We start from the raw sequence: 143,607 nt of genomic DNA, 5'->3' as shown, positions 1-143,607 counted from the left end.
TTTCAGATTCAGCAGGAAAAAGAAATGGAATGATGGAGTGATAGGAAACATAGACTCAACTATTGCCATGCTTCATCTATATACAACAGCAAGTTTGTGTGTATGTATGTTTACCAATCCTTGAACACTGAAGTAACTGTGAATACTCTCAAATCATCTTGATACTGAGCATTATATCTAGAATGAATAAATAATGTCTAACACATATATGTGCAATGACTTTTCAAATATAAGTAGATGTAGTGATAAAATGCAAGCTCATTTCAAAGAACTATTAAATTTAGAGTGGATTTATTTCATTAGATATTTTCTGTCTACACATAAGGAAAATCCAACCACTACTAGTTGAGGGTCAGCAGCAGCCTTTTGATATGTAAAGTTGTCCTCATCCTGAGAAATGTGGGAAGCCCTCTTTTATAGCCTTTCCATAAACAAAGACTGAAGGAAAAACACAGGCATCAGACATAATTGTGTCTTGAAGATTTGATATGAGTCACACATGTTGAATGAGTCGCTTATCTATCCTGATATCAACAATGTTTTTTAACCAACAGCCAGGTAAGCCTACTGTCCTGGGAAGAAAGGTCACGATGAGTAAATTCATTCCTTCCCATGTTAATGGGTCCCTAGGAGTGAAGGATTGACCCCACTCTAATCTTTTCCCAGTTTTGATCTCATAGACTATCAGACTATCAGAACAAGGGGCCATTCTAAATATCTACTTCTGTGGTTCTCAGTGCTATTAGTAGCAGATTTCTTCCATCATAAGATTTTACCCAGAACTAGAAAATACAAAACATAAAAAGGTACCCATTACAGTTGAGGGGAGGATAAGATATCCAGAATCCTCCCTATTGGGCATCACCAGGGCTCACTGTGACTCTGCTTACAGACTCTTGGGGTTGGGTACCAAGAGCATCAAGCCCCTGACTTCCCTGGCTGCCTTTACCACATTGGGTCAGGAAATGGAGACCCACACCCTCAGCACCACCCCCACCCCCAAGCCAGATCCTATCCACTTGCCTTGACAAAACCCAGGCAAGCCAGAGATGGTGTCTCCTTTCCAAACTGACCAGCTAAAAACAGCCCCTGCATGGTGTACTGACATTAAAATCCTCATGACACTAAAGGGGTGACCAGCCAAACCTTGAAGGCTCAAGGCTCTCCTGATCACAGATCCTTCCAGGCCTTAGATTTGTCTACATCTTTCAAAAATAAATAAATAAATGAATAAATAAATAAGATGCCAAGATGCAGGCATCTGGTGTCTCATTTGTGCTGTGTACCTGTATAGTAAAAACTGCCCAGGGTGTCCACCCCCACCCCCTTCCCCCCTTCCTCTTCCCAGCTCCTCTCTCTTCCCACTGCTTCCCCCACCCCACTGTGAGCAAGGCTGAGTCCCCCCTGGCCTGGGTCCCGCCCCATGGTCTCCTGCCCCAGCAGCCTGCAGAGCCGAGAGGGCCCCGACTCCGTTCCACGCCACCCCCTGGGCAGTTACTTGGCAGAGATTTGAAACGTTTCTATTTAAATGACATTTGAACAAACGCAGAGGGGTTCAGTTGTACTTCAATCAAATTCCGTCGGATCCAGTTGGGAGCCGGGTCCCTGTGGACAGTGCGCACGGAGTTCCCTCTGTTTTCTGATTTGAATTGCTTTGTTCTCTTTCCAAGAAGGGGGAAGGGGGGGGATGCATTTGGCCTAAAATGAAACATTTCCCTTTTAAGTCAAAAACTTGAACATGGCTTGAAGGAGCAAGTTTAAGCTCCATAATCCCTGGTCCAGAGCAAAGCAGGAACAAGTCCGCAATTTCCGTTGTGGAGGAGAGAAGTCGGGGGGCAGAGCAGCCCGGCACCCTCTGTGAGCCCGCCCGGGGCAGGCCCTTCCCATGGTCCTGGGGCCAACGTGTAGAAATCCCATCCTGCAGGGCAGTCTACGCAGACACGCTTAATCTGTGGGGGGAAAACCACAGGGGCAGCTTTTCTGTGGCTCCTAGCTCTTTTCCCACTCTCCTTGCCCGTGTGGGTCCCATCCACTGTGCCCATCACACCAGCTGCCTCTGATTCTCTGCTGGCCCTAGGGCCCCAGAACTGTGTGGTCAGTCCCCTCCTGACCCTCCAGCCACCGTGGAGTGATGGCGTCACCGGCCTGGAGTAGATGTCAAGTCTTGGCATAAATCCCTCTCACTCCCCAAGTTGGGTTTTCCCATCCCAGGCGTGAGAATTGGACCAGATCACATTCTGAGTTATCCATTTGAAAGTTGTTTGAATCATCAAGTAGGAGCACTAAAGGGAAATGAGCAAGTACCTAACTTAGATTTTCTGATTTTGATCTGATGAAAAAAGAGGGCATCTGGCTGAGCTCCAGCCACCAGGCACAGAAAGTCTTGCTAATTTGACCTTGATGGAGCACTTCAAGTCCTCCCTCTCTGAAAGCCTTGTGCCAATTACTTAAACTCAATCAATATGTATTTAATTAAAGGGCAAATGTAGAGAGGGATGGATGAATAGATGAATGGATGGATGGGAACTCTATTAGATTAATGAATATATACTATCCTGCCCAGAGTCCCATATCACACTAACAGCGACCAGAAGCAGGTGTCAGACACACAGCAGAACCAACCCAGCATGTCTGATATTTCCTTAGCCATGCAAGCCTTACCTAGCCATAAGACCGTTTCTTTGAGGTCAGCCTCACCTCTAATCTGTCCATTCTGGAGGAGCGTATATTTTACATGGTGACTTTATGTCCTTGGGACTCTGAATCATTTTTCCAAGGAGAATATTGCAAACTTCTAACTCAATTTCTCTGTGTTAATATTTATGTAGGAAGCTCACTACATTAATTAGAACACTTTTGGCTGCATGTGCCAGAAACTCAATTCAACCTGGCTTATGCCCCAAAGAAAATTGATTGGTGTACACAGTGATCCTTCAACAACGTGGGAGTTAGGGGTTCCCAATCCCTTGAACTGTCAAAAAATCTGAGTATGAACTTTGACTCCCCAAAAACTTAATTATTAATAACCTACTATTGGCAGGAACAAAGTAAACAGTCAGTTAGTATATATTTCATCTGTTGTATTATATACTATATTCTTACAATATAGTAAGTTAGAAAAAGAAAATGTTAAGAAAATCATAAAGGGGCACCTGGGTGGCTCACTGGCTGAGTGTCTGCCTTTGGCTCAGGGCCTGATCCTGGGGTCCTGGGATCAAGTCCCACATCAGGCTCCAGGCAGGGAACCTGTTTCTCCCTCTGTCTATGCCTCTGCTTCTCTCTGTGGTCTCTCGGGAATAAATAAACAATCTTAAAAAAAAAAGAAAGAAAGAAAGAAAATCATAAGGAAGAGAAAATACATTTACTGTGAAAAAAAAATCCACATACAAGTGGACTCGCACAATTCAAATCTGTGTTGTTCAAGGGTCAACTGTATAAACAAAAACTCCAGAGGCAGATGCGCCATTGCAAATAGTCAAAACCAAGTCTGCAAACAATGTGATCAGAAATCCTTCTCACTCTTCACCTCTCAGCTTTGCCTTCCGGATTTTGGTTTCATTCCTCGACAGTCTCTTACACGTGGAACCTTAGAAAAGATGCAGCCCAGGAAGGAGCTCTAAGCTTACCCGTACTTAGAGCCAATGACTTCTCAGTAGCTTTGGCTGAGGTTCCATGGCTCACTCCCATTGGCCTGGCTTGGGTCAGATAACTACCCCAGAACCAATAATTATGGCTAGAAAAATGGGGTAAATATTCTGATTGGCCAGGCCAGGATTATGATAGTTTGCAAAAGGACAGGGAGGGTTCTACGTCCAGAGGGAAGGAGGGATACAAAGAACACAGAAATGGCATCTGGCCCCTGGGCTGAGTTACCTGTTGTGCCCCAGGCTACAGCTATGTTTTTCTCCGCTTTTCCCTAGGACATCTTTATCCTTATGAAAGATAAAGTTTATGAACTTGTGGAGTAATTCTGGAGCCTCTGGTAAAGGATCATGGCAGATTGCACTTTGTAAAAATGGCTGCAATAATATCTTCTTTCCTATAAGCTCTTTTAGGACCGTGGTGCTTCCCCTCCTCCCTGAGCCTGGGTGGGTTTGATGGCTGCCTGTCCAATAGAGTACATCAGAAGTGACGCTATGTGACATCCAAGGTTAAGTCCTAAAAAAATGTCATGCATTCCTGCCTTTCTCTTTTGGGATGCTCTGTCTTCGAACATGACCACCATACTATGAGGAAGCCCAAGCAGCCTGTGGAGAGGCCCCTATGGACAGCACTGAGGCCCAGAGAGATGGCTGAGGCTCAGTATCCAAACAATAGCCAGCACCAACTTGCCATCCCTATGGGTGAGCCATTTCTAAAGGGCACCCTTCAGCCACCATCCCCATTGCATTACTCCAGCTGAGGCTGCATGCAGCAACAATGAGCTATTCCTTCCAAGTCCTGTCCAAATTGCACATTTACAGGCAAAATAGATGATTCTGGTGTTTTAAGACACTAAGTTGTGCCATACTTTGTTCCAAAGCAATAGATAACCAGTAGAAGGGGTGGAGGCTGGAAGCCTTGAGTCAATGATGTATCCACCACTCCTGGAGCCTCTTCCACCTGCTCGGGATGGTGATAAATTAGATGGCACTTGGTGCAGAGGAACCAGAAGATGTGGAAGTCGTCTGGTCTGTCCTCCTTCTCCTCCTCCTCCTCCTCTTCCTTCTTTTAAAGATTCTCTTTGTTTATTTGAGAGACAGAGAGAGAGCACAAACAAGGAGAGAGGGGCAGAGGGAGAAGGAGAAGCAGACACTCCTTCTCCCTGAGCAGGGAGCCTGACGTGGGGCTCGATCCCAGGACCGCAGGATCATGACCTGAGCCGGAGGCAGATGCTTAACCAACTGAGTCACCCAGGCACCCCTTGTCTGTTCTTCTAATTAGCTGTGTGACTCCTCAAAAGGTATTTCATATTGCTAGACTTCCCGTGTACCTCCAAATATGCAAATGTGTGTCCCAGATCATGCCATATTGCAAACATAAGTCACACAAGGCATTTGGAGCTTTCTGTAGAGAAGATTCTCTACGAGCAGGGCATGGATTCTGACTCAGGCACTACCCAAGTAGTTAAACTTTCAGTACCTGTAACCTGCCTTTCTAGAGGCACGTTAACTCAGGACAAGACCTTGCCATTAATAATAAGCATCCTGTTTGAAGATTCTTAATCAATCTTAACTAGTGAATATTAAAATCAGAGCTTGAAGAAACCCAGAACTTCTGCCAAAATGAAAGTAGGCTTAGGCAATGAGTTCACCTCAAGGTGAAATTGCACAGAAGACCCTTACACAGCCTCACCTCACCCTGAATTTCTAGGCTCCCACCTGTCTTTGGTGCATCCTGGGATTGAGTTTTGCCAGATTTCTAACCTGTCCCTCAAAGGCTTTTATGATCCTGCTCAGACCCTTTCCTCTAAGTGGGATTGTTTCTCTCCCATCCCCCTTCCTTCTCTAACATGCCTGTTTATCCTCCATGACTCATCTGGGGAGAAATTTGCTCTCCCCAGACCTTCCATGGTGCTTTCCATGTCAACACCCACGTCTCTCCCCCACACTCCTGCAGCAATCTACACACATGTATCCCCTGGGAAAAGCCTGCTCCCAGCTACAGAGTCCTGACAGAGGCTGAAGGGATCTGATTATCTCCCCTAACAGGAAGTCTGGGGCAAGGACTGTTCTGGGGTTGGCACAGCAGTTCAACAAGAATCTCTGGGAATCTGGCACTTTTCTCTTTTCATATTGCAGAACTCAGCATTTGGGTTTTCATCCTTGGTGTTGTCCCAGTATAACTGCCTCCTTTCCAAATGCCATGTCTATGCACAACTATTCTCAAGTCAGGAGGGAGGAGTCCAGATCTCATTGGCCAGATCTAGTCACATGCCGACCCCTAAACAGTCCCTAGAAGTGGGGATTACACTTGGCTTGGTCCAGTCATGGTTTATCCCTTGGGACTGGAAGGGACATACCTATCTCCAGAACGTGGTGACATGAAAAAAAAAAAAAAAAAGACTCATGGCTCTATGAACAAAGGAGTAATGGAAAATAGTTGTTGTGTAGGCAAACAACAGGGGTGTTTGTCTGTTATCACGCACTGTCACCGCTAGTTATATACACAACTATCTTCCAGCTAGACTGAGTTTTTCAAAGAAAAGAATGATATTTATTTATCCCTGTGTTCACAGCACCACATCCAGAGCCTGACACTTTGAAGGAACTCAGTAATTACTGCCTGAATGAAGACCAAATTCTCTTTGGAGTCCCCATGTGCTCCTCCTTCCCCACAAACCCTTTATACCTCCCTTATGAGTAACTTCTTAATTATTCCTGGCTACTCAGGGGGGCTCCTCAGAAGCACCTGCCATCAGCAGAAGAATGGGTGAATTCAACTGGATCTATTTGCATACATTAAATATAGTCACTCAAAATTAATATGGACTGTGAAATGCTATATGTCAATAACATGCACAAATTTTACATAAACACTATGGATAAATCTCACAAATATACTGTACAATCCACTTATATAATGTTCAGAAAATTCAATCTACATAAAGTTCAAAAACAGGCAACACTAATCTAAAATGTTAGAAGTCAGGGTGGTTGTTCATGGGGGGGAGAGGTAGCTGGCAGAGGGCATGAAGGGGATCTTCTGGGGTTCTCAAAATGCTTGTTTCTTGATCTGGGAGCTGGCCACATGGGCATGCTCACTTTGAGAAAATTCATCAAGCTGTATACCGGGTCTCTGTGTGAGCTTCTCTATTTATGTCAAACTTCAATGAGAACGTATCTTAAAAAAAATACTGCCTAGTTCAGAAATTACACTGAGCAGATCAATGTTGATGCGATTCATGTGCCTTTGTGTTTTAATAACAGTTCATTTCTTTCAAAAACGATTCTTTCATTGTTACATCAATATAATTCATCATGGCAAGTTTTCCTTTCACACTGTACAGACAGCTGTGTCCTCGGGCCCCATGCTGGTCAGCCCTTTGTATGGACTCTTCTGTTTATTGGCAAGGCCAGCTCTGCTCAGCACCTGTGCTCACTTGGAATCCCTAAACCCATCCCAGATGCTTTGGCTAATTTCGTGTTTAGCAGAAAAAGTTCCCCTGATAGACAATGGGGCATGATGGAAAGAGCACAAGACTTGGAAGCCAGATAGACCTGCACTGTTAACACATTTCTGTCATTTGAAGTCAGTTGCTTGACTTCTCAGAGCCTCAAATTTCTTATCTGTAAAATGTGATCACCATAGTACCTACCCCGTAGGGCAGTCGCAAGAAATGAACGGAATAAATGAACGGAATAACATAAAGTGGCCAGCCACTTGGTGGTCGGACCATTTCTTTCCATATAAGGATGTCGAATCGTTGTGTTGTACATCTGAAACTCATTGGAAGGTTGTATGTCAATTATACCTCAATAAAAAATAAAATACTAATGACTTCCTGAAAAAAAGAAAAGTGGCCAGCCCAATGCCCAGCATATTGAGCTTCCTTCCTTAGTAGAGGTGAGCTATTGTGGTTGTCGTGGAAGGATCTGAAATCCCTTTTTGTCACCTAATTTCAAAATTAATGAATGTTCTATGGAAAAAAAAAAAAAAACCCACGCAGAGGAAAGCGCCAAAAAGAAAGCAGAAATCACTCAACAATAATCACTGAATCATAATTTTGCAATGTGCTCTTCGACTCCTTTCCTGTGTGTCAGTGAGCATAAATCCCAGCCCACAGCTTCAGGTGGGCAAGAAATAAATCTTTATTTCCTCTAGCTCAACTTAATTTCTGTTAGGAGCCTGAGCTGCACTGCAGGCAGGAGCTCAGTCTTGCTAGTTGAACCTGTCTCCTTTCCCTGGAGTTTTCTCCAAATTCCCATGGTGGCTGAAGAAGGCGAGGAGGATCCAGAGCAGAGAGAGTCAGGGGTAAGGGGATCCGGTCCATGGATCCAGGCGTCCATCCAGACCATTCTCAGCCTACAGCCCCTCACTCCCTTCTCCAAGCCCCGCAGGTCAAGTGCCTCTGCCTCATGGGTCCCCTGCAGCGCAGGGACGAGCCCCGGTGTGTCACAGAAACTGCCTGGAGTCTCATCACAGGACCCTCTCCCCACAATACTCCCTCTCAGGGGTCAAAGGCCTCTCAGGAATTGGCCTCAGATCTCTTGGTTCTCAGAGCCTTTGAAGCATCCTCCACCTCCTTGCAGCCTCCGGCATCCCAGCCAAGTGATAGACAGGGCTCCCAACATTTTCTCAGGAATCCTTTAGCATCTAAGCTCTCAGCAACTCTTGCCATCCTTCTCCCCCTCACCTCTACTCCCCACCCCTCTCAAACCCAGGGGATCTCTTTCTGGGGTGAGGCCAGGGGAAAGTTTATCCACCCTGCCTCTGTTGCCAAAGCCCCTTGATGACTTTCCTCTTCTACTGCTTTCTATTCACATCCCTTCCCTGAGGCAATAAGCACCAAAGGGCTGAACTTTAATGCCAAGGATAGTGGGTAGGGAGGAGGTTCAGCAAAGGGTAAAAGGAAATGCAAATACAAAAGTATCCCTTAATGTTTTAAAAATACTGTATACACACACACATATCAGTAAGATGCTGCGTTGTGGCCTAGCTTTTCCACTTAATAACGCATTAGGGGGATGCCTGGGGGGCTCAGTGGTTGAGCGTCTGCCTTCGGCGCAGGTCGTGATCCTGCGGTCCTGGGATCGAGTCCCATAGCAGGTTCACTGCATGGAGCCTGTTTCTCCCTCTGCCTGTGTCTCTGCCTCTTTCTCTCTCTGAGTCTCTCATGAATGAATAAATAAATAATATTTAAAAAAACAAAACAAAACAATGCATTAGGGACCCATCCCTGTGTCATTATGGCATTTTGATTGCGTACTATGCCACGGTAAGGAGGCATAGTTATTCACCTCCCTTGCTGCCAGTGTTGGAGAAATACGTTATTTCCAAATTCTTATTACTGTAAGTAACATCAAAGTGAACATCCCAGGGGCACACCCCCTTCTCCAGGCGAGAGTAAAAACCTCTCCAAGCCACCGTGTCCCGATGTGAAATCATTGGCAGTACCTCATGGAAGCACTGAAAGAAGTGAATGAGATAACATGTAAGGCGCCCAGCAAAGTCATGTTCAAGGAAGGATAATGAAGGTGGTGGTGGTGACAACAGCACAGCTTCTTACAAATCCATATTTTCCTCGGGATTAAAACCAAGACATAAACTGCCAGATTATATGAGATGTACATTTTCTAAAGTCTTCTGAACATTAATCCGAATTACCTTCCCTACACGCTGCCCAGGATTCCTTTGCCAAGCCACGCACCTGCCTCCAGCTGCTGTCCATCTTGACTGCAAAGGGCTCACAGCTGCACCGGGATCTGAGGACTTGCCCTTGGCCTATGGGAGCTCCATCCCTGGAAAGTACCTAGAATGTTAACCTGCCCCCACCCCCACCCCGGGGCAGCCTGCAGCCAACGAGCTGATTGATCTAGGATACAAAGGCCAGCCCCTCACCTCAAGGAGGGACAACCTGTGGTGTTATTCAAGCCATGTAGTACCCTGTGGGACAAGCTAAGACCACACTTCAGCTGAGCTATATCTTCCTCTATCCTGCCTCCATCACTTCCTCAAAGGTACTTCTCCTAAGAACCTCTTCAATAAATAAATCACCTCCACAAGTACCCCTTCTTTCAAATCCATCCTAAGGCACTCTTCCAGTAGTGGGCGTGAAGGAGGTCAAGTGGAAGGTCTTAGGTGCCAACAGAACCAGGTAGGGTGTGTGTGTGTGCACTGGTGGAATGGCATTCTCAGTCCCAGAAAACCCCTACTCCAAATGGTTGCATCTCCTCAAATACATGTGCACAAGGATGCCCTCCTCCAGCAAGTCAGTGGAGTCTTGGAGGTAGAGTAGAGGCCGGCAAGCCATTCAGTGACCAATAAACCAGCAAGAGAGGGAGACAGGACTTTCCTGCCCTTCACAAAGATGAAGCACAAAAGCTGGAAAGCAGAACTGGGGGGACCAGGAAGTGGCGAGAGGGATAGGCAGGCTGAAGGTGGACACAAAGGTAGCTGAGACGAGGTTCAGAATGGGGCCAAGGTAAGAAAATGAACAGTCTGCTGGTTCACGTACATCCATTTAACAAGGACGCTCATCAATAAGCAAACCACCTGATGCTCACATACTAAAAAAATATAATAATAAAACACCTGGTACTGCCTTTGGATTGATAAGCCAGTATCTTTCATCTTTCTCTCTCTCTCTCTCTCTCTCTTCTCTCTCTCTCTCTTTCTCTTGATGACTGAAGTACCCACTCTGTGCGGCCTTCTGCTCAATCCACACTGGTAATAGTGACAAGACTTTGATGTTCTCCTCATTCAACAGAATGTTGTTTAGTTCAAAGTGAAGAACAGAGGCAATTCTTTGCTTTTAAATTATTAGCTCCCTAAGTCTTCTGTAATGATATAGTTTGACTGAAGTGCGCAGTTTATTAACTACATAAAGACGACATTATCAGAGCGGAGAAAGGCCGCTGTGAGTTTTGCCTTTCAGCCTAGCAGCGGGGGTTCTAGATACTTTGATCTCAATCAATGCTAAATGTCTTTGTGAGATAGAGAGAGGGCTGAAATTATCTTTGGCATGGCGGCTGCATCAATTATTCAAGCGCTTTTCCTTATGAATTAAAGTGTTCTTCAACTCCTACCCCACTTGTGGGCTTGGGTTTTTTTTTTTTTTTTTCCTTTTATTGTTGTTTTTCCAGTCAGGAAAGGCACTTGGAATAAATCTCCAAGCGTTCACTAACCATACTCAAGCTGACCTTTGAAAATCTACATCCACCCCTCCTCTTCCTTCTCTTTCTCCTCCTCCTCCTTCCTGATTGCTCTCCCCACCCTCACTCCCAGCTCTGGTCTTCTCTGAGGTGACCCGAAGGACAATTCAGAGAAAAGGGGGACATTGTTTCGATTTGGATGTGTGCCAGGATGGTCAGCAGAGGCCAATGAAGTAGCCCCTTGACAGAAGCACTGGTTTGAAATGTAATGAAAAGGAGACGTCCACAGGCTGTGAGAGGCCCCCAAAGCTGACGTCAGCTGCTCCCTGTGCACCCCCCAAGGAAGGGTTAGACTATTAAATTGCCTTTATGACCAAGACCCAGTTCTCTTTCATATGTCCACCCTCTGGGATGGTGGTTTTCAAACTGCAGACTGAGACCCATGAGTGAGTCATCAAGTCACTTTAGTGGATCATGTCTAGCACAATAGAGGGGAAAAGAAAATATCACAGTCATTCGATGTATTGGGGTAAGCATTGTTTCTGGAAACTTTTGTTTCAGATATGAGTGTACCAGATCACAGTGTATCATTACCACCTTCTTGCCTCCAAAGAGAGCCTGAGACAAGGATTTGGGGCAAGTAGTTTACTTGGGGAAGAGGGTATGATTCCAGAAAGTACTGTGAGGTGATGGAGTAAATGAGATAGGAAAGAAGAAGCCAGTGAAGCACACCATTAATGACTGAGCTACCACTATGAGCCACTGGAACTCAATCTTCTGGGGAATGTTTAAGAGACCCTGTGGAAATGCCTCAGAGTCATCCCCCTGAGATATGGATGCTGAAGCATTGGTCCACAAACATCCATCCTCCATCAGTTAGGGTTTCGCCTGGGCATTAGCTCCGTAGCGCTTTCAGGATGCCCCACACATAGACCATGTATGACCTTATGGTCAGAGGACACCTTCTGTCAAAGAGATAGAACAGCTGTCAGAATGCAGAGGAACTGCCTGTGATGACCTTGGAATAGACCAAAGAAATCTATACAGAGCACCAACAGTGTCTGCTGTGTCATGTAAAATGTATTTCTTATCATGGACGGCAGTCACTGTGCTTGGTGCTGTGGGGAATCAAGCCCTTACAGTGCTTGTGATCTGATTGGAAGACAAACACAAGCAAAAAGTGCCAGCTAGAAAAGAGTATGCAATCGGCCAACCACCAAGTCAGAAACGAGAACTTGTCCTCGTGTGGTGGTTAGTTTTATGTGTCAACTCAGCTGGGCCATGGTGCCTAAATATTTGGTCAGTTATTCTCCATGTTTCTGTGAAGATGTTTTTTGAATGAAATTAATATTTAAATTGGTGGACTTTGACAAATTTACAGAGAGGTAGAAGTGCCCGGGAAAACCATATAGAAAGAAGCATGAAATCCTGTGAGGCATGGCTTACGTTTCAGAATTCCCCCACAAGAAGATACTGAGGTTACTCTCCATTGTTCTATAACCCATCCTTACTTGACTTCTTCCCCTTCCCTGTCCTGCTTTCCCCACTGGCTGACTGGTTTCTCCTAGAAGCACTTCCATAATAAATCATTTGCATTTGAATCCTCATCTCAGGGTCTGCTTTTAGGAAACCCACCTACAACATTGCTCTTGATGCTTTAATGCATCTCCTTCCATTCTTTTTCTATACATGCAGTGTGTATCATATGGCTCTGATACACTGTACTTTATGAAGGATTTGGCTCTAATCTTCCCAGAAGCCAGCACTGAGAGAGCCATGATTGATCATATGACTCAGGGCATCTATGAGATTAAAAAAAAAGAAATCATGACCAGGGAGAAGAAGTATTTTCTGGCATTAAGTGCAGACAAGATTTTTTCCTATGGATTGTAGAGAACCACATCCTCAATGGCTTCCTGTGAAGATGATAGTAACGAATTCCATAAGCTGATGGCAAGAAGCCCAAGTGGTGTGGTTGAGGGAAATAGCTTTTGATGCTCTGACAAAACCCAAGGATTAAATTCAGTGTGTAATGAGCGATTGCACAAGCAAACGCCTACAGGGGCAAAGCGGGTAATGTAAACGAGGTACCATGTAAGAAAAAAATCATGGGAGAGCACGTTTCCTATCTGGGGAGCAGCTACTCAGCTCACATTGGAAGTGACCATGGGAAAATATTGCTTCCAGATCCTCAAGAGGACACGTTATTTTCCAGGGGACATGGAAATTGGAATTTATATGTAAAATAGCTCAATTTTAAAATATTGAAGATGAATTTTTATTTTTAAAACACTGTGCCAGATATGACTGTGAACCAAAATCAACCCATGACTGACAATTGGCAACCACTGTTCTAAGTGGGAAAAATAATGCATGCTTTTCAGATAAGCCTCAAAAAAACTTCCTCACACAATTTAGCTTTTTTTTTTTAATTTGTTTTTTTTATTTATGATAGTCACACAGAGAGAGAGAGAGAGAGAGAGAGAGAGAGGGGGGCAGAGGGAGAAGCAGGCTACATGCACCAGGAGCCTGACGTGGGATTCGATCCTGGGTCTCCAGGATTGCGCCCTGGGCCAAAGGCAGACGCTAAACCGCTGCGCCACCCAGGGATCCCCACAATTTAGCTTTTAATTGCATTTTTCTATTGCTAAAAGCTTATCGTATAGTCAATTTTATATTCTGCTATTTTCCTTATCATAGTATAAGCATTTTCTTACATCACTAAATGCCATTCATAAAAATAATTTTAATGGCTGCATCGTTGAAGTACCATGATTCACTTAACCATTCCCCATGTGTGATAACTCAGAGTGCTTGGGGTGTTTTAGTACATATTGTGTTTCAGATGCTTGCTCCTGCAAACATGTATTTCATACTCTGTAGGTGCAGTTTATCTGATCTCTTCCAGAATTAGGTGAGCTAGACTGGGCTCTAGGCTTTGTCTGAGTTCTGGTCTTAATTTCTGGACATGATCCGAAAAAGCCTGGGTCACCTGGGACATGCTCTTCTCAGACTAGAGAGCAGAAGATCTCAGAGAGCGTGTTGGAAACTTGCTGCACTCCTTAGGACCTCAGCTAGGAGTTGGCACGTTGTCACTTTCTCCCACATTCCTATAGGTCAAAGCAAATCACATGGTTCACAGGGTAGGAAGTATATACTGACTCTGGGGAGGTCATTGCAAGAAGAGGGAAGGAAAGAAAAATTTTACACAAATAATAAACCTGCCTCACCAGTAAACCAGAAAGTCACTGAATTTTGAATTAGTGTCTTTTATCTAATCCTCTTACTAAATTCTTCATTGATTTAATTAATTTTAGGTGATTCTTTTGAGTTTTCTGTATTTACAATTGTATTTCCTACAAGCAATACTTTTCCCTCCTCCTTTTCCAATTCCAGTCTCAACTCTTATTGCATTATTAGCAAAGAGAACAGAGATACCAAATAGGCTCAGTTGGTTAAGTAGCCGACTCTTGATTTCGGTTCAGGTCATGATCTCAGGGTTGTAAGATAGAGCCCCACATGGGCTCCGTGCTCAGCAGGAAGTCTGTTTGAGATTCTCCTTTTGCTCTCTTTCTAAAATAAATAAATCAATCATTAAAAAAAAAAGAAATTAAGAGAATAAGGGGCACCTGGGTAACTCAGTTGGTTAAGGATCCAACTCTTGATTTTGGCTCAGGTCATAATCTTAGGGTCCTGAGTTTGAGCCCCGAGTTGAACTCTGCACTTAGCAGGGAGTCTGTGGGAAATTCTCTCTCTCCCTCTGCCCCTCTCCCAGCTTGTACAGACTCTCTCCCTTTCTAAAATAAATAAATAAATCTTTTTAAAATTTTTATTTATTTATTCATAAGAGATACAGAGAGAGAGGCAGAGACATAGAAGAGGGAGAAGCAGGCTCCCTGTGGGGAGCCCAACGTGGGACTCGATCTCTGGACCAGGGATCACACCCTGAGCCCAAGGGAGATGCTCAACCACTGAACCACCCAACCATCCCTAAATAAATCTTTTTTTTTTTAAGAAAGAGAATGATTAAGATGATATAAAATTACCGTAATTAGTAAAATATCATGATACTGGCATAGAGACAGCTGAAATATTTAGTAAAGTTTTTGAGAAAGTGTCATATATGCAACAAATATAACTTAAGAGAAATCTACCAAGATGAACTTTGTAGATCTTGTTACTACAGTAGGTAGTAATGACATTTGTTTATTGATATGTCTGTCTGCCCAAGGAGACATTCAATTTCTCAAGGGAAGGGATGGTTTCCTATATATCCAATGTTCAATCAATGTTTATGGCATTGATACTTGAATAAGTGAATTTATACCCTGGCTAATAAATGTCCCTGAAGACATATATTCCTTCCATCATATAGTGCTCTGCCTCTGTGTAGACAGCTTCTTTGGAAAGCCATGTGACCTTACTTTGTCACATTTCTGACCCGAATCCAGTTCCACCAGACACTGTTTTCTTATCCTTACCCTGGTATCCCAGTGATCCCCCAAGTCCTGTTGATTCTACCGCCTACACATCTCTCAAATCTTTCGGTTTTTCTTCGTCCTCGTTGCCACTTCCTTAGTTCAGTTCGGTTCATTTTCCTTCCACATTGCTGCTAGAGAGAAATTTCAAACATGAAAATTGTACCCTATCCTTCCTGATTTGATGGCTTTCCACTGTATTCACAGAAAAATCTCATATTTAGAATGGTACTCACGATCTGGGTTACCCTCTAGTTTTATCCCCGGTCCTTCCATCTCTCACACCAATTTCCAGCAGTGTGAGAATTCTTGCAGCAACCTGAAAATATCAGAAGAGCTAAGGATCAGAAAGGTTGATTGGGAACTATGTAATTTTTAATCAATAAAATGGAAAAATGCTAAAGCATCACCCTTTCTTAATTCCCTTCAAACCTGAAAAATGTGCGTGGATTGGAATATAAACAAAAAGCCATTAATGGTGCAAAGTTTAGGAATCACTGAGCTATATAGATGGAACATAAATGATCATAAATATGTACAAGGGATGGAAAACTAATATTATTCCTTGTATGCCCCTCATCACATGGGATGGGTGGAGGAGGTAGGGAGAAATGTGCAAGAAAAAGTTTTTCAAGGATAAAGCATGTTTTCCTCCACACTACAGAGGAGTGCTATTACCAGGGAATTTCAACTATGTCTTGGAAAAAAAGGAGAAAGGGTTGAAAGTCACCAAAAATGTGACTTACAAGGTCAAATATGTACAGTCAGCCTACAGGGAGAAGAAACTGAAGGACACATAAGTTAGTAGTGGGGCTGAACCATCTGCCTATGGAAACTCTGTGACGTGGAACAGTCACAAACCATCCCAACTGTCCTGGGCACCCTTGGGGGACACTCAGGTTCTGCAGCCTCCAGTGGGTCCTCACAGCCGCTGGGCAACCCTACCCATGCCTCTTGCCATCCTCACCCCCACTCCTCCAGGTTCTCCTTTTATGTTTTTGTTCTTCTCTCTCTCTACCCTGCTCATCAATATCCCCTCCCCTTACTCCCAGGCCTTCTGTATTTTCATTATGTCTTATAAGGGAGGTCACACAAGCGACCTCTCCCTCCCTATCTCCTCTCCCAGGAATCCATTCGGCATCTTCAAATGTCATGAGTCTATTCTCCCACCTGGTTTTCTGGTCCCTTCCCATGGCAGCTCCACTGTCTCATGCCCTGGGTTCCACATCTCAGCCATCTCTGACTTCGCCCTGTCCTTTCCCCCATGTCACGCTCCAGGTCTGCTCAGCATCTTGGACTGTTCTTTCCAACCTCATTGCTGTCACCCAAGCGCAGTCCCCTTCCTAAACTCACCTATGAAAACCCCATCTATCTATCTATTCCTCAGCTCTGCTATGAAAAACACAAGCAAATCATTCACTTTTGTGCTTTCCTCTCAAGTCAAGCAAGGCATGTGCATCCCCTCAGTCCAGACCTGCCCAGCTGCTCTCTCTTCAGAACAGAGATCTCTTGCCCTGAGGGTTTCGGGCTAACTCCCCCAGACCAGAATCTCAGTCTCAGAGCTTAGCTGACTTCTGAGAGCCTCATGCTCTGTCTTCCTGTCCCCAGCTTTCTGCTTCTGGGACAATCCCCAGGCCCAGGAGCAAAGCCAAAGCTTGACCCCAAGGCAATGTCCCCTCGGAACCAGCTTAAGAGCAAAAAAGAAACTCTGCTTTCCCTGAGATCAAAGCTCTGTGCAGCAGGATCACCCGTGGCCTAATGCCACGCTGCTATGGCAACGTGAATTTTAAGCAGTCATCGGCAGAACCTGCTCTTCTAGTTCAACAAGCCTAGAGCCAGCCTCTCCAGGATGGGACTCCCAACAATGAGGGTCCAGGGTGCGCCTGAGAGACCTGAGTCATTTGGGGGCAAGGGGGCTGATGGCGTGGACAGCCTACCTGGTAGCTGACATCCTGAGACCTGATAAGGGGAGGGCAGGGGCTGGTCATGTTTATGTCTCCAGACATAAACCTTACTGGGGAAGACATGGGGGCACTGGTAGCCTCAAGGACACAGCCTTAACTAGGATGCTGAAGACACCTGCTCGCTTCTCTCCCCTCCAGGACCCCAGGCTCCTCTCTGTCTTTCGCATCCACACAAAGATGACTGAAGTGGAACCCTGAAGATGTCACCATCCCTTAGGGAGATAAGTCACATATTGAAACAACACAAAGGGGGCACCTGGGTGGCTCAGTCTGTCAAGTGTCTGCCTTTGGCGCAGGTCATGATCTCAAGGGTCCTAGGATGGAGCCCCACATCAGGCTCCCTGCTCCTCCCTCTGCCTCTACATTTCCCCCTGCCTGTGCTCTCTCTCTTATAAATAAATTAAAAATCAAAAACAGAAAGAAAGAAAGAAAGAAAGAAAGAAAGAAAGAAAGAAAGAAAGAAAGAAAGAAAGAAAGAAAGAAAGAAAGAAAGAAAGAAAGAAAGAAAGAAAGAACACAAGAACACAAAGGTCCCATTAACCTGCATACCAGGCACTGATGATCAAACAAACACCAAGGCCCCAGCAAGGCTGGGATGTCCCCAAGGACAGGCAGGGAGGCACACATCCCAGGTCTCTGTGGTCATCCCCACTGTCCCATCCTCTCAGGGTTAAGGGGGTGCAGGGACCTGGTGTTCTCAGGCTCTAGCTGAGAAGAATGTGCTCGCCTCCCCATTCCCTCAAGGCCAAGCAAACACCAGCACGGACAGGATCACAGGGTCAATATCAGCTCTGTCAGGAGATGATTGCCCATGTACATTCGTGTCGGTAGAAATCTGAATCAGTATAGACTTCTAAAAAGGCAAGGTGAGGGGATCCCTGGGTGGCGCAGCGGTTTGGCGCCTGCCTTTGGCCCAGGGCACGATCCTGGAGACCCGGGATCGAATCCCACATCAGGCTCCCGGTGCATGGAGCCTGCTTCTCCCTCTGCCTGTGTCTCTGCCTCTCTCTCTCTCTCTCTGTGACTATCATAAATAAATTAAAAAAAATTTAAAAAAATAAAAAATAAAAAAAATAAAAAGGCAAGGTGATGTGGTGGGTTGGTCTGTAACACAGAACTTGAACTTCCAGTCAAGCGATTTCCTCTTTTCCATTTCTGTTCTGGGGAGGTACTTGGTTGGAGATACACACAGACAGGAATGCACCCGGTATTCGTGACAACATTGTCGTTGTGAAAAATTGGAAACAACTTCGTATTCGTGTATAGAATCATCTAGCCATGTTACAAGCATAATGTGTTCGTTTCCTAGAGCTCCTGTAACAAAGTGCCATAAACTGGGTGGCTTAAAGAATTTATTCTCTCCCGGTTCTGGAGGCCAGAATCCAAGGTGTTGGCAGGGCCCAGCCCCCTCTGGAGGATGTAAGGGAGCCTCCTTCCTTGCTCCTCCCAGCCTCTGGTGGCCCCAGCAACTCTCAGCAATCCTAGGCTTAGAGCCACATCAGCCCCATCTGTGCCTGACTTCACATGGCGGCCTGTGTCCCCACGAGTCATCTTCTCTTATTAGAAGGATTCCAGTCATTGGCTTCAGGGCCCACCCTAATCCAGTATGACTAATATTTCAGTAAAGTTACCAGTAGGGATTTTTTTGGGGAGGGGAAAAAGACACTAAAAATCTCAGGCCAGTAACTCCTATGAGGTCATTGACTTTTCATCCTGTTTCAACAAAAATACTAGAGATGTAAAAAAAAGTAGTAAAAAGGCCATCAATTCACAATATGAGCCTTAATTTACAGAGTGATATATGTGGGCATTTGCTGAATAATCAGGAGAATTTTATCTTCATAGATGATCCAACATCTTCAATACCCCACGCCCCAAACTGAGTGTGGTGCTGCCTTGAGCTCTGGACAAAGATGAGGCTGTGGTCATGACTCTTGCCTTTTAGAGTTCCCATTGTTGACATTTATTGGGATGAGAGTAATGAGCCGTACAAATAAAACTCAATGACAACCATGACATAGTGACAGAGGCATGCCCTCCAGTAGTTCAGAGGCTCAGCCAAAAATCCCAGGAGTCCCATGTTACTACAACGCTTCAAACTCTCCTTCCCTTGAAGCCAAAGGAGAATGAGAGAACATTGAGGATTAGCAGAGGGAAGGACCAGAGCTGGAGTTCTACAGGAAAGCAGAGAACTCAGCAATCTAGGTTGTTCTAATGTCTAATTAACACACACACTAGAAGTTACTGATGTGGGTCCGGTGCTTGGGCCCTACTGGGTACAAAGCTTGTTGTCCTCTTGGGGTGTGGAGGCGTGTTCTCCTGCTGGCTGAAATATGTTCTGCTCTTTCCTTGCTCCTTGGATCTCCAGGAACTGGATCCCAGGAGATATTTTATGTCAGCCTCTTACTGAGGGGGATGTCTCCTTCATTCTGTGCCTTCTTGTTTCATATGGATAACGTCCCACCATGTTCTGTTGCATTTTATTGGAGGTGAGCGTTCTGAGATTATTTTTGTACGTTCCTGGCCTCTCCTACTACATGCTCCTCGCGGGAACTAAAACTTTCCACAAGCTAGCCCAACACATACACAGAGCCACATTCTGGGGCCAATAAGACTTTCTAGAGGTTCTTTTTTGCTTCAGTACCACCTCGTATATAAAAATAGCAAATATTCATCAAGCACTGATCTGAGCTTTTTACACAAATTAGCTCATAATCTTCGCACCCTTGTACAAGGCAGGTATTACCCTGATTTTAATTTTATGGTTGAGAGGACTGAGGTTTGGAGGGCTTTAATAAGATGCTTATGATCACTCGGCTAGGAGAGAGTAGAACCCGTATCTGACCTGAGGCAGATGAGAGCAGTGTACACCAGGCAGTGTGATCCTAGCTCCCATGCTCTGCACCCCCTGCCAATTCAGTGTACTCTAATTCTTAGTTTAAAAGTATGCTTCCCAATCTGACTATGAATCCTTGAGAGCAGGACCTAGATTTAGTCATGACAATGTACCAAGTGTCTAGTAGACACTTGAAACTTGGATGGATGGATGGATGGATGGATGGATGGATGGATGGATGGGTGGATGGATATAAGAATGGATGGATGGAAATGTTAGGAGAAAAAAAGCTTTTCCCCCTTTTCCCCCAACTTATATTCATCACTTTCCCATCTACCATCTCAGGACAAAGATGTCCTTCTCAGGGTGGTAAAATCGAGCCCCACATCAGGCTCCATGCTCAGTTGGGAGTCTGCCTCTCTCCTTCTCCCTCTCTTTCTCTCTGTCCCTCCCCCAACACTGGCTCACATGTGTGTGCACTCTCTGTCTCTCTCTAAAATAAATAAATAAATATTTTTAAAAAATATTCTGTTCTCCTTGAACAGCTAGAGTTGAGGGTTTATATATCATCCTCATAGTAAGAGGGGTTAGGATTTCAAGGAAAAGCAAATGGTGGGAAGTAATGAGACAAGTAGGGAAAACCAGCAAAAAGAATGAAAGGAATAGAAAGTTTTGATGAGGTTTTGTTTAACGTGATTTCTCATCCATGTGCAAGAGGTCCATCTCTCCTCTAACTGTAAACATCCCAGAGAGAGGATTTTTGGAGGGTATGTTTTTGAGAGTCATCGTTTAAGTCAGGGAAAAAAAAAAGTTTAGGTATGTTTTTTTCTTCTGTGTCTGCTATTTGTTTAGATGTTTTCACTTTTTTTAAAGATTTTATTTATTTATTCATGACAGACACACAGAGAGAGAAAGGCAGAGACACAGGCAGAGGGAGAAGCAGGCTCCATGCAGGGAGCCTGACATGGGACTCCATCCCGGGTGCCCAGGATCACACCCTAGGCGGAAAGTGGCACTAAACCTCTGAGCCACCGGGGCTGCCCTGTTTAGATGTTTTCAACTTAAGTTAAGCTTCATACCACATCAACAGGTCCAAGTGGATCCCATCAGATGCATGGATGGATGGATGGATGGATGGATGGATGGATGGATGGAATATTGACTCATTTGTGTGTTTACGATGGAGAGTGAAGAAACAGGTCATGGCAGGGCCACAGCCAGAGTCAGCCTCATCAGCATTCTCTGAGTGTAAATCTCCCGGCCCCCAAATTATATCCACAGCTTATTTTGGTGCCTATAACTCTAGGTTTGGAGATCCATTTCCTTGAACCAGAGGTCCCTATTAAAATGGAGATACAGTGAAGAGGGAAATACTATAATTGGACAACTGGAATAGTATATATATGAAATATATGTGTATAATAATAGGAGGAAAAGAGAGACAGATGGCTGTGTGGCTGTGTTGTGGCAAAAAGAAGGCACTGGATGGACTTCCAGTTCCAGCAACAGGACAACTGAGCTAACACGGACTCCCTTCCATTACAAAATGTGGAAATCATACCAAATGAAGATAGCAATTATAAAAAAAAAAAACTCTGAGAGAGAGCAGCAGGGATCTGCTGGGGGCCCAGAGACTTGGAGGACCCAACCTAAGACCCCTCCATCAAGCTGGGATCCCAGAAGGTCTGCACAGCAGAGGAAAAGGAGACTCAGAAAAAAGGAGAGACTTCTGTTCAACATATAACAAAGAGTAGGAGCTGCCAAAAGAGAGACTGAGAGAATGGGGAGGAGGGAGAAACATTCAAACAGACAATGGGTGAGAATTTTGAGACTGAAAGCCAGAGCTGAGTCCTCAGACTGAGGAAGCACCACCAGAGCAGGATACCCAAGAGCACGTCCATACTAGAGGCACTACAGGAAATCTGCAGAATGCCCAAGACAAAGACCCATTGCTTGGAAGCAAAGTAGAAAAGAAAATCTATTAAATGGCAGCAATTGGATGTTTCAGCAGCAGCAAGACAGGGCAGCAGATGATGACATAAATATCTGAAATGCAGAGGGGAAATTACTCTTAACTTGTCATTCTGTTAATTTTTTTAAAGCAAGCTCTTTGCCCAGTGTGGGGCTCAACTCATGAGACCAAGAACCACATGATCCACTAACTGAGTCAGCCAGGCGCCCCCTCAACCTATCCTTCTTTATTGGGGCAAACAATCATTTAATGGTAATGAGGAGAAAAATAATAGGGCATATTTTCAAGCAGAAAACTCCATGTGTTTCTCCAAGCTGTCAATGAGAGAATCACTAAAGATGCCCTTCAGTACAAAGAAAACTGGACCTGGGAAGGAAGAAGTAGGGTACTAGGGGCAGAGGTGACCACAGAGCTGGGTAAACGTGGAGCCGAAGATAAGTAAGCATTGACTATAATACACAATACTAACAATCACAATGACTCATTTTCCAAAAAAACCATAATGAAACTCATAACATAGAACAAAGGTTGGCAAGCTTTGACCCTTGAGCTAAATCCAGTCAGCAGCCTGTTTTTATATGGCCCTCGTGGTAGGAACACTGTTTATATTTTTTTATTGTGGTACAATACACATGACATAAACCTTACCACTGTAACCATTCTTAAATGTACGGGTTAGTGGCCGGAAGTACATTCACATTGTTATGCACCTGTTACCACCATCCGTCTCTACAACTTTCTCAGCTTCCAAACCAAAGCTCTGCTAAACCATGATTGTTGAGTAATGGGACATTATTTATTATACAATAGCTTCCCATCCCCTCTTCCTCCAGCCCCTGGAAACCACCATTCTGCTTTCTGGTTTTTTTTTTTTTTACTTTGGCTACTCTAGCTAGGGACCTCATATAAGTGGAATCATACAATCTGGCTTATTTCACTTAGCACAATGTTTTCAAGGTCGATTCATGTTGTAGCAGGCGTCAGAATGTCCTTCTTTGATACAGATGAACAATATTTCATTGTGTAGATATAATACATTTTGTTCATCCATTCGTCTATTGATGGGCACTTGCATTGCTCCCGTCTTTTGGCTACTGTGACTAACACTGCTATGAACGTGAGTGTGCAAATATATGTTGGAGTCGCTGCTTTCAGTTCTTTGGGGTATATACCCAGAAGTGGGGATGCTGGATCATATGGTGATTCTGGTTTTAACTTTTTGAGGACCATCATACTGTTTTCCATAGTGGCTGCACCATTGTATGTTCCCACCAGCAGTGCACAAGGGCTCCAGTTGCTCCATACCTTGCAACATTTGTTGTTTCGGGAGTTATTTAACAGTAGCCATCCTAACTGATGTGAAGTGGTAACTCAATGTGGCCTTAATTTCATTTACCTACATATTTGTGATATTGAAGCATCTTTTCATATCTGTATCTACAAATCTTCTTTGGAGAAATGTCTATTCAAATCCTTTGCTCATATTTTAATCAATTTGTAACTATTTTTGTTGTTGAGCTGTAGGAGTTCTTTATACATTCTGGATATTAACCCTTTGTCAGGTATAGGAAGAGTTTTATTTTTTTTTAAAGATTTTATTTATTTATTCATGATAGAGAGAGAGAGAGAGAGGCAGAGACATAGGCAGAGGGAGAAGCAGGCTCCATGCAGGGAGCCCGACGTGGGACTCGATCCAGGGGCTCCAGGATCACACCCTGGGCCAAAGGCAGGCGCCAAACCGCTGAGCGACCCAGGGATCCCCGGTTGTTGTTTTTTTTTTTTTTTTTAATTTTTTTAAGTAGGCTCCACATCCAGTATGGAGCGCAACACACAGGGCCTGAACTCATGACACTGAGATCAAGACCCTGAAATGAGATCAAAAGTCAGACACTCAACCAACTGAGTCATCCAGGTGCCCCAGATTTTACTTTTTTTATGTTTTTTTTTTTTTTTAAAGAAGAATATGTGACAGAAACCAAAGGTAACCTGCAAGGTCTAAAATATTTAATAACTGAAATACTGAAAATATTTGCTGACTGATGCCTTGATTTTTTTAAAGCATCAATAGTAATTAGGGAACAATGTAAACAGGAGTTCATTCTAGACATATTTTTAATTCCAAAATGTAAATATAATACACAGACTCACACACAGAGAAAATCAAGTTCCCTAGACAGCAATAGAAGTGTTCCTACCAGTTGTTAGTGGGAGATCACATCTCCAAATAAGGGCAGTGGGGCTGTCCCCCAACAGCGCTGTAGTGAGGATTAAATTCAAGCAGGAACTCACAGGGTGAGTCTTTAAATGTCAGCCTGTGAGCTGGGGCTCACAGATCCTTGACTCCCTTAGATGGAAAGCTTCAGGACAGGACAGCTTGGTGGCTTCTGGGACCAGCTGGGAGATGGACAATGAAGAAGGATTTCTTTTGAAGGTCCCCAGAAGAGACCCACTGTCAATGTGCTGGGACCACATTGACATGGATGACCACATCATCCAGAGTATGACTTCTGTCCTGTCAGGCTGAACCTCACTGCACCCCAGCCCCCTCGTCTAACACACTGTGCCCCCATCTCCCTGTATGTTTGTATCAGGGAGACAGAGGCGTCCTTCATGAACACCCAGCTCTCGAGGACATTCCTGTGGTGCTTTCCACGTGTACCATGGTCTCCAAGTTCACCGCCAAGCGACCTCTGTGCTGGGGTGAGTGTAGTGTGAGTGTGTAGTGTAGCCTCTGCAGCCCCACATCCACAGCATCCCATGCATGCACCACACAGATGCTCCCTGCACCCACAGCCCAGGGGGGTACACACGTGGTCCCACACAGGTGAGCACACACACCTCTCTGCACGCGGCAGGATTCCTCCCCTCCTTGGACACGATGACGCTGACCGACCAGCACCTGCACCTGAGCCCGGCTATCCCTACTCTACCCCTCCTACTCACAAGCACCTTTGAATACCTTTGTTCTACTGTTTGAGAAGCAGATGAACCCCTGCTCGAGATGACTCGATGAAGCACATGAACCCCTGCTCAAGATGACTCAATCCCCTGTCATAAGGCCACACGCAGGCCCCTCTCATCAGCAGAGAAGTTAAAAAGCTTGTTTTCTGATACCATGTATTTGCCCTAAATATCACTGAGCTCTGGCCCCTCTGACTCCTCAGGCCTCCAGCCACACCTGCTAAACAGAGGGGTTTAGCACCAGGATACGGACCCTGAATGAGGCCCTGTCAGCTCCTGGTCCTGGGGGCCAGAGCTTTGCACACAGAAGGACCTCAAAAAGGGGAATTTTGGAGATGCCTGGGTGGCTCAGTGGTTCAGCGCCTGCCTTTGGCCGAGGGTGTGGTCCTGGAGTCCCGGGATCGAGTCCCACTTCGGGCTCCCTACATGGAGCCTGCTTCTCCCTCTGCCTGTGTCTCTGCCTCTGTGTGTGTGTGTGTGTGTGTGTGTGTCTCATGAATAAATAAAACTAAAAAAAAAGTGGAATTTTTATCAGAGGTCTGAGGGCAAGAGAGGGAGTCTCTTTCTGTAGGAGTTTTTCTGCAGAGTCTCAGCCCTCACCCTAAGCCAGTAGCAACAGCCCCTGTCCCCACCAGAGCACAGCAGCCAGGAGAACCCCGCTGGGGCCCCACGGCCAAGAGCAGTGAGAGGCTTCTCTCGCCAGGTCCCCACCTCCACTAGCTCTAGGGGCTCTGGGGCTGGGGACAAGAGGACAAAGCTGAGAGGGGAGGTCCAGACCCCACCCTTGCCAACCCCAGCCGCACCCCGCATCTGTACCTGTCTCTGAGGCCCCTCTCACTTTTCCAATGCTGGGCTCTGGATTCTTGAGGGGAAATCCCAGCCACCTCTCTTTGGGGATCTGTGAGCCGTGGACTCCCTCTTCTGGTGAAGTGTGAGGAGATGGTGCTCAGAGCAGAGGGCCGGGCGTCTGAGGCAGAAGTGAGTGGAGATCCCGTGTCCTCTCACCCGCCCCGCTCACCTTCTCTGCGCCCAGGTATAGGCTCCTTAAAGATGCTTCTTCTTTTCCTCCCTAGCAAAGAAGCAAGGGGCAGGACTATCTCCTCTCAGCTTCAAAGAATTCACAGCCTCAAATAGGCCACCAAGGGTCCCTCTCCTGAAGGCAAAAGGACAACTGCCTTGGGACTCCCAAAGACACACCCGTGGATTTTTAAGACAAAGAAAATGAGCACACTCGTGAAAATGTGACAACTGTAATGGAAAATTAAAATAGGATTCTTTCTGTCTCCCTTTCTGCCATGGCCCCAAAGGCCAAGAAGAAAACAATAGGTGCCAACCACTGGCCAACCAGGTCCGAATGAAGGGCCAGACAGGTGGGCAGGAGCAGCACAGGTGGTGATCCGAAAGTCATTCTTGCAAACCCACTCACCGGGGCAGAGGGTGCTTTGCTCTCTCTTAAGCTAAGAAAGGAGGTTTACAAGTCACTCGGCTGGGGGGGGGGGGGGCTTGATTTGTGCAGCTAGAGTAAGAGGGAAAGAACCAGAAGAAAGCTGAGATCAGGAAATGCCACGCAACAAAAAGGAGAGAAAAAGAGCAGGGCTGCCCGGCCGGGGCAAGGGTGCCCGGTCTGAAGGGAGCTGGTGCGTGGTCATCTGAACCTTGCCCCAGCAACTGGGGATGTGACCACAGCTGAGATGTGGACCATGGGATGAATTCCTCATGCAACTGTCTGGAGGAGCCCCATGGTCCCCCTCAGACTGAGGAGGCTGAGGCCAAAAGACCCCAAGAATCCAGGAGGACCCCAGCTAGGGAAGAGCCCGCAGGGGAATCCCAGCAAGCACCGTGACTGATGCTTTTGGTCCATCAGTTGAGAACGTCATGGCTCTCCAGCCCTCCCCCTCCAGGAGCCACAGGTCACATGATGAGTGGGGGGGGGGGAAGCAGAGGTAGGTAGGAAAGAGAGAAGCTGACACCCTTCCCCAGCCTGCCTCAGTCCAAGCCGGAGGAGGGAAGGAGCTTTAGCTTTGGATGAAGTTCTGAGCTCATTACACTAACATCTGAACTGCGGGGGGACAGAGCTACTGAGATGGGGCTTATCACCGATAGTGCTTGGAGGATTTATTATCCGAAAGCGACCAGAAAAGTTATGGGACTCACCAGAGCTTTCATTCAGGGTTGGAAAATCAAAATAACTCACGGTGTATGTTTACAGGGAGACGTGGGTGCGGAGGGGTGGTGCATAAAGCTGGTTCCTTCTTGCACCCTATAAAGTTCTGGACGGGCAAAACGTTTTCCACGAATCATTTCATTTTATGTATCTTCAGATAACCTTGTGAAGGTCCAGTTATCAGCTCCCAGCTCGCAGATGAAGGAATCAAGGAGCTGCCCCACACTGGTCAGGGGTATTGCAGGACCCACGTAGCCCATGGTCCTGTGTCTACTGGTGACCCACAGATCTGACTTCCCCAGCTTGCCTCTGAGCAAGGGCAGAGATCCATGAGGGCATCGGCCGCACGCCTAGCGCCTCTCCCGGTGTTCGGCACCCAGCACGTATTCATTCTGAATGACGGCAAGGCCGCCCGGCCACGGAAATGCACAGAGCAGCATTTTATACATATTGACCAAATACTTGGCCAAACGCAAACGAATCAGCCACTCCCAGCTTCTCTTGCCCCACCTTCCCCATTCTCTTCTTCTCCACCATTCTTTCCCCCACCGAGATTGTGTCATAGTTACAGTGTGGAAAAGACCAACATCCGTCATCTCCATCTTCCTTCCTACTATTGGAACTTCCAGAAGGTTAACTGCACACAAGCTGGCCTAACCGGAGGCTGCACCTTCCAGCATCCTTCCGGCTAGGTGTGGCCATGTGAACAAGTACCGACCAATGGGATGTGAGTGGAAATGGCACCTACTACTTCTAGGTTGTGAACTAAAGGCCCCACCGCTTTTTCCTTTCCTGTTGTCTCTCTGAGTGTGAACATGGATGGACTTGAGGACGGGGAGGCAGCTTCAATCACTCCCCCAGTCCAGTGGTTCTCAACCTTGTCTGGACATCGGAGTCATCTGGGAAAGTCTCTTTAAAAATCTTGATGTGGGGCACCTGGGTGGCTCAGTGGTTGAGTGTCTGCCTTTGGCTCAGGTTGTAATCCTGGGTCCTGGGATCGAGTCCCACATTGGGCTCCCTACAGGGAGCCTCCTTCTCCCTCTGCCTATGTCTCTGCCTCTCTCTGTGTGTCTCTCATGAATAAATAAATAAATAAAATCTTTAAAAACTAGAAAATAAAAATCTTGATGCCAGGGTTTCACCTCCAAGCACTCTGACTTGATTGAACTGGGTATGGCCTGGGCATCACGATCTTTCAAGGTCCTGGCAGATGTCCACACAAGGTGGGGAGAGTAATCATGACAGTGACTAGGGGATGAGTGGAGAAACAAGATTTAAAAAAAAAAAAAATGGCCCTTAGATCACCTCTCTTCCCTGGAATCCACTCACCATAGACTGCCTCCTGCCTTTGGGCAATTATGTGACCAAGTCAGAAACTCCTTCATGTCTGAACCACATCCTTCCTTCTGGGATCTCTTCTGGGGTTACTGCTCCATAGGCTGGACCTCACCGAACCCAATCAGTGAATCCTGCAGCCTGCAGTAGTTGGTGCTGAAGATCCATGTGGGCTTGGTTTCTCTTTAGGGCCCTGGGGGCTTAAGAGTGGAACCCCATAGCCGTAGGGTACAAGTCTGGGCTCACTGGCTACTGGTAGACTAAGGTATGGATTGTTTTGCCTGTAATCTAATTTTAGACCAGCTTGGTAAATAAAGAAATCAAATGAATTGACCTACCAAGAATGATCCAGAAAGATCACCTTCCAAGAAAGATCCAGCCCATTCTGTGCGCTCTCCAGAAGTTTCCTTACCCCTAAATGAGTGACTCTGTGAGCCCAAAGGAGTGGATTCTGTGGGATGTAAAATGAGATGCTCTTTCAGTATTAAGTCATCTGTGCTTCCCTGCATGGTCAGCAAGCCCAGGTTTTGGCCATTCACCTGGCCACCATTCATCTCTAGAAGAATCAGGATGGATGACTCAGTAGCTGCAGTATTTATGGGCTAAATAAGGTAAATTGTTCAACGTTAAGAGCAAGATAAGAGGGATTCTTACCTATTAAACGAAATCTGATGAAGCTGAGGATTAAGGGGAGGAGCATAATAAGTGGTCAGGAGACCCACCTGAATCTTTCTTTTCCTATGAGAACTTTCCATGCAATTTTTAAAAAATGTTTTTTACCACGTGGCCCTTAATCTCAACACATTGTTCCATCCAGTTATAACCCCAGCAGGACCTCTGCAGGTAGCAATCACTCCAGGGCTTTGGGCAGAAACCAACGACAAGGGGCACATGCTCAGCAGCATGGGCAGAACCTGTAACTTCTCAACAGTGGCACTTGATATTTTGAACGAGATCATTTCATTGTGGCGGGGTAGGGGACTATCCTGTGCTTTGTAGAATTTTAGCAGCATCCCTGGTGTTTACCCCCTGGATGTCAGGAGCATTCCCCGCATCAGTCCTGACACCCAAAAACATGTCAAAGTTGCCCCTCCTTGAGAAGCACCACTCTAGACGAATTCCAAGAGGCAAGGAGTCTGATCCACGGCTACATCCCCAGGGCCTAGCACAGTGCCTGGCACGTATTAGGGCCCAATAAATACTCGCTCGGTGAAGTATGGGAGAGGAGGCGGGGATGTACCAAGGCCCATCTGGGGATGCATCCAGAGGTACCTACCAGACTGCATGCAGCGGCCATGAACATGCGTGCTCAGATCTCCTGCTTCGGGGAGCATATGGACTGATGGCCACCAGTGTGTCCATGCGGTGGCCAGGCTTCCCCCCGGGTCCCAACCAGTGACCTTGCATGGTGGAGGTGCTAAGGGAGAACCATTCTTGCCAGACATAGGAACTCCTCCTATGGTGACTTTGCCTCAGGGACACCCTAGTGGCTTGGTCAAAACTTTCCTGGAACTGTGCTGCCATCTGAGACTCTCCCTTGCCCGCTGCCCCTTCCCCGGAGGCCAGCCTGGCACAGGGTCTGACAGCCCTCACCCCCTCCAGCTCCAGCTCCCACTCTTTATCCTTCCCCCCAAATATCCCTTGCCCATCTAATCCCATCTTGTTTCTACTTCTTGGTGGATCTGAACACACCCGGCATTCTAGAAAGACGCCTTTCCCCATAACCCCCTTCCTGAATGATGCCACACTCTGGGGTGCTCTGTTGATAAAAGTAACATGCACAAACCAATTTAGACAGGAAGGGAGTTCTTGAAAGTGACTTAGTGTGCCTTTGTCCCTAGAACCAAACAAGAAATGAGTTTAATTCGTAAATAATAGCTCATAACTAACTAATAAAACCAGACACACACTAACATTCCAATCCAAAAGACTCTTACAAGTTAACCTTTTTTTTTTTTTTTAATCGGTTTTAAGGCAGCAAGTAGAGTCCTCTGGTCCGCATGCCTTTCTTCTGCCCAAGGGAGGGAAGGTGAGGAGGAAGGGTAAGAATTGGCCATTGGGACCCCAGTCAGCACACACTTCCCCATAATCCATCCCATCTTGTCTCTCTGGCCCCCAAAGGTGATCGTAATGCACTTTGGTTCCAGAACAAGCATGCCCATGGCCCCATCTGGCGGGGTCTGCTGGAAGCGTCTTCTTGGTCCACGGCCCCTGGCTCAGCTAGCTTTCCCCTCTGCCAGGCTCTCCCAGGGGCAGATGACCTCCTTTTCTATGCCCTGGTCACCCGATTCTCCTGTCCCGGTGTCCTCTGAGTCCATCAGACAGGTCCCACTCTGCGTAGGCACATCCATTTTGATCTGAAAAAAGCTTCAGGCACAAAAGGAAAGCAAGTGCTCAAAAGGAAAGCAAATCCTCAACATACCCTGACATCCTTGGAGAAGAGTGGCATGCAGGTGTAGTTGCCAAAAAAACTCTGTGTGCAGCAAATGGCTCGGTGGATTTCTTTTATTGGTGGTAGAAAGGGACTCACATTTTTCTGCTGAATTGAGGCTGATTTGAAAGATGTTTTATTTTCATTTTTGAGGGGCTTGAATTTTTTATGGTTTTAATGAGTTCGGGATGTCCCATTAGGACATGCCTGCAGTTTAATCCTCAATCTAGTTAGACTGCCTTCTGATGAAGTGGTACCCCTGAGCAAAGAACCTGTTAAAAGCCCCAAGCCCATGTGTGTGTGTGTGTGTGTGTGTGTGTGTGTGTGTGTGGCATGGCAGCGGCTGCAAAGCTAGAACATTCCCTGAGTAAGGTTAGTTGGGAAGAATCGATAGACATGCTCACCCTCAATCCTTGGCCGCCTTCCTGCCCCCCCTCCTCCTCCTGACAACGTGGGCAACAGAGAACTAATAACCTCTGCCTCCTGCTGTCTCCCAAGCACACTGGCCAGGCAGAGGAGGCCAGGGATGCTCCGGTATCCATGGCAACCTGAGACCTCTGCGTGGAGCTTTCTTTCTCCAACACCAGCCAAGGCCAAACACAGGCGCATGTTGATTGGTGCCGGGATACCCCCAACTGTCTTCCCCAAACCATCATAGGTGGGGCCTAATTCACAGTTTTGCCTTGTCCACAACTTTCCTTTCTGTCACTGGTCCAGGAGCTATGGAGTACCCCTGGGAGTTTTCTGCATCCGGTAAGCTGCCTCAGGGCACTTGGGGTTCTCAGAAATCAGGCTTGCAACGCCACCCACAATGGAGCAGAGAGGGGCCACCTCTCAGAAGAGACGCACTGTGGTTTTCACAGGAGTGACTGTAGAACCAGGGATCCCAGCAAGCCCCTCTGGGAGTCCGCAGGTACATGCAGGAGGAGGGTGGGTGAGGCGAGGGCACCTCAGACAGGGGAGGGGACTGGAGCCCCCACACCTGTGGTTCCCAGGGCTGCCACTGGCCTTTCTTGCCCTTTAGAAGTGCGGTGGATTCATTAGAGTAACGTTTGGGGGATGGGGCAGGGTGTGTGCTGAACAGAAGGGGGAACAGGATGAAAAAGAGAGACACCTGTTCCTCTTCTTTCTCAGGAAGCAGGGGAGGGCAATGCTGAGTTCCTAGAAACTATCTTACAGCTTGTTTTAGTGTCTACTAGGCTAGAATCCCTGTTACCCAACCCACCAGCCCCCAGTTCCAGACCATGTTCAAGCCACACAGCCCTGGTCCCCGCCACAAACATACATGCATACACATGCACACTCACATGCCCACAGACATATGTGCACTTCACTGTGCACGTTCACACACAGTGAAGTGTGCAAACATATACACAAATACCCAGGCATATGTACATGCATGCATGCTCACACACAGGCAAATGTGCAAACACACCGCCCCACAGACATGTGCACACATGTGCACACACAGGCGTATGCACACATATGCGTGCTCACGCAGGCAAGTGTGCATAGACCTCCAGGCACATGTGCACACTGCACAGGTATGTGCACCATGCACGGAGATACACGTGCACACACCCACACACGCGCACACAGCACAGTCCCTTCTGGTTCTTACTTCGCTACTCTCCTGGCTTTCTGTCGTGGCAGCTGCTGGCCCACATCCCCCAGGGGCTGCACCTTCCCGTGGGACACCGGGGGGCACTTGGGCGAGAGCCTGGCAAAGACGGGGGAAGCTAAGCAGCCCCGTCTCAGCAGCCTGCCGAAGGTCAGGGCCGCGCGGGCCTTGGCCGGGGCCTTGGGCTGGGGCCGGGGCCAGGGGCGCTCGGCCGAGGCCCCCCGGGAGTCAGCGTCGGCTGGCCCCGCGCAGGCCCCCGGCCCGCTGGCCTCCCCCTTGGGCTCCGAGCTCTCCAGGGCCACCCGGATGGGCGAGGGGCAGATGGCGCTGCTGGGCCTGCGGATGAAGCGGCCGGGTGAGGGGAAGGGCCTGCGCGGGGAGCGGCAGGACGGGGAGAAGGGGCTGGAAGGAGAGGGGGGCACGCAGGTCCCGGTGTACACGGCCAGGTGAGGGCTGGGCGCGGTGTGCTGGCCCGGCTGCAGGGAGGAAAGAGAGCCAGAGTGAGTGGCGTGGGCCCGGGGGCCCTGCTCCCTCAGCTCCTCCCCGTGCCCGGAGCGGGGGGCCGGGGAGGGCGCCCAGAGCCACCCGCCGCGGTGGCACAGCCGCACGAGGCCTCCTGCCCAGGGGCTGCCCGTCCCTGACCCCCGCCACGGTGCCCGGAGTCGGGCGGCCGCATCGCAGACTGTCTTCGGGGCCTGGGGCACCAGGTGTGGCCAGGCTGGCCTCCAGTTCCCCTCAACTCCTGCCCCAGTGAACTGTGCTCAGCACCCGCCACCCCCCACGCCATCCCTTCCCTATCCTGGGCTCCCAGCCTGGGGACTGGAGGCATCTAAACCCTGTGACGGAGCAGTGGAGGTGGTACGAGGAGCCCCGGCTGGGGCCCCGCTGGCTTGAGACCGCCCACCTTGTCCTGGGCCCCGACCCCTGTCAACCTGGCCACACTTGGGGTGGCCACGCTCTGGCACTTTCCACGCCTCCCACAGCAAAGCAGGGGGGCCAGAAAGACTGAGTGTGGAACCAGGACACGTCGGTGGAGTGGGGGGGATCTCAGCCTCCCCGGCTCCCGAGGCCCCAGAGTCAAGGAGCAGAGGGGCCGGAGTGCCAGACCAGGCAGGTGTTCAGCGAGGAAGCCCGAGAGAGCTTTGTCTGAGCCGACAAAGTTAAAATTGGAATTTGCAGGGAGGCTCTCTGCTGCCACCTCTCTACCCTCCACAGACGGGCCTCTAAGGGCCCATCGGCCCAGTTTGTTGTGCCCACACCAAAGTCTAGCCAGGATGTGCTGGTCCTGGTGGGGAAGGGGACCCTCTGGGACAGTTAGGCCAACGCTGTCTCTGAGAGAGAACCAGAAAGGACTTCAGGGAACAACAAACCCTCTCCGGAACTGGCACAGCCCCACAGATGCCCCGCTTAGGGAAGCCTGCCTGCCCCTGGGGCCTGGGCATCGTCCTGGGGCCAAAGGAGGGCAGCTCAGGGCACTGAGCTGGAGGCAGCTGGTTTCCTTGGGGTGTGGCCTGATTTCCAGGTCACCCCGAGTGTGCCAGGCACATCCAAAGACAGCTTTTGGAGGAAAAGAAAGGCCAGGAGGCCACTGAAGGCTTTGCCACGGGGCACCGGGGGTGGTCTCCATTCTCCCCCACCAGCTCCCCGAAGTTCAAGCTCAATCCCATCCTGAAACAGCAGCTGGGAGCCGCTAATTCTGTTCCTCTGCTCTGGCAGCCACAGGCCAACAAACCAGAGCCAAGGCCCAGACCTGGGGCCCCAGGGTTGACAGACTCATCGTTGTTAATATGTAGTGAGAATCAGCAAATAAGAGGCTCTGGGCTGAGCACTTTTCTTGGATCACTGCATTTACTTCCCAGAGCCACTTGGTAAGGTGACCAACTCTCATTATCCCCATTTTATAGATGAGGAAACTAATGCTTCAAAAAGTGAGCCCCAAGGACAGGCCACTGGGGACGGCGAGGCAGGCTTTGAAGCCGGGCTCTCGGGCTGCATGTCCCAAGGCGGCCTGCACCTCAGCCCACCTCACAATCACCCCGGGTGTCTGCTGCAGGTGCAGATCCCAGCCCCAGTCAGACCCACCCATGGGGACTCAGGGACTGCAACTGAGGGACGGCATCTTCTAACAGACACCCAAGGTCACGGTTTTGTTATCTGCCCAATGAGTTTGAGGAGCCCCACAGTATGCCTCTAACACTGTCCTTCTATGGAGATGAGGGTCTTCACCTTGGACACAGTCTGCATAACACAGACAAGCATGACCATAAAGGGGAAGGACGCAGTCGGTGGTGCAGTCGGTGGAGCATCCAACTCCCGGTTTCAGCTCAGGTCATGATCTCAGGGTCCTAGGATCGAGCCCCATGTTGGACTCCACGCTCAGTGGGGAGTCTGCTTCTCCCTCTCCCTCTGCCCTTCCCCTGCTCACTCTCTCATCTCTGCCTAAAATAAATAACATCTTAAAAAAGAGAGAGAGAGAATAATGATAAAAGCTTGCTCTAATTAAGGGGTCAGGAGACGATGGTTTGGTGAAAAGAGTCCGGCCCTATAACACAGGAAGCATCTACGATGTGCTAGTAGATGTATGTGTCTGTAATGCCCTCATTTTAGAGAACAGAAAATTGAGGTCCAGAGGGGTTCATCACCCTCCCGAGGCTCTCACAACCAACAGGGACTGTGCTATGTAGGATGCTAAGGTGGTCCCTACATTCCCGTCCCTGTCTTCCAGTGTGGGTGCAGACCATAAACGTCACATGACAGTCACTCCAAAGTCAGGCTACGTGATATGGCATAGGTGACATTAACAAAGGATTATCTGAGTGAGCCTGACCTCATCACACGAACCCTTCAGATCTGAGTCTAGAGGCCAGAGACAGACGTCAGAGAGGTCTGAGGCATGACAGGAATTCAACGAAGGAGAAATTCTCTGTTACTGGCTTTGAAAGTGGAAGGGGGACACATGAGAGGGACTAGGGCGGCTTCTAGGGGCTGAGTACAGCCGTCAGCTAAAAGCCAGCAAAAAAACACTGGGGCCTTCAGCCTTACAATGAGACACTGAACCTCACCATCAACCTCAATGAGCTTGGAACAGACCCTTCCCAAGAGCCCCCCAATAGGAACACAGCAGCCTGGCATGACCTTGAGTGTGAGACCATGAGCAGAGGACCCAGCCCAGCCTCCTCTGGCCAACTGTGAGCTAACAAGCATCTGTGTCCGGGCTACTTTGTTACACAGCAATAGACAGCTAACACAGCAACTAGATGAGAATTCAATCCCAGGAGTGGGTAACCCCACAGCCCCTGCTTCGTCAACTGATCCTGATGGCCATCCCATTGCCTGCGGGGCTCAGATAGGACCTGGGGTCCTGCACAGTAGACTGAAACAACAAAACTAGGAAATAGGCTTTGTTAAGAGAGATGGAGTGGCATCAAGGCTCTCCTCCCTCAATAAATTGACTGAGGACACCCAACCATGAATCCTACTTTCTCAGAACCTGTAATAAACTCGTGATCACTCCCACTTTACGGATAAGAAAACTGAGGTTCGTGGAGATGACAACTTGACCAAGATGGTAGAGTTTATGACAGGACGGGCCTCTCCATTACCGCCCCCCGCACCCACCCAATTCTGTGTCCTCTGCTCACCCCTCACCTCCTCCAGCACCTTCTTTTCCAGGATGAATGACAAGACAGGTAAGGAAGTAGCGACTGTCCTGCTTGACTTACCTGGTCCGGGAAGGTCCCTTCTGGGCAAATAGCCATTAGCGCCATTGGCCCTGGATACCTGTAGCAGGACACCTTTTACCCCATCCCTCCGTGACTCTGGCCCCTCCCAAAGAGACCTAGTCCCTCCAGCACATGCCATGCCCACCATTGGTGTGAGGCAGCGAAGCAGTGGCATGCAAGGCACATGGCAAAGAAATGTGACACGCAGAGACACGGTGAAGCTCTGAGAGCTTGGTTCGTTTGGTCTTGTGCTGCTGTTTTATTATGCAAGGAGCGAACAGAACGGGGAGAGGAGCATGAAATGCAGTGGGTACACAGTGACATGAAAACACAATCACAGGCCTTTCAATGGAGTGCAAAGCAGGTGGTGCAAAGAGATGCGATTCACTTTGTCTAGAAACTGGCTGAGAATTTGAAGGAGACCTTGTGGCCTCCTGGACTCCCCCATCCTGTGAGCCACGTTCAGGTTCATCATGCAGAGTACACAGCGGTCCCTATGGTCCCTCCTTCCTTTCCCTTTCCCCATTGCCTCGAAAAGCCCATAAGCAAACTGGCTCCATGGAGAACAATCTACAAGGGTGAACCCATCATTCCTCCTACCTACTATCTGGTTTGGCACAGCCTCACACAAGACCTTCCCCTTACTGTAGCCATGAAGCTGGAACCAGAGGATGGACCAGTCACTGTACGGTTGCTGGTCAGCCCTCTCATAGACAGCAGATATGACACCAATGCCCCACTCTCCTCCCTTCAAATATATCCTGGTCTCTGGAGAGTGCGGAGGGCCACACTGCAAGACTCTGAGAGAGCAGAGAAGTAAGATGGTTTAGGGAAACAAAGTTGTAAACACACTTCAGGAAATGCCCTAAATAATAAAGAATAACAAAGAATAATGAATCACTGTATGGGACGATGTTGACAGATGCAGAAAGCCCAAGCTTACTCTGAGACCATATGCTGCTAGGGATGGTGGTGATGATGGTGATGATGGTGATGATGATTATGGTGGTAATGGTGGTGATGGTGATGGTGGTGATGGTGTAATGGTGGTGGTGATGATGGTTATGGTGATGATGATGACAATGGTGATGATGGTTATGGTAGTGATGGTGGCAGTGATGATGATGATGAAGGTGGTGATGATGGTGGTAGTGGTGGTGATAGCGATGGTTATGGTGGTGGTGGTGGTGGTGGTGGTGGTGGTGATGATGGTGATGGTGGTGGTGATGATGATGTTGATAGTGATGGTGATGACAGTGATATGAGGAAGAGGATGGTGATGATGATGAGGACGGTGACAGTGATAATGGTTATGACACTGATAATAGTAGCTAGCATTTATTGAACCATTATATGCCAGACATTATCCAATGTACTCTACCTATTGTCCCTAGCCTTTATACTATCACAATCCTCACAAGAACAGTCCTTTCTCAGGACGCCTGGGTGGCTCAGCAGTTGAGCATGTGCCTTCGCCCGGGGCATGATCCTGGAGTCCCAGGATCGAGTCCCACATCGGGCTCCCTGCGTGGAGCCTGCTTCTCCCTCTGCCTATGTCTCTCTCTCTCTCTCTCTGTGTCTCTCATGAATAAATAAATAAAATCTTAAAAAAAAAAAAAACAAAACAGTCCTCTCTCTAAAAGTCAAGCTTGAAAAAGAAATTCTACAGAGTAAATCCTGGTACTTTACCACATAGTTTATATTCTAGCATAATCTATACCCCACCACAAACAGAGAAACTCAAGCAGTTTAAAACCTGGCATTAAGGAATTACGATGGTGTCTAAGGACACAGACAGCAGAGAACACCATAATCATTAAATAGAGCAATAATGCTGTCCCAACAAACACTATTTTCAAAATACTGTTTGATTCTCAAAGATTCCAAGATACTGTTTGAATCTTTGAGAGTCAAACAGACCTTGTGGGGCTCCTGTTACGTGTGCCACACAGAGCAAGCTAGCAGGAGCAGCCTCCACCTACTGGAGCCCAGCAGCGGACACTTAGGAAACTTCAAAGCTGGGTAGGGACCTGTGGCTCCTTTGCTGCCAAACATGAGAGATTCTGGAGGATTCGTCCTCCGTCCTCCAGGCCTCACGATCCTGTCCCGTCTCTGTGCTCTTCTGATGTGCTGTACACCACCCCAGCCTCCATCCCATTCTGTCTCACCTTGCATCTTTGCACCCACGCACCCTTGTCAGCCCCTTGAGGGTGAAGAACCTCTCGTCCATTTTTGTATCGGCCATGGCACCCTTCACTGGGTGTTTAGGGAACACTCAGAGGACATAAATGTCACTCTCCGGGACTAAAGCCATTCATCTCCCACCTTCCTTCAGAGGGGTAGTGTCACAATACTTATTGACACTTATTTATCCCATCAAGCACGACAGCCAACTTTACACGCTTGTGCCTCTCATTAGAGTGTGGGATCCTTGTGTATCTGACATTGGGAATGTTTCCATTGATATGTGTGGTGTCCCTATGTGCCCCTGGTCATCTGCTGGAAGGTGAGAGACCTGTCAAGCAGACACATCTCACACATGAGGAGGCCGATGGCAGATGGTTGAGTCAAAGATGAACTTGATGCAGTCTGTAACTTGAAGAATTCACGATGCATTTGATACCCCGCCATCCTCACCACTATTGCACCGGGCATGTGCTCTCCACTCCTATGAGGTAACTAGAAAGGGTAGTGAATATGCACTTCTGATTTCATGCTTCTCTAGCTTCCCCAGTAAAGTAGGACAAACAGCAGGAGAGCCTGGTAAACATACTCTCCCAGGAGTCTGAGGGCAAAGCCTAAACCTGCCACAGCCAAGCACGAAATGTCTTTGATGTCTCAATTTTTAGCTTAAAAAATTCATGTACATTTTGCATTCTAATTCATAATACATTCATGATTATTTTAATGCAAGAAAATTTAAAATCACCTAAGTTTCATCTCATTTTAAATCTTCAAGTAAAATGGAAGCCCCAGGCTCGGTACCCTCCTGGAATTCACAAAGTCTGTTTCAAGAAGTATGGATCCGGTCTCAACCCCTCACTTCATGAATCAGGAAGCAGAGACAGTAAGTGACTTGGTGAAGACCACAGGCCACCTACCACTAGCCTTCTCCAAATCCAGGGCTCTTTCCTTTCCTTTCCCTCCCTCCCTCCCTCCCTCCCTCCCTCCCTCCCTCCCTCCCTCCCTTCCTTCCTTCCTTCCTTCCTTCACGTGATATACGCTTCTGCAGAACTCACTACCTCAGGTGTTAGGCTCCAAGCGATGAGACATGGCCCTGCCTCACGTCACTCAGTACACAATGGCCATTACCAGAAACTTCTGCTTGGGGTGCCCTCCCTGAGTTGAAAGACTCCAACATTCTTCAAAAGAGAGATGACCAAAGCATACCTCTGATTGCTCTTCCAGAGTGTAAACTAGTCTACGACTGGGGAAAATGGAGAGAATAATGGGATCATTTTGCTAACATAAAACCAAGAGCCACAAACTCCTTGTGATGACCTAAAAAGTCCCCAATGACCTGGTCTTGCCCACCTCTCTAAGCTCACGCTGTGCCATGCCTCCTTTGCCCATGAGGCTCCCTTTGCCTAGCTTTTCATTCACTCCAAGCTGCTTCCCCACAATGGGCCTTTACACATGCAGACAGTCCCCTCTGCCTGGAAAGTTCTCCCTGCCTGCCCACATGCTTCCTATGGCCCATTTTTTTCTCACCCTCTTATATGTTACCACCTTGGAGAGGCCATCTTAGTGTACACAACCCTCCTTTTTCCTATCACAGCATCGTATCCATTTCCTTTATAACACCTTGTACAGGTTTGACCACATAAGTGTGTTGTTGTTGATTGCAATGATGGCTTCAATTCTTCATCCTTCCTGTCTTCACGTCTTTTGCAACAAGACTTTACAATTTATCTCCCTAAAGACTCTCCCTAGAGTCTACTTCCTCACCCCTTGGTTCTAGGCTGGCTTTGTAACTTGATTTGGCCAAGAACATGAGGTGGAAGACTGTGCACCAATTCTAAGCCTACACCTCAAGACTCTATGCATTTCCACTCACTCCCTTGCAATTCCACCATCAGCATCGATCATGCCAGATCATGTTGAGGCCAGGCTGTCAGAGGACAAGAGACATGAGAAGTAGAGAAGAATCATTCCACTCATCCCAGCTTAGGCTACCACAGACCATTCCTCCAGGGATGGGAATGAGCTCCAAGATCAACAGAGCCACACAGATGACTCTAAACCTATGAGCAACAGACCCTGACTACTGGATGCCGCTCTAGTTTTGTGGTTGTCAGCAAAGGTAGTGATACAGTCGGCTTCATTATTTTTTGTCAGTCCTAGACTATAAGCTCTATGAGATGGAGACCATGCCCACTGTAGTCACCAATGCCTGGCACATAATAGATACTCAGTAAAATGTGTCATATGAGTCTTTTTGCTGTGCTATGTCGGTTCCTGGCTCACTGACTTACTCTATCTCCTTTATGTTCTTACACAGGTGTATGAGGTGAGGCTAACTAACTTCAAGAATTACCTTGTATTCCTCCTGAGGTCAGAGTTTGATCTGTTCTCCCCTTCCACCCTGACCAAGGACTGACCTAGTCTAGAGCTACACAGGACGGAAGCACCAGCATCTAGAAAATATCCAAAAGAAGGACACCTCGGTGGCTCAGTGGTTGAGCATCTGCCTTTGGCTCAGGGCATGATCCCGGGGTCTTGGGATCGAGTCCCACATTGGGCTCCCTGTGGGGAGCCTGCTTCTCCCTCTGACTGTGTCTCTGCCTCTCTCTCTGTGTCTCTCATGAACAAATGAATAAAATCTTTAATGAAAAATAAAAGAAAGAAAGAAAATATCCCAAGGAGTATTATCTTTGACCCTAATTCATCTTGAAAACATCCAGGTATTTACCATCTCTCTTCCCACGAATGAAGATACTAGCACCTTTCCTTTACCCACAATGAAGCTCCTCAGAAAGCTGTTTCCCCTTGACTGTTCTGGAGGCTTCTAGCCTGAGTCCTTCATCCCTACCAGCTACATATTCCCCTGGTAGGTATCAGGGGACGGGTAGAAAAAAAGGAAGGAGAGAGCTCACCAACCCTCCCTAACTGTGACCAAGAGCAAGCTCACCAGGGATGTCTTAGCAGGGCCTTTCCAGGAAGGTATAGGAGGGGAGTCCTGGGGACCCTGCAGCTAGTCCCTGGGAGGGATCTCAGACTCCTTTAGAAGCAGAGTCTAAATTGGGGAAATGGGGTGAGGAGGTTCATTAAGCTATCTGAAATGATGTACCTGAAAAAACACTATGCCTTGTGGGAGTAGAGGGGCCTCCTCCTTCATTTTCCAAAGCAAATGGTGGCTCATGAAGCAGCCTGTTTTCTCTATGCTCCCGCTGCAAGAACCCCCTCAGCAAGTGAGACAGGTGACCTCACCCCACCGCTGGCAATCCTGGCCCTTGGTGAACTGGAGCTGGGGGGTTGGGGGGCCTAGCTCTAGTTGCCCTGGCATTAGGAAGTCCACCATGAAGGAGGTCGGGGGAGTATGGGATGAACCTGGCTGCCCCACTACCTCACTAATGGGGAACAGCATTCTCTAGGCTCTGATCCTGCCTTTCTTTGCTCACACCATCCCCCACCCCACCCCCCACAAGATCACAGATCTATTTAGGAGGTAGCTCTCTTTTGAGTTGGCTCCTACGGTCCAGCTTGCTCATGACCTGGGTGATATCCACTGTGTTGGCTGCTTCTCGAGCCTTGGCTTCTTCTTCCAGCTGCCTTAGGATGACGGGGCTCGGGCTGGAACGCAGGTGGCGCCGCATAAATGGGAGGCCGGAGCTAGAAGGAAGGACAGGGTGGCGGTTGGTGGAAAGGCAAGTGGCCCACCCAGCAGGGCCTCTGTACCACCTGATGGGAGACGGAGCTGCAGGACCAGAATCTGGGCTTTTTCCTCATTTTCCTGGTGAGCCCCAAGGGGGGCCCTCAGAGTCATGTTCCACCTTAGCTCTTTCTCCCCCATTGTTGGACGGACCAGATGAGTACCGGCTGCCCTTGGATTTTACACTAGGCACAAGGAGGGCTGCTGTGGCGGTGATAACCTGCCTTCTACAAGGGTTAGAAATCAATGTGTCAGCTGAACTTCCCAGTGGGCTCTTCCTGAAAGAAGGGGGCTCCAAGGGTTCTGGCCTCAGGGAGCAGTTGGAGCATTTGTTTTCAAAAGCCAGGGATCTGGGAAGGAGGAAAAGAGCTGGGCTCCCAAGAGGGAGAGGCTGGGCCAGCAAAGCAAGGGGGAAGAGGCCTGGAGAGGGTTGGTGGGCTGGTGGTACTGTGCGTGCGCTGGATGAGTCAAGACCTCAAAAGAAGTCAAGCATGGGTTCCGGGGACCCAACTCTGTCTACCATTGTCTTGGGGACCAGGTGAAAGTTCTGGGTGTCTGAGTGATGCAGGTAATGGGGAGCTGCAATGCCTGGAAAACAAGCATTTCAGCAGCAAGGGCGGACTTAAAACCCAAGACCTCCCCAAATCTCTGGACTACAAAGGCCCAGAGGATTCTTGTATCTGCCCTAGGGAAGAAGATGAGGGCTCTCCTACCAGTAAGTCAGGCCTGAACTTGGGTCTCCCACCAGCCCTGCCAAGGGGAAGCATGGAGCTCGATTTAACTGGTTCCAGAGAAATTAAGTTTCATACGTCGTCTGACGCTCAAGAGCCATGGGACAAACTCACACCCACCGCAACCCCCACATATGTACAGGCTGAGCTTCCCTCGGTACAGGAGCCTTCACACAGGTATTCTCACTCACAGGGACACCACCACACCCACAAGTCCCCACTCCCAAGCCAGTGGTGCACCGGGGCCCTCATGCCACCCCAGCACCCAAGCCCCCGTCCCACCTCGGGGTGCTCCAGAAAAGATCCCAGCTGATTTATCAGGTCTGCCCCAACTTACAAAATATCTGGAGAGAGAAATACGAGATTGTCCTCCCTTCCCCACTACTTTCTGGCAGAACTTCTGGAGAGATTATACTCCCTTCTGTGGCTCAAAGGAGAAGCTTTCAAGCCCCCAGGGACACTGAACTCCCTTCCTTCCCTGTAAACCTAGAAGAATAGCACCACAGAGACTTCCTTTCTCTCCTTTTTATAACAGGGCCATTATCCTCAAGAATGAAACCAAGTTGGGTTGTTTTTTCTAAGCTCCTTTGATAAAGGCTCCGGTCCAACCACCCCTCTTTTGAATTGAGTTGGAGTCGCTGGAAAAGAGCCCAGCGTGGGCTGAGCCGGCAAACAGGGGAACATTTACCAACCATGGGGGGACAGGCCACGCGCTGGCTCTGGGAAAGCCTCTGCCAAAGTCCCGTGTCTTTGTTCAAGCTGTCACTAGGCTCCTCTTTTGAATCTTCAGTCCCTACAGAGTTTTCTCGCCCTTCCCCCTCCCCAGAATGAGTTCAAACTGCCCCTCGGAACATTTTATCCTTTGCCCACGGGTTCTGCTAGACGGGATGACCCACCTCTCCAACGGGGAAGATGCACACGAACCAGTTAACAGGGGATTCACAAAAAGGGGGTCCCTGGCGTCAACAAGGATGCTTAGAATGCCCCTGTTCATTTCCCCCATTAGTCTGCTGTTTTTCTGGGGGTGTAGTCGGCTATGTTCTCTAAGGTCTTGGGACTTTCCAAGGATCCGAGGACATGGCTAACTTAATTCCCACAAATTAGTTTCAAGGTGGGCAAGCGTAGCAATTAACAAACCGATGAGAGGCTTCCATTTGTGCAAGGGCAATGATGGGTCTGATAATCAGAACTTTCTCGAACCAGTGTCAGGGAAACCAAATTTACTGGCAGTTAATTACTAAGGAAATCTTGCTAGAATGATTTCAGGGCATTCTGAAGCCAACAAGGCAATCATACCCTTAAGAAATCCTTCCCAGTCCCCAATATTTTCATCAAGCAAATATCTCAATCACGGCCATTTGGCTGAAAAAGACCCTCACTTCCCTGTAAACAAAACAGCAGGCAACCAGCAATTAGAGACCACTCTACTTGCCTTCTTTTGGTGGTTCCCTGAGGTTCAATAGCTTTCGCCAGCATTTCTTTATAGATCGGAGATTTTAAATAGCGAGCATAAGAATCCTAGGGGGAACAAGAGAAAAACAGTAATTAAGAGAGGGGAAGTGTCAAATCAAACGAATATGCTTGCTGTTTCCAAGCCCTCCCCGGGCAGTGAGATGACAAAGTTAAGGGAATCTGCATCCTGTGTGAAAGGCATTCAGACGTGTGTCTAAAGCAACGGTCCTCAAGTGTGGTCCCCGGACCAGCGGCATCAATTGTACCCGGCAACTTGCTAGAAGCACATATCTTTGGGCCCACCCGATCCTATGAAATCAGAAATCCCAAGGATGGGGCCATTGGAGTCTTAAAACAAGCCTCCCGCCGATTCTGACACACTTTGGCTGCACTGTGGTCTGTAACGCCCTGTGCTAACATCCACCTTCTGGGAGGCAAGCGTGAGATGACAGGCCACCTGTACCTTACCTCTCCCACCCAGTATCTCCTTCCAAGGAAAATAAGCAGCCATGAGCATGGAGCCCACTTCGAAGCCCACAAACACCCCCTTCTGCCCTGAATTTGGATATAAAAGCAAGAAAATAATAAAAATAATTTTTTTAAAAGACCAAGAGTCTGATTTCTCTTGTATGGCTATTTCCTGGACGTTGGCAGAATCAGAGAAGTCACTTCATGAATGCTTGTCACTTCCAAACCAACTCAAAACTCTCGTTATAACAAACATGGGATGAGGCCCACAGCAACAATCCAGGGACTGAGTTTTTCAAATTTATCAAAACGATACCATTTTTTAAAAATTTTTTTTTAAATTTTTATTTATTTATGATAGTCACAGAGAGAGAGAGAAGCAGAGACACAGGCAGAGGGAGAAGCAGGCTCCATGCACCGGGAGCCCGACGTGGGATTCGATCCCGGGTCTCCAGGATCGCGCCCTGGGCCAAAGGCAGGCGCCAAACCACTGTGCCACCCAGGGATCCCAAACGGTACCATTTTAAAGACTAAGTGGTAGCAGTAAAAGTTATGAGGACCAGGAAAGAGTCTGGGAGTGGAGATTATAGATCACCGCGTCATGTTGAGTTTATTGCCATAGGACACAGCCAATAGGGACACACAGTCCACTAAGTGTATGTGTTGTTCTTAAGTTATGCATGACTCCGTTTTGCTCTGGCTAGAATCTGGCTTCCATGGGTGTCTCTGAAAAAGGCTGTATAAAACCACATTTTTAAGAATCAAAATGTATGTCAAAATACCCAAAGGAAGACCATTATTAAGGAAGTGAGAGTCTTCTTGTAAGCTAAACAGATAAACCCCACTGATGGAAAATAAGTGGAGAAAAGTGGTTCACCTTCATGAAAATTCTAAACTATTACATATTTTAGAAGCAAAGAAGGGGTGCCTGGGTGGCTCAGTAGGTTAGGCATCTGCCCTTGGCTCACGTTGTGATCTTGGGGTCCTGGGATGGAGCCCCGTGTTGGGCTCCCTCCATAGTGAGGAATCTGCTTCTCCCTCTTCCTCCTCTACCCCTCCCCCAGCTCACGTTCTCTCTCTCTCTCTCTCTCAAATAAATAAAATCTTCAAAAAAGAAAAGCAAAGTAAAAATATCTCTTTATAACACAATATACATAAAAGACTAAAAAAAAGAAATATAATTAAGGGAAGCTAATAAAAATTTGCCACTCAAACAAACCACCATCATATAAATAAATGAAGGTTTCTTTTTTTTTAAATGAAAGTTTCTAGAGATACTTTGCCATAAGAATAACTGCAGTAATGTGAAGTTAAAGCAAGTGAAGAAAGTCTTATTTTTTTAAGACTTATTTATTTATGAGAGAGAGTGTATGTGTATGCATGTAAGCAGGGAGAAAGAATCTCAAGCAGACGCCCCACTGAGCAAGGAGCCCGATGGGGGGCTCGTTCCCACTTCCCTAAGGTCATGACCTGACCCAAAATCAAGAGTCAGCTGCCCAATAGACTGAGCCATCCAGGTACCTCTGAAGAAAGTCTTCTTATGACATCAAGTAAGAAACAAACCTCTCTTAGGCCAACACCAAGCCCCAAATTCTAATTTCTTAAGAAAGTGACTAATATGTGTCTCAAGTTCTTTTTTTTTTTTTTTAACAGTTTCCTAAAAATTCCCACCATGTTCACTTTTCATTAATAACCCAGGAAGGCAGGATGCCTGCATGGCTCAACAGTTGAGGGTCTGCCTTCAGCTCAGGGCATGATCGCAGGTCCTGGGATCAAGTCCCACATGGGGCTCCCTGCAGGGAGCCTGCTTCTCCCTCTCCCTGTGTCTCTGCCTCTCTGTGTGTCTCTCATGAATAAATAAATAAAATCTTAAAAAAAAATAACCCAGGAAGGCCACCTGAATTCCCACAGGGTTTTACCATCATCACACCAAATCAGTCTCTTTCAGATACTAAACTCCTCCCCACCCCCAACCTGTGATACTTGCTTAGGGTCAGGGCCTCCAGAACTGCCACCATTCTATGCTAGAGACTAAGAGGTGCCTTCGGATGCAGGCGGACACAGTTTGGCTCTTGACTTCACCTCTGAGGAGACCCTGGATTATCTAGGCCTTGGAGAAGCAAGTCCTGCCCCATGGGTTGTCCTTGATACAAAGTTCCATGCTTTGCACTGTGACAGCACCTCCCAAGCCCCCACTAAATAACAGCTATTGTGGCAACACTCTCATCACCAGGGCATGAATGCCTGTACCATTACCGCAGAGTGACAGCCCAGAAGGATGCACATAGCATCTGTAAGTGTCCCCCCATTCCCACCCAGCCACCAAGACTGCAGCCTCGGGGAGGTTCCGGGCCAGTGGATGGGTGGAAGAGACTGTTGACAACACTGTACCCCAACACCAGCAGAGCAGAAGCCACACAGCATCTCCCTTTGCTCCCATAGGTAAAGACTTTTCCAGGTACCTGAGAAGGGAAGGGCATCCTGGCCCCAGATCGCCATCCGCACAGACCCCACCTACCTTCTTCATGAGCATGTAGATGTGGGTTTGCGCGGCATCTAGCACGTAGCGGTGGGGATGCCTCAGCCCCTTGACTGTGATGTCCATGGTTTTGCCATCTATGTTTATCCACCGTCTCGCCCCTGGGGCCAAGAAGAGCCTGGAGCAGGGAGGAATATGTTAGCCAGTAGCTCAACCAAGTCAGCTAATGAAAGTTTACAGCTGCTTGGGAGGGAAGGATCGACATGACTCGGGTCACCCAGAATGAAGCAGGTCACTGGGAATGACAGCAGTCCTTCTTAAGGGGACAGTAAAGAGTCTCAACAGGTTGTCAAGGGACATTTCTTAGAAGCAAGAAAATGTCAACACCAGTATTCAGCAGGTGCGTATTTAACTTCAGTGTTCCCAACCCCTAGGAGAGCAAACAGTTGGTGCAGCAAGGCCAGCCACTGGAAGACAGAATCCAATTTCCTATTTAATGCCTTTTGCCTTATTGACTTGGGGCCCACCTAGAACCAGGCCGAGACTTCCCCAAACAGGGGTTCCAGGGCCTCTGCTCTCCTTTGGCCCAGTCTAGAAGTATTTAAAATCCTTTTTTCAAGTCATCTCTACACCCAACATGGGGCTCAAGCTCACTGCCCTGAGACCAAGAGTCCGATGCTCCGCTGAGCCAGCCAGGCTCTCTAGATGTATTTAAAAATGAATCTCGGGACACCTGGGTGGCTCAGTGACTGAGCGTCTTCCTTCAGCTCAGGTCATGATCCCACGGTCCTGGGATCGAGTCCCACATCAGGCTCCCTGCATGAAGCCTGCTTCTCTCTCTCTGCCTATGTCTCTGCCTCTCTCTGTGTGTCTCACGAATAAATAAATAAAATCTTAAGAAAGAAAAGGGAAAGGGAAAGGGAAAGGGAAAGGGAAAGGGAAAGGGAAAGGGAAAGGGAAAGGGAAAGGGAAAGGGAAAGGGAAAGGATCTCCTATGCTGAGTCAGGAGGCAGCCACAGTCCCAGCAGAGGGCGGATGGCCCCAACGAGAACCCAAACTCAGCCACCTGGCTCTCCAGCATTTCCAGTTTTGACTTGTTTCAGAGTTAGAAATCCATGAATGTTTTGCCACACCCTGAAGCTAGACATCAAAATTTTGGAATTTAGACTAAGACACTGTAATAGAGGAGCCTAGGGAAAAAGGAAGCTAGCTGTTAGGTGGAGGCAGCAAGGTTTTTTACAGCTGATTTTTGGAGTTAGGAGTTGTGTGTCGTGGGGTGTGAGTCGGTCAGGTGCCACTGTTCTGAGCAAGGACATCAGGGGACCTTCCTGGAAGGAGAATCCCACCCGCACTCCCTCTTCTCTCCATGTGCACAGTCCCCCCTGTGGGAGGAGGTGGGGACATTTCTGAGAAAGTGCAAGATGCCCCCAAATATGAGGAACCTTTCGGGAAGTTGCAGTAGCCCATTCTGAGCCTGTCGGAAGGACACCAGACATCCAAAGGGACAAGTACTCAGGGCGGAGGGGCCATCTGGCCTGCTGCCCCAACTGAAGCTACAGTCTGGTGGCCGGCGGGGGCCGGTCCCAGCCCAGCACACAGCCTGGCACACCGCTTAGGCTCTGAAAACCACTGCTACGTGTATATGAACTGAACATGCTGGGCACTCAGAGCCCAAGGCTGGTGTCCACTACGACCAAGGCAGAGAGAAGGACTGGCAGAGAGGCCCGCCCAGCTCAGCCGGAGGGGGGGGCCGCGGGGAGGTGGGCGCACATCTCAACAGCTCTGCAGCTCAGCAGGCCCAGGTCTCGGCCCACCTCCTCTTCCTCTCCAGAAGAGGCGGGCCTGGCCCTCTGAACTAGAACCCTGGGTTCTTGGGTAACATGGAGGGCAATTTTGGGGAGAAGCAGGCCTGGAGCAGAACAGACTCACTGCTGTGCTGAGCTAGCAGGGCCCAGAGCCATTACATGCAAAAGAAGAGATGAGCCCACATTTGTACTCCAAGCTGGGGGCCCCATCCCAGAGACTTGGGGACATTCCCTGACCTCATGGTCTTCACTTCTCCAAGCTGGCTGAGGATAGGAGGCTTTCCTCTTCCACCTGTTGTCTCTCTCCTCTCTCTCAAACCCGCACACACGCGCATACACACCCCTCCCAGGACATCTAAGGGGATTTAGTCAAAAACAAAGCAGTGCATTATGACTCTGGGCAGCTTGCTCTAACTCCTGAGCACATTCCCCTGGGAACGGGGCAGGGACGCCACGCACCTCCCCAGCCTTTCTCCCAAGGAAGCCCCAAGCCTCAGTGGGGATGCATCTATCTATAGCACTGGCAGCTGCAGAGCCTGAGCCCACACCAGGAATGTGGTCCCTCCCCTTCCACCCGAGGTGATGGGTGGCCAGCGGGGCGGGGGGGGGGGGGGCGCAGGGAGGCTCTCCCAACAATCTGGCTAGTCCTCACTTGTAAATCTCCTCTGCTTTCTCCTTGACCTTGGACTGATCTCCGTACTTCAGATCTTCACAGGCTTCCCAGAATCCCAGATTCTCTCCTGCACGGGGAGCAGGGGTCCACGCAGACAAAAGCCAGGCAGGAACCAAGGTGGGAGAAGAAAAGAGGAAAGAAGAGAGATGGGTCAGCAGGGGCAGATTCAGTCCCCATGCCCCAGGGAGCATCTCCCCTCTGCAGAACACGCCCAGGCCACGCTGCGAGTCTGGACAAAACACCCCTTGAGAGGAGGAGCCGAGTCTTGCTTCCAGAGCCTGGGAGAACATTGTTCACCTGCCATTGCCCCGCACGTGGTCTCTGAAATGAACCAGCCTGGCGCCCACCACGTTTGCAGCCACGCGGGCCTCTCCTGGGGTCAGAGGTCCTATCAACGCCCTAGGACTGTCCTGGAATGTGACTGTAGCAAACACTGCTTGAACAAGCTAGCATAGGATAGGCTTGTACCCACGTCCTGCTTGCTCCCCCACAGGCTTTCTTCATAAAGCCCCCGTTCACCTCGCTCATGCTCAGCAGCTGCACATGACTTCTGCTTCCTTTGTGTGTAGAGACCCCCGCTTTCACAGCCCCCCCGTGTGGCATATTCCAGCCAAAGGTCCTTACAGAGTGGCTGCTCCAGCAATGATGGACTCTCAGGGAAGGCCTGGCCACTGGGGGACCCAGAGGAGGCTCACCTGAGCCTCATAGACTCGGCTCCTCTGGGCCCGGAAGGAAAGCCAGTCTCCTCTCGAGCCTTCACTTCCCCACGGCACCCACAAGGAGTGCGAGTACTTGGGTCCAAGCAACCCAGGTGATCATCTGTGCCTAAGAAAATACAGATGATCACAGCAGTGGGGCAGCAAGTGGCTGTGTGTGCACGTGTGCTTGTGTGTGCATATTACACATGGGTGTGCATGTGGGTAGGTGTGTGTTGTATGTGCGTGTGTGCACGTGCATGTGTGTAAATCACAGTATGCTGTGGGGTGGGGAAAGAGACAGGAGCTCCCCCTCCTCTCCATTCACACCATTCTCTGGAAAGTTCCCAGGTGCATCGGAATGGAAAAAGCGGCATAATTCTAAACTAGTTGATGTCTGTCCCGTAACTATAGTGATCCTTCCTCTTCAACATGAATATCAGGGTGCTCTTAGGATTGAGATCACAGGCAGGAGTGGACAAGCCAGTGATGCTTTTAAGTGACAGCCAATCACTCTCACAACAAGTGCGATGGAGACCACCTTACTCATGGCAAAAAAAAAAAAAAAAAAAAAAGCAAATGCTTAAGGTTAAAATTAAATGAGCAATTATTTACCATAGCCAAAGGTGGAAGCAAAAATGTCCATCAGCAGATGAATGGATAGCCAAAACCATACAATGGGATGTGATTCAGCCTTACAAAGGAATAAAATTCTAACATAGGTTACAATAGGGATGACCCTTGAAGACATTAGTGAAATGAGTGAAATAAGCCCGTACAAAAGGACAAAAAAGAAGTATGATTCCTCTTACATGAGGTACCTAAAAATAGAGTAATTCATAGACACAGAAAGTAGAACAGTGGTCACCAGGAGCTGGGGGGGACAGCGAATGGGGAGCTAGTGTTTCACGGGGACAGAGTTTCAGTTGGAGAAAATAAACAGTTCTGGAGGTAGATGGTGGTGATGGGTACACAACAACGTGAATGTGCGGAATGCCACTGAACCATACATTTAAAAACGGTTAGAATGATAAATTTTATGTGATGAATATTTTATTACCATAAAAAATTAAGTGAGCACATGAAAAACGTGTGCATGAGTGTGCATAGCAGCATTATTCACAACAGCCCAAAGGGCCACCAAATGATGAATGGATAAACGAAAGGTGGCCTCTCCATACTATGGAATATTATTTGGTCATAAAAAGGAATGAAGGGCCATTAAATGATGTAACAGGAATGAACCCTGAAAACACTATGTTGTGTGAAAGAAGACAAAAAGCCACATAAGGTATGATCCCATTTATATGAAATGTCCATAAGAGGCATATCCATGAAGATAGACAGGAAATTCGAGGTCACCTAAATGGTGAGGAAGGGGGAAGAAGGGAGGGGGCAGAGGAAGAGAGAGGAATGGGAATGGCTTTTAACGGGTTTGGGGTTTCTTTGTGAGGTGGTAAAAATGTCCTACAAATAAATAGTGATGACAGTTGTGCAACTTTGTGACTATACTAAAAACCACTGAACTGGGGACCTCCGGGTGGCTCAGTGTTTTGAGCGTCTGCCTTCAGCCCAGGGTGTGATCCTGGCGTCCTGGGATTGAGCCCCACATCGAGCTCCCTGCAGGCAGCCTACTTCTCCCTCTGCTATGTCTCTGCCTCTCTCTGTGTGTCTCGTAAATATATAAATAAAACCTTTTTAAAAAATAAATAAAAACCCACTGAACTGTACACTCTAAAAGGATGATGGCACGTGAATTACATGGTACGCGTATTTATGGTATGCGAAGTAGATCCCGATTTCTTAAAAACGTGATTTAAATGAGAAAACTCACGATTCATCTCCCCTGTTTACCCCTGAAGCCTCGGGAATCTCTTGAGGAGATCACCAGAAGTGCTATTTTAATAACACAAGGAAATCTTTTCAACAGATTCTCACTATTACCAAGTGAGGGTGGGAAAGCTCAGGGTGCAGTTTGCCATGCTGCCGCTAGATGGCACTCTATCCTCTTATTCGCCAGTTGCTTGGGGTGGGGGGGGCAGCTAAAAGCACTTGCCTTTCCCATCATCTAGTCTGGGTTTTATTTTATCACGGCAATTAGGCTTGATTAGAGAGAAGGATTGTCAGGAATCCATATTGTAATGTGCTGCATCAGACAGTCAAGCAGGCTAATGGCATGTCCCCTGGGATTAGTTTCAGGCGCAACCCCATAGACAAATGGGTCCTGGGAGCAAGTGGCTGAGAATGGAGGTTCAAATAGGATGCTCTGCAGGGTCAGGGATCCAGTAAGCAAATGAACGGATCCCATAAAAACACTTCTTTCAGCAAAGGCTGGAGAAGCCCAACTGAACGCTTGGCCTATTGAAATCGAACCTAATCTGACCTTTAATTTTCCCAGATGTTTTCTCAGGGGCAGTGTATTTAAGGAGTTGCAAGTGCCTCCCTGCCATGCTGAGCCACTTGGAGATGGAGTATAAAACAGGGCCCCGCCTGTCCCGCTCCTGATGCCCCAAAGGAAGCAAAGCGGAAGCTGAGATGGTGGTTCTCCAGCGCAGCCACATATTAGAATCACCTGGGGAGTTTTCAAACCTGCCGAGCTCCCACCCCAAACCAATAAAAAAGAGGCATCTGGAGATGGGATCTGGGTGGATGTGTTTTTAAAATACCCCCAGGTGACTCAAATGCTCAGCCTGGTCAGAGAAGCAGTGAGCTGAAGGAAACCAGGCTGCCAGACAGAGAAAATTTGCTTTTTGGCTTCCCTTCTGGCCGGGGGTTCCCTGAGGAGCTGTACTCAGCTGCAGGGGGTGCAGGACTCTTGGACTGGTGACCCCAGAATCAGCATGAGAAAGTGAGAAGAGCCAGAGGGGACAAAGCCCTCGAAGATGTGGGTAATGCTACGTGGATTTTGTCAGCAGATGCAGTACCCTGGCCCCACGCCATCCCCCAACTATGGGGCCTCTACTGAGAAATCCTCGAAACCCTATGCCTGACACTTGCAGGGGTGTTTCTAAAAGTAAAAATTGTATTTAAAAAAATCAAAGACCCACCACTGAATTCTTTCTTGAGAAAGTACTGAAAGCTCTGTCGGCCCTTGGGGTCTCGGATCAATTCGCTGAAGTTGAAAGCCCATCGTTCCACCCGCATCTTGGTTGGGACTTCCACCCTGCAAGGATGATGATTTATGAATGCACCAGACACTCAATGCAGGGGAGGGGCCCCCACCAAGCTCAGGAGTCCCACAGCCCGGGGCTCAACCCAATCCTCCCCCACCCCAATCCCTGCACAAATGAACAATCCAAGTAATCACTTGCTAGGAAAATGCAGCCTCAGGTAAGTCCCCTGGGCTCATCTGCAAAACTGGTACCCCGGAGGTGAGAAGGATGCCCACAGCAAACAGCCTCACACTCGGGCCCACTCCTTTCTACTTCAGGGCAAAGGAACACAGATGCCGCCTCCAAGGCCTATGGAGACTGGCCAGCGGAGGGTCGGTTGCCACATCAGACCAGAAGAGGATTCCAGAGCAGCACTGGTGATGGGTGTTCTGGCCACTGCCACCCTGCCCCATGTCCCTTCACCACGGGACTACATGGGCATCTAGTAGGAGCCAATGATTCGTCCTGTACCTGCCCTCAGGCCCCCAACCCCAGGCAGACCCTACTGTCACCGATACACCCTCTCCCAGGGCCTCCTCCAAGATACAAATCCCCCAGCACTTCCACATTTGGAAAGGTCTTGCTGCTCCCAGGTAGGACATTTGAGCACAGCTGGCTGAGGTCTAACATTCCAGAAAATGAGAAAAAGAGTTAGCTTTTCTCCTATTCCTTATGAAATTCTCCAGAACCCAACAGAGCCCCTTGGAAACACAGGTTTCCAAGTCCACGACACCACACCTCCCACTAAGGTGGCAGCTAGAGCCGGGACCGGCTACAATTCATGCTCATGGGATCTAAAGGCGGCCAAGCAAGTTTGTGCCTTCTATAGCAACGTGAAAACAGTACAAATATTGTACTAACATGAAGAGCCACCAGTCTGTCACCGCCTGTGAGGCACTGTGTTTTACAAACATCGCAAGGTCTTTAAGCGATGACCTGTGAGCTGTCCATTGTCATCCCCATGTATTGCTGAGAAGACCAAGGCTCACATAAGAAGCAGACATGTGCTCATAATAACACAGACTGCTGGGTGCTATCCCTTGAGTTTCTGGTTCACAGGGGTCGGTGGGGCCCAGAATCTGCATTTCTAACAAGCTCCCTGATGATGCTGCAGCTACTGGTCCAGGGGCCATACTGGGAGCCAATGCTCTAAACCAGTGTTGTGAGTCCCGGCTATTCATTAAAGTCAATGCGAGCTTTTAAAAACCATTGGTGAGGATAAGAAGGGAGCCTGGGCCAAATAAGAGGTTTTGGGGGTGAGGGCTGGATGTTGATTTTTGTTTGTTTGTTGTTTTTAAGCCTCCCAGGTGATTTGAATACGGCTTGAAGATCTAAACCATTCAGAACAAGGCTTCCTCTGTTCAGTGGGGCCTCCATTCGGCATCACCCCTCTAGAACCCTCTGATGGATGGCTCCTACACAATACATCACCCCTGTTCTTTTCCCCAGCACATCTCTGCTTCAAGCTTCAATACCGTATTCTCCATTTCATTTAAAATTCAGCAGCTAACCGCGTCTCCATCCCAAGCTCTCCCAAGAAAACCCTTTCTCTGGCCAGGCAGCCCTGTCTTCTCCTCCAGAGAGAGCTGAATAATGCACATCCTTGCACACAAGGCGATTCCGGTCACTTCTCTTCCCTGACACACTGGGAACTGGAACACCCTAATAACTAGAGCTCCCAGCGTGGGAGGGAGGCCTCTCCGGAAGGTGGCTCTAGAATCTTGGGCCCTGCAGGTGACACTAGTAGACCCCACACTCACATGAGCACCCTCCTTAACCCATCAGCTGCCCTCAGCAGGCCAGGAGGTGGAAGGATTCCCCAAGCTACGGGGAAGCTCTGCTTGTTCACCTGGCTGGATCTGTGCTACCTGCATGTTCCTTGTGCCTTACGTGGTAATGACCTTGGTGGGGACCTGAACTGTGGTATTCACCTGATGGTCTCAATCCTTCGCATCACCCCACCTGTCTTACCCACGCTGACCAGCCACTTCCTTCCTCCCCTCCTGCCCTATCTTTCCCTCTGATGTGACTATTACACCTTCTCTTCTTCCTTCATCAGCTTATGCTTCTCCTTCTGCATTTCTACCTTTTTGCCTCCTACAAACAACAGGCTTACATAGGCCCAGTCAGGAGCCACGATTCTTTATAATCCACAAACAGAGCAAATGAGTGAGTGGTATAATTGCCAAGGCAGGTGTAGGGCCCTGGCCTCCAGGAACTTATTTTTTTCTCTAATTAGATATCAAAACTGCAAAGCCATAAAGATGATCGTTTTCTGTTCAAAAACAATATATTACTAGTAGAGAGTTACCAGCTGACCCAGAATTTCTACCGCTAGGTACATGCCTAAGAGAAATGAAAACATACGTCCACACAAAAATCTGTACACAAATGTTCGCAGCAGCATTGTTCATAATAGCTAAAGGACAGAGACGATGTCCACCAACTGATGAATGGATCTTAAAAAAAAAAGTGTATCTCCTTACAGTGACTATCACTCACACATTTATAAGGATGGAGTACTAATACACTGCACCATACAGATAAACTCTGAAAGCATTATTTTCAGTAAAAAAATAAATAAATAAATAAAAGCTAATCACAAAAGACCACATAGTTTATCATTCCATTTATGTGAAATGTCCAAACTCATCAAATGCACAGAAACAGAACGTAGTTTTATGGTTGCCTAGGGCTGAAGGGGTTTTGGGGAAGTGAAGGGGGTTCTTATTTGGGTGATGAAAATGTTTTAAAATTAACTGTGGTAATCGTGGCACGACTCCAGGAATATAGTAGAAACCACCGAATTGCACACTTTCAATTGGATGAATTGTATGGCACTTGAATTATAACTCAAAAGGCTATTTTAAAAACACACACACACACACACAAAACACCAATATATCAAATACATACAATTTAGCGTTTAAGTCCCAGAACTGGGTGTCATCTGTTATCCAAGGATTGCTAGGGAGGCAGCCTGACATGATGGCGTCATTGGACAAAAACTGCTCGCTGTATTTGACAATCCTGAAAAGCAAATGGAAAATGATTTCCTAGAAGTTCAACACCCAAGAGGCGAAATCAATACTCAGGTTGATTGACCAGCCTGTCCTCCCGTCTCTTTATCGATTTAGTTGCATACTTATTGCTGCCTTCTTAGAAACATGCTCTAATAGCCTTCGGGATTGGCAGGTATTTGACAGGATCTGTCCCTGATCTACTCATGAGATGACACATCGTCTTCCCGTCCAATCCCTTTGCAGTTTCTCTACTGTACTGATGTCATTAAAACAAGGCCTCTTGATATTTTATCATGAGTCTTCAAAGTTCAAAGCCGGTCAGTTTGCATGTGTTCAAACCAGTGTCCTAGTGGTGCCATCTTGGAAGCATGAGGTTGCCATGGTCTCTCTGAGATTCTGTTGCCACATCACGTTCCCCACTTGGTCAGGATGATGCCTAAATTTGGGAACCTAGATTCATCACTCAAAGCCTATGGTCTCACTGAGGTGTGAATCCCACATTCACAAATATGAGCAAGAGCTAATTTCTTCTATGTGAGTTAGACCTGCCTAGGCAGCACATTCCTGGGGCACGGGCAGTGTGGAAAAGCCTGCTGTGCCTCTGGCCCTTGGGTGGGGGGACTGCACCCACGGTATACACATGAGACACCTGCTCTGCCATCTGCCCACAGCCAGGAGATTTTGATAGAACAGAACCCATGCCCTGGAGATATCCCAGAACATTAGGTTTACAGTTCTGTGCAAAACTCAGGCCCCTTGGCTTCATTTCTCCCAAGACCCTCTCAATTCTCAGCAAGGCCTTTAGAGTGGGGCAACAGAAGGGAAGAAAAAAGAAAACTGGCCCACAAGTCCTAACACCAGTGATGTTAAATCCTCATAATGAGTCCCTAAAACAAACAGAAATTGGAGAGTGGGTGTCAGAAGTATCCAACAACCTTTGTATCTCCTTCCATGTGCTTTCTGTTTGGTTTCGTTAAAGTGGGTTTCTGGTACATCACAGTAGAGGGTTTTTACTTTCTCCTAAAACAATGATGATTGTTACGACCCAAAGTGAGTGACTATTGAGTAAACCGGTACACTCTCATCTGTGACGGATGGAGCTCAGCAGCTGCAGACAGGAGCTGTGGAAATCTGCGGGTGGGGTCAGGGCACATTTTCTCAGGCAGGTGGTATGTATACAAAGCAGGGATTTGGGAAGATGTAAGAAGATATGTGAAGGATTTGTTCGTTTTTTTCTATAAGAGCCTGACCCCTCGCCACATTGGAAGAAAGGCACTGGACAAAATACAACATCTTCCATCTTGATTGGTACCACTGCTTGGGTCTCGCAAAATCAAAATCAATCATTAGCCATGTTGTGCCTCTCCAGAAAGAAGTCAAGTCCATTTTCATGTATGCAGGAAAATCTTTGAGTTAGCAAGGTGGTCCTAAACCCTCTGGGGGGCACTACACCCTTTTGTATCTCCCCAATAATGTCCTCTGGGGGACTGGCTCAAGGTCCCCTTCTGGATGTTCCATAAGTCAAATGTAAATTTCTGATTTATCCTAAGTAGATTTTTTTTTCGTAAGTAGATTTTAAATCAGAAATTAACAACGGACATTTAAGTAGACATTGAACCAGTAAACATAACTCACATATCTCTAATAAATTTGAGTGGGTAGCGACAGGAATACAGGCTAGTGTGGATCCCCCAGAGGGTCCAGTCTATGAACTTTCAATTCTGCCCACCTTCTTCATCCACACAGTAGTGGCTTCCAAGAACAATAAGTCTTGTACAAAACCTGACCCAACCCTAACTTTGGCTAACCCAAGATGAGCCCTGGACACACGAAGACTGAGAGTTAGGAACGTAATCCTGAGAAGACCGGTTTTGTCCCTCAGAGTTCCTTAGGATAGGTCAGCTCATGACCGCTCAAGTTCTCCTTAAAGCAGAAAGTTCTCCTCTTGCCCACCTCGTGCTCCAACCTCAGCAAGACCAACAAATTAGGGACCTACCCTCCAAGGGACACAGAAGACTTCACCGTGGACCTCATTAAGGCCTGTTGGTAATACATGATCTGGAAGAGACACAGTGGTTAGAGGATGCCCAATTTCCCCACCCTTGAGTGTCACTAGCACTGGCACTCACACATGGCCCCCAGAACCAGAAGCCACTTATCTGCCCTTCCATCCCCTTAAGCCACTCATGGTGGTACTAACAGGGCAGAGACCCACAGTAGAGGGGTGACCCCAAACTCTAAATTAGGAGCCTCCACAGCCCATCATGTATCAGTTCAGGAAGAGGTACCAATTGGAAAAACAAAAGGTTCTAAGGAGCATTAAATCGAGACGTGGGGATGGATGCTTGGCTTTTCCCTCAGATGCCTCTGGCTGACACAGCAGGTCTAACCTCAATAGCCAACACCTTCAAGAGCTCTGTCTTGCACCCTGGACACAAAATTTGCCAAAATAAGCAGTATGCCTCTTCAGAGAGATTCTAAACTTGCCCCATAATTGTGGGAGGAGGGGCTGGGGTGGGCAAGCAGACCCTGTGGCATCTACCCCACATCCCTCAGATCTGGGCTCTTCTGATGGTGTTTCATATCCTGAGCCTCAGCACTGATCCATTTAGATCTTACAAAAGATGCTTTGTCATTCTGCGCCGTTCATTAATCCAGAAATAATTGTTTGAACATTACACGTGGTTTTTCATTTCACTACTGAGGGCAGAGCATAAAGCCAAAGTACATATAATTTGTTAGAGGACTGAAAATCAAACTTCCCTGGGACTGGGAAACTAATTACCTCTTTTCTGACAGCAGTGATTGTTTGTTTCTGTAAAACAAAGAAGCAAAAACCATTAAACAGATGCCATTAATTCATTATGGTTCAAATACCCATTTGAGAAATAAAAATCCTTGCCCATGAAAAAAATGGTTTCACCTTTTCTTACTTAAAAGACAGGATTTCCCCATGACCACTGCCTTCACCCTGTTCTAGACAACCACTGGAGAATTAGTTCGACCAAGGCTCTGATGAGGGAACGCATATGATTTACTACTATAACTGCACGCTGTTCTCCCAAAAGCCAAGATGAATTCAAGACTATGTTTGGGATTGGTCCCAATCTACCACAGTGCCTACCCTAAATGGAATGAGACATAAATATGGGGAAACAAGTATGCAGTTGGAATGTTTGTTTCTTTTCTCCCAGGAGAGATCCATTCCTCAGGCATTCATAACAACTTGACCAATACAAGTGTTGGGGGGAGAAGGCAACCACATTGCCAAATATAAAGCACACGATTGAAAAACTTGAGACCTGCAACCACTGAAAGCTAAGTCCCAGAGTGGAGCTGTTTTGATGTAGATCATATCAGGTGGGCCCCATCCTCTTGTTGAAGCAGCCAAAGCAGATTCGTGCCTGGAGTGAGCTGTAGGGCATCCTCTCTGGATTTTTTTGCGATATAGCAGAGAAAGGCTGGCTCCCAAGAGAGACTCCATGTATAGGCTCTTAGAACCTCCTAGATACCACTCAGACCTGCCTCCTCCTAAATCCCTCTATAATCAGACATGCGTCCTTAGCATCACTTCTCTGCTTCATGCAACTCCTGGAAGTTGGGCACAGCTGGTGATGCCAGTCTTGGTTTTTTCAGGTTTGGTTGTGTCCAGGGGCTACTTGGTGCTGACTGTTACACTTTAAATTGATCATCTTCGTTCCTGGCTTCCAGAATCCAAGCAGCTTAACACAACCAGATCTTCGCTGGGAATAGAATCAGAAGCCCGAGGAGGACACGATTTCCCTTAGCCAGTTAGCAAAGTTAAGTATTGGCCTATGAGCCCACTGACAAGGAATAGAGGAGGGTCTAATCTGGAATGTCACATACGTATCTCTCCTTTCTAATCCATGCAGGGTTTCATTTTGCTTTATTAGATTGCTTTTATGTAATTGCTTTTCACAGGAAATCCTTTTTCCTGGGTGGGGGAGTAGGGAAAGTTATCTCAGAAAACTAAAAGGCGGGTCTCTCTGTTTTGGATTCACACACACCCTGACTTCTTCCTGCATAGCCCTTACCACAGCTGTGATTAAATATTTGTGTCATTTTGTTTCATATATGTATCACCCACCAGCTACCACTAAAAGCAGGGCCACCATGCCTGCCTCTAGCATAATTTCTGGTGCAGAGTAGATGCTCAAAAAAAAAAAAAAATCAGATAAATGACAGCTGCCATGTGCTTGGAGGCCTAGAAAAATGGAGATTAGTCTAAGCTTAGTAGAATTGAACTTTTTCCACCTAAAAAGTTGAAGACACTACCACAATGATCCATATTTTGGATCCAAAATATGGATCATTGCTGATTATCTGTTCCCATTATCTTTTAACACAAGACACTGTTTTAGAAGACACATTTCAGGAAAAAAAGGACCCAGGGGCCAGAGTGGCTTTGCACTCAAATCTAATACATTCAGACTCTCTTGTTAGAATGTGCTAAAGTGGATTAAGAATCCTATCTACTGGTCTTCCCCCTCTGTTCAAAGCAGAAGCCGTGTTATTCTGTATGTTGGCAAATTAAACACCAATAAAAAATAAATTTATTATTAAAAAAAAAAAGCAGAAGCCGGATCTTTGCCTAGAATAGTAATCACTTAACAGTGCAAAGCAATTTACACCTCTCCGACGCCTTACAAAGTTTAAGGGAGGGAGGTTTTATATTCTGATTTTCAGCTGAGGATACTGAGCTGCTGAGATGTTACAGGCGACTTTCTCAATACCTCCTGGCCAATAACGGGTTTAGCCAGGATTTAAACCTAGATCTTCCCTTCACAAAGCTGAGGAGTGATCCATGAGACTCAGAAAACAGCCTACTCTTCACCAGTTTCCTCTTGACCTTGAAGCCACGGGGGCTGCACCACAGAATGACTCTGTCCAGCAATTTCATTAAAAATTAAAACAAAAAGACAGCTAAAGCCCTGATCGCGAGATGAAACAGAAAGACAGGAAACTCTTTAATCAACACTAATGACAGGAAAACAAACTCCCAGCTCTCAGAGAAACAAGATCTGGGGCACAGTGACTCTGATAATACTGTTTTATATATTTGACAGTTGTTGAAGAGAATAGATCTTAGATGCCATCACCACATACTCAAAAAAAAAAAATCAATTATGTGACGGGATGGACGTGTTACCCAACCTTATTGTGGTAATCATTTTGCAATATATATAGTTTTAATCATCGCATCGTACCCCTTAAATTTATAGATGTTGTATGTCAACAATAAAGCTAAGGAAGAAAAAAACACTAATGATGGTAAAGATCACAATCATACCAGGCCTGTGTTCAACCGCCAGAGTCATAAACAAGGGCCTGGGACACAAGATCAAACCTCCTGAGAGCAGGGGGCTCCTGAGAAGATCAACAGAGATTAAATGAGCCAGATTCTCAGACTGCCTGATGTTCTCTGGGCTCCGTGGGGAGCTGGCCCTGCAAGTCAACCATAATAACATACACACACTCCCATCTCTCTTCTACCTGGCATGGCCTGCCTTTTAGCTCTAATATGTTTCTGGGGCCATTATCTCATTATTTCATATTTTAATTCACTTCATTTGATTGCATTACCCCGTTAGGGCTTCTGCATTGGTGGTGCGGTTCACTGACTGTTCTCTGATTCCTGCGATTACCAGCCACCCTCTGGGAGTCAAAGGAATGGGTCTGGTTGAGTCAGAGGCTTCCCTGCCCTTACCTTGGATTTCCCACATGCATTTTACTGGTTATTTCTAGCTTTAAAAATAGCTTTCCATGGAATCAGCTTCCTCTAGATGGACATACAGGGTTATCTCTGTCCTGTTAAGGGAGTATGGACATTGGGATGGTGCAGAAGAGGGTCTTGGACTTTTCTAGAAGACAGAGAGAGAATGTGATTGGGGAAGGGAGGTAAGGCTTAGGAAAGAGCATGGACTTTCAGACTGGGACCCAGGTCAAATTCCTGGTTCTGTCACTTATCAGCTATCTGACTCTCGATGAGTTTTGCAAATTTTCAAAGCCTCTTTCCTTATTTGTAAAAGGCGATAGCAAAGGGGGAGGGCATTAAATGAGATAACACATAGAGGTGACTAGCATAGAGCAAGGGCTCAACCTACAGTGGCTACTGAGTAGGGTTCACACACTATTGCTGAGAGTAGGTACAGTGGGGTGTTGGCCATAATTATAAAATAAAACACAGGATGCCTATGCAATATTTGGGACATACTTTAATACCAAAGAAGTTATTTGGTGTTTATCTGAAATTCAAATTCAGCTGAGAAGCCAGTATTTTTATTTGCTAAATCTCATAAACCTGTCCATGTTATGATTACTCAGCCAAAGGCCATAAAACTAAATATTCAAGTGAAGTTATTAAACACACACACACACACATACATACATACACATGCACACAAGCGTGTACATGTGCATGCATGCACATTTCTAAGCAATTTAAAGAAAACCACTTCATGACAGCATAAGAAATAAACATTTTTTTTCCCAGTAATCCATGCACAAAACCCCTTACTTTCTCAACAGTTGGCCCTCCTGGAGGGAATTCATTCTTTTACTCCTCATCCAAGTGACACACTTTGCTACGGTAAGATACTCTGCCTAAGGAAGCTTCGAATGCTACACATTCTTGGAATTCTAACTTGTTCTTTTTCTCTTCTGGAGTGACCCAAATAGGGACACATCTAGAGCCCGTTTACACAGCTCTATGGCTGGCTTGTAGGCCTCAAACCCCGGGTGTGGCCTGCAGACAGCTGTCACAGGGCAGGAGGAGTCAGTCACGACATGCCCTGAGAGGCCCTGGGGCTACTGCAGACAGGAGCATGGAAGCAAGCAGGAGGCACAAGCAAGGACCCTGGGATCAGACAGCCAGGCAGGAATATATACAGAAACAGAGGTGAGGGGCCAGGCAAGCCACAGAGTGACACAGGAGATGGGGACAACCAGGGGAACTCGGGGAACAAGGGCATTGAGAGCAGAGAGAGGGTCAAAAGTCAGAAACCGGGAAGTCTGGGAACTGAAGTCATTAATGCAGAGCAGACAAGAGATTGGAGGCAGTGACCTGTCCAAAGAGACAAGAATTTGAGGTCGCAGTCACCTGAAGCAGTCTGTCCTGCCATGGACTTCCTGATCAGATGGAGGCAGGAGAGCCTGCAGAATTTGCAGGGCCCCGTGCAAAATGCACATGTGGGACCCCTTGTCCAAAGAAAGCATTAAGAACTTCAAGGCAGGGCAGCCCTGGTGGCTCAGCGGTTTAGCACCTGCCTTCAGCCCAGGGTGTGATCCTGGAGACCCGGGATCGAGTCCCACATCAGGCTCCCTGCATGGAGCCTGCTTCTCCCTCTGCCTGTGTTTCTGCCTCTCTCTCTCTCTCTCTGTGTCTGTCTCAAATAAATAAATAAATAAATAAATAAATAAATAAATAAAATCTTAAAAAAAAAAAAAAAAAAGAACTTCAAGGCGGTGACAAGAAAATATTAAGCCAAATAAAGGACCTGACCTGGGTGTGGAGGGTGTGGAGCTGCGGCCCAGTGCGTGGGTCACCCACTCATGACACCGACCCTGGGTGCAGACTGGAAGGGTGTGGGGGGGGCGGGGAGGAGGAATAGTGGTGGGATCAGAGAAGAGGAAGAGCCACAGAACTGGGAAAGACCCACATGGAACCTGTCTGTTTCCATTTCATCACGTGAAACACAGAACAATACTACCTCTCTTCCCAAGCCACTGTAAGAATTTAATGATGTTCAGCAAAGCTTCCAGAAGCCACCTACTGGACAGTAGAACACATGAGGCAGGAAAGGCTGAAGTGCAAATCCCAGCTTCTCTGTCTCTGAGCCGCGTGTCTTGGATGAGTTGCTTCCTCTCTTGGCCCTCTCCTCAACTGCGAGATCCGGATGCTAGTAATACTCATTCGCTCAGAAAGTTGTGGGTCTGAACTGAGCTGTGACCAGGTGCGAAGCCCTCAGCCCCATGCTGGGCACACATGGGGACCTGGGCGCCGTGGGAGCTGTCCCTTCCAGCCAGCGCCAGTCACAAGAAGAGAACTGTTTGTCCTCAGTTGGTAAGAGTATGTGGTAGTGGTGAGGAACTTTCTCTCACTGAGAGCCAGGCTGAGGGCTCTAAAGAACAAACTATTGAATTCCATGGAGCCATATTTCCATCTTTTATCCAAAGACTAACGTGCACGTCTGTTCTCAGCAGCTGTTCTGTGGACTAGACAGGGAAGCTGAACTGGTGCGTATCTTCCTCCCTCCACTTCCAACCCAATGGAAGTATAAGACAGTGGGAGGACAGAAGAGGAAACTGGCCTAAGGACAGCCCCCCAAAATCAGGTCCCATAAATGACCTCTCTCACACACATCGACAGTTAGGATAATGACAGCTACTGCCTGTGGAGCGCCTCTACATGTCTGATACCATTCTAGACACTTCACATAAATGATCTAATTTAATCCTCTGAAGAAGGGGCTACTGTTATTCCCATTTTATGGGCAAGGAACCTTAAGGCTTTGACTAACTCAAGAGCTTGTCCAAGACCACATGTCCAGGGAGTGGCTGAGCTGGGACTTAACCTGATGTCAAACCTCTCTTCAGCACACCACACTGGCCCTCATCACAAAATGACCACTGTCCCCCTGTCAGGGTCAGGGGAGGAAGGGCCAGCCCTGGGTATACCAATGCCCATGGCTAGGCTAATGCCCAGCCTCCCTGTTCTGTCTTTTCACTGAAATAAAGGGAAGAAGGGGGGCTGAGTGTCCCCCAGGGTATGGGAACTGAGAGAGGACATGCTCTCTGGGTGCAGCCCTGGGACCACGGCCAGTTCCTCCCACACTAACCAATGGCCATCAGCCTGAGGAATCGGGTCACCCAAAGTCCTAGGACACCTGTCAACCTAATAGTCGTCTTTCTTATGCTTGATGGTGTTCACTTATTTTGGGTTATCTGCCTCCCTTTAAGGAGAACAGGCATCTTTTCAAGAATTTACTACTTCTCAGAGATGGCCTCTCTCTTCAAACCAGCAATGAGTGCTCCTCTCTGGAATGAGACAAAAATCCAGAACCTCTGCATGCCCAAGGCCTCATGGAGACACTTCCCATTCCCTCCACCCTCTCCCCTCAGGGCAGATAAACCAGGGAAGACAGGGGACACTTAGTCAGATGGTAGGAAGCGTTGCCAACAGATCAAACATGGCACCAGCCTCCATCCCCCCAGTGGCTGGGCCTGACACACGCTGGGGCTGACTGAGCAGGAGAGGCCCCACTCGCATGAGAATTATGGTTCCTTATTCTTCTGAGTACTCCAGAGCAGCCAAAGGGCAGACGGGAGAAAGAGAGCTGGTGGGAGAGAGAGAGAGAGAGAGAGAGAGAAGAAGGGTAAATGAAGTGAAAACACTCCCATGGCAAACTTGGCCATGGCTAGAGACAGCCCTCAGCCTCACACACTGTCTGTGCTCCAACTCTGAGCTCACAGCATCACCAGCATCTGGCAAGAAGTGGGCCGTGAAAGCCAGGAGGTGTGCTCTTCTCTGGGCCTGACTGCCATGAGCCTGAAGATGTTCTCTCCCTGAGGAGGGGTCTGGCCTTGGAAGTTACACCCCAAGGAGCACAGAATGGAGAGAATGGAGCTCCAGAGAATGGAGCGTCTCCACTCCTCAGCTGTCCTCCCAGAGCTGGAGTTAAAACTCCCTGCTACACACACACACACACACACACACACACTCTCTCTCTCTCTCTCTCTCTCTCTCTCTCTCTCACATACACAGGTAAGCCAAATCCCCAGTCGGCTAGGGTCAGCATGGAGTAATGTGCTTTCCACCTGTACCCTCCCCTCCTCCACACCACAGAGGCTTCCAGAACTGCCAGCTATTCGTTTTAAAAAAAAGTAGATCTTCTACCCGGGTTCAGTATTTTCCTTGATGATTCTGTTTCCATAGCAACCAAGCCTACAAGGCCTCAGCAATTATCTGTCATTTGACGACAGGAACATGGAAAAGACTGACAGGCTGACAGGGCCATATGTGTATCGAAGGAAGGGTCACTTTGAGTTGTGGACAAGAGACCTAGCAATGCCCAGGGGATGCCCTATAGGGCCTTGATGTCTCCTCTCCACATGGACTCCATCCCTAACCCCAAGCACGTCTCTGCCTCATGCACTGGTTGGGTTCCCCACAGCCATCTGGAGTTCCAGGTCCCAGTGGACTTCCTTCTTCCTCCTCTCTGGCATATTCTTCCCACCTTCCACTCAAGCCTTTAGGCTACAGATGACACAAGGTTAAAATGTCCCTGACCCCTTGCTGCCCATGGACAATATTAGACAGAACACAATGAAACTTCTAAGACTAGTTTAAGTGAGTTTTAGGCTCCATGGTTCTCAATCAGGGCAATCTTGGTCCTCGGGGCACACTAGACAATGTCTGGGACATTTGTGACTGTCAGGACTAGGAGGCCGGTGGGGAAAGGCATAGAGTTACTGGCATCCAGTGGGTAGAGTCCAGCGATGCTGCTAAACATCCAACATGAGGGAAACCCCCTCCCCAAGGAATTATCTAGCCAAAAATAATAGTGCCATGATTGAGAAGCCCTACCCTGGATGCCCACTGTTTCAACAGCTTATGCACTGCATTCCTTTAAATAAAAAATTATCATAGGAAAATGGCCATCCATCATAAATAGTGGCCTCTTTGGGGACAGGATCCTTTAAAACTAAAAGCATAAGAGAATCTTTGCAAAGGCCTCACCCTACTGAGATGCAAAAGGAAGTGTGACATTCTAGTTATGTAGATTAAGGTTTAAACCCAAAGTCGGTATAAGATTTTGAGCCTGGGGCCTACAGTCTCCAGAATGTCAGGGAACTGGCTGAGATTGTGTGCAAAACGTCTGTCTGGGCATCTCTGGGAGGAATGGGTTCATAACTTTCATCAGACAGGTTCATAACTTTCATCAGACATCAGATTTCATCAAAGGGGGAACTGCCTCAAAAAAGTCTGAATATCAACCACCTAGGTCCCATTTGCTCTGACCTGCACTCTACATTCTCTCATCTCTCATCATGCAAGACTTTTATCATGGCCTTTCCCCTTCCTGACTTTGGTGTCACAAGATATCTTTCTGGCAGTCCCAAAGGGGAGACATCATTGCCCCAACAGGCACAAATAGACAATAATCGTGTGGACACCTTCCCAGCCTAGGAACGTGACATAGGCCCTGCCCAAAGTTTGCAGCAGAGACCTACCTGGTTTACCTGAACTTCATTCGGATTGGTCACTCGGTCCAGGCCATAGTCTAGTACGTTGTTCATTCCCGGCTAAAAGGAAGAAAAACAATGTAAGAACCACCACTGGAAGACTCTCCAGTTTCTGATTAACTCTAGGCCTTGGTCAAACTACCAATTATAAGCCTGAGCTAAGAAGGGCTTGTGGCTTAGCCCATGGGGAACTACAGTTATTCAAAGACCCTCTGGATGAGCTAGTAAGCTTCATGGGGCTGTTCCACCACCGTGGCATCCCTAAAACCCAATACAGTGGGATGGATAGGTGTGTGTAGGAGTGAGTGAATGGATGGATGGATGGATGGATGGATGGATGGATGGATGGATGGATGAATGGATGGATGTATGGATGGATAAATGGATGAATGGATGGATGTATGGATGGATAAATGGATGAATGGATGGATGGAAAGGATGGGTGGGTGAATGGATGGATGGATGGATAGATGATGGATGGATGGATGGATGGATGGATGGATGGATGGATAAAACTCAAACTCAGTAAGACTTCACTGGGATTAGTACAAAGGACTCCCAACTCCTCTGGAAGTGCTCCTTCCCCACCCTACAGTGCGGTGCTTTGGAGAATCCAGGCTTCAGTCAGCACCTTTGGTTTCCAATGCTGGAACTGCCACTTCCTAGCTGTGATGAAGATTTTGGAAACCACCTCTCACTACATTCGCTACCCCTCCTGAGAAATGGAGGTGATCTCTCCTACATGTCAAGTTCTTGTTGAGGATTTAACAAGTTGATGTGCAAAGCTCTAAGCAATTACTGAGCAATGGCTTATGTTCATTTTAGGATCGTGTATGTAAAGGCCGGGGCCAAAGTGGGGCCCCTCAGGCTTTACCAGTCCCCTTCTCTGTCAGACAACCAACTTTCCAGCCAACCTTGCTTGGTCTCCCCAATTCCTTGACTAGCAAGCTGAGTCTTTCACTTCCTTCTCTGTTAGTTTGATGTAGGCAACCATCAAGTTCCCAACACATATGATCAACCCGGCCTATGACCCTGACGCAGAGGCAGGAGGCCACTGAGCTTTCCCCCCAACAGATTCAACCTCAATAACATCAATCACGTGTTTAGCTCAGAGGTACGGTTGCCAAATAAAATATAGGATGCCCAGAGAAGTTTGAAGTTCAGACAAATGACAATTTTGATACATAAAAATACATTCCATATGTTTTTAATATAAATATACAATAAGCATAAAAATATTGCGACATTAATCATTTGCTGCTTGTCTGAAATTCAAACCTAACTGGGCATCCTCTATTTTACTTGCTCAATCCGCCTACTTAGCTCAGCAGGCTACCACAGGGGGCAGATATTGGGCACACAGCCAAGGCAAGGAAGAGACAAAAGAAAGCAGTAGAAAAATCGGTGGGGAAAGACAGGGGAAGGGAGTGGCTGTCCTCACCTCAGTCGTCACATGTGGACCTCCATCACCAAATATGTTATCAGGCACTCCCATGGCTGACATTGTGCTCAGCCTGGGGAGCTTGTGGGGAATGTGACACTTCAAGGCATCCCCAGCTGGCATCTCGAGGCACTTCCAGTCGTGTGGGCAAGGCAGCCACTCGGCAACTTATCCCACAAATGATAAATTACAGCTGTGACAAGTGCTATGAGGGACAATGTGGAAGTCCAAGCCAGCCTTCAACAGGATCTAACCCAGCATGGAGGTGGGGGCAGGGGGACATGAGAATCCGTGCACATCCCTAAAGTGAGTTCTAGGAACTGTCTTCTCCATCTGGTACAAAGAACTACCCCCAAAGACACACTTACACACGCGCACGCGCACACACACACACACATGCCCACCATGCTCCTGGCACCCCTACAACCTCAGCAGCTTCAGTGCACTTGTCTGCTCAAGTCTTGTGTTAGTTCTCCAAATCTTTCCTTCAAACTTGCCCCATGTTCTGATATAAATTCGGCTGCCCCAGTGCTCCCTGGTGCACCTGCACAACCGTAATCAGCACAGGGCTGCCCTCCGCCGCGCAGACCAGACGGCCTTGACTCTCAGAGCTGTGGCCGCCCCGTGGGCTTTAGGATCCTGCCAGCCTGTCCAGTGCCAGCCCCTCCTGGCTGCCCTGCACTGTGCAGACGGCCACACGTGCCCTCCTGGCAGCCCGTCTCCCCATCTCCTGCCTCCTTCGAGCATCTCAGTTGCTCCCAACTGAGCTGTGGCCCCATCCCGGTGCCCTGCCCTCAAAACTCCCCAGGGGGGTTGCCTTTCCACCTTTGCTGGTTTGGAAGACTCCCAGGCTCCACTGATTCATTCATTTATTCATCAAGTAGAATCAAGTTTTTGTTCCCCTGCCACTTGCAGAGCCACTGGCGCTGCAGTTTCTGGCACACAGGAGGGTACTCGCCAGAGCTGCCTGCGGTGTGCAGGAGACCAGAGCAATCCCTGCTGTGGGCCGCCAGCAGGCCCATCCAGCCCCAGTGCCACACGCAGAAAGCCCACAAAGACAGCCACCCCTCTCCCTGTGAGTGCCAGGCTGTGATGCCCTGAGAACGTCCCTTGGGCATAAGTCAAAGAGGCAACTTCCTAAATGCATCATAATTCAGGTGAGGAAAGAACCTGTACGCCCAACAACTGCTCCATGAGGAGGCGACATCCCCAGGGCAACACCAGGCTTGGTGCTGAGGGACACTGCTTGGGGACACTCCACCATGTCCCTCCTGTCCCTTCTCCTCTTCTGTTCTCCATCATCACTCTTTTCCCTAACATATTAGTTCAGCCCCTTCTGGTGCCTGGGACAGAAAGCAAGAGATAAAATACCAAATAGCTACATGAACAAGATGAAGGAGGGGAAAGAGACAGAGACGGGGCTGCACTGGGAGATGTTGGCTGGAACATGAGTTCCCTAGAGAGGTGCTCCCAGACCCCGCGCTGACACGGGACCCCTGCCCCCTTCCAGCGTCCTGCCCTTCTGTATAGTATGCACTCGTGTGTGCAATCGCTTCTGTCCCCAGCTCTCCGTCAGACTGTAAGCTCCTTGAGGGCACAGGCTCATCGTCTGTCGTGGTTCAGTGTCCAGGTATCCCCACTGCTGAGTGAGCACCTGGCACAGCGTGGGCACCCACAAAATAGATGTCGGATTTTTTTTTTTTTCGGATTTTTTTTCATTTGAATCAGAGTATGTGGGTTTTCCGTCTGCCTTTATGATATAACATTAAATGTCAGACCATTTTCCTACATCAATAATTGGCCTTCTAAAAATACAATTTTAGGGCAGCCCAGGTGGCTGAGCGGTTTAGCGCCACCTTCAGCCCAGGGCATGACTCTGGAGACCCAGGATCAAGTCCCACATCGGGCTCCCTGCATGGAACCTGCTTCTCCCTCTGCCTCTCTCTCTCTCTCTCTCTCTCTCTCTCTCTCTGTTTCTCATGAATAAATAAAACAAAATATTTTAAAAAATACAATTTTAATAGCTTCATTATGTTCCTTTATGTGGATATAAGCTCATATGTAAAGATTTAAATGCTTCTATCTGTCTTTTTATCTATTCAAATTTATTTTGTTGTTTCTCTTTTTTGGACATTCAGCCCAACCTCGACAAGAAATGGAAGGCAGACACCTTCTGCTCTGGTGAGTGTCGGGGTTTGTGGTTGATGTGATGGCCAGTTAGCTTGATATTCGGACAAGTGACCGTGTCATTTGGAGCACACACTGCCTCTGTCCCTGGACCACATCCTCCATATACCCATGGTCCGCACGTCAGTGGACCCTATCCTTGGGAGACCCAGAAGTCCCAGATGGTGCAGCAAAGATGCACAGAAGGCCCCAAAATGACTTCTCTAAAGGAACCATTCACCCTCTGTTGATTTACGCAATTAACTGTTGTTTGCATCCTGCCTACATCTGCACTCTGTTTCTTTTGGGTAAAACATGGGAGAGGAACATCGTTTTCCTTCACTGTTCTCCCCTTCTAACCTGCCCCCAGCATATGGATGCTGAGTCACAGGCAGCATTTGGGCTCAGGGCAGGGGTTGGGTCACAATCCTCAGCCACCACCACCCACATCGGGTCTTGGTCTCTGCCCATGATGAGCTCTCTGATACAGCATCCGGCACCACACCACCACCACCACCACCCCGCCACCAGCACTTCCTGAGTCAAGCACCCCTCGCTGAGCCCCCTCAGCACTTAGGCCTTACCTCCAGGAGATGCTGCTCACCTGCTATGGCAATTTAGATCTTGTGCCCCCCAAGCTGGGAGGGGTGGACCTCACATCCTACAGCGGCAGCACATCAGACAGATGTGGATTCACATCCCAGCGCTGTGCAACCTACTGACTCTCTCTGAGCCTGGATCACCCCCCATCTGAGTGGCAGGGATGGGGATACTCCCTACTTGACAGCAGCATCATCAGGTAAATGGGATCATCCACACCAAGAGCTTAATGCGGGCATGTATCAGGTGCTCGATGACATTTAGCTGTTGTTTTATGCCCAGCACCAAACTGAGCTGGCACCAAGTTGGGGCCCATGAAGGTTTCACAGATCAATGAACAGACAAGTGAAGAGGGGGACCGCTGAGACACAGCAATCCATGTCCCATTCTATGACAGTTGGTTATAGATGGTCCACATACTGGCGGCTTTACACTCCACGGAGTCAAAAGCTTTGTTTGCCTGGCTGGCTTTTTTCCCACTGAACTGACAGTTTGTTTGGTCTCCTGGAGACAGTCTGACAGCCCCTAAACTCCTGGGCTTCGTGGGTTTGTCAGTGAGACTGCTCAATTTCTAGGCTGAGACAGACTTCAGACAGGACGCTCTTCAAGCAGAACGCTCCACCAAGAGGCTGACAGTGTTCTGAGAAAGTCAGGGAAAGCAGGACCCAGATGCACCCCAGCCTCATCTCTGGCTGATGGTCCAGTTTGATTTAGGGGTGCAGCCCTGGCAAGGACTGGACGTGAAAATAGTTTTGTGTCCACAGGGTTTTACGACAGCTCCAGGTACTTCAGAACCTCCCTGTGAACTTGGCTCCCCAGTGCTCTCAAGCACGGACTGGGCACCTTTGCACCCTGGCATCATGTTTGTTAGAGCAGCAGTGACTCACACGATGCTCTAATGACTGGGGAGGTTCCAAAAAGGCCTTCAATGAGCTAAGACATCATGTAACGTTGTGGTGGGAGGCAAAAGGGCACAGGGACCAGGAGACGGTGCTCCGCAGTCTGCGGGCTCAGATCCTTGGACACTCAGTAGCTGTGCAACTCTGGCAATATGCCTGAGCCTCAGCTTCCCTATCAGCAGAATGGGACTAATATCACCTTTCATGAGGGGCTGCAAAGATGAAACAAGAGGACGAATGCAGGTGAAGCCTAGCACAGTGCCCAGCACATAGTTATGTGCTCAGTTCAGGTCTGCTGTGGTGATGATGGTGATGATGATCATAATCATGGACCAGTGACAGTGATGGCGATGGAGGTGGGAGAAAGTGGGAGCAGTGTGGTGGGGGTGGGGGGTGGAAACAAGGCAGGTGATAGTGGAAGCAGTAACCATAGAGTCACATTGTCAAGTTTAGGGACTTCTGCATCATACTGTGAGGGGCCACTCTGCGCCATTTGCCTGGTGTGGGCACTGAGAGCTTGCCCCAGGAGAAATTGGGAGAACTCAGATCATCTGCTTTTCACTTTGTTCCCTACAGGCCTCCTGGCTGGCTACAGGGACAGAGGGGAGGAGAGAGATCCGAGGCAGGTCCTGTGCACAGTCGGCCTATGTCACTTTGCAAGGGACACAGTCACACTGGCCCTTCCACCCCATGGAGTCTCTGCACATAATAGGGGATCTGTTCTCCACCCTGCAAGGAGCAGGATCCCCTCCATCACGAGTGCCACAGGCACCAGGGCATCTTGCCAAATGAGAGGCTTCCCTGCCATGTGCCCCTATCTCACCCAGGCTCCCCTTTCAGGAACAGGTGACAGAAAGAAGGCTGAGCAATGACAGCACCCTTCTCATACAAAGATCTCACTCCTGAGCTACAACAGGGAGGGGCGTATATGTAAGTTGTTCCTCCAGTACCCTGTCATCCCAGCTGTGGACTCCTTCACCGAGCCCTGGTGACCTCTATCGGGCATCAGCTAACCGATTTGTCTAGAGGACGAATCCTGACACAAAGCAAAACCAAACAAGCTTCTTGGGGATCAACCAACTCCAGGACCTTAACCTCAGCAACGAGCTGTGCAAACCAATGCCCCCACAGATGGAACAGTGTATGTGTATCTGTTTTGAATGTAGAAAGGAAATAAGCAAAATGGCCAAAATGTGATGAGGTCAAAGTTCTAAATTCCAGAAGCTTTGGCACCATGGCTGACCCAGTTCACTTTCTGGCCTGAGAATTCGGTAAGCAGGCAGGCAGGAAGGCTAAAGGAGGAAGAGGAAGCACATCTGCTTTGACCTCTTCACTTTCCAGATTCCCTTTCACATCTCCCACCTCCAGTGACCCAAAGGCAGCACCTGGATCTGCCACAGGAGGAAAGTGAGACAGCAGAGGTAACCCCAGCAGGTGACCATTCCCGGTAATGAGCCGTAGCAAGCTACATCACTTATGCCCAGCTTGTCTCTCTGGGTCCCTAGAGTCCCTGAGCTATAGATGCATTGTGCTCTGAGCAGTGAGGCACAGCACACACTTCCTCCCATCTCAACTGCTGGGGATGGATCTGGAAAAGGAAGAGGGAACAAGAGATGCAAGGCATAGCCTGGGCTATGCAGACTTCCAGTTCTCTACAGCATTTTCTGTAGAACCTGGGTACTAGTTTTTTCTTCTTGTGTCCCTTTTCCAAGGTATCATGGCAAAAAAAAAAAAAAAGTCAAAATCATAATCTACCCCTCATAAAAGGCAAGCTCATTTGGGTTCCTCCCATAGGTAACTTTGTTTAGACCCACCACCACCAGATGAGCCACAAGCTCATTCCATCAGGCAGTCTTTCCTCTTCCACCAAGAGGCACTTAGACGCTTACCCAATGCTGAGCAACCACTCCTGTTCCTTCAGTTCCAGCCACAGCAGGAAATGAGCCAGAAAAGGGATAATGAGAGTACAGGATGGAGATGGGGAGGCATAAAATGGGTGAAACCAGGAAGGATAATAATACTCACAGGGCATCGGTGGACCAGCCAATATGCCTTCTCCTGGCAATCCAGCGCATACCTGTCTGCTTTATTTCTTTCCTTTCCAGTCCTGAGAAGCCAAAAGCCACATACAGGCCAGTAAGACTTTGCACCTTTTGCTCAGTGAGGTACCCCACTTCTGATGACCCAGTCCACTCTCCCCACCTCTCCAAATAATCTGCGTTTGCCATCATCATCATCATCATCATCATCATCATCGTCAACACTAATATCACACGAGTATTAACTCAATGCCCCCAGTGACCTTGCCCCCCTGACTTCGCAGCTCCAAGGACTGAAGCAAAGGGACACTGAATGCCCTGCAGAGGGTCACACTGTCAGCAAGGGGCAGGGTGGAATCCGAACAGGCATCTGGTCCCAGAGTCCAGCTCTGCCTGAGAGCTACCACGCTACGCGGTGACTGGCCCCAGAGTCAGACCGCCACCACCTTCACCACCAGGGCGAGTGTGGATGACATTCTGGGCTGACACCTGACTACCCAGCTTAATTTCTCCCTGCCTTGATAGACAACACAGTCAACGTCTGGACAAGCAGGCAGCAGGCATTGCCAGAGCTTGCTGATGGGGAAAATGCTGGGCCTCAGGGATCTGTGTGTCTCCCTCCCTGTTGGGTCCACTCTGTCCTTTCAAAGAGTTCATGACAAGTCAGGGTTTTTCCAAACCCAACTTATTATTGTAAAAGGCTATTTATTTTCCCTTATCTCCATCTCCCCCTCTCCTCATTATGGAGAGGAAACAATGCCATGCTTTCCTCCCACGGAAGCCGGGCAACGGTAATTATCGGGCCACAGGTCCCATTCAGCACCATTTCCACAGCGACCTGCACTCACACGGTGAGGCTTGCTTTCCCAGGCAACGTGGGATGACGCACATGCCCTCCACAAGACGGCAGATTTATTTGCCAGCTAATGTATTGTGAATAACGTCAGCACATCTAGAGAGCCAGATGGGTGGAGAGTGCCATTCCACTGGGGTGTTTTGCCAACCTCCTCTGGAAATTAAATATAAACACTGTCACTTCAACTTCCCCTTGACAACCTAACTGGATTTTCCACCAGGTTAACTACCCCACGTCCTCAGGAGGATGGGCCACAGATGGCCTAAGGCACTGCAGCGTTTCCATCATGCTGGAGAGCCTTGTAAATAGTCAGTGGCTAATTGACAATAATGGTCCTTTCTGGCTTTGCTCTTTGGCTCTGCTGGGACAGATGTACTTGGAGGAGAGTCGTGATGAATGGAATCCGAAAGAACCAGTAAACAAGAAAGAATCTTAGGTTGTCATATTATGATCTTTTTTTTTCTTTTAGCAACAGTATTGCTTAATCAATCAATCAATAAATCATTTGTTCATGTATTCACTGATCTCCCCCTATGTTCAAAGTACTGAGAGTATGGGGTGCCTGGGTGGCTCAGTAGGTTAAGTGGCTGACTTTGGCTCAGGTCATGATTTCAGGGTCCTGGGATTGAGCCCCGCATCAGACTTCCTGCTCAGTGGGGAGTCTGCTTCTCCCTCTCCCTCTCCTTCTGTTGTTCCCTCTGCTTGGGCTCTCTCTCTCTTCCCCCACGACCCCGCCCCCGCCGTCAAATAAATAATAAAATAAAATCTTTTTTAAAAAAGTGCTGAGAGTACATTGGTGCACCAAATAGACTGTTATAGACTAAATTTTTGTGTGCCCCTCAGAACATATATTGAAGCCCTAACCTCCAATGCGATGGTGTCTGGAGATGGGGCCTTTGAGTGGTAATCAGATGAGGGTGCCTGGGTGGCTCAGTGGTTGAGCATCTGCCTTTGGCTCAGGGCATGATCCCAGAGTCCTAGGGTTGGGTCCTGCATCAGGCTCCCTGCAGGGAGCCTGCTTTTCCCTCTGCCTATGTCTCTGCCTCTCTGTGTCTTTCATGAATAAATAAAATATTAAAAAATATATATGTCTACAATTCTTTGATGTTCCTTCCTTTGAGAGGAGGGTTCATGTCCTCCCCTCCGGGAAACCAGGTGGGTTTTTTGTGGCTGGTTCAACCAACACAGTAATGTCAGAAATGGCGCTCTATGATTTGGGGGGCTGGGCCTTAAAGGGCGGGATAGCTGCCATCCTCCCACTGGAATACTTGCCCTTGAGGCTTCCAACCACCTGTAAGCAACATGACTTCCCTGGTGCCACCATGCTGGGAGGAAGCCCAAGCCACCTGGAGAGGTCCAGAGGCCCCAAGATGAGGGCAAGAAATGCCCAGCCAGTGGCTGCAGGCCTCCAGCTCCAGCCTTGGACTGCAGCCACTTACAAGACTCAGACCCAGGCCTGCCCAGCCAAGCTCTTCCCAAATTCCAGATCGACAGAAACCTGTTTAGATAATAAAGAAATTGTTGCTGTTTTGAGCCACTGAGTCTTAGGACGATGTGTGTTCCCTAACAACTAATTAGAAAAGTCTCTTTTGAGTAGACATTTGAACTGAGAGATCTCTCTCTGAAGGATAAGAGGACCCTATTTGTGTTTCAAAAATGCAAATTGGAGCAGAGAGACCAGTTGGGAAGACACGGCCATGGCCTGGTTGTTTCATGGTGAAGTTGTTTCAACCAGGGCAGGGAGGTGGGAGCAGGTGGGCAGAAGTTTTGCCAGGAGTCGGCAATAGGACTGGATGACTAGACACTGGTTATGGGGCCTTGGGGACGGGAGGTAAATGGGGCTCCTTCCACTGATGTGGGTAACACCAGAGGAAGAGGTTTGGGGTATGAGGGAGAGAAATATTCAAATATGAACAAGTTAAGTTTGAGCCGTGACTTCAACATGAGATGTTGAGTGAGTAGCTAGATACTGAATCCGGGATTCAGAAAAGAGGTCTATGTGGAAAGGCTCAGTATAACAAAATGGCTACCTCAGGAGTGAACCTACATGGCCAACCTAATTTTATTGAGACCCTGTGTTTGTATTGATCAGGCTTCTGCAGAAAAACAGAAAGAGTAGGAGAGTAGATAGATAGACAGATAGGTAGATAATTTATTTTAAGGAATAGCACACTATTGAGGAGGCTGGCAAGTCTAAATTACGAACGACACACCAGCAGGCAGGATGCAGGGAAGGGTTGATGTTGCAACTTGAGTCCAAAGGCAATCTGGAAGCAGAACGCCTCCTTCCTCAGAAAACCTGTCTTTTTTTCTTAAGGCCTTCAACTGATTATATAAGGCCTACACACACACACTACGGAGGTAATCTCCTTTACTCAAAGTCTACTGATGTAAATGTTAATCTCACCTAAAAAATACCTTGACAGGACACCTGTGTGGCTCAGTAGGTGGAGTATGAGACTCCTGATCTCGGCATTGTGCATTTGAGCCCTACAGTGGTATAAAGATTGCTCACGAATTTTTAAAATCTCAAAAAAAAAAAAAATACTTTCACAGTGTCATCTTAGACTGGTGGTGGCCCAGCTATCTAGGTACCATGGCCTAGACAAGTTGACACACAAAATTAGCCACTGGAGACACGAAATCTGGAATCGGAGGCAGCCTCTGAGTCAAGCAATGGAATTAGTGGGGAAAGCCAGTATCTCAGAAGGACAGAGCCTTTTATGAATTGCTCATCCCAAGGCATCTAGAAGTGATGGAGGAGGGGACGTCCTGTGACATGGAAAAGACAGCTTTATCTAGGCTGAGGCCAAGGCCCAACTGGTGGGGCCTGTGGGAGCCATTGAGAATAGTCCCGAGCTGCCAGAGAGCTAGAGTATCCTGAAAGGCATATGTCAAGGTCTACAGGACTCAGGATCCCTGGGCTATCCTACTTAGAGCAGAGAGCTGGGGAAGAATAAGGGGGTTGCAGCCCAGTGTGGAATCCAGCAGAAACTCAAAGTAATACTAGCCCAGGTTTGACCATTACCTCACAGAGTGACTTTGCCGAGGACTGTTTAAACTTTCTAAGCCTCAGTTTCGCTATTTGTGGATGTGAAGGATGACCAGAATTACTGTGAGCACTTCCCTCTCATCAACAGCAAAGGAGACAGTACACAGACTTCACCAAAAGAAGCCTTAGGAACAAATACAAGTGATGGGAAGTTAGAGCACTCCCTGCAGCGCTCTGTCTCAGACATACCCAGGCAGAAACATGTCAGTGGTGAAAGGCCCACACCAGGTCTCTCAGTAATGCTCCTCTACCTGAATCTAAAGCCTCAAAACAGATATTTTCCCTTCCAGGCAATAAAGCCATCTGCCATTGGAATTTGTGTGTTTCCCAAACTGGCACACCTGCATAATAGCGCTCACCTTTTGTGATGGCTAATTTTATGTGTCAACTACTAGGTCACGGGACACCCAGGTATTTGGTCAAATATTATTCTGGATGTGTCCCTGAGGGTGTTTTCAAGTGAGGATATGTTAAGTTGAAGGCCTGAATGGAATGAAAGGGGGAGGTTGATCCTCCCTCAAATGACAGGGAATTCTTCCCACCTGATGCCCTTGGGCTGACACAGCAGTCTGTTCCTGCCTTGGGACTCAACTAAAACATCAGCTCCTGGACCTCCAGGCTGCCAGCCTTCAGACAAACCTACGCCACCAGCTCTTTGGGTCCCCAGCCTGCCAACCATAGGTCTTGCGACTTCTCAGCCCCTGTAATTGTGTGAGCCAATGCCTTAGCGTACAACTCTTGATATACATACATACATATATATCCTATTGTTTCTCTAGAGAGACCTAACTAATCTCCAACTACTCCAATACTAAGGCTGCCTGATGAGAGCCCACTGTCCAGCTCAACTATGCACCAGCAAAGGTAGACCTTTCCAGAAAATGGACTTGCCAGAGTGAGTGAGGCCAGGCCAGCTTGACTTATCCAGTTTGGTAATATCTGGCATTGGTCCCCAGATATTCCTGACTCCTCTGTATTACAGGCACACGATAGGACTGTACCTCCCCATCCAAACTCCTTTGAGGTTGGGCACAATGATAGGAGCTGCTTTGGTTAAGGAATTATGAGCAGAAGTGACATGCATCACTTGTGACCCACACAGGCTCTGTCTCCTCTGCTCCAGCAACAGGCAAAGCCTGGATGGTGCTGCTCCTTCAGCATGGGTCCTGGAGGGGGCACAAAGCATGTCAGGGCCCCAGCTAACCCACAGTGGGCATGTAACACAAGCACTATGGTTTTGTGCTCCTGGGACCTGGGGGCTATTTGTTGTAACAGCCTGACCTCTGATCTCATCCTGCCTGATTCACTGTCTTCAACATTTACGTCTGGCTCTCCTAGACAAGGCAAAGCCCTCATAAGGACTTCTGGCTCCAGTTCTGAAGTGGACAGCAGGCAAATGAGAGCAGCAGTGGGTGGTTCTACCGTGCGAATCCACTTAAAATCTCTTTATGGCTTCCCGTGGCCCTTAGCACAAAACCCTCCCACGAGCTGCTCCTGCTGACATCTCAGGTCTCACATCCGTCAGTTCCAGGCTCTAGGCTCTCTGCTCCAGCTATGCAGAGCTGCCTCAAGTGGCCATTCCCCTGACTCCAGATTCTGAAGACTTCCATCTGCTTTGATGTGGTTTCCCCCGCTCCTTCTGGAAACCCCAGTGTGAGGCCCCCATCTTAGTGTAGCATTGCAGCCTGTTTGCTCATCCACCTGACCCCAGATTGTGCCTCCATGTTCCCCATGCCTAGCCTAAAGTCTGACACAGAAGTTCCCAGTAAAGATTTATTTTAACAAAAGGAAACAAAGAAGGAAGGGAGGAAGGAAGGATGACTAGTGGACAAACGTGACCTTTCACTTACCTGTATTGCTCTTTGGCCTGCATAATGACAAAATCCCATTTGTAGTTAATTTTTTTGTTCAAGAAATTGTAATTTTCCTAGAAATGGGAAACAAAAAGAACACTGAGCCCCATGACATATGCTGTGTGCAGAGGGTAGAAAGCTTTAAGTCAATGATGGCATGCCCCTGGCCCTGCTACAGCCTCACCCCAGCCAAATGATCTCCCATCCTGGCTTTGCAAAGGCATTCATTCAAAGGGTAGCACCAAATTCTCAGAAAGCCTTGCCAACAGAAGCCAAACCCTGGCTTGAAGTTTTTTAAATAAATATATCCCAAATCTTATTAGGAAAGGGAGAATACAGTGGGAGAAAATGCAGAAACTCAATATTCAATGACAGAGCATCACAAATGCACAGACAAGTCCTAAGATTGGCATGATGCTGGCATTTCTAAAAGCATGTTTGTAAAGAATAAAAACACAGCAATATTGTTGCTGTCTGCCCAGAAATCTAGCCTTTTGAGGGCAAGGGCGTGTTCTTTGAGAAATCTAACTCGTCTGGCCTAAAACAAAAGCTACACTATTGTTTTCTCATCACACACTCAAGTTCAAATCTGTTCATCACATACTATCCATTATCATGCATATTAATTGTCTCATTGTTTTAGGACAGCAAAAGGAAGGTAGTAGCTATTGTGTGTCCAGTAGACACTGAGACAAGGGTTTCTGTTATAGCAGGAGAAACTGAAGCTTGACTTGGGGAAGAATTTACTTCAGCAAGCTGCTTCCAAACAAATGGATGGATGGATGGTGGGTTGATGGATACTGGATGGATGAATGGAGGATAGATGGATGGACTGATGGTGGATGGATGGTGGATAGATGGAGAGTTGGTGGATGGATGGTGGATGGATAGTGGATGGTGTATGGGTGGATGGTGGATGGATAGATAATGTATGGATGATGGATGGATAGACAGTGAGTGGACAGATGGATCAAGGGTGGATGGATGGATGGATGGATGGATGGACAATGAGGGTATATGTGATATCACAAAGGGGGAAGAGGAAAAAACAACTCAAGGCTTTATTCCAACTATAATAGCTTATACTTGAAAGCATCTCTGTACCTTTTCATATTCTTCTAAAATCCCTTTCTTTTTTATATTTCGCTTGGCCAGATAGATGGCTGAAAAAGAAAGCAACGACATTTTCCATCATCATCATATTTTAAAACTGCATCTGCATGAGGCTGCTGTGGTTGGCTTGGTGGGGAGAAGTCTCAGCAGACCCCTGCTCCCTTCCCTGGGAACACTCCCAATACAGATGTGAACTGACATAAAGGTCATGATGACAGCAAGACAAATGTCACCAAAATGCAGTGAGTAAATAAGTAGCGTATTAAGCACTACCAAAGGCATGGGGAGGTAGAGTTTTACCATAGTCTGTATCTTCAGCAGGCCACTGCTGGGTGGGCCAGAAATATGGTGTCTACAAAAGAAACCAGGAAACCATGCTTAAACACTAGGCTGTGACTGTCCCCTGAGCCCCCAGTCCGGTGGCTTGAGATGAAACTACCTTAGCCCCCTCCCACTCTTTCTAAAGTTCTGATCTGTGATGATATGAAACCACACAATTACCTTCTCAGGTAAGGTTATTCCCATATAACACCAAGGTCAAGACCAAAACCCACCTGAAATCGGTAGAGGCTGTTGTCAGGCTTGAGAACGAGATTTCTGGGATCTTGCAGGGGATAAATGTAGCCATACTTGACAATAAAGTTCCCCAAGTTCTGTGCCTCTGAGAAGACACATGGAAGTTAAGAGCAGATACAGAAGGTGGAAGCTCACTGCCCAACCCCCACACAGTTCTCCAAACTCCAGGAGAGGTGCTTCCATCCTAATGGCACTTCATCCAAGGAGTGAGGACAGTGGTTCCTGAACTTGGCCATAGGCAAATATCAGCTGGGGAGGGATGGTAAGAAGAAGATTCCTCAGCCCAATCCCCAGAATGACAACTCATAAGTCTAGGGGAGCCAGTGTCACAGGTGGTCCACTGTAGGTATATGGAGAAGCTTCTTTGGGCCCTTTGGGTCTAGAGAAGTCCCGAGGCGCAGGGAAAGAACGTCTCTGATCAACAGAAAGTTCCTCACTCAAAGAAAAAAGGAAAGAGGAAGCCATGTTTATTGCCAGCTTCTATCCCAAGCTCAATTCTCCTTGCATCCCAGGCCCAGATCCCACCCCTATTGCCCCCAACTCCTCTACACCTCCCTTTAATTCCCACCCACCTCCAGTGTGCTTGAAAACACAGTCTTATTTCTGGATTTGTGTCAGTTAAAGGAAAACCTTCCTGGTTCTTTCTCAGAAGCCCCAATGAAGCAGGTGTCTTTTCATAGATCACTGAGAAAGAATTCCACCTCCAGTCCTCCGGCCCAAGGACCCAACCCACATCCCATCCCATATCTCAGCCTTCAAAGCTGAGAAGACTTTCTCCCCAACCCTCCTTCTTACATCATGTCTCACTCCCTCTATCATTGACAAGTCTCATTTTTTTATGCCTTGTTGTACCAAGTCTTTTTTCTAGTGGGAAGTCTGTTCCTTAGAGTCTCTCTGTTCCAATCCACCCCTCAAATTGCTGCAGACATCGTCGCTTACATATGATTATCATACATACTGCCATGTTCAAAAATCCCCCATGGCTTCCTATGACTTGTCTCCCAGATAAAACTTGGAATTTGCAGGGGCGCCTGGGTGGGCCCAGTTGATTAAGCAGCTGACTTGTAACTTCGGCTCAGGTCAGGATCTTGGGGTCCTGGGATCGAGCCCCGCATCTGGCTCAGTGTAGACTCTGCTTAGGACTCTCCCTCTCAGTCTGCCCTTCCCCCACCCGTGCCCATGTGAGCGCACGCTCTTTCTCTCTCTCAAATATATAAATAAATCTTTAAAAAAAAAAAAAAAACAACTTGGAATTTGCAAACATGCCAGCTATAGTCCTACTCCTCCCCTGCCCTGCACACCCAGCTGAAGTCATGTCTCCCAATTTCCCCTCGTTCCCACTCCCTGTCTCATTCATTCCATCTCTACACCACTGCTCTGGCTAGTGTCCCCTCTGGGAAGACAGACCGTCGGGCTCCCCTCCGCAATTCCCAAGCATAACCTTCTTTCGAAATCAGCTATATGTGTGCATCACCCCCTCCAAGAATTCTGTCTTGGCGGATTCTTCTCCAATTATCTATTATTTACGTGCTCTCAATATTGTTGTATTAAACAACAATCCCTCCACCCCCATTATCATGCCTTCACTTTTGATCTGGTTGTTTTGCACATGAATGCCTCGTCTCTCCAATGTCCATTTCTCAGAGACAAAGGTTAAGCCTCCATTTCGTCTCTACCCTCCAGAGATTCATTGGTGGCGCTGCACACATGGCCATCCTTGTTGATCGAGTGCCTGAGGAGCTCTCACCCAGATTGGAGATCCAAAGCCGCTGGGAGATCCACTGTAGAACATCACTTCCTGCAAACCAGAAGTATTTGGCCATCGTCAGAGCTTTCGAGCACATCCCCTGACCTCTACACCCTCCTCCATGCTGTTGCCTGAGTCTCTGCGGGGCTCAGCTGCGATCTCATCCCTCTTCTGCTTACAACTTTCAGGGACTCCTCTCCACTGCTCCCTACTATGTTCACTCCAAACCCTGCAGCCATGATTCAGGGTCATCCAAGATCTGACTTCAGCCAGTCTGCTAGTTTAACCTCCCACACACACCCTCAATCTTTACCTCTCTTGTAGTACTTCTTTTCTTACCTTACAATTGGTGCATTGACTGTCACTCAACAGATAAAAAGTAAATAGCCTAAGTCTTAACACTGAAAAAAAAACAGACCCAAGGCATGCTGTCTGTGGGGCTCCAGATGGAGTCTGGTCACACAAGGGTAAGTCAGAGCAAGAGATGGGAGGAAAAGTGGGAATGAGCTAAGAGTGAGGGGATGGTTCTCCTACGCTCCCAAGTTCCCAGGCAGAACTCTGAGGAGTCAGAACATTCTAAATTCAGACCTGACCTGTCAGGTCACTGTGAAGGTATTTTGGTCAAAGCAGAAGGATGGGACATATTTGGTAACACTATGGGTTGACTTACAACTTTGGACAATGGGATGTGGACTCCACTTGGGAGTCTGCAAGTCTTAGAGGCTGGCCTGGGAACAATGCAGAGTGAGGACTGGTGGGGGCATGGGGGAAGCAGGAGAGGCAGACAGGGATGAGATCAGGAGAGATCAGGACACAAGCACCCCTCCCACCTGCCCCCCAAGGATTCAGCTTTATCTAAGGGCCAAAGCAAGCCAAGTTCCACCAATAATCTAAAACTGTTATAGGACCCCAAGGAAACCATGTGCTTCCTCCTCACCCTGGGCCCTGCAGCCCCATAAGCAGAACAGGCTCCTTGTAGAAGGAGCCCAGTAGCATCTCCAAAGAAAGACAAGATGCCCTGGAACCAACTACCCCAATTCAGATGCCATCTTGCAAATACCAATGGCTATATTTTCCAGCAACTTCAGCCTGCTTTACAAGGTCACATTGGGTCCCTGCCTACACAGGGACTGACCCACAGAACATACTGAGAAGGAGGATCCGGGTCTGAGACACCATTGCCATTGTCCTTGTGGCTAGACTATTCCAAATGATACTTCTCTCCTCAGTGGTCATGAAGGGGCATGTCTTCTGGGCCCCTCCAGAGAAGGCCCTTATAAGACCCACTCACTCTCCAGGCTTAATTACCTGCCCACAGCTAAGGGTGAACAACATGCGATTCTTACTTTCCTCTCTGTGCCATGAGGCACAAATTGTCTGTCTACCACCATTATTCCTTTCAGTGGGATCTCCTCTGCTGCTTTTTGTTTTATTCACCCCTTGTTGGCTTTTCTAAAGCAAAATTCTCCATCTAAAATCCTCCTTAAACTCCTAGGACTGGATGTTTTAGACTTTCCACCCCAGGTCTCCTTGAATGCCACTCAGAGGTATGCAGACTGAGAGAGAGAGAGACTCAGGCAGACAGCAGACTGATTAGCGCTCTCCACCAAGGAGCCAAGGGTTTTCTCATCCACTTGACTGCTTCCTAAAATAGACCAAATAAGATTACAGGGCCACCAGCATCTGCACCACATGGTGTATGCTAAGAGCGCAGCAGGCTCCCACGTCAGCCACCTTCATCCCCAGAGGTCTGGGTCACCTGCCATCCGAGGAGTTAGATGCTGATTACCCAATTTGTGTGCATTAATGCTGACGCAGGACCCAAGGCTTCTCCCTGAGTCCTGTTCCAGTGGCAGCCGAAATTCAGCCACACGAAACACAGCAGGGTGGGCCACCTCGCCCAGACCCAGGAGCCAAGGGTGCCCCGTGTGCAAGGAAAGAAAGTAGCTTATGTGCGCTGACCAAGGATAAGGGGATGGACACCTGAGTCACATTGCTGGGGTCAGATCCAAGCTCAGCCATGTGCAAGTTTAGTGACAGGGACAGGTTGCTGAACCCCTCTGCTCGTCCATGGCCCCAGCTGCAAAATGCAGATGGTCACATCTACCCCAAACTTTATCGTGGGTCTTAAGTGACACAGTGTGGGAAACTGCTAGCTATCACCACACATCAAGCATCCATGCTGGCCGACGGTGTGCACAGGACTACCTCACTTAATTCCCGCAATCATTCTCTTAGACAGGGATTGCTATTCCTGCTTTTAAAATGAGAAGATTAAGGGGCACCTGCGTGGCTCAGTCTGTGAAGCATCTGCCTTCAACTCAGGTCATGAGCCCAGGGTCCTGGGACCATTTGAGCCCCACATTGGGCTCCCTGCTCAGTGAGGATTCTGCTTTTCCCTCTCACTCTGCTGCTCTCCTGCTTGTGTGTGTGGGAGTGTGCGTGAGCTTTCTCTCAAATAAAGAAATAAAATATTTTAAAAATAATAAATAAAGTGAGATGATTAAGACAAAGGCTACACAGCTTTAAAAAGGTACCTGTAGGGTTCAACCCCAGGGCACCTGACTCAACGTCCAGGACTTATTGCACAGTGCTCGAGGAGCACTGACTCCTGCATTAAATAAATTTCTGTTAAACCTCCACCCTGACCAAGAGCTATGCTAAGCCCTGGAGTTACCCAGATGAGCAAGACGAGATAGTTCCCCTTGAAGGGCTTCCCAATCCAGCAGAGAATTCAGGCCAGAATGAATGACAACCAGGAGCGGAGTGGAGGCAGGGGCAGGGATGCCTTTAGGAAGAACTGCCCCAGGGACATCTTAAACGCTGGGGGAAAGCAGAGCCACCTTGAGAAGTCTGCCCATCAATCCCTGCTCTTTGGATACCATGTGCTACTCTGGTTCCTAGCCTTTCCCAAGTGTGGCTCATCAGAGTTCCTTTTCCTTCTGTGAGCTACTCTGTCCCATTCCATCAATGGCTCTTTTGTTCCAACCAGCTGGGTTGATTTTCTGTTGCTTGCACTCCAGGAACCCTGAGCAACACTTTGCTGGCATGGGCGCTCCTTCCAAGCAGACAGAAGGAAATGGGACACTGTTAGCCAGCTTGCCTCTGCCAAGACCAGGGCACCCTGAGTGAAAAATAGGTCATGGTAGGGGAGAGAGTGCAGGGTCACAAGGAGTGGTGCAGAGTGGCGAGTCCCAGGCTGGTGCTTTGAAAATCTGTTTCTGAGGACAACTGTCTCATTAGGAAACATACTCTCCACTGAAAAACCAGAATCATAAAACACATACAACATATTAATAAAAATTCATTCTTATTCTGCGATTCAGATCCCTTCTGTGGACATCCTCAAATGATGTTCCTTTATCCCACATCCAGAGAAAAGAGACCCTGGTGCCATCAACATGGGGTAGCTAAAGGTGTCAATAGGAATAAGAAAAGGGTAGAGCAGAGACCAATATTTTTCTGCCAGATGTACTTTTTTTTTTTTTTTAAACGCCACCTGATTTAATTAAAACAGGGCAAACAGAAAGTGACTGTAAAAGCTTTTTAAATGACCTCCTGGGAGGGATGGCTTCACAAAGTGACCTCCTGATTCCTTTTCTCCTTTTCCTTTTGACCCCTTCCCCAGAAGGAGGCTGTGGTCCAGAAATCAGCAAACTTACCCTGTAAAAGGCTGTAAGTTTTTCCAGTTCTGTGGGCCACAATTCAGTCTCTGCACAACTACCTGAGTCTGTCATTGTAGTACAAAAGCAGCCAAAGATAATATATAAATAGGGATGTGGGGATGTGGGGGGCACCTGGGTGGCTCAGTGGGTAAAGCATCTGCCTTCAGCTCAGGTCATGATCCCAGGGTCCTGGGATGGAGACCCCCATTGGGATCCCTGCTCAGCAGGTAGTCTGCTTTTCCTTCTCCCTCTGCCACTCCCCTCTGCACATGCACGCACACTTGTGCGCGCTCTCTCTCTCTCTCTCTCTCTCTCAAAGTAAATAAAATCTTTTTAAAAATAAGGATGTGGATGTGTTCCAATAACACTTGATGTACAGATGCATGCCATAGGCTAAACTTGGACCTCCAGCTATAGACTGGCAACCTCTGCATGTGGACAGTTCCAGGCCAAGACTATGTCCCAAGATACATTACCTGTCATGGCGTGAGGGACACTGGTGACCAGAACCTTCTGGTTCTGCATTCTGACCCCCGTCTCCGGGTTCTGCATATCCTTCACTAAAGCTTCAATCTGCAAAACAGAACCAAAACCACTGGCTGACCAGAACTGTTTCAAAAGCCAAGCAAGGCCCCTTTCTGCAGCATGGAGGGAGAAAAAGGTGCAAAGATGAATACAGGGAGCTTACCACCAGGAGCTTGCAACCTAGATGGACACTGAGGAACCACAACACAACCAGATTCAGCGTGTGCCTCCCAGACACAAACACCCTCACTGGGTGTGGGGGGCTCAGAGATGTGTGCTCCAATGTAGAGCTACTCACGGGCCCAGAGGGGAAAGTGAGACTCAGCCAATGAGGATTTTGCTGGACAGAAAGTGAGAAGACACAGGAGCCAACATCCAGGGAGAGAGCGGCGCAGACATCAGGGGCAGACGAAACAGGAACAACAGGTAGGGACCAGATCACCATGGGCCTCGAATGCCATCCCAGAGCGTGAATTTTGCTCCAGCAGCGACTGCTGGGCAGTAGCATAATTCAGCCCATGCTCAGGAAATGTGGCCCGAGACAGAGAGAAGAATGCTGAAGTATGAAGAAGTTTGATGTTTGAAGAAGGTGCAGAAAAGCGGGGAGATCCATGCGAAGCTACTGCAATGGTTCCAGCAAGAAATAGTGGGGCTCCCCCCACCACAACCACCCCCACCACCTCTGCCCCTTCTCAGGAGAGCAGCCAAAGAGAGTCTTTCAATTATTTTAGAACGTGTCACTCCTCTGCTCGAAACCTTGCAATGGCCATTTCCACTCAGAGGCAATGGGAAAGCTCCCCTACTGGTCTGCATGGTTGGGACTTCTTCCTCCCTGACTCTTCTCCTACCACTGCCCCCCACCCCAGCTCCCTCCGATCCAAGCCACCCTGGCCACCTTGCTGTTCCCTGACCATGCCAAGCACATACCCAGCCTCCTGCCCCAGGGCCTTTGCTCTGGCTATTCCTTACGCCTGGACCATTCTTCCCTACGTAGCTAACTCACTCACCACCTTCTTCTGCTAACACCCTGACCATCGTACTTAACGCTACAACCTGGAACTCCACCTGTAGTATTCCTGTTCCCCTATTCGCTTTCTCCATAGCACCCACCTTCTAACATAGGAAATTCTCTACCTACTGATTACCTTGCTTACTGTGCGTCTCCCTTGTCCCTAGAAAGTAAGCTCTTTAAGAACAGGTGTCCTGTCTGCTGTTGTCCGATGCTGTTATTGTGCGTGCTGGCACACTGCTGGACACGTAGGTTGTACTCACTAGGCAGCTGATGCATGAATTAATATATACACGAAGGCCAGGGCAGGGGAGATAGGAGGGCACTGCTCTTGGAGCTCTAGTTAACTCGAGTGAACTGTACTTGCAAGTGATTGACTTGTTCAGTGAGGGTGGCACTCCTGTGATCAGAGCCGCCAGTCACCAAAATAGAAAATGTAGGAAGTGCAAAGGAAGGAGCACTTTCTGAAAGCAAAAGCTTCTGCTTTTGGAATGCCGACTGAGAGAGCCACCACCGGGTCAGGCAGGTGACAGGAAACCGAATGTCCCAAGGGAAAGAGACAGGGGTCAGAGCTATGGATTAGTCATGAGTATCAGAGGGAGGGGTGAAGCAAAGAGAATCGGTGACCTGTCCAAGGAAGAGTGAACTCCAGGAGGACATCCACGAGGATGGCCCTGATGCTCTGTATTTTTTTTAATTTTATTAAGAAAAAAAAATGTTTTCCACCTGAGAAAATTAAATGGAAGTGAAATCAATGGAAGGATATTTTAAAACAAACCGGATGGGGGGATGCCAAAACAAACTGCTTAGTGGTTGAGCATCTGCCTTCAGGTCAGGGCATGATTGAGTCCCGCATCAGGTTCCCTGCGAGGAGCCTGTTTCTCTCTCTGCCTATGTCTCTACCTCTCTCTGTGTGTCTCTCATGAATAAATCAGAAAGAAAGAAAAAAGAAAGAAAGAAAGAAAGAAAGAAAGAAAGAAAGAAAGAAAGAAAGAAAGACAGACAGACTGGGTTGGCACAGTTTAAAAAAAAAAAGATAAACCCAGATGTATTTCCTGTCAATGTTTACAATGGACACTGACAGGACCTCATGTATCAGAGGTTTCAAGCTTCACACTCCCCCAGGAAACCCCTCACCCGTGAAGAAACCACACATTCCCCCAGCCTGCTGGGTGCTTGCGATGGTCAGCCAGTCATTCAACAACCAGCCAGTCATAACTGACTCTGGAAAACCATAGATAAGGCAATGCAGTCCCCAAGCCCAAGGAGCTCACTGTCTGGTGTGAGGATGTGATGATGGACCAACATGGGAAGTACAATGACAAAGGTGAGATCATGGTATCGTGAAGAACACTACAGTGCCAGGAGGGGGGTCAGGAGTGGGGACTCCAGCAGCAAATCTTCAAAAGATGAATAGGAATCAGGCACCAGAATGGAGGGGGGGGGGGACCAGGGCATTCCAGGCTCCGGGGACAGCAGGAGCAGAAGCACAGATTACCAATGGGCAAATAGGAACGAAAATCTTCCCTGTCCTTCTCTATCCAGAAACCCTCTCCTGCATACAGCTAGATGTATCCACCCGGAGGGCCGTACCCCAAACCCAACCTGTCCATTCTCTAGCCTCCACCCAAACCAAAACAGGTCACTGACTCACCTGCTTCCCCTCAATGTAACTAACTCAGTTATATCATCATTATTCTCCTGCTTTTAAATGAAATAAGACTCTCCCACTCCGTACAGCCCTTTACAATTACCAGTCCTTTTAGACTTTGCACAGGGGCTGTGGTACAAAGAAAAGAAACCCACGGTTCTCACAGCTCTGTAGGGTTTCCTTTTTCTACTAACTGTGGGATTTCACTTAACCTCTCTACATATCCTTTCTCTACCATAAAACGGGACACCAATAGTCTGTGCCCAAGTAATTGACACACTTTTGTAATCTCTTAGAATCCCATTAATTGTGTAAAAATACCTTATAGGGACAGATATGTTTTATACTCATAAAGATACATGAGCATAAAGATGAATACTTTATCAAGGCTCCTGGGTGGCTCAGTCGGTTGCCGCTCTGCTTTCTGCTCGGGTCATGATCCTGGGGTCCTGGGATCGAGCCCCACATCCACTGGGCTCCCTGCTCAGCAAGGAGTCTGCTTCTCCCTCACCCTCTGCCTCTCCTCCTCCCCCTCACACCCCCCCACCCCCCACCAGGTCATGAGCAAGCACTTCTCCCTCTTTAGATGCCTGGGAACAAAAACTCTATTCTCCTCGCCATTCAAATACAGGTATTTATTGAGCTTTATTAAGTGTGCAGCACTATGGGGGGTGATACAACAAGGTAAAAGAGGTCCATAGAGGGCTGGGAGGACATTTATATGAAAATAAAAAGTTAACTAAGATAAATGCTAGAGATCTGGGTGCAGAAAAAGCCTAGTTCAAATCCCTACTCAAGGTATAAGCTAGGTAAATCACTGAAATTTCACTAAGACTCATTTCTCTGTAAAGAGGATGACAATAGTACCTCTATCATCAGAGGGATGTCTTAAAGATTAACCAACATGAAGCTTTTAAAGCTCTTAGTATGGTGCTATGCACAGACTATTCAGCAGATAGCAAGTGCAGGCTGAATTAGGCACCGAATCACCAGGAAGGTGCCAACTGGAATAGAAGCCAAGAGATGAGAAGGATGGCTGAGAAGATCTCCAAAAAACGTGCATGGAGGGTGAACAGGATCTCCCTCGGGGGTGAGGAAGGGGCTCCTATCCAAGGGAGGGATGGCCTGAGAAGGCCCCGGGGTCCTCTAGGCAGAAAAATGAAGAGATTGATCTTGGCACCCTCGGGCATTGTCGGTGGCAACGCAAGACGGTGCAGCTGCTTGGGAAACAGTATGAAGGTTCCTCCAAAAATCAAAAACAGGATTACCAGCAATCCCACTTCTGGGTGTATATGGCAAAGACTTGAAATCAGGATCTCAGAGAGATACGAGCACTGCCGTATTGACGGCAGCAGGGCTCATGAACGCCAAGGCATGCCAACGGCCTAAATGTCCGTCAACAAATGAATAAGGAAAATGTGGCACAGGCATACAATGGAACACGAGTCAGCCTTTTAAAAAGAAGGAAACTCTGTGACAATAAGTGTGCGACAATAAGGATGAACCCAGAGAACATTTTGCCAAGTGCCATAAGCCAGTCACAGAAGGACTGCATGATCCCACTTACGTGGGGCACCTAAATTCATAGAATCAAAGAGTAGGATGGTGGTGCCAGGGGCTGCGGGAAGGGAAACGGGAGTTGCCAACCAATAAGCATCACATTTCAGCTAACCAAGGTGAATAAGCTCTAGAGATCTGCTGTGCAATATGGCTTGTACACTTCAGAATTTAAGGGGTAGATTCGCACAATAAGTGTTCTTACCATAATAAAACACAATGTTAAAAAGAATGATAGAGAGATTGACCCAGCTGCAGTGGAGGGGAACGGTCATGCTGGGGAGCAAGAATGAGTGCATGTCCATCTGCCCACTTTCCTGGCTCACAGATTGTTCTGGAACAGAAACTATCCATTTCGGGTCCATTCAGAGCTGCCATCCTCGGCCTTCTGCAGTGCCAGGGCCTGACACAGTCTTGGCCACAGGGTCAGCGGAGAGCCTGCCACAGCAAGGGAACAAAGCGGCAAGGCCAGCACTTCCCTGGACATGGGGCCCTGAGGAGCTACAGGTTATGGGGGTCACTCCTTCTGCAGTTCTCAACTAACCATGAGCCTCGGATTTATAGGCCACTCCAGGAAGTGCCCGATTTTCTGACACAAGGACTCAGGCCTCCTCTATTCCCACATTAGCTGCCAGATGAAATCCCATATTTATTCAAAAACTTTTTGGATGAAACAACAATGTTTCATAGAAACAGGGGGCCCAGATATTGAAGAAATAGAAATTGCCTTATGAGTTGGAAATCTGAGTTCCTCGGATAGAAAGTCAGTGGATTGGATTCTTTCTTGTCACATTTTTTTAAAAATCTAGTTATAAAGAGTTTGAAAATAATCTTCAGGGGAGGAATAATGAGAGTTATTTTAAAAACACAATGAGGGGAGTCACATTTCTTTGCAGCAGGTGTGTCACCCTTCACAGAAAAAAAGGGCCGGTGGGAGGAGGGAGCGTTACATGAACCTCGAGGACATTTTGAGGGCGTTCAGCCCAGTGCAATTCCACTCAAGTTTCCTTAGAACTTTCCTCACATAAAGTCCTCTGAGGGGTCTCCCCAGTCACCCAAGGAAACAGTGAGAGCCTCTCACTGGTATGGGCTGAACTGTGTCCCTCAAAACTTACATGTTGAACCCATAATCCCCAGTACCTCAGAATGTGAGTGGTAATTAAGGTAAAATGAGGTCATCAGGTGGATCCTAATCCAATAGGGCTGTGTGCTTATGAGAAGAGGAAATTAGGACGCAGACGCACACGGAGGGAAGGTCGGGTGAGGACACGGGGAGAAGGCGGCTGCCTGCGAGCCAAGGAGAGAGGCCTCAGAGGAAACCAACCTTGCCCACATCTGGTGTTGGGTTTCCAGCCTCCAGAGCTGTGAGGAAAGAAATTCCTGTTGTTTAAGCCACAGGGCCCCCCATAGTTTGTCATGGTGGCCCGAAAAAAAAGAGTAGACTCTGTGTTCTATCATCCAGCCCAAGAGAAAAACCCCTTTGCCCATCGCAGAGAGGAGAGAATCCCAACCATTTCCAAGTTCTCCAGAGAGCCGGCGAGAAGCCATGGCCTTTCTACTCCAAATAGCTGCCAACTGTCACACCTCCCCCTGGTGTCCCGTGGGCGTCCCCGGGAGATGAGGAAGAGGCCGGCCTTCCCCACCCGCAAATGTCAAGCCCACTCCCAACCAGACTCAGCCAACTCTCATTCCCCGGCACGGATAAATGCCGCACAACCAGGCCACCCATGACCCCGTGTTGGGGGACAGTGGCAGGAAGAGGGTGCCGGCCCCACATCTCCTCTCTCAGAAGCCAACGTGCTGCGACGTGACTGCAGGCGTGCCAGGGAACCCCAATATCACAGAGGAGCAGACACGATGGCTCTGATGGCCCCGACAGCCCACCCTGCACGCCCACGCTGCTCCTCACATTAAGGAGCTGTCACTCACTGTGCAAGATCTCTGGGCTAGAATTTTCCTTCCAGCCGGAGAAGGCTCCCAGGGGGATGATAATAATCAGTCCTTCTCTCTACACAAAGATAGGCGGAGTGACCCAGAACCACAGAGTTGTTTTGCTAACAGAGAGAAGGTGCTCCTGCTAACAAGCCTGGCCACACACAGGACAGCTGCCCCCCTGCCACCTCACCCCGCGGTTGCATGCACCCTCCTGAACCCCATACCCTCATCAGTACTCAGTGGTCGTCCCCCAAATCCTCCTCTTCCCATCTTGGTCGAGGCCCGGGAAGCATTCTAGATAGCCCCAGACAATAGCAGCCAACTTCCACGGACTCTGCTTTTTTCCTGAGATGAGTCTTACCTGCCCACTAAATCCTGCCTCGTGGGACCATCGAAGCTCCCCTCTGGACCGTCAGGCTCTGCCTGTCTGGCTTCTGCCTTTCGACAGGCACATCTCCAGCCTCCTGTGTGACCCCCAGCTCAGGGTCCCCAACCACAGCACTACTGACATTTGGGGTCCAGGCCATTCTTCGTTGTAGTGCCAGCTGTCCCGGGCATTGAGGGACGGCGAGCAGCCCCCCTACCTTTACCCACTGGATGCCAGTAGCACCCTCGTCTCCAGATGTGACAACCCCAAATGTCTCCAAATGTTGCCAAACAGTCCCAGGACCTCTCACTTCGGCTGTACAGTCAAATCGCCTGGAAGCTTTTTTTAAAAAAAAAAAAAAAAAAAAAAAAAAAAAAAAAAAACTCCAATGGTTGGGTTCCATTGCGCTTAATTATTCGATTACCTGGTAAGCAAATCAGAAACCCTAAGGATGGGGACTTGATATCAACATACCGTTAAGTGCAGCCAGCATAGAGGAGCACCCGGACCCTCGAATCACAATCATCCTTCAAGCACGTAAACTGACTCATTTTAAAACATCAAACAGCTTCTCCCCAAATGCAGAAAGCATCCAACTCCTCAGCACGACGTCCAAAGCTCCCAGGTCTGGGCTCCTAACATCCATCAACTCTTGCCACCCCAGGCCCTGACATCTCTCCCACACCAGAGTGCTGTTTCACGCATCTGCATTTTGTATCTCCTTGAACAGTCGCTCATCTTCCCATCCTCCTGGCAAAGAAAACTCATTTTCTCATACCTCAACTCAGTTACAACCCCCTCATGACACCTGTCCTGATCCCCCCCACCCCAGGCAGAACTGACCGTCCCCCACTTTGTATGATACGTATATGCATATCTTTGTGTGTGTGTGTATATATATATCTCCTCTCACAAGGTCTACCATGACCTTGGTAACACGTCTCTCCTTATTTATGCATCTGTCTTTCTGGGAGGAAGGGGCCATGTCTTAATCCCTACAGTGTCTCTGGCATCTGGCACAGCGCCTAGCACATCAGTGCACGATTATGTACACATGTTGAATGAAATGACACAAACAAAAAGATACCATACTCTGCCCACACATCCTAATATTTCTGTTTCCGCACTCCCTTCCCGAGCAAAGGCAGATGTCAGGAGCCACACCAGAAAGCATGGCATCTAACCGAAGGCTTCTTCTCCACATGGCACCAAGAGAGTCAATGCCATGGTGTGTCCCAAGAGCAGCAGCAACCGGCACTGGCTGGGATGGTGATCTGGAAATCACAGAGGGGACAGGCCAGCACTAGGACAGGAGCCCACGCATGCTACAGCCATAGGGAGTGGCCCATCGTGTGTCACACACACACACTCTCACACAGTACATGCCATTCCCTCTGCCTAGAACATCCTTCTCTTTCTCTGCCTAGAAACCCCATTTATCCTTGGGTTCTCGGCAACACATCCCCTATGCACTTAAATCAGGCTTTCCCACAGCCCCACTCCACCCCAAGCCCATAGCATAGTATCACATTTGGCAACAGATGACTAGCAGTTCTGTATTTTTCCTGGTTCCATCACTTAGTGGCTATATGGCTGGGGCAAGTCACCTCTCTGACCTTTAATTTCCTCTTCTGTAAATGGTGATGATAATGTTTGTCTTGTGGACCAGATGGGATAATGCACATACGTCCCCGCTATGGGGACACAGCACACTTTATAAATACTCGCTGAATATTTCAATGACTATTCCTTGAGCGGTGAATGACCTGGCACCCATGTCCACATTCCTTTGGTCTGGGTCCTTCTCCAGAAAGCTGGACATCTAGTTCAGCTGGCTCATTGTCAAGGACCCCCGCCTCCCAGAGCAGGGCTCCTGAGTACAGCTCTAAGGAGCTCTGTGACTGACTGGGGGCCCCAGAATACACAACAGGCAGGTCCCTCCCCACAAGGCAAAGGGAAAAAGCCATCCTGGATGTGTGGGCAGGGTCTGTGGGGCAGAGAAGGAAGTGGCTCTGCTCCAGGGGCTGGGGAGAACCAGCCTTCCCAGAGGAGGAGTGGGAAGTTGGCAGGTGAGAAGGGGGAAAAGAGTGTTCCCAGGAGAGGAGCCTGGGTATGTATGAAAGGGCACAGGGTTCCTAGAAAGGTAGGGAGGCTGTCGAGGCCAGATTCCATGTACTGTGGCTGCTTTGTTTTATTTTCCTGGAGAGCAGGCGTAGAAGGCCCGTGGAAGGTAAAGAGATGGAGAGATGAGTGGAAGCAGGATCCCGAGTGGCTGAGCTGAGCAGGTTACACTTTATCCTGCGAACATGAGAAGCCAGTGGAAGGGTTTAGGTTGAGGAGATCGGCATTCGTTTAGGAAAGAAAATCAATGTGTTTATGAAGCATATTGTAGAGGTAGGCAGGCTAGGGGTGGGGTGGGTAGTGGAGGGAGGCTGGAAACCACGACACCAGTCAGAAGGCCAGGTAAAGAGACGAAAATCTCCCAGATAACAGTCACGATGGAAAAGAGTGTCGAGATTCAGAACACAGAATGTCTCCAGACTTGCTCTCTGAGCCTCTCCACAAGCCAGGGCTGCCCCGCTGTCTGGGAGAAGAAGGCAGTGCTGGAAAGATCCTGGAAGATGATTTATGGCTCTCGGATAACAGACACAGATGGTTTCTCCTGCTTTTAGGAACTATAAAGGGGTCTGCAATATAGGCTCAGAGGGTTCTGAGTGAGACAACACTCCACCTCTCTGCTTTATGGACAATCCTCACACCTCTACTACCTGGAATACTTCACAAGCTTCTTGAAGCAGGTAGACCGTGTGTGACCCACTGTGTCCACAGGGTATCCATCCAGGGGGTGCCTGGGACTGTGCAGGTTTTAGCATTGAAAGCCCTGGCCAAATCAGGACAGTCACCAACTACAGCAGTTTGCCAAGCTCCAAGGGCTCAAGGCAGGGCTCTTAACTGTCACAAAGCATTCAGCTAATTCTACTCAACAAGATAAGCCTCAAAAGGCGTCCGCTGCACTGTGAAATATGGCTGTAGATGGAATGAAGAGTGAGCAAGAGATCTGGGACCTAACCTTTGTCCATCCCCCCGACACCAGTCATCTCAAAAGTCCAGTTCGAACCCAACGCATCACCCCACGAGATACATGCCACATCCCAAGCACCCCCCGGAAGGATACCCTGTGTCGCGCCACTTGCTCTGAGAAAGCCTTTGCAATGGAAGGGAGAGGCTCTGAGTTCTGCTGCCCGCACAGACAGACCCGAGATCCACCAATACACACACCTGAACGAGGCATCTAAGGGTGCTGAGAGCAAGGTGTCCCTTTATCCTACAAATCACACCATCTTTGTGCGGTCTCTGGGTACACACCACACACACACACACACACACACACACACACACACTCTTGGGGGTTAGAGAAATGGCAAAAATGTTAATTCGACATCTGGGAGCCCTATGGTAATGCCAGGATCCTCTCTCACACCTGACACAGCCTCGGCCGAGCCGCCTTCTGGCGCCCTCCTCTCCAGAGTAACAGGTTGTCTTGCAGCGGCCAGCGGACCATCGCCCCTGGCTTCAGAGTCTCCGCTACAAACAGGTGCCGTGGACATCTAACCATCAGTCTTTACAACACACGCGAGCGTGCACACACGCACACACGGAGCAAATAAGTCATTTAATGACAGCGAGCAGCACTACCGGCCCCCAGGGGTGCCCTCCACTCCCGGCCCCGCGCCCCGCGCCTCCCCAGCATCTCCGCGCACACTTCCCGGAGTTGGGGCCCCGCGCACCGCGCACCGCGCACCCCGGGCCCAGGCCCCCCGACCGCGCTCACCTTCTGCAGAAATGCCATCCTCGGCCTGTACTGCTGGCCTTGGTGTCGGATCGTCATCCTGGACCCCGCGCCCAGTCGGAGCCAGGACGCCCGCGGCCGGCAGCAGGGGAAGCCCCCGGCGAAGGCGGCCGCCAGCCCCGCACGCGCCGCGGCGTCCCCGGGGGAGGAGGGCGGCCCGGAGCGCGGGGCGGCGGCGGGAGGCGGGAGGCGGGAGGCGGGAGGCGGGAGGCGGGAGGCGGGAGGCGGGAGGCGGGAGGCGGGAGGCGGGAGGCGCCCCTCCAGCCGGCCTCGGCCCCCGCCCCGGCCCCCGCCCCGCCTCGCCCCGCCCCGGGAAAGCCGCGGGGCCCCGCCAGCCAATCAGCGCGCCGCGCCGCGGGCTCATTAGCATGCGCCGCGCTGCGCCGCGCCCACCTGCCGCCAGGGGGCGGGGTCCGACGCCCGGGGGCCCCCGCGGAGCCGCAGGTGAGCCCCGCGGTCCCGGGCGCCGCCGGGGAGGCTCGGTCGCAGACAGCCGGCTTGTCACCTGGGGCAGAGGTGACACAAAGCAGCCACACTGATGAGCGGTGGAAAACGCGGTCTTAACCATCCCAGCTCTGCCACCAGCCGGCTGGGCAACCTTGGGCAAGTTTCGTAAATTCTAAGCCTTAATTTCCTTACCTGGAAGGTAAAAAAATTTGGAATGTCATATCCAACACCCGGGTTGCTACATCACTTAATGGGGAAATGTGTAACAACACAATGCTTGGTCCTCTACTAATGTGTAGCAGTGTTTAGGGAGATAGATCATAAGTGGATTGGTGAGGTATGGAAGGAAGGAAGGAAGGAAGGAAGGAAGGAAGGAAGGAAGGGAGGGAGGGAGGGAGGGAGGGAGGGAGGGAGGGAGACAGGAAAGACACAGTTGCTTCTCGGTCAGTTGCCTGATCTAAGCAAACTTATATTTTCCTTCTCTGGTCCTTAGTAAGAGTTTTCATATCTAGAAAATGAAAAAATGACCTTCCTAAGTAATCAGCAAGACTCTTCGTCTGTGAAGCTTCTTGTTTTTTCATATTAGCTGGATGGCAATCAATTGTGGCAGATAAAATGTTCGAGTTGGAAGTTTGGCTCAAAAAAAATTAAAAATTAAAAATTAAAAAATTAAAAAAAAAGAAGTTTGGCTCAGGAAAGCACACCAATTAGTGTCCCTTCAAAGCAGTGGTTCTTATCCATATTTTTGGTCACACATGTAAGATGAAAGCTATGGACACTGTCTCAGGAAACATGCTCAAGGGCACATGGGTGCACATACGGGTGCACATACAAAACACACACATCTACACAACACTGACTCAAGTTTGCAAACAATTTTAAGGGGTCCATGGCTGGTCCCCTCTGAGAGTGGTCTACAACTCCCTTTTGCTTTCAAGAATCCAGGACCCAAGGTGTCCATCCATGCAGAAGACCAGAGATCCTACAAACCAAACCAGGCCACTGGGAAGTATGTTCCTGGTGTGAACTACAACCCAAGAAAAGTGCTAGAATATCTGTATTTAAATATGACTTTTTTTTTTAATAGAGTGGACCTGAACTTACTTAGGTCCTATTGGACCTGAACTTACTTAGAACACACCCTGGAATATGCTGGAGCAGGTGAACTATGAGTTTCTTTCCACCTTTGATGTTCCTAAGCAGAAAGGAGGAAAACGGCTTTCCTATGTTCAAGGATGAGAAAACTTAAATGATTTAGGAGCAAAAACAGGACAAATACTTGAGATTTTGCTCAATAATAGGCTAGGAGTGACTACACGATGCCTGCCAATCTCTTCATCCCTTCTATTAGGCCCTGCACACTGAGCAACCTTGCTTTGTGGGACCCACCCACCCTGAGCACATTGGACCAGGGATGCTGAGGATGTGACCTGGCAGCTGGTCCCTGCTCAGGCTGTGGCCATGATATGGATCTGAAAAGCTTAGATGAGATTGCTTGATTATTACCTTCACAAATGTCATCTTGAGTCAGAGAGAAGTCAAGTCAGGGCCGGAAGAAGCTGAGGCCAAGTTCAAGGTGAAGTTTTAAGGAAACAAACGAAAGTTGAGTAGAGGACGGCCCATTGGAAAAAAGAAGCAAAGAAACTAAACAGGCTTTAGGAGCAGAGAAGGGGCCATGAAGCTGACAGAGAAGTCTCTAGGGCTAACCTGACTCCCTGCCTTTCCAAGGGCACATGAATCTCCACAAATCCTCTTACATATCTTGAGTCTTTGCTTCTTGCAACCGGAGAGGCTTAAATATGTAATGTGGTGTCAAAACTTGAGAGACAATGTCCTGAAAGAAAAGAATATATTTAATTCACCTATTCATTTAAACAACAAACTATTGCAGGCCAGGCCTTGTGCCAGAGCAGAATATGATCCAGTCCCCGTTAAGGAGCTCATGGGGTAATGGGGGAGAACTTGAACAAAAAATATGTTATAAACCAAATCTATATATAATGGCAGTCCAGTCAATGCAACACAGAATTTTGTAGAAGGGTACTTTATGCAGCCTGAGTAGAAGAGATCAGAGAGACTTCCTAGAAAAAGAGTCCTAAAAGAAAAAGGGGTCACTGCCGGAACATCAGACTACAGCCAAAGAATAGGCAAAGAGGCAAGGATTAGCATAGTTTGAGGAGGGTGGCAAGGAATGCATTGGACACAAGGTCACGGGAGACTGGGAAAAGGGAAGTGGGCATGAATCAGAAAATAGTTGGCTTTGGGTCAGGGATTAAATAGAGAGGGGAAGAGAGGGGCATGAAGGAACTTTCTGGAGTGATAGAAATGTTCTATATCTTAACAGGAATAGTGGTAACACAGGTAAATAAGATTGTCAAAACTCATCCAACTGTACTCTTAAAATTGGGTCATGATATGGTCTATAAACCATACCTCAATAAAAGGATGGACTCTCAAAAGCAAATATTATCTTGCAAAATGGTAGAGGGACATGGTACAAAAATCAGCTCCTCCCATGACTCAGTCAGGTAAGTGAACATTCCATCATCATCATCGTCACCGTTGTCACCAGTGTCATCAAAGTCCTCCTCCTCATTAACAAAGAGGTGTTGTTCAGGGCCTAAATTGGGATCATGTTGCCCTGGATACCATTCAATATGATCTACATGGACCTGAACCTTGTCCCCTGTAGGATAAACCTTATCCAGGCACAATGGTCATCCCTATGGCAGTGTCCCTTAAAAGCCAGGTCTAAGGTCACCTCCCAGTAAAATGTCCCTGGCCAGCTCAACAGTTTACCTCAGTTCACTGTTCTAAGTGCTGAGGAGATAAGACTTTAGAAAGCCATGCTCCCAGCTCCCAGATCAGGAAAGGAGTCAGAATGTTAAATAGTTTATTCCCACATGATGGATATATCATATCACTTCCAGGTAAAGACATCATGAAGGTTCTTCTCAGAGGTGGGGCAGGGTTAAGGTAACCCCTAAAAGATGTCAAGGCACCCAGAGAATGACAAACATGGAAACCACTGCTATTATCCAGGAGCACCTGGGTGGCTTGGTTGGTTAAGCATCTGCCTTCAGCTCAGGTCATAATCCCAGGACCCTGGGATCTAGCCTGGCATCCATGGGGCTCCCCGCTCAGCGGGGAGCTTGCTTCTCCCTCTTCCTTTGCTGCTCCTCTTGCTTGTCCTCTGCCAAATAAATAAATAAAATATTTTTTGAAAACACACACACACAAAGAAAGAAACCACTGTTACTATCCAGACAAAAAGGGCTGGGAGGCCAGAGCCCCACTGGAAGGGCTGCCTTGCAGAGCTGTCATCTTAGAGGGACACAGCCATTGCTAGATAGGATGCCAGAAGAATACTCTGACTTGCTCCCTCCTGATGCCTCCCATTGCTCAGTTCTGACCAGAAACCAGGGGGCAGCGGAGCCTGGATGATGCATCCTGTTGGGGTCAGCCTGCTGGGGTCAGCCTCCTGGAGCACAAAGCCATGCAAACGAGGGCAAAGGACTCAGAGGTGGGAGGGACATGGGGTAGGTAAACTGTGAAATAGCAGCATGAAATGCTAAATGTCTTTGATAACACAGAAGCCCAGAGGCTAGTTCTCGGAGTTGATCCTGTGTCCTCCAGTTGATCCTGTGCCCCTTACCCCCAGAGTTGATCCTATGTCCCCCAGTAACAGCCCCTCCCCTACCTGCACAGATGTCTCCCTGACTCAGACAGAAATCATGTTGAACTCATCTGACTTCCTGGCCAACTACCCCTTGTTTGCATTTCATATAATTTTGTCTTGTTTGAATTTGTTATGAGGATTGCATTTGCAATCCTACCAAATCATTTAGAGAAAAAACATCTTACATGCATGAATGTTTCTTCCTAGCACCTGCTAGAGAGGCAATAGCTCATGAAAATATATTCTGTAGGGAAACCAGAGGCCCTTCTTTTCCCACAGTGAGCCTACCAGACCAGCCAGATAGAATCTTTCTGTGCACCCATTGGTCAGCTCTGGTTCAGTAATAAAGCGAAGTGTGGGTGAGACACACACCCCCTTCTCTCTGTACTTTCACCTTCAACACAAAGAAACTATTTTAGACCTCAGCAAGCTGGCCACACCTGGTGGCTCTGGCTGTTTGATTGGGGAGAGTGGAAGAAAAAGACTTGGAACCTTTGTGGAAGGTTCCCTGCCTCTTCCACATCCAGGGATTGCTCAGAAATTATCTTGGCCCATTAGAAGCCATCAAAAGTACAATATATCATGAAGTACATTCCTATGAAAACCCTATTCTTTATCTTTTTTATCCTAAATTACATTGTTTGGATACACCCAGAGATCATACCTTTCACATGGATCACCAGAGATAAACAGGTAAACAGTACAAAACCACATCTTGCTTGGTCCCCCCCCCTTCCTTCCAACTCTTTGGGGCACACGGCTGTCTATCTATGGACCGGGTCATGCTGGAACTTAAGAATGACATCTGCTACTTTCTGGTAAAGGGTGCTATTACTTTACATTACAGTAAATTTGGAACTGTGGAGTTTTTAAAAATGACATTAAGAGAAAAGGCACTTTTCACAACTCGAAGTAGGCTTTGGTTTTAAGACAGTGTTGGGGCTAAGGGGAGGTGTGAAGGCCTCAAGGCACAAGATGTGTGTTCTGGGCCCTGCTCTATTTCTCATAGGATGTGTGACTTTTTTTAGGCAGATTTATTGAGGTGCAATTGACACACACCAAAAAGCACCGTATTTAAAATATACAATTTTATAAGTTATATACCATATATGTGAAACCACACCTATGATCAAGTAGGGGACATACCCAAAACCCCCAGAGGTTGCCTTTGCGACCCCCCTCCCTGCCATCCCTAGGCAACCACCCTTTCTGTCACTATGAATTAGTTGGATCAAATCACCTAATCTCTGATCAAGTCACCTAATCTCTCTGATTCACTAGTTTCTTATTAGTAATAAGAAAGCATCAGATTTGATGAATTCAGAAGTCCTCTCCTAATTTTAAAATCCTATGACTTTAGTATTCTAAGTAGAATAAAAAGCTCCATCAGCCCCAAGGCTGGCAGAGTGAGATTTAGTGCTCCCTGCAAAGCAACACCCCTCAGAACCTAAACCAGCCACCCCAACAATGGGATTCCAAGTAACAGACATTCAAAAGTGCAGAATGCCCATAGGATGTCACTCATATATGGAATTTAAGAAACAAAACAGATGAACGTAGGGTAAGGAAAGGAAAAACAAAAATTAAGATGAAAACAGAGAAGGAGGGCAGCCCAGTTGGCTCAGCGGTTTAGCGCCGCCTTCGGCCCAGGGCGTGATCCTAGAGACCCGGGATCGAGTCCCACGTCGGGCTCCCTGCATGGAGCCTGCTTCTCCTGCCTCTCTCTCTCTCTCTCTCTCTCTCTCTCCTCCCTCTCTCCCTCTCTCTCTCTGTGTCTCTCATGAATAAATAAATAAAATCTTAAAAAAAAAACAGAGAAGGAGGCACACCATAAGAGACTCTTAATCATAGGAAACAAACTGAGGGTTGCTGGAAGGGAGATGGGTGGGGGGATGGGGTAACTGGGTGATGAGCTTTAAGGAGGACACATGATGTGATAAGCACTGGATGTCAGATGCAGCTGATGCATCACTAAATTCTACCCCTGAAACTAATAATACACTGTTAACTAAATTGAATTTAAATTAAAAAAAAAAAAACTAAAAAAAAGTGCTGAGGGCCACCATCTACATACCCCAGCCATTCCTGTCACAAGTGATCAAGAGGGGTGGGGATGAGAGGCAAGAAAGACCCCAGGAAAATGCACCACTCGGCACTCCCCAGTAGTCTTGGATTCACTGAAACCCTCTTCTGTTGTCAGACATGCCAGGCCCATCCTGTGAGGATGCTGAAACCGCCTGCACGCCAGCCCCCCAGTTCCTCTACTGACACTTGGACTATCCCCCTGCCTGTGCAGGTGGCTCGGGCACCACAGCCCAGGTGCCCAGCCCCTCTTCCTGCTGCCAGCAGCCATCACCGTCTTTCTTGAAGAGACCAGAGGGCAGCAGAGAGCAAATGTCTTTTTCCAGGCTTTCCAAAACAAGGGATTTTTCAAAATCCGGGCCCCTTCTGCTTTCCCCTTGGTTTCCCCAGGAACTACAATGCCTGAAAGGGTATGAGAAGACAGCCCACAAAGAAAATAAAAACATTAACCCCTGCAAGAATATCTTTTAGCCTCTATAATTTCCACTTTTTTCAGATATTGCATTTGAAAACTACTTCACCCCTGTTCATTTCTCTTTGCTCCCAGGTGTGCGTCTAAAAATGCTTTCTCTCCCTTCTTTCCTTCTTCTCTTTCTCTCTAGTTAGATAGAGAGACAAAGAGAGATAGAGGCAGAGAGATGTCTGGATACATCACCTGAACCGTGGAAAAGCCTTTTCTGCTTTCCCTCTCTCTGTTTCTCTTTGGCAGCCAGTCCTTCTGGGTTCAAACCTGAGGCCACTTTACAGATACCAGACTTGGTGTTTTGTGAAAAGTACAAAACCTTCAAACAGGAAGGAATGAGGAGTGGCTGCTAGTGAGTATGGAGTTTCTTTTTGGGTGATGAAAATGTTCTGAAATTAGACAGCTGGTGATGGTTGCATGACCTCGCGAATTTACTAAAACTGCTGAACCGTACACTCCAGAAGGCAACATTTATGGTACGTGAATTATACCTCAATTTTTAAAAGTGCAAACCCAGAGAATTAATTTTCCCAAGCCATTGGCTATTAGAACGTGCCTCCCTTTCTCAAAAAGTTTTAGTGGCTCTCATTCACCTCCCTCATAAAGTTCATTCTTTCAGGGTCAGGCCCAATCTGATTTTTCAAACCATGGTTTCACTGCTCCTCAACATGAGGGTCCTTTTCTAGCCGGGCCTGAAATTTGCTTTTTCTCCAGCATGTCGTGGACTTTTTTCACCATTATGTCTTTTCTCTTGCCAGTCATTCTGCTGATAATCCCTTTGTGCGTGTATTTGACAAATGAAAGGCTCTCTGCTGCCTTCCATCAGAATCCAGATCAACTTGCACCATCCATCAAAGGGGATGCGTCCCTGCTCCTCACTCCTTCCTGGTTGAGTCTATACCATGTATTTTCCACTCATGACTTTGGGTTGTAGATAATTGAGGATTATCTTATATCCCCCAACTCATCAATGAGTTTCACCAAGAATAAGGGCAGCCGGTGCCTTGTAAGTAGTGGTTTCTCGATTTGGATTTTGGTTTTGGTTTTGGCAGGAGGTCGATCTGATTTGTGGCATTGCCAATATCTGTGGTGTAAATGCTTGTACTGATGTGACATTAGTGACCGCATATATACTGGATGGGAGTCGGAAGTCCTTCTCTGGTGTAGCACCAAAGAGTGCTAAGGATTAGCAAAATCTGAATTGGGGCATAGTTAGGTAAGGAGGAATTAGTGAAACCACTACAGACACATAGAGATGGATGGAAATTAAAATGGGCACACTGGGGCAGCCCGGGTGGCTCAGCGGTTTAGCGCCGCCTTCAGCCCAGGGCCTGATCCTGGAGACCCGGGATCGAGTCCCACATCGGGCTCCCTGCGTGGAGCCTGCTTCTCCCTCTGCCTGTGTCTCTCTGCCTCTCCTTCTCTCTGTGTCCCTCATGAATAAATAAATAAAATCTTTTAAAAAAAATAAATAAAATGGGCACACTAATGCTTCAGCAAAGTTTGACTTAAACTTTTTTTTCTCTTCCTCATTTTTAAAGCCTCCTGCTCCCCTTCAATTATTTTTCTGTGGAATCTTTTCTTCCAGGAACTTGGTGTCGATATTGACATCCTATTGACCTCAATGTATACTTGGTAATGAGACTCAAATGGCTGGCATCACCGGCACTAGTGATGACACCACCTTGAAGATGTGACCAACCCAGCTGGCATTACGGACTGGATTCCTATGGAAACTGCCCAGATCCTGTATTTTTCTATAAAAGCCTTCAGCTTTTTACCCCAAGTGGGTCTGCAGTTTTGAAGGCATTAGCCTGCTATGCCCTCCTTTGCCAGGCAAAGTAATAAAACTATCCTTCCTCTTTATCTCCAAACTCTGTGTTACATTTCAGCTCCAGAGCACAGAGGTCAGTTTTCAGACTCAGTGGGAAAACTTTCTAGCAATTAGAATTGTGCATACACTAAATAGGTTATCTCTTGGACCGGGAAACTGAGTGTCATTGGAGTGTTCATAGTTTACATGACCATGATCTAAGATGAGATCTACATCACATTTAGTAGTAAACTATATAAATCTGTCCATCTCTTCCAACTCTAAGACTTTTTGGGTCTCCAAGGCCATATGACAGAGAAATGGATTTTGCTATAACTCATCCAGCGTTACCATCAGAGATTAGGCAATTACCCATCAGAAAGTTTTCCTGGGGGCAGCCCGGGTGGCTCAGCGGTTTAGCACCTGCTTTCAGCCCAGGGTGTGACCCTGGAGACCCAGGATCGAGTCCCACATCAGGCTCCCTATGTGGAGCCTGCTTCTCCCTCTGCCTGTGTCTCTGCCTCTCTCTGTCACTCATGAATAAATAAATTTTTTAAAAAAGAAAGTTTTCCTGGCTGACCTCATCTACCCTCTCCCTATAACCTAATGAAGCCTTCCCCTCTTAAGCTCCCTCTCCACTTTGCATTATCTGTGTGAATTTTGCATACGAGTATTGGATTTACAGGGTGGTATCTAATATCCTGAGAGTGGATTTGATCTCTCTCAAGGCAATGCTCATTTCTCCCAACCATCTCCAAGGAAAGAGATGCATTCTAAGTCAGGAAAAGGAAACAATAATTCCCAAAGTCCACCTTAGGTACCAGTCTACTGCTGGAACTCATTTGCCTGCTATATGAGAACAAGTCTCTGGCCAAGATAAAATGGAATCTGTAATCCCCAGGAATCAGGCCATTTTTTGTAAGAAAAGTTTTCTAGCTTCATGTGGCTTTCTCTACTTCCATTTTATCATCTAGCATTTATTACATTTTCAGTAACTATTCCTACTTTCTGTGCTCTGTGTTGGAGAATATTCAGTTTTGTCCAACTAAGCCTTTCTCGAGCACCATGGCTGGGAGTGGGATGCTGTGTTAAACACCTATGGTATGAGGATGAATAAAGATACAGTCCTCCCTTTAGGGTATTTCCGATGGGAAAGAAAGATATAATTCTAGGATCACGTAGAACATGATATTGCGAATCCGAGAGGCAAAAGGAAGAGTAAAAAAGGGAATGGCGGTAAGGGCTTGCTCAGAGGCAAACAGTGATAATAGTTGTCCATAACCAGCATTAGTACACCTGCTTCATTCATTAATTCCCACCACAACCCTATGAAGCAGATGTCTATCATTAATATCCCCATTCAACAAATAAGTAAGTGAGACTCAGAGAAGGTAAAAAACAAGCTGAAGTCCATGCACTTACTAAGCAGCAGAACCAGGCCTGGGAACCTGGCAGCCAGGCTCTGACTTTGTATCTTACTGCCCGGCCATGCTGGGCTATCCTGATTAGCCAGAACTGGGTCATGTGCCCACCCCAGAAGTAGACTGAGGCTTAGGTGGTTTCCCCCCAGAAAAAAAAAATCATAGTGTCAAAACCAGAAAAAAAAAAGAAAACTGGTTATTGGGCAAGGAAAATCAGCAGTTGTCCACTGCAGAATCATTTCAGGAGTGCAGCTCTTCCTCTTGGATTCTCTGCTTGGGATAAATTTTCCATAGATGGTATCTCACTGGGTGGAACCTAAAACACATTAAATTGCTCTTGATATAGGATGCCAGGTAGTTTTTCAACAGGATTGCATATTTACATTCTGTTTGCCAGAATAAACCTATCTCACCACATCCTTATTTGTGTTAGATGCTATTATGTTTAAACCTAGATAATTCTGGGGCACCTGGGTGGCTCAGTTAGGCATCTGCCTTGGGATTGGGTTGTGATCGCATTGTGATCTCTGGGTCCTGGGATCAGACGCGGGCGGGGTGCCCTGCCCAGCAGGGAGTCTGCTTCTCCCTCTCACCTTGGCCCTTCCCACTGCTAGTGTGCAACCAAGCTCTCTCTCTCTCCCTCTCAAATAAATGAGTAAAATCTTTTGTAAGAATAAAAATAAAATAGGGGCACCTGGGTGGCTCAGTGGTTGAGTGTCTGCCTTCAGCTCAGATCATGATCTGAGATCCTGGGATCGAGTTCCCCATCAGGTTCCCCGCGGGGAGGCAGCTTCTCCTTCTGCCTATGTCTCTGCCTCTGTGTTTGTGTCTCTCATGAATAAATAAAATCTTAAAAAATAAAATAAACCTAGACAATTCTGATTTTATTAGATTCTGTATTTATATTTGCATCATCTTCCCTTTCTCCTTTCTAGAGCAGAAACTCTAAGTAAGAGAGCATATAAAAGTTGATTCAACACCAAGCTCTGAATCATCAGATGAGCCAGTTAGGGACCCTGGGGGTGGGGAAGGACAGGTGTGCCCAATGATCCCTGCAGTGTTAGGGGACAAAGGGCTGGGTCTTAGAGAAGAGAGAAGCAGGAGGTCTAGCCCCCGCCTGGGGTTCAAATTCAAAAGGTACTTCCTATGTAAAACCTTTCTAAAAAAATCATTTATGGTCCCTTCACCCGTGTTATCATATTAAAGGTAGATTTCATGCCAACAAAAAAGGTATGTGTGTATCCATAATAATAATAATAATAATGATAATGATAAACAGCTAGAGGGATGCCTCGGAGGCTCAGTGGTTGAGTGTCTGCCTTTGGCTCAGGGCTTGACCCCGGGCTGGAGATCCAGTCTGTGTCCCTGCCTCTCTCTGTGTGTCCCTGCCTCTCTCTCTGTGTTTCTCATGAATAAATAAATAAAATCTTAAAATAAAATAATAAAATAAATAAATAAATAAATAAATAAATAAAATAAAATAAAATAAAATAAAAATAAAAAACAGCTAGAGGGGCACCTGGCTGGCTCATTCAGTAGAACATGACACTCTTGATCTCGGGGTTGTGAGCTCAAGCCCCACCTTGGGCATAGAGCTTACTCTTAAAAATAAATAAATAAAAATAAAGCGCATTCTTTAAAAGAGAAAAAAAAAATCAGCTAGAAAACTGTTGAGACATTCCGGGGTGCCTCATTATGAAGCCCATATCTCCATTTTTCTAAATCGTGAGGATAACTCTATCAGTAATGCTGCCGGATGCACACGTCAAAAGGACCAGTAGGGTGCCCCCACAGACACAGATCAGGGCTCCACCGCGCGGGGCCGGCGCCCCCTTTTCCTTCCCGCCAAACCGCGGCCAGGCGACCAGACCATAGAGGCAAGGAGACCTCCAAGGTCCTAGAGAGGAAACGCGACTCTCGGAGGAGGGACTTCCGCCGGGGGCCACTTCCGGTTCTGCTCCGCCCGCCGGAGCGGGAAGCGGTGTTCCCCGATGGCCGCTCTCGGGCTCCCGGCTCTGCGGAGGCGAGCGAGGTGGGCGCGGGCCCCAGAAGGCGGGGCGCCAGCTCGGAGGGACCCTCACCCCGCGGAGCTGGGGGGCTTCCCGGAGCGGCCACCCTGAAGCCGTGGCGCCGGGGCCTCTGTCCCCGAGTGATGCCTCGGGATGAGCCCCTCGGAGACCCGGAGCCGTGGGCTTGTGCCCTTGGGATGACTTCTCGAGGCCTTCGCGGTGAAGTTCAGGGCCCGATCCCGCCTACGTGAGACCACGACCTCCTTGTCCACTTAAAACAGGCTGGTAACGGGAACAGAAGCAGGTGCCTTAGTAGTTCATCGTGTCCGGGTCGGGGAGACGGGAGTCGGGTCCCGCCGGGAGGCACGGCGGCCGGGAGGAGGGGCAGGTGCCGGCTGGAGGGGCGTGAGTGCCCGCCCTGCGGGAGGGGAGGGGGAAGGCTCAGAACATCCCCCTACGCTCGCCGCGGCGGGTTCCTGGTCTCCCTGCCACCCACAGACTGCCTGAGCACTTGAACTCCATTGTCCTCGATTTTATTTTTATTCGTATACTTAAAAAAAAAAAAAAAAAAAAGGTTTTGTTTATTCCTGAGAGAGAGAGAGAGGCAGAGACACAGGCAGAGGGAGAAGCAGGCCCCATGCAGGGAGCCCGACGTGGGACTCCATCCCGGGTCTCCAGGATCACACCCTGGGCTCAAGGCGGACGCTCGATCATTGAGCCGCCCAGGTGCCCCTCTCCTGGGTGTTTTGTTTTGTTTTGCTTTTTAATTTATTTTTTATTGGTGTTCACTTTGCCAACACATAGCATAACACCCAGTGCTCATCCCATCAAGTGCCCCCCTCAGTGCCAGTCACCCGGTCACCCCCACCTCCCTTTCTACCACCCCTAGTTCGTTTCCCAGAGTTAGGAGTCTCTCATTTCTGTCTCCCTTTCTGACATTTCCCACTCATTTTTTCCTCCTTTCCCCTTTATTCCCTTTCACTATTTTTTATATTCCCCAAATGAATGAGACCATATAATGTTTGTCCTTCCGATTGACTCTTTTGACTCTTTTCACTCAGCATAATACCCTCCAGTTCCATCCATGTCGAAGCAAATGGTGGGTATTTGTCGTTTCTAATGGCTGAGGAATATTCCGTTGTATATATAGACCACATCTTCTTTATCCATTCATCTTTCGATTGTCCTGGGTTTTTTTTTTTTTTATTTTTTTTGAATTTTTATTTATTTATGATAGTCACACAGAGAGAGAGAGACAGACACAGTCAGAGGGAGAAGCAGGCTCCATGCACCGGGAGCCCGACGTGGGATTCGATCCCGGGACTCCAGGATCGCGCCCCCGGCCAAAGGCAGGCGCTAAACTGCTGCACCAGCCAGGGATCCCCCCTGTCTTGGGTTTTAAGGCGAGGATAGCGTCTGCCTTCAGGCCCGCCCTGTGTTGACCTTAGGGGGTTGGGAGTGGGATGGGTTCTTTGGTGAAGCAGATTCACCTTTGCTGCTGTCTTAGAAGATCGTGTTGTGGAATATTTCACATAAAGCTTTTTTTTTTTTTTTTTTTTTTTTTAATTCATAGAGACACAGACAGAGGGAGAATCAGGCTCCACGCAGGGAGCCCGATTGGGATTCGATCCCGAGACCCCAGGATGTCGCGCCCCAGGCTGCAGGCGGCGTTAAACCGCCACACCACTGGGGCTGCCCTCACTTAAAGCTTTTACCATGATGTGCTTACCATCATGGGCAGGTTCAGTGTTGGATTTGGAGTAGGGTCAATTGGCACAGTTACTAGTAAAAACACTGAACTGTTCTGAAAAGTGCTGCAGTAATGGATTAATTCATCTGACTTTGTTTAGCCCCCTGTTTCTCAAGCATTTTGATCACAGAGATTTTTGAGTAACACCCTATTAATAGCTCTCCAGTGGAGGGGGGGGGGGTGTTTTCTTTTTGTTTTGTTTTGTTTTGTTTTGTTTTGTTTTTCCCAGAACACATTTTGGGAAATACTGACAGATCATTCACTTGGACACAGACCTGCTCAGAAGGCACTCCCCCTTCTCAAATTTCAGAAGTACTTTTTTTTTTTTTTTTTTTTTAATCATCTCACTGGATTTTAGGAAGGCTAGTTGGTGTTTGAGAAAATGGTCCATAATTAACAAGTATTGCAAACCATGTAACATTTGGAAAAGGAAGTAAACCCTCTTTGGCTTTCCTCCTACGTAGGTCATGGACAGTGAATAATATCTCAATATTATTGAGCAAAATACTGTCAATATATAGTTATAAAACAATGGGAATAATTTAAGGGGGGAAAAAAAAGCCCGTGAATTGTTCCTAGTGAAAATTCTACAGTTAAGCCACCTTAATGACAAACTGAGGAAATTTGTTCATGGACTCCTAGAAGGACCTACTTTAAATAGAATGTAGCTAAAAACCATTTAAGAGAGTTGTATGTATGACATTAAGTGACATTCACTGGAAACTTGCAGTAACATAGAATAAAATGTAATACAAGGGTTGTCTTGAACTTTGCTCAGGATTACTTAGTTACTGAAGTTACTGAATAAGCTCTTAATGAGGTAGTTTCATGTATTTGGCACAAACTTCTGTCAGATAGAGCTTTGAAGTAACTTCCTAGGACATTACTGAATTTGCAATTTCGAGCAAAACCTGCCTAAAGATGAGGGTAAAAATAGGTTGGAGTGCCCTGGCTCCATTGTGTAGGGCCAGAAACCTAGTTTCACTAGTTTGCACAGAGATAAGCAGGCTTCAGGACACAGACTAATGCTCACCAAACTCAAAAGGGACTGATGTATAAACCTAGAGTGTGAGTGAATTCCTTTCTAGTGAAAAATAATAATTTTCAGTCATCTGGATGATTTTATTTGCCAACAGGGTGTACCTTCCTGAAAGAAGATCTACGTGGGGGACCAGACTGTTACACTAGGGTGTGTTGTATGGAAGACAACTAGCATGAAATCAACAAGAAGAATGCTAGCCAAGTTTAATGGCATCAGGTGTCTTCGCTCCACAGATAAACCTATCAGAATGGCTAGATATTTATTTCCATGGGTAAAAGGCACTCTCTCCCATGGTGCTAGAGGCAAGATAAAAATTTGTCTTTTTGAATATCCCTTTCAGAGACTCTCTTCCCATATTCTTTATCAAGCTAGAGTACAAAGCAATTAACTTGGTTTAAGCTCTTCTGTTAACAGCTTCTCTCCAGCTGTCCCTCCTTGAAGTTGCACCCTGGTCACCGAGTTAGGATTTGAGGTCCTTTCAAATAGCCTCTTTGTCCTTTCTCTTGATGATTGAGATTTCATTCTATATATTTGATCTCTTTCTAAAGTTTAAGTATTGGGACACCTGGGTGGCTCAGTGGTTCAGCATTTGCCTTTGTCACAGGTCGTGACGCAGGGTTCTGGGATCAAGTTCCGCATCGGGCTCCACGCAGGGAGCTTGCTTCTCCCTCTGCCTGTGTCTCTGCCTCTCTGTGTCTCTCATGAATAAATAAATAAATTCTTTTTTTAAAAAAAGGCTCCCTTTGAAGTTTAAGTGTCTATTGGCCCTGTTGTTGGTTCGAAGCCTTGGGAGCTTCCTGGGTGAAATCTGAAACTGTTCTCCATACACAGCGCAAGGAGGGACCAAAGGCAAAGCGCAGATTGCCAGGTAATAAGCAAGGCTTGTCATGGGTGGTGGTAAGATGAGTAAATTGCATCCACCCACCAGAGTCTTAAAAACTATTCAGAAGCCTTAATGGGGATGATCGGTCATGTGTACTGTCCAGATGATCTCAACACACATTGCTGTCTCAAGGTTACATCCTTGAAAATGGCTCCCACCATGGGAACAGAAGGCAGAATGTATACTCTAAGGGTGAGGGACCCAATTGCGCAGGTCCAGCCTGAGGGTCAACTGGTAATCAGTGTCCTCTTGATGATTTCCTCCAACACCCATTTAACCCATCCAAGAACCAAAACCTGTGTTTATCTATTTACTCAACTTTCCTTTATGACACTACTTGATGTTAAGACTAACTGCATATACTTTTCTAATCAGATAAGACCCTTCAACTCCATTAGGTACAGAGTCAAAATTCCATTTGCCCATTGTTGCAATATAGCTATAATTATTTAGATAGCTCTTAGGTATTTTCTCCCATTTCTAATGATAAATTCCAGTAGTGACTGGCTTTCTGTATATTTTATATGTGCTTCAAACAACAGCTGTCATTTATCTACATTGGTCATAACATACTTGAAGAGTGGCCCTAAAGAGCATCTCCAGGAATTTGAAGAGCTGGTTTTTGGGGTTTGACCTCAACAGTACCCATCTGACAAATGAATACTCAAAAAGGACCCAAGAACCTAGGATCCTAGGATCCCCATCCTCCACCTGAGCAAGAGAAGGGTGGAAAAAGACGACTGTTGGGGGCAGAAATGCAACCAGGAAAATAACACCAGGCAAGAGATCTTATGTCAGCGCTTTAGAACATTCTCATACCAGGTGATGCCAACAATCTATGAGATTTTGAGCAGGCTCCAAGAGCTCTTTTATGAAAGGCTGAATCCAGACATTCACGTGGAAAAGCAGATACTGGAGCTGCTCACACCACAATAGTTCCTGATTATTTTCCAAGAGGATGCCAGACTCCTGTGGAAACCTCACCCACCGAGTGCAGAGGGTGCTGCAATTGTTTTAGAAGCTCTTGGGGAGATAGTGGGGTAAGAGGCAGGAGGTTTGGGCATGTGGAGAGTTGGGGAATGGGGATGCAGAAGGCTGGGACCACCAAGCTACAACAAGATGCGCAGTCCTAGCAGTGGGAGGAGATGCTAAGATGGTCTCTGCCAGGCTGGACTAAAAATACTGGTCACTGATCTCACTCCCTCAGAGCTTACCCTACATCTTACTGCCCTTGGAAATGAGTGAAGATTTGTCTTTGTCCAGGTTCCTGGCACAAAACCCTTGTAATCTCAGCAGTGTTGAGTGTCTTTTGGATGCTGAAGAGATGGCTGGTGGCTGGAGGCCCTGAGGGCTGATACCTAGAAAGACCAAGGCTTGACTAGAAGGTTGGAAGCTTCAGCCCCATCCCCTGACCTCTACGGAGGGGAGAGGGGCTAGAGTTAGTCACGTATATCCAATGATTTGAACAATCATGCCTACATAATGAAACCTCCATAAAAACCTGTAAACAATGGGTTCAGGAAGCTTCAGGGTTGGTGAACACATCCAGGTTCTGGGAGGGTGGCTCACCCTGAGAGAGCTTAGAAGTTCCAAACACACCACCCACCCTCCTGTACTTTCCCCTGTGCATCTCTGCCACTTGGCTGTTCCTAAATTGTATCCATTCAAATCAACTGGTAATAGTGAATAAAGTACTTTTGTGAGTTCTGTGAGTTGGTCTAGTGAGTTACTGAACCATGTGCATGGGGTGCTGTGGATTTACAGCCAGTCATCAGAAGTCCTGGTGACCTGGGACTTACACTGGCATCTAAAGTAGGGGCTGTCTTGTAGGACTGAGCCTTAAATGTGTGGAGTCTGACGCTAACTTCAGGCAGTGTCAGAACTGAATTGAATTGTTAGACACCTAGTTGGTGTCAGAAAACTGGGGAACTGATTGGTGTCAGGAAAGGAAACATAAAACAAAAAGCCCTCATTCATGAATATAGATGCAAAATCTTCAGTAAAGTATTAGCAAATAAAATCAAGCATCCAGGGGCACCTGGATGGCTCAGTTAAGCATCTGCCTTCAGCTCAGGTCATGATCTCTGGGTCCTGGGATTGAGCCCCAGGTTGGGCTCTCTGCTCAGTGGAGAGCCTGCTGCTCCCTCTCCCTCTGCCTCTCCACCACCTCCCCACACTTTTGCTCTGTCTCTCTCTCAAAATCTTTAGAAATAAATACATAAAGTCAATCTTAAAAAAATAAAAAATCCAACTAGGGTTTATTCCAGGAATGCTAGGATGATTCGATATTCTAAAAATCAAGGTAATTGATCACAGTAGAAAAAAATTCATAAAACTACAGCTTGTTATGCTTCACTTTATCATACTTCACAGATACTGTGTTTTACAAACTGAAGCTTTGTGGCAATCTTGAATCAAGTGAATCTGTCAGCTCCATTTTTCTAATGCCATCTGCTCGCTTCATGTCTTTGTGTCATTCTGTAATTCTTACAATATGTCACACCTTTTCTTTTTTAAAAGATTTTATTTATTTGTTTATTTATTTGAGAGAGAACGCAAAAGAAGAAGAAGCAGACTCCCCACTGAGCATGGAACCTGATACAGGACTCAATCCCAGGACCCTGGGATCATGACCCAAATAAAAGGCAGACATTGAACCAACTGAGTTACCCAGTGCCCCTTGAAAGAGGTAACAGGGCACCTGGGTGGCTCAGCCGGTTAAATATCTGCCTTCGACTCAGGTCATGATTCTGGGGTCCTGAGATGGAGCCCCAAGTGGGGATCCCAGCTTAGCTCAGGGAGGAGTCCGCTTCTCCCTCTTTCCCTCCCCCTACTTGTGGGGTTTCTCTCTCTCTCAAATAAATAAAATCTTAAAAAAAATAAAAATAAAAATAAAAACATTTAAACAGGAACTTAAAAGATAAAGATTTGGGTAGATAATGAGGCTGTATTAGGACAGGCTGGACTATGCTCTGGAATCCAAAGTTTAACACAACAAAGAACTCTCTCGTATGCAAATGTGAATTCAAGTGGGCCAACGTCCTACTACTAGGGAGAGCATGTTGCCTCACCACAGAGAAAAAGGGCATTCCAGACCGAGGAGCAAACGTGTGCAAAGGCACGAGAGCATAGAAGTACACTGTGCATGGGGAAGAGCAGATGGATCCAGGACGCAAGACCGTGAATGTCCTTTCCTAAGTGTATCGGCTTGCTCCCGCTGCTGTAACAAAATACCGCGGACAGGGTGGCTCAAACACCAGACCTTTATTTCCTCATGGTTCTGGAGGCTGGGAAGTCTGAGATGGCGCCGGCAGGGTGGGTGTCTTCCTGGCCTCTCTCCTTGGCTTGCAGGGGGTCGTCCCTGTGCCTGGTGTCCCTGGTGTCTCTCTATGTGTCTTCATGCCCTCTTCTTACAGGAACACCAGTCAAATTGGATTCGGTCGCACCCTAAAGGCCTCATGCTAACTTAATCTCCTCTTTGAAGGTTTTGTCTCTGTTATGAACTCGTATTTATGACACACACCCCCATTCATATGTGGAAGCTCTAATCCCCAGTATGACTGTATTTAGAGATGAGGGCCTTTCAAGAAGAAATTAAAGTTAAAGGAGATCAGAAGGATAGGGCCTGGCTCAGATAGGATTAGTGCTTGTAAGAGACCTGAGAGCCCACTGCCCCCGCCCCCTCTCTGGGCATGCAGAGAGGGGTCTCATGAGGACACAGCCAGGTGGCAGCTGCCTCCAAGCCAAGGAGAGAGGTGTTAAAATAAAATCTACTTGCTAGGACCTTGATCTCCAGCCTCCAAGACATTTCTGCTGTTGAAGCCCCGCCACCCCACCCCATCTGTGGGATGTTATTTTGGCAGCCCAAGCAGACTAAGATAACATCCGAATAGAATCACATTCTGAGGTCCTTCAACACAGGACTCTGGAGGACCCTGCAACAACAAGCAACTGGAAGTTCAGAGAGGAGCATCATAGTTTGCTTTGTTTTATAGACGGTAACAAAAAGAGGGTGCATGCAGAGGTGGGGGCCCTGTGAGCAGCGGTCCTGGCAGAAGCAGTGAGGACAAGACAGAGTGGAGGCTGGCAGCCCTGAAGGTGTAGACGGACCTTTGTCCTTGATCACTGGGTAGGACTTGGTGGGTGAGGGAAAGAGAACAGGTTTCCCAGGTTTCCAGCCTCCCTGCCAAGCAAATGGTGGCATCCACCTGTGTCCAGAATGGGAAACCCAAAAGCAGCAGCCTGTTTGGGAAGTGAAAGACTTCACTTTGTGCCATGCTGCTGGAACATACACGCGGAAGTGTCCAAGAGACACTTCCCAGGGAGCCCCAGGGAGAGAGGAGGGGTAGGGTGTCCCAGGAGGTGGGTGCAGCAAAAGCAGAGCGACAGAGGCAAGACATATCAGGGGTGGTGCAGTAACTACAATAAGACCCAAGGCCCTTCTGGCCCATCAGCACAGTCTTCCTTGTCCTCCCAAAGCCATTCAGCCTGGCCTGCCACACCTCCACCTGCAGGACTCCTGGGCTCCCTCCAGATTTCACTGTTTCAATCCCGCAGTGGCTATTTTCCTGCAAATTCATCCTAACTCTATGCAACAGTGTATGAGCCCTGAGTTCACAGAGCCCTACCTGTGCGTGAACCTACCTGTGGTTCCAGTGGGCCCCCTGGTCTTCCCTGCATCGGAGAAGCTTCCGCTGTCAGCAGTGTGACCCAGGACCCATCATTTAACCCCTCTGCATCTCTGTGTTTTCATCCACTGAGGGAAAAAAAATGTAGAATTCTGGTCCCCTCTCTTTAAAAGGGGTAGTCATGAAGACCAAATGAAAATATTGAACATGAAACAGATACTCTCTAAGGCAATACAGAAGTGGTGACAGCTGGGCCAGGGGTGGTGGTGATAGAAGTTATTGCCACAATGTGCCCTTCAGGGACCAGGCAGTAGAGCTCCATAAGAAAAAACAAAACAAAACACTTAACTAGCCAACTAATCCAGAGAGAGAAATTTAATTGAATCCTTCTTACAGAATCAGTTCTATGATTGCTAAAAAGAAAGAACATAATCTTTGTCCTCTGGGAGCTGGGGTAGCAGTACTCAAGACAGAGATCAACACAAAACACAGGATAAAATGTGTCCCGCGTGGGCCTTACAGATCCAAGCCGCACAGGACCTCAGGGGGAGCAGAGATTATCAGGATGGTCAGGGAGTGCTTCCTGGGGGAAGGGGACTTTGAAGGGAGCCCTCCACGTGGCCAGGTAGAGAGGAAGGTATACGTTGACCTGGCTGCGCTGGAGGAAAAGAATCGGGCAGGGGAGCCCAGAATTGGAAAAACTCGACCTGCCCCCCACCACCATCACCCAGCCCACCTGCTCCTGAGGCTGGAAGGCAGGGTGTGGGACAAGGTCCTAAGTCAATGTGGGGAGTGGGGGCTGGGATTCCTATTTCATCATGTCGCTAAGCCAGTATTTGCAGCTGAACCACCATCCTGAGAAACGGGCTAGAATCAGGTGCAGAGCTGGAATCAAGTGCACTGTCAGTTGAAACCAGTCCAGACACAGTGGCAGCCACTCAGCCAGCCTGTGAGAAGGGCTGGGGCCCAGGTGGCACCCAGGTGGCACCTAGGGCTCCTCGTGCAAAACCGGCTGCACGCTTCATCTGCACAGACACTTTCTTGGCTCACAGATTGCTCTGGATCGGTGGTAGCATATTGGCCACTGGGTCAGCCAGATGCCCACCGCAGCAAGGGAGCAAATGGGAGAGGGAGGCTGCTTCACCCAGACATGGGGGGCTGAGGAGCCATGGGCTGTGGGGGTCACTCCATGTGGAAGCAGCCAGAGATGCCTTCTTCCCCAACACACACGTACACGCACATCCTGTTAAGCCAGCATTAGTTTCTAATGACACGGCCAAATACTTCCTCCTTTCACTCATAACTTTTCAGGTTATAAATAACTTTTACAGAAAATACTATATTTTACTGGATGAAATGACCATCTTCTTACTAGAGAGTCTGGTTTGGTGGTTGCGTGTGTGGGGGTCCTAAGCAGCAGATGGAGGAGTTTTACCCACTTGGCCAATTAGAAATTTAAACTTCTTTGATAATATCAGCAGGTTGCTTTCTCTACCTTTGTGTTGAAAAAAATCAGTCTATGAAGAATTGGAATCTGACCTTCAAAGGGGATCAATAAGAACTATTTTTACATGGCCAAGGGAAAAGAGGCAGATTTCTTGCCAGCGGGGTCGGGGGGGGGGGGGCATCCCACTTTGTACAAAGGAAGGTTTTGCTGGGGAGAAGGGAGCGTGTGTGTGCCATGTAGATTTTTCAGGAGTTGCCATGGTCTGAATATTTGTGTCCTGCAACAGTCATAAGTGGAAATCGTTAAAACCAAAAACAAATGAAGTCCAGCCTCGAAAATTCCCTAAGCAGAAAAAGAAAAAAAGAAAAAAAAAAAAAACCAGTTTAGTCATACAGGCAAAGGTTGATGTAGCTTATTTTGCAAGGCTAACTTGACCCGGGTCATTTCTTGCTTATGCCTCTGGAAATTATCAGCAAAATGTGAACTGTTTCCCCAGGCTGACGTGAGGTAAGCGCTGCCGACTTCCTCATCATTTAAGAAAATTCTATTATAACCAATAACTGTAAAGAATAAACAGTCACTGCCTCCATGCTTTCTAAGCTGTTTTATTTTAAAGATTTTATTTATTCATGAGAGACACAGAGAGAGTCAGGGAGATAGGCTGAGGGAGAAGCAGGCTCCATGCAGGGAGCCCGATGTGGGACTCGGTCCCAGGACCCCAGGATCACAACCTGAGCCAAAGGCAGATGCTCAACCACTGAGCCACCAGGTGCCCCTCTAAGCTGTTTTATAACAGTATGTCCCTGAGCCTCATGCTCTGCTTTGGTTTGAGTGCTCCCAGTTTGCAAACTGTCTTTTTGGTGTGGGCACAATAAACTTTTACTAATTACCACTGCGGTGATTTGCTAGTTTTATTTCTGTCAAGTCTTTGGTCGATGAGATCAGTGCCCTCATAAAAGAGACCCCAGGGAGCTCCCTTGACCCTTCCCCCATGTGAGGACATGGCACAAAGTCTACGACAGGGAAGAGGGCTCTTACCATACCCGACCATGCTGGCACCCGGATCTCAGACTTCCAGCCTCCAGAACTTCGAGAAATACATTTATATTGTTTATAAGCTACCCAGGCTGTGGTATTTTGTTCCAGCGGCCTGAACAGACTAAGACAAAAGTCTTCCCACTAGGGCACAGAATAATTTTCCTCTGACCTTTTCTAATGTAAATTCATTTAAGTGGTTCCCTAAAAGAGAATTATAATGAATCTCACATGCAGAACATATGCCTGACTCCTAAAGTCTCAGAGAGGTGATCTTGGCCATCTCCTTGTCTTTTTTTTTTTTTTTCCCATCTCCTTGTCTTAAATGAGTACTGCCCACCAACAAGAGAAAAGTCCACCTCGATTTTCAAGCTCTCCTCCAGAAAGGGTGTTGCTGGGGCATTTCTCTGGGCTCCCCACAACATGGTGTTCTGTGTGCATCCCTCCTGAGGTATCTTCTCTTATTAGACACAGTGAAGACCACCTCCTGGCCCTTCCCCACACTATTACCCCCATCATACACACACACACACACACACACACACACACACACACACACACTCACACACGGCATTGTCCAGACCACAGCTTCCTGGCTTTCTAGAATCCTGACTTCTCCACAACTAATTCCTGAGTCCGCAAACAAATGCTGCAAGAAAGAGGTCATCCTTAGCCTATCTGACCCCACAACCAGCCTAGCATTTCCCTTTTCAGATTCCAGCTGACTGAGGTATGACATCAAGCATTTCAAAGAATCCAGACCATCACTACAAGCATTTCAAAAGCAAAAGCATCAATATCCTGTCCACCCACACTCATGGTTTCTCCTCATATTAAGTGGCTGTCACTCTCTGTAAGATGACAAGGAGCAGAGTGTTCCCATAAACCAGAGAGGGCTTCCTGGAGACCATACTAATCATGGCCTTTGTTGTGCAAAGATGTAATAGGATCCCAAACCACTGCACTCCCTTCCCCGCTAGGGACTCACATCCTAACTCCACTGCTGCCAGACACAGTCTAAATGCCCAAGTCCCATAAGCCTGGCTATCTGTGTCCAGCCTCAAAAAGTCCTCATTTTTGTTATATCCTCACTAACCACTGAGAACCTTTCTCAAGTATTCAACCTCCCTCTAGAAACAGAACCGCCTGTTGGCCATCACCATCCGACTGTGATCAACAACTGACACACAAGAGATCCACAGCTAAGTGTATGTCCTCCTGCTCCTGTGTCCTGCCCTCCTCCGACACCCTGTCTGCCTCCAGAACACCCTTGCATTCTTCAAGACCCAGCCAAACCACCACAGAATCTTCCAGAATCCTTTCATGATATTCCACCCAGAATAAAGTGAAGATCACACTTAGGCACCTCCTCTATCCTCCAGGTGTCTGTCATGTGATGAGCGGTGATAAGCCACTGGACTGGCGTATGTGGCTGTCTCCCACTACTAGACTAGAAGCCACTCGCAGACAGGGACCGTGTCTTGAATGTCTTTGCTATCCCAGCACCTAACAATGTCCAAAACACTGAAGATGCCCCATAAGTGTTTAATACATGGAGGAATGTATAGATGACACAAGCAATTCTATAATCCATCCAAGCCTCCTTATGATCGCTACTGCTGGGCACCTGGGTGGCTCGGGTTGAGTGTCTGCCTTTGGCTCAGGGCGAGATCTTGGGGTCCTGGAATCGAATCCCACATCGGGCTCCCTGCTTCTCCCTCTGCCTGTGTCTCTGCCTCTCTCTGTATGTCTCCCAGGAATAAATAAAATCTTAAAAAAAAAAATCCCTGCTTCTTGTAGTCCTTGCCCAAGTGTCTCCCTACGTTGAAGAGAAAAACATTTTAGAGGCCTGGAGGAATGTTTTGTCCAGCTCACCTCTAGCTGGTCAGAGCAGCCGGGACAGGAGATAGGCTGGAACAGGAGCAGAGCCCTGTGGGTGCCGGTGGCCACACGAGGCTGCCTCATCACGCTATTCTGACTACTGTGTGTCATCAGCTCACTCTCTTAGGCAAAGCTCCTGGATTGCAGACTCTCCACCTCTTTCTGCCACTCTTTTTTTTTTTTTTTTTTTTTGAGAGAGAGAGATGGAGAGGAGCAGAGGGAAAGGAAGAGAATCTTCCACACCCAGCATGGAGCCTGATGTGGGGCTTGATCTCATGACCCTGACATCATGACCTGAACTGAAATCAAGAGTCAGTTGCTTAACCGAGTGAGCCACCCAGATGCCCCTCTTTTCTGTCATATCTTAAGTAAGACCAGGAGCCCTCTCTGGTGGGGTGCCAGAGATCAGAGCAGGGGGCTGGTGGGCCTGTCTACCCAAGAGTTGCCTTGCGCCCAAGTTGGGGACATGGCAGCCAGAGGAGAAAGAAGCGACCTCCTCGCCAGTTACCTTTCTCCCAGTCCTTGACGACCCTGTCACTTCCTAGGCAGCCAGAGTTGCAGTGCACACAGGAGGACTTGAATGAACTCTCTCAGCTCAGGGAAAAGAAGACAACCCATGCTTGCAACCAAGTGCATGCTTCCTGTGGCTCACATCAGACTGGGCTTTTGCACTTGGTTTTGTTTTTAATATTTTATTATTTATTCATGAGAGGCACAGAGAGAGAGAGAGGCAGAGACACAGGCAGAGGGAGAAGCAGGCTCCACGCAGGGAGCCTGATGTGGGACTCGATCCTGGGTCTCCAGGATCATGCCCCGGGCTGAAGGCGGCGCTAAACCGCTGAGCCACCCGGGCTGCCCTGCACTTGGTTTTGAACTTGAATCTGACCACATCACTCACCTGCTCCAAATCCCTCCTTGGCTTCTTCTGGGGGAAATGGGACCACCTTTGGAAGGCCCAGGAGCTGTACGATCTGGCCTGGCCTGCCTCTCCAGCTTCACACCCACCCCCCTCGCCCCCATATGCTAAGCTCAGCAATAGCACGACCTGCCTCCAGACTCAGACACGCCGCCGCCCCACCTGGGTCTTCCCTCCGCCCTCTGTCCCGCAGAGGTCCTCGCCTCGGGGCGCCTTCCCCTACTCCCCACACACAACTGGAAACTCCTACGCGCTGCGGGCTGCACACTTTGTGTTTTTACTGTTGTAGCGAGACCAGCTTCACTGTATCGCACCAGGTCTTCCAGCCTTGGTCCTTAACCATGGGGCCAGAACGGACCTATCTCGCGGTGTGGGTGCGAGGGCCGATCCCGGGGAGCGGCGGTAGGTAGCCGGGGGAGCGAGCCAGGGGAGGGCAGGGCAGGTTACCCCGCGGATCACCGGAGTTGGTGTAGGGCCCCTCCGACAGGCTCTTCGCCCTCCAACATCCGCCCAAGCCCTGCTGGTTCTGGAGGCCCAGGGGGCGGCTTGGAACCCTGGAGAGAGAACGTTGTTATGACAACACACGCGAGGCGCGGAAGCCCCAGGGGTGCCCTCCACTCCCGGCCCCGCGCCCCGCGCCTCCCCAGCATCTCCGCGCACACTTCCCGGAGTTGGGGCCCCGCGCACCGCGCACCGCGCACCCCGGGCCCAGGCCCCCCGACCGCGCTCACCTTCTGCAGAAATGCCATCCTCGGCCTGTACTGCTGGCCTTGGTGTCGGATCGTCATCCTGGACCCCGCGCCCAGTCGGAGCCAGGACGCCCGCGGCCGGCAGCAGGGGAAGCCCCCGGCGAAGGCGGCCGCCAGCCCCGCACGCGCCGCGGCGTCCCCGGGGGAGGAGGGCGGCCCGGAGCGCGGGGCGGGGGCGGCGGCGGGAGGCGGGAAGCGGGAGGCGGGAGGCGGGAGGCGCCCCTCCAGCCGGCCTCGGCCCCCGCCCCGCCCCGCCCCGGGAAAGCCGCGGGGCCCCGCCAGCCAATCAGCGCGCCGCGCCGCGGGCTCATTAGCATGCGCCGCGCTGCGCCGCGCCCACCTGCCGCCAGGGGGCGGGGTCCGACGCCCGGGGGCCCCAGCGGAGCCGCAGGTGAGCCCCGCGGTCCCGGGCGCCGCCGGGGAGGCTGGGTCGCAGACAGCCGGCTTCGGACCGCATCCCTAAACCTGGGGGAAGTGAAGACCTTACACCGTGGGGTCCGGATCCCGGGCTGGCCTGCCGCCCGGTCACTACCGTGTGGCCCTCAGCAGGTTGCTTCAACTTTCTGAGCATCGGTTCCTCATCTAACCGGAGGCGAGCGGCTGAGTGGTGAGAAAGGACACCTGTCTGTTCAGGTGCTTTGAGGTCAGAAAGAAGGGCGGAGGTAACCGGCAGTGGAGTGTGGTGGCCGGTGAGGTGTGATGCTCACCTGCCAGGTGGGCTGGCTGCGCACCCTGGACTTCCCCAGCTTTAGCATCTCAAGCAAGTTATGGAAACTCTTCTGGGCTTCGTTTTCTCCATCTGATCGGTGAGGCTAGTGCATCCTCGTTATCTGTTTTTTGGAGGAGTGGGCGGGCAGGGGCGGTTTGGTTTTAAGATTACTGAGCTAATGCACGTAAAAGCGCTCAGCATAGGGACTGACATGTGGTGAGTAGCAGGTAAACCATAGTTTCTCTCATGTCTCTTGGGACGCTTTCTTAAAAATCACCATGCCTAGTGGCTCCCTTGTATGCATAGTCAGAGAGGTGTCATCTCAGAATAATATGAGAACTCTAGTAGTAGTAGTAAATGGAGGTAAGGGTGTATATGTATATAGACTCTGGAATCGGGTCATTTGGGGTCAAGTCTCAACTCTGGTACTTACTAACTAGCTGTGTGTCTTTGGGCAAGTTACTTAACCCTTCTGTTCTTCGGTTTCTGTAAAACGAAGATGGTGCAATGACTGCCTGCTTCAGACAGTTATTAAGGGGACACGAAGGAGCAAACAAATGAGTATCAGTTGTTACTATTATTAAAATTTGTATCATTAGAGACACCTGGGTGGCTCAGTGGTTGAGCCTCGGCCCTCAGCTCAGGGTGTGATAGTGGGGGTCCTGGGATGGAGTCCCGCATCAGGCTCCCCTCAGGGAGCCTGCTTCTTCCTCTGCCTACATCTCTGTGTCATTCATGAATCAATAAATAAAATATTTTAAAAATATATCTGTATCATAAAGAGTGTGTAATAGTAAACACAAAACTTGAAATGAAATTAAGCTCAACTTGACAGTTACTTCCTTCCCCTTGTTCTCAATTTCCTCATCTATAAAGGGAGGGGTAGGACTAACCAATCCCTGGCAGGGCGAGACCTCCCAGGTCAGAGACACAGGATTCTCAGGATCCAGGACGTGCCTGAGTTTCATTTCCAGAGCCGGGCAGCTGGAGCACGACACATGGAAGCCACTGTCAGAAGCGGGCAGGTGGGTAACTGCCATAAGCGGTGCCCTCAGAGATCAACTCTTCAGATAATCTGGTTCCCATTCTGGAGGAAGAACCAAGTTCCTCCCAAGCCACCAAGACATCTTAGCTCTGACTTTAAGTGCTGGAAAACGGTTCCAGAAACCAAATTCCGAAGTCTGGTTGACTCATAGGGAAATGACTTGACAAAAAAAAGCCAAGTGCTATGGCTCCCAGTCCTAGCAAGGCCACTGCATTGGTGTATGACAGCAGAGAAAGCGCTCATTTCACCCCGATTTTCAAATTTATTGGAATGGGTTGTGCAAAGTAATTACAGAGTCTATTTAAATGTGTGGGTACCTGTGGTTATTTCTTCACTATCCTCTTTTGTTGCTTTCGGCTCCCTTTTTTCTTGATTAGATTGGATCATGGATTACCTATTATTGTGAGACTGTGTGTGTGTGTGTGTGTGTTTACTTGAGAACCAGGTTTTTCTTTCTTTTTTAAGATTTTATTTATTTATTCATGAGAGACACACAGAGAGAGGCAGAGACACAGGCAGAGGGATAAGCAGGCTCCATGCAGGGAGTCCGACGTGGGACTCGATCCCAGGTCTCCAAGATCACACCCTGGGCTGAAGGCAACGTTAAACTGCTGAGCCCCCCGGACTTCCCGAGAACCAGGTTTTTTTTTGTAAAAGTTAGGACTTTAAGACCATCTAGTTTATGGATATTTATGTTGTTTATGTGAGTTAACAGATATGAGAGGGCTCCGTAAACTAGAACAAACTTTAGGTATGTAGAATGACCACCTGCGTCACTTGACACCTCTTCTCCTGACCACTTTGTGGTCCCAAAGTGACCATATTTGGGTGGTAAATTACACACTCACCCTAATCACATGTTACTTTACACTCTAACAATAGCCTAATTGAGCCACCACCTGATTTCCTCTCTGTGGGAGACATCATGGGGCATCAGAGAGAGAATATGACCAGGACTCGGGACATGGATTCTGATCACAAATCTATTCCTGACCCATTGTGGGACTTCAAGCAAGACACATCAGCTCTCAAAGCCTCAATTCCTGGTCAGAGTCTCCAGTGCTTCCCAAAGCTTGCTCTACCAAGATGCTTCTCAGACATTAATGCACACACTAGTCTTCTGGGGATCTTGTTTAAGCGCAGATTCTTATTCAGCAGGTCACTATGAGGCTGAGATTCTGCATTCCTAACAGGCTACCCGTTGATGCCCTCCATCCGAGTAGCAGGGGTCTAAAAAAGACTTGGTCCACAGACTATAAATCAATATGACATTTAAAAAAATACAAGGAAGGGATTATAGCAAAACACATTCAGAAAATCTTATGCCTACTATACTTTAAAGGGATTGGGTTGCCTGGGTGACAGAGTCGGCTGGGCATCGGACTCTTGGTTTCAGCTTGAGTGGTGATCTCAGGGTCTTGAGATCAAGCCCCACGTCAGGCTCCATGCTTGCCGACCCACCCCCAAAATAAATAAATAAATCTTTTTTTAAAATTTTAGAAAATAAAGGGATTGTTCACTGCAGGGCCTTTAACATACTTCCAAAGAGAATGACTTTAGCAACTCGGAATAAAAGATTTTTCATAAAGACAAAAGTGTCTATTTTATAAACGGATGTAACAGAGCCAAGAGGGCAACCAGTGTTCCCAGGCTCATGCTCAATTCCTCTCCCACATGAATAGATGAAGTCTTTGATTGCTTGCCATATTTAAACCTCATTGCAGGGAAAATGTTTCACCTGCAGCTCCCTCCGCATCCCCACCCCCCGACCCTGGCTGGTATTTTGGATTATGTTGCTCCATCCATGGTTAACTGATCAGAGACACTGGAGTAGCTGACCCAGACCATCACCAGTCCATAGACTGGCCAACAACCAGTAACCTGGCCAGATGTAAAATGATGACCTAGGAAACCAGATTATCACTCTTGGAAATGGCCACTTGAGCCAGTTAGTAGGCATGGCCAAGCCTGAAAAGAAGCCCCAAGCTGGAATCAGGCCCAAGAAGAGGTAAAGCTATAGGTGAGCTGAAGTAATGAAGGAGAAAAACTGGGGAGCCTGGGGTAGATATGAGAACAGAAAAGCAGACCAGAGCAATGTGAGGGAACCCCAAGAGCTCTTAGAACCGGAAGTATAGGCCACAGGTGGCTATTGTTGGGTCACAAAGAGAAAATCATATCATCCTTAGTTTTTGGTGGAGGTGGTGGCTCCACCATAGGAGAATGATGGAAACATGGTATGGTTGTGCTTCAGCCAGATGTTTGTGGACCAGAGGGGAAAAACATGAACTTTGCTTCCTCTCCTCCAGGAAGCCCTCAGCAAATTCGCATCCAATTTGTAGCAATAGAAAGACTTTATTGCAATCATATCTTCTCTCTGGCCAACCTCACCCTGTACCTACCCTGGTCTTGACTCCATATTTCATTTGTTTTCCTTGCCTTAATTTATAATAATTTATAATTTACCATTGTGTATTATGCATCTTCTGTATGCTGCACTGACTTAATTGTGAAAGGAGATGTGGTAAAAATAAATAAATAGATCAAATGAGAGCTAACTTAAGTGGATTCATGTCTGAATGATTGTGTCCCTGATTCCCCCTTAAATGTTGGTGTAGGCATAGATTTCATCCTACTAAAAATCAGAATGATTGGATGATAACATTGAGGACACGGTTTTCAAAGATGCAAAAGAATGGCTAATACATTAGAAAATCCCATTTGCATCCCAAAGTTCTCACCAGTCTGAGCTTAATCCTGGGCGCCTTTGAGAGTTGATCAAATGCCCACACTGAATCAGCATCTCTGGGCAAAACTCCAGTGTCAGGATTTCTAACTCCTTACAAAAGACCTCATAAGGACTAGCCACGTGAACATCTTTTTGAAAAAAAAAAAATCATTAGTTGATCCAAAAACTGTTGCCAAGGTATTGTCCATGCTCTTCCCCTGCTATGTATCATAGGAGAAATTTCTTTCAAAGTGTAGTACCAACAAAAATTTAGTCTCCCCCTCTACCCTGCAAAAAAAAAAAAAAAAAAAAAAAAAAATTAAAACCCCAAAAACAAAAAATCCCACAATGTTTCCTTTTCCCTGATCAAGAGATATGTGTATCATGTTTCTTTTTACATCCTGATCAGCAGAACACTCCCAATCAGACATTACCCTACTCGGAGCAACGGGAATTGACATTTAATTTTTAATTTTTAATTTTTTCTCCACTCTGTTTTCCTATTTGAGTTCATATACTATTGGTTTTATTGGCTGGGGTTTTTTTTCTTTTGGTAAGCCACAACAACGTCTCTGAAGTGACTTGGGATATAAATAATTTATATATGAAATGATGAGTGGGAGGTAGCTTGATGAACTGCACAAGATGGGGGAGAAAGGAAAAAATGAGCAATCTGAACACTCTTCAAGATTCATAACTTTATTGAAATTGAACCCACATTGTTTTATTTTAGTCCACGATACCTGCTAAAGGGAGAACAGTGTATTGAAAGGTATTTGACTTTGATAAACATCTTGCTCTCCTTACAAAACGATTGATCAGAGTACATCTGTCCATCTGAATTGATTGGCTTAGCTTGAAATAGAAGGATGTCTCATTCTGCAAGCCTGGATCTCCTCTCTCCTCCCTGCTCTTCCATCATTTCCAGGTGAGATGGGTGAGGAAGGGAGGCAGGAAGGGGGGAAGGGAGGTAGGGAGGCTGCCAGGACTTCAGGGATTTCAGAATAACCTGACCTAAGTAAGACCTCCTAGTCATCCCCAGTATGCCATGCTATAATTAGGAAAGTTTCGCTCCATCCTTTCCATCTTAAGGAGTAGAGTTCCTGCGATGGGTCCAGAGGGGAAATATCCCAGAAATACTTGTTAGAAATCGTCAAAGGGAAATATGACAATACTGTCCCATCTTCTGAACCCTCTCCCCATAAAACACCATGATCTGCCTCCCTTAAACCACAGCCAGGTTTAGCAGGGTTCTGCTAAATAATATCAATGTCCTTGCTGTTACAAGTCTCTTTTTTCCCCTGTCAATAGACATGCTCACTACCAAAAGTTTAGAAATAGAGAAGAGCAAATTTTAAAAAATGTAATAGTATGTAATCTGGGAAAAGATATTTGAATGTCCTGAAATGAAAAAGGACGTACGGGGAGGCAGGAGACACATATTTGGGTCCCAAGGCTGCTACAGCTAGCTAGAGTTGCCTGGGGCAAGTGATTTATTCTTGATTTTTTTTCCCCTTATAAAAGGAAAAGTTTGGGCCAGACACACCCACTGTTCTAACACCCAGGATCACAGAACAAACAGGAAGATCCTATATCATGACTGCCTGGGTTTACACTCCCAGTGTTATTATATATGAGTTGTTTGAGCCGAGGTAAATTTCCTGGGCTATCCGTCTTTTGTTGTCACCAACTATAAATGAAGATCTTACATATTGATGGTGTGGTGAACTTTGGCTACTATTATTATCTTCAACATGGGCCAGTTGGCCTGTCCAGCCATATCTAATGTCACACAAGACCTCTTTTCTGAGAACCATATGCCCTGTGTTGTCTACACGGTTTCACCTTGAATCCCCGTGTCACTCGGGAATCTCAACTTTGTGATGTCCAAAAGTAAGTGAATAATACCCATGCATTTCAAACCTATGCCTCCTTCACTGTTCCCTATCTCAGCAAATCAGACCCATACCCACCCACTTGCTCATCCCACAAGCCTAGGAGTCGACCAGAGACCTCTTTGCCCCTTTGCCCCTTCCTTCTGAGATCTGATCAATCAAGTTATATTGACTGTCTCTTTAGTGTTTCTTTTAAAATCTACTTCTGGGATCCCTGGGTGGTGCAGCGGTTTGGCGCCTGCCTTTGGCCCAGGGCACGATCCTGGAGACCCAGGATCGAATCCCACATCAGGCTCCCGGTGCATGGAGCCTGCTTCTCCCTCTGCCTGTGTCTCTGCCTCTCTCTCTCTCTCTGTGACTATCATAAATAAAAAATAAATAAATAAATAAAAAATAAAATAAAATCTACTTCTATCATCTCCCCTGCCACCAGCTCAATCCAAATTATCAGCCTCTCTTGCTTGGGCAACTACAATGATGCCTAATCAGATCACATTCATTCCTGGCCCCACACCTACTTCTAGCTTCCAATTCTTTCCTCTCATGGTGACCAGAGCAATTATTTTTAAACTCTGTATTTGGACATTTCACCCTTTTGCTTTGAGGGCCTCGATTATCCACTGTAGCTCTTAGAAAGAAGCCTATTTGTAGTGAGTGCTGCATGACCCCAAAACCCATCCCATGTCCCTCTCTCCTCATCTTTATGCCTCTGCCACAATGGCCCCCTTCCCATTTCTGGAAAATCCAAGCCTCATTCTGCCGCAGGCTGTCACGTATGGCCAAAATTCTTCTTCCCTTACCTTTTACCTGGCTAGCTTCTCATCCTTTGGGTTCTTGCCAACATGTGACTTCCTCTGGCAAAAATCTTCCGTGACTCCTCCTCCCGACTGGTCTAGGTCCTTCCATTATGCCTTTTCTGGGCCCACTTTTTTTTTTTTTTAACTTGGTAAAGGAAAAGGTTGGATTTGCACACCCACGTTCATGGCAGCTTTGATCACAATAGTCCGGAGATGGAAGCAACCCAAGTGCCCCCTCCCTCTCATTTCTCTCCATCGATGAATAGATAAGTAAAATGTGGTCTACACATACAACAGAATATTTTTCAGCCTTTAAAGGGAAGAAAATTCTGAAACCTGCCACAGCATGGTTGACAATAACATGATTCTCTCCGTGTTGCTGGAATGTCAGTCCCAGGAGGGCAGGGGCTTGCTTCTTTTATCCGAGTACTATAGCCAGCCAGTGCTTGGCGCCATGCCTGGCTTAGAGCAGGCTTTCAATCAACACATGAGAGAAGACGGAGATTCAGAAAGACACGCAGAGAACAGACATGAGGGAACCGTGTGGCCCAAGGAGTCACAATTTCTGTCTGTTGAGCTCCAGCCCGTGAGAGGCCCAGCTGTCCCTTTGACTTTGCCACCTGCCCCTTGGATGCACGGACTTGTCACTGCAATCCCTTTACCTAGGGTGCCATGAGGGTCTTTCTGTTCCCCTGGAACGGTGCTGGAGGCATCACTTCTCCTTCAAAACCCTTCAAGGCCTTTCAGGTACTGATGACCGCAATCACAAATGCCTGTGACATCAGCCGGTTATGAGCCAGGCACTATTTTAAGTGTTTTATTATTTATTTATTTTTTAAAAAGATTTTATTTATTTATTCATTAGAGAGAAAGAGAGGCAAAGACACAGGCAGGGGGAGAAGCAGGCTCCATGCAGGGAGCCTAGTGTGAGACTCGATCCTGGGACTTCAGTATCACAGCACCTATTTTAAGTGTTTTAAAGACCGCTCACTTCATTTTCCTGACAACCCCCAGAGGGAGGTACTGTGACACAGTCCCCATTGTTCAGGCAAGAACCTGATGGGACAGACACAGAACTAGGAAGTCGCAGAGGTGAGGGATTCAAACCTGACAGTCCAGCCCCAAAGTACCAAAGTTAATACATAACTATTATACTGCGTTGCAACACCCCCCCCCGCCCCCCCCCCCCACACACACCCTGGTGAGTTCGGTATAAACGTCCTGTGAAGACACAAGACACACAGCATAGCTAAATTCAGGGAAAGTTGGTTCTCCCTGCTCGAAGTGTTCTTCCTCCACTGTGGCCCTACAAGAAAGCTACAATTATGATCCCCATCTTACAGTTGAGGAAACTGAGTCAAAGAGGCTTAGAGTCACCAGCTCAGGTCACGTAGCCTTGAACAGTAAGCAGCAGAGCTGAGACTCCCCTTCACCCCCACCCCAGGCAGGCTGGTTCTAGAGTGAAAACACTCTAAACTCTGCACTGGGCTGCTTTGGCCCAAGTGGACACCAGCTGATGACCCCAAAGGACACTGGCTACCAACAGGTCCCAGCCTCTGGGGTTTTGGGGTGCCCAGTGTTCCTGTGCCGGGCACAGACTCGGTCTTCCGGACCTTCAGCCCCTTCCTTCTGCGTCTAGCAGACAGCATCGTTCCTCAGGAACAGATGGGGGAGCCCGAGCCAGCGTCCATCCTACAGTGACTTTCCAAAGCGAGGGGCTTTCCAGGGTTCCGCCCAGCTGCCTTCGGCCCCTGCCTTTCCCAGGGAGGGCTCCTTCTGGAAGGGCACCGGAAGATGACTGATCTTGGATAAGCAAAGGAAATGAAAGCCCGAGCACCTGCGAGCATTTTGACATTTGTGGGTTTCCCTTTGTGTATTTCGACAGGCTGTGCCAGATCCCAGCCCCTCCTCCCATTTCTCTGCTCCCTCCGTCTCAACTCAGCTTCCCTGCCTCCCTCCCCTCCCCCCTTTCCTCCCTCCTTTCTGGCTTTCTCCTTCCCCAGCAACGCTAGCTGGCACCTTGGCCTTGGAAACAGTAGCTCTGCCCCTTTGCCTCCTCTGTCTCTCTTCGGTGGGCAGCCGGCCCTGCTAGGTTCAAAGCCAAGGCTGCTCTACAGACAACAAACTTGGTTTTTTTTTTTCCAATTTGAACCCTGAGAATTTATCTTCCTCAAGGATTGCTAGCCTCCCTTCCTCCCAAACCTTCTATGACTCCCAGTTGCCTCCCCAATAAGGACCGCACCCCTCCTCCTGACATTCCAAGGCTGGCCCACCCGCACCAACACTCCCCAAGACCCTGTTCTACTATGGTCAGTTCACGTGACTTGCTTCCTCCCCCCACTCCCTGCACATGTTTTGTTTTGTTTTTAAGATTTTATTTATTCATGAGAAAGAGAGAGAGAGAGAGAGAGAGGCAGAGACACAGGCAGAGGGAGAAGCAGGCTCCATGCAGGGACTCAATCCCGGGACTCCAGGATCAGGCTCCGGCTGAAGGTGGCGCTAAACCGCTGTGCCACCTGGGCTGCCCACCCCCACCCCCACCCCACCCCCGCACATGTTGAACCTGCTTTTGGCTCTGGCCTCTCCCTCTGCCTGAATCCCCTCCACCCCATCTTCTGCAGTTGCTGCAACCCCAAAGCCCTGCTTTGGGAAGGTCTCCCTGCACCCCCATCAGAGCCACGTTTCATTCTTCTTCTTTGGCCCTGGTGCCTGCCTGCTTGTGACACTGGCTGCACCCAGAGCGCCACATCCTCTCTGGACTGCAAGCGTCCCCAGGGGTATAGCCGGTGGCTCCAACCACTGCCTCACACCCCTCACCCTGCCCCTGCATTGCACACTTCTCCACGACCCACCTCTGCCCGGCTCTAGAAACCCCCTTCCTAAACCGACTCCCCTCTGTCCTCCCTCAATTCCTCTCCCTGCAGAACTCTAACTCCCAGGACACCACCTCTCTACTTTTCCCCTCCCCCCACCCCCTCGGCCCCTAGGCCACAGCACTGGTTCCCTGCTTCCTCGACACAGTTCCCTCTGCAGTTCTCCTACACATCAGCCCTGCTCTCTTCTCAGGCCTGACCAAACCTCCATCAGTCTCATTCTCCACAGGCCACATGGCATTAGTTTGGCTAAGCAGCTGGCAGCCTTGACCCCCTCCCCACCTCACCCCCTCCTCACACTCATCTCTGAGAGGGTAAGCTACGGTTCTCCTGCTTAAGGCCACCGTGTCCAGCTGTGTGTGCTCTTGGGTCTGCTTCTTACTCTCTCCTCTATGACCTTGCTCCATCCTGGTACTCTCTGCCTCTGTCTCTGTCTCTGTCTCTGTCTCTGTCTCCATCTCTTCCCTTGGCTACGGGCCTTGCCAAGAATGGTCTGGTAAGGCCGATGGTATGGATTGAATTGTGTCTCCCTTGCCCCAAAAGACATGTCCAAGTCCTGATACCCAGCAGTTCAAAATGTGACCTTATTTGGAAATGGGGACTCTCCAGAGGAAATTCAGTTAAAATGAGGTCAGGTGGGCCCTAACCCACTATGATTGGTGCCCTTATCAAAGGGGGAAGTTTGGACAGAGGGAAGTCAATGTGAAGACACACAGGGAGAAGAGGGCCAGGCGGGTGGAGTGATGCATCCACAAGCCAAGGGGTGCCAAGAAGTGCTGGCAAACACCAGAGGCCCAGCAAAGGGGGACTCTCCCCTGAAGTGTAGCCCTGTCCACACCTTGACTTAGAACTTGCAGCCTTCAGCACTGAGACAGTGCATTTCTGTTGCATCGAGTCACCCAGTTTTTGTACTTTGTTAGGGCAGCCCTGGGAAACTCTTGTAGGTGGGGGTGCTGACCCTAGGAAGGGCTTCAGCATCTCCTTGCCATGAGGCTAGGGGTCTGATAATACCAGCTGAATGTGGAGCCTCCCTAAGAGCCCGCTGGAATACTAAGTGCCTCCCTACTGAGTTAAAATTGTGCTCTTGGGACGCCTGGGTGGCTCAGTGGTTGAGCGTCTGCCTTTGATCCCGGGGTCCTGGGATTGAATCCTGCTTCGGGCTCCCCACAGGGAGCCTGCTTCTCCCTCTGTCTGTGTCTCTGCCTCTCTCTGTGTCTCTCATGAATGAATAAATACAAATCTTAAAAAAAAACAATTGTCCTCTCAACTGGCTCTAGTAACCCCAGAGTTCCGTACCATGTGGTAATTTATAAACCTGAGGTTCCCCCCAAGACATATCCTAAGTACACTCAAATCCCCAGCTCCAACCCCAGGACCTAATGCCAGCAGGCTCCCGGGGCTATGCACAGAGTCAGTCGATTCTGGCCAGCGAGGGTAGCAGGCAGCAGCAGCCCATGGAGAGTTTGGGGTTGTGAGGGGCATCCCCAAGCCTGGCATGGTTCTTCTGCACATCCATGCAGGCCGGCCCATGGCACACATTCAGTCTCATGCCCCGGTAAAGATAACCACGCAAAAGCGAGTGATGTGCCGGGGGGTTCTGCAGACCGTTTCCCAGGGGTGACTCATAGTTCTGCAGAGAGTTGCAGGCTGGAACAAGAGCCTGTGCTTTCTTTCCCTTCTTCTGTCTTTCCAGGAAAGACAGGAAGCCCTTGGAACAGGACGTAAAAGCAATTCTTTTTCATCTAGCCTGGCATCCTGCTTCCAGATGCAAGAGGCCAAGCAGGCCGCAGGGATGACATTCAAGTGACCATGACCACGATGTTCCTATTTGAAAACAGGAGCCCAGCAACCGTACTCCTCCTCCCCTGTCCAGGCCTTTAAAGTGGTCTGATAATACATTCTGATTTTATCCGTCTTCCTCACTAGATGTCAGCATCTCGGAAGCAGGGAACCTGTCCTATTAATCTTTAGGGGCTGAGATTCTGTTCCTAGCAGGACGTCAACAAATGTGTGGTAAAATGAAATTTTTAAAAATATTTATTTATTTATTTTAAAGGAGATGGAGGGTGAGAGGAAGAGAGAGAAGGAGAGAATTCCAAGCAGACTCCCCACGGGACGCAGAGGCAGATGGGGGCTCCATGTCACCACCCTGAGATCATGACCTGAGCCGAAATCAAGAGTCAGATGCTTAACGGAGTCACCCGGGGACCCTGGTAAATTTGTTTTATTTATTTTATTTATTTATTTATTTATATTTATTTATTTATTTATTTTTGGTAAATTTAATTTTTAAAAGTTATTGAGTTAGCAGGTCAATGGTGGAGCAAAGTGCCACAAAAGACCTACTCAGTGGAGGTTTGCCTGCCACCCATTCTATCAGGCTCCTTCTTGCACTCTGCATGGTGACCGTCTTTAAAAAAAAAAATTTTTTTTTTAGGACTCCTGGGTGGCTCAGCGGTTGAGCGCCTGCCTTCAGCTCAGGGTGTGATCCTGGAGACCCGGGATCGAGTCCCACGTCGTGCTCCCTGCATGGAGCCTGCTTCTCCCTCAGCCTGTGTCTCTGCCTCTCTCTCTCTCTGTCTCATGAATAAATAAATAAAATCTTAAAAAAAATTTTGCAGACAAGTTGTTGCCTTACTTCCAAGGTGGTCACTCCCATCCTGCCAAGTTGGTGCTGGCTCTTGGGTGGAGGCTTCGGTTCTTCTTTACATGGACCCCTGCATGGGCCCCTGCATGGGGCTGCCTGAGTGTCCTCACGGTATGGTGGCTGGCTTCTCCTCCAATGAGGGATCCAAGAGAGCAAGGCAGAGACACAGAGCATGGTATTATGAAACTTCATGCCACAAAAACCCATCAGTTACACAGGCTGGCCCTGTTCATTTGGGGAGGGGTTACCCAATGGTAGAGACTCACAGGGGGCCATCCTGGAGGCTGGCGACCACAAGTCCTCAATTGGGTAGCAAAGACATGATGAGTTCCATAGGAGTTCAGGTTAGAGGGAGAAAAATGAAATGCTCGAGAATGTTTGAATTTTTTTTTTTTTAAGCTAGATCTTGACCATTTCTTTTCTTCTCATATTCCTTACATCTGTTAGCACTTGGGAAGAGAGGATGGTATGACTTTTACAACCATAAGGGCGAGAGGGAGGCAGGAATTATGGAGAAAAGCTAAGAAGGGGTGAGCAGGACCTGTTTAGGGGATCGTAAGGGAGAGACTGACACTGGGGGGGGGGCGTGAAAAAAGTCTAGAAACAAAGAAGCAGCTGGCTTTGCTCAGAAGAACCCCAAAGCCAAGTAAATAGGCTGAAACTAGCTGCGGTAGGAAGTAAATGTTGAGGGCATCAGGCTTCGGCTAAGCACATTTTCAAAATGCCTGCAGGCTTGTTTGATGTGGGGGAGTTGAGGCTGGGTGACGGATTTTTGAAGGTGAAAAATACTCTCCTCTAAGGGACATTCACTTCAATGTGAGCACGCCCTGGTGAGGTCAAGGCAATACCAGGAAATGGACTTTAATAGCTTCCTTATATCAGGGTAGGAAGCTTCAAGCTGATAAGAACTGCGGAATCAAGTATCCCACTTGGAGGAGGAGCCTCCCCAAAGGAAGCGTTGGAGTGGGAGATAGTCTGTGTTTACACAGCACACCAGAGATGTCTGCAGTTTATACAAACTGTACATCCTCAGGCCTGCAGAAGATAGACCCGCCTCATCTAGAAAAACCCATGTCAGCTGCCCAGCCAGCACTGGGAGGAAGTGCCTGCCCAGACCCACCCTGCCAGGAGCCTCAGAGCTGCCTGGACACACCGGGGGCTGGATCTTTCTTGCACACTCTTGCCCCCATGCTGGACACTGCAGTGCTGGGTAGGACCATGATGGTCACTTACGTATCCCTTTCATGTCCTGAATGGACCTACCTGTTGAGCCCTTCCAGTTATTCCCATCAGCATTAGAGAGGCCCTCGTGACCACCCTAAGACATGACTTTGGTCCACATATCAAGACAATAATAAAATCTAATGTTTGTAGATCAGTGTCCTCAAGAGCTCTGAGGTTGAGGCTGAGGGATTTGCAGGCCCTGGAGCGGTCCGTGAGCTGAGAGAGGAGGCGTGGGCCATGCATTTCTGGATTTGAATCAGCACCAGTCCTTGAGCCTGACCTCGGCGAGTGCATTTTACCGCTCAGAGCTTCAGTTTCCCCTTCTGAGAAATGGGGAGAAGGCTAACAGATGAGGAGCTCTTGGACAGTGCCTAGCATCTGGCGAGAGTTGGTAGACGATGACCACCACTGTAATCTCATTTATTAGTCCATTATTCCTCCATGCCTCCTGGGCTTCATCTGGATGTTATAATCCAGCCCAGAAGGCCTTCCTTCCCAACCCCCTCTTCTTCTTTCAAAGCTGTGATTCCAGGGGCGCCTGGATGGCTCAGTCACTGAAGTGTCTGATTTTGGCTCAGGTCATGATCTCAGGGTCCTGGGATGGAGCCCTACTTTGGGCTCATGCTGAGTGGGGAATCTGCTTGTCCCTCCCCCTATGCCTCCCCCCCCCCCCATTTGTGCTCTCTCTCTCTTAAATAAATAATCTTAAAAACAAAAACAAAAACAAAAGCCCTGTGCTTCCAGAGAGGCCCCACACAGAGCTCCCTGGCTGGCTGAGATTCTCAAAGGTCTGGGCAGCTGTCCCTGCTGCCACCACTTAGCACAGTAATGGCTGGTTGACCAGTCGGCTGTGCCCACTGTAAGCTCCTCATAAACTCATTCTCCTCGTGTTCTCCCACATGTAGCACACATGCGCCTGGTCCAAGCAGGCACTCCCCACATGTCCAGACAATGCATTGTGGGGTGTGTTTCACAGTGCCAGGCCAGATCCAACTGTGTGCCAACAGCCCCAGGAGGCTTGCTTTTGACCTGGGCCATTGGCATGTGGAGACAGGAGATGACAGCAATTAGGGGGGCCCAAGGAGCAGCTTCCTTTCCAGCAGAGCCTTCCCCCTTCCATCTAACAAAACGTGAATTCACAGTAGAAGTAATGCTTTTCCCAGAGAATATGTCAGGGGTATGAAAAACTAGCCAGGGAATGGAAGGTTAGACCTTTCCTCTGGCTTGTAAAAAGTCCTTAACTCTGCTCCAGCCTAGACCCAGCACCCCAAAGGGTTCCCTAGAGCTAAGGAGTGTCTTCTACAATCTCAGAAACTCTGGGCAAAGTCCAGGGTCACCACGTGATTCAGAGGGTGGAGTGGGTGTTATAAATTCTACATTTGTATAAAAAAAAAACCATAAAAAACACAGTCTCCCAGGCCTGGATTCAGCCATTTGTCTTAGGGGAATGGCTTTCTGATAAGCACCAGCATCCTCCTGGTCTCTTAAGCCATCCCATGTCAACCAGGTCCCCCAAGCGTACAGCCCCCAAACCTCCCACCATCTAGCCCCTTTCCTTACCCTCACTCAGAAGAGCCTCATCACTTTCTAATCCCTACCGGGTCTCTGGATGGTTCTCTTCACTTCCAGGCTAGCCAGGTGCTATCACTCACACCTCAATTACCACAGCCATCTCCAAACTGCTTTTCCTGGCTGCTGTCTCTTCCCTCTCTGTCCCCTCATGGGCTCCATCTGGAGTGACAGGACACAGGTCACCCACCCCTTGCTTAGAAATACTCCAGTACCAGGCACCTGGGTGGCTCAGTAGGTTAAGTGTCTGAGTCTTGATTTTGACTTAGGTCATGATCTTAGGGTTGTGAGATTGAGACCCACGAAAGGCTCCACACTCAGCAGGGAGTCTGCTTAGGATTCTCTTTCTCCCCCTGCCCCACCTGGTGCTTCTGTGCTGCTCTAAATAAATTAATAAACAAACAAACAAATAAATAAAATCTTTAAAAAAAAATACCCAGTGGCTCCTCTTTAGCCACAGAATAAAATCATAACATTGTAACCCGGGATCCAAGCCCTTCCCAACCTGATTCCACTATGCCTCTTCAACCTCAACTGGTTGGTTCTGATCAAACCAGCTCCTGTGTTGTCCTGGACACACACCAGGTGCATACCCACCTGCCTGGAATGCTATTCCTCACCCCTTTCCTTGTAACCAGCCATTGAAGGTTTCTGTCTATTTCCCATGGGTTGGCCTGGGAATTAACCACTAGCTCCATGTAGCTCTTGAGCACTTGAAATGTGGCTACCGACACTAAGGAACTTAATTTTAATTTTTTAAAAAGATTTTATTTATTTATTCATGAGAGACACAGAGAGAGAGAGAGAGAGGCAGAGAGATAGGAAGAGAGAGAAGCAGGGTTTCTGAGGGGAACCTGATGAGGGACTTGATCCCAGGACCCCAGGATCATGCCCTGGGCTGAAGCAGATGCTCAACCATTGAGCCACCCAGGGGCCCCAGGAACTTCATACTTCAATTTTTTTTTATTTTAATTAATTTGGAGACTGATATTCAACTCACTTATTGGAAAATATTTGTGTTTGGAATCTACTTTTGTGAATCTACTTCTTCCACTCTAAATTTTATGAAATCTAAACACAGACCAGATAGATATCTCTGATGACAATTCAGCCTCTGAATTGAGATTGCCATGAATGTAAAACGCACACTGGATTTTTAAGACTTTGTACAAAAAAAGAAGAATATAAGATATCTCATTAATAATCTTTATATCAATTATGTGTTGAAATGATTTTGGGGGTATATTGGGCTTAATAAACTAGATTGTTAAAATCAATTTCACTCCTTTCTTTTCTTTTCTTTTTTTTTTTTTTTTACTTTTCTAATGTGGCTGCTAGAAAATTTACAATTACATATGTGGCTTGCATTATATTTCTCTTTAACAGCCATACTCTAGACTCCAGATCCCTGAAGCCATGATCAGTATAGTTCATTTAAAACTAGCATATGTGGGCTGCCTGGATGGCTCAGTTGGTTAAGCATCTGACTCTTGATTTTGGCTCAGGTCATTATCTCAGTCAGGGTCATGAGATTAAGCCCATGCCCTCTCCCCTGCCTTTTGGGCTCCATGCTTAGTAGGGAGTCTGCTTGAGATTCTCTCTCTCTCTCTGCCCCTCTCCCTACTTGCTATAAACAAACAAACAAAATCTTTTTTTAAGTGCTAAAAAAATTAGCATATGTAACTTTGCATTAAAACATTTTTTTAATATTTATTTGAGAGAGAGAAAGCGTGCACACTAGTAGGGGGGAAGGGCAGAGGGAGAGAGAGGGAGAAGCAGACTCCCCACTGAGAGGGAGCCCAACTTGGAGCTCAGTCCTAGGACCCCGAGATCATGACCTGAGCCAAAGGCAGACATTTAACCCACTGAGCCACCCAGACGCCCCTAAAAATACCTTTATATAAAAAAATCCTTTTAACAGCTTTTAACCCCCAATGCCTCGAAGCAAATGCTACTATTATCTGACAGCTATTTGGGGCCAGGTCCTTTGTGATGTTTTACATATGTGATGACACTTAATCCTCCCAGTAACCCAGGGAGGCGTGGGCATAATTGGCTCCATTTTTCAGATAAGGAAAATGAATGAAGCTCGGAGAGTTTAGGTGGTTCATGCCAGGATCCTGATGATAGATGGATACAAGAGATAGCAGAGCTGGTATTATGAGCCCACACATGCCCAGTTCTTGCTGATGTTCTGTGTGACCCCGGCTCATGCCTGATGAGAATGGGCACCCACTAAGTATCCGCCGTCACTCAAGTTGGAGTTTTTCATGACACTTACGGACAAACTCCACCATCCTGTTGGCCTCTCTGAGAGCAGGCTACTTGACTGACATCCATCATGTGACGGTGTGTCCTAATTGCCCCACCCCACACATGCCCTCCAGCTAATTCAAGGCACTCAGTAACCCATACTGTGATATTACCTAGCCATTCCAAGTTAGCATAGTAGGTAGCAAGGTCTGGGTCCCTGGTTCTGACAAGTCTGGCTGAGCCGAAAATGTGCTCCCTATTCCTTGTATAGATCCCTCCAGTGCTGGAGGGCAGCAAACCCAGCTGGTCACCCTTAGAAATGCAGGAAAGTGTCTTGGAAGTAGGCACATGGTTGCATAGGCCTTTAAATTGCATACAGTTAGCGAGCCTTGCAATAGGACACAAAATAAGTTAGCTGTGTCCCTTGCCTCAAAAGGCCCACATTCTTGAGCAGTAGGTGAGAGAGGGACAATCTCAGCCTAGCATCACCTGTACTGTGACGGGGCGGAGCGAGGATGCTGTAGGACCACAGGGGCCAGGTACTTCCTTTGACCAACCTGGGGAGGGAAAGAGGGATGGGAAGGGCCGGGAGGAGTAAGGAAGCAAGGGAGCTGGGGAGAGGAGGATGGGAGATGGGGGAAGATAGTCTGGAGACCCAAACAGGGAGAACTTCAAGTGTTTCCACCACTGCTGGCCAAACTGGAAATATGGCTGGTACTGCGAGAACAGGCGTGAATTTTACCAAAAGAATAAATTGCCAAAAGAAACATCTCCCTAAGAAAATGCGATTATTTCACAAGAGGGTTTACTGCAGGTTGGACAGAAACACCTC

General features: G+C 48.1%; 1 protein-coding gene and 4 long non-coding RNA genes across 9 annotated transcripts; 3 read left to right on the top strand and 2 right to left on the bottom strand.

Annotated features, from left to right (window-relative positions):
• Positions 1-30,418: 30,418 nt before the first annotated feature.
• Positions 30,419-98,960, bottom strand: RGS9 (regulator of G protein signaling 9). Of its 3 annotated transcripts, none has more exons than XM_077853700.1 (19): positions 98,776-98,960; positions 88,376-88,472; positions 84,235-84,285; positions 82,466-82,572; positions 82,212-82,263; positions 81,903-81,961; positions 80,796-80,872; positions 75,024-75,105; positions 67,881-67,952; positions 59,413-59,442; positions 58,624-58,685; positions 56,521-56,634; positions 53,500-53,615; positions 49,737-49,824; positions 47,319-47,457; positions 44,313-44,398; positions 41,992-42,109; positions 32,556-33,031; positions 30,419-30,870 (listed from the first exon to the last, which is right to left on the bottom strand). In XM_077853700.1, exons 1-19 carry the CDS (start codon positions 98,830-98,832, stop codon positions 30,720-30,722), a joined length of 2,034 nt encoding a protein of 677 aa, XP_077709826.1. In that variant the 5' UTR covers positions 98,833-98,960; the 3' UTR covers positions 30,419-30,719. The 3 variants fall into 3 exon arrangements, with proteins under 3 accessions (XP_077709826.1, XP_077709827.1, XP_077709828.1); XM_077853701.1 differs by having other exon boundaries at positions 67,890-67,952; XM_077853702.1 differs by lacking the exons at positions 30,419-30,870; positions 32,556-33,031 and having other exon boundaries at positions 41,083-42,109; positions 67,890-67,952.
• Positions 35,397-41,131, top strand: LOC144286784 (uncharacterized). The gene is made up of 3 exons (XR_013354739.1): positions 35,397-36,244; positions 39,237-39,344; positions 40,779-41,131. It is a non-coding gene; the product is annotated as an uncharacterized LOC144286784 (long non-coding RNA).
• An 11,700-nt stretch (positions 98,961-110,660) lies between the features above and the next one.
• LOC144286780 (uncharacterized) lies at positions 110,661-116,094 on the top strand. 2 transcript variants are annotated; one of them, XR_013354736.1, is made up of 3 exons: positions 110,661-111,011; positions 113,594-114,367; positions 114,925-116,094. It is a non-coding gene; the product is annotated as an uncharacterized LOC144286780 (long non-coding RNA). The 2 variants fall into 2 exon arrangements; XR_013354735.1 differs by having other exon boundaries at positions 113,594-116,094.
• A 5,662-nt stretch (positions 116,095-121,756) lies between these two features.
• Positions 121,757-125,211, bottom strand: LOC144286782 (uncharacterized). The gene is made up of 2 exons (XR_013354737.1): positions 125,021-125,211; positions 121,757-124,843 (listed from the first exon to the last, which is right to left on the bottom strand). It is a non-coding gene; the product is annotated as an uncharacterized LOC144286782 (long non-coding RNA).
• Positions 125,212-125,391: 180 nt separating this feature from the next.
• Positions 125,392-137,689, top strand: LOC144286779 (uncharacterized). 2 transcript variants are annotated; one of them, XR_013354733.1, is made up of 5 exons: positions 125,392-125,844; positions 130,251-130,445; positions 131,042-131,410; positions 137,139-137,295; positions 137,520-137,689. It is a non-coding gene; the product is annotated as an uncharacterized LOC144286779 (long non-coding RNA). The 2 variants fall into 2 exon arrangements; XR_013354732.1 differs by lacking the exon at positions 131,042-131,410.
• Positions 137,690-143,607: the final 5,918 nt, after the last annotated feature.

The sequence above is a fragment of the Canis aureus genome, chromosome 16 (assembly GCF_053574225.1).
Source record: "Canis aureus isolate CA01 chromosome 16, VMU_Caureus_v.1.0, whole genome shotgun sequence".
Lineage (NCBI taxonomy): Eukaryota > Metazoa > Chordata > Mammalia > Carnivora > Canidae > Canis > Canis aureus.
The sequence above is the reverse complement of the archived record's forward strand: the minus strand, read 5'-3'. Positions and strand labels throughout refer to the sequence as shown.

Excerpts from the sequence above, each read along its gene's own strand:
- RGS9 (XM_077853700.1), bottom strand. The coding sequence starts at position 98,832 with ATGACGATCCGACACCAAGGCCAGCAGTACAGGCCGAGGATGGCATTT. Across the intron at positions 82,573-84,234 it reads GCTTTGGATCTCCAATCTGG|AGGCACAGAACTTGGGGAAC; the intron begins GTGAGAGCTCCT and ends GTGTCTTCTCAG. Across the intron at positions 42,110-44,312 it reads CAGGGAACCACCAAAAGAAG|CTCCGGCCTCCCATTTATGC; the intron begins GCAAGTAGAGTG and ends CCTTCCTTCTAG.